Raw genomic sequence first — 144,179 nt, 5'->3', positions numbered from 1 at the left:
ACCTGGGAGTGTGTGTGCCACGAGATTGCCTGGGAATAGGTAGCATGATACTCCATGGAGGCAGAGACACACTCCACCCTGCTGCGAATCTGCCTGCCACCTGCTGGTACAAACAGTGCTGGGTGTCCTGCCTCATGTATGCTGTGCAGGGTCCAGGACGTCTCCTGCAGCCTCAGACGGCTGCCCACTGGGGATGTTAGCCATGTCAGCTGTGGTGAGCACGTCGCGGGGCTGGTGGAGGTGGTGGCGGTGGTTACGGCGGTGTCTGTGGCAGAGATATTGCCGGTGGTGATTGTGTCAGCACCTGTGGAGGGAGACAGCAGGACGTCTCCTGCAGTCTTGGATGGCTACCCACTGGGGATGATGCTGGGGACTGTTGCAGAGGCAGCAGATGTGCAGGTGGCGGTGCAAGTGGCGGTGTCCACCGCCATACAGGTTGCTTTTATGGTGCCGGAAGGGGTGACTCTAGTCCCTCAGCCGGAGGCTCCGTGCCCTGTCCTGACTTCCCCTTTGCCTTGTGTCCCTTCCCCACCTTGGATGTCGCTGCAGGTCCCTTGGCACTGTCCCCTTTTGGCTTGGAGGAGCCCTTGCTGGGTGGTTGGGGCGGCTTTTCCCTACGGCATGTGGGCACCTTCTTCAACTTGGCAGGTGGCGGAATGGGCTGATCCTTGCCCTCGCTAGGTGGCACACTGGCAGCCCTGATGGGTGCTGCCCACGATGTGACCGGACTTGCTGAGACCACAGTGCTGGAGGATTTGGTGGCTGAGGTGCTGCGCTGGGAGCAGGACATCCTGGCCCTAGGGAAAGGACGGGGGGAGGTGTAGGGAAGAGGTCAATGTTAGCCAGGAAGGGTTTCTTAGACACAATGGGATGGGAAGATGGAGGGGGTTTGGGAGTAGAGGAAGAGGTAGTGGTTGTAGGAGTTGTACGTCTGCTGAATTTGGGTGAAGGTGCATGGGCCGGAGGCTGTTGTGAGGTGGATGGCTGTTGGGTAGGTGTGTGCCTGCATTTGTGTGGTTTGGGAGGAGGGCTCACAGACACACTGGGAGAGGACACGGGGGACATGCGCATGGTAGTGGGGGTGGTGATTGCACGTGAGCGGTGTGTGGTGATGGGCGTGCTGGTGATGGAGGTAGTGGCTGAGGATGTAGTGCATGCAGGTGTGAGTGGAGACGAGACAGGGAGGGAGGAGGAGGACATGGAGGAGGGGGACACAGTGGAGGGAGTGGATGTTGGTGTGTCTGCATGGGTATGGTGATTGTGTGAGTGCCTGTGGGATGTGTGGTGCTTATGTTTGCCATGTCCACTCTTGTGTGTTGATGAGTGTGCATGCTGTCTGATGGTGTGCTTGGGATAGGCTGAGGTAGAGGGGATTTGGTCTGGGTAGAGGAAGTTGGAGGGGGGAGGCTGGACACAGGGACAATGCTGAGGCCAGAGCCTGAAATGATCTCTGTTGGGCTGCCACGCCTGAATGAATGCCCTCCAGGTATGCATTTGCTTGCTGCAAATGCCTCTTGACACCCTGGATGGCATTCAAAATGGTTGATTGCCCAACAGTGAGGGATCTCAGGAGGTCAATAGCCTCCTCACTGAGGGCAGCAGGGCTCACTGGGGCAGGGCCTGAGGTGCCTGGGGCGAAGGAGATGCCCACCCTCCTGGGTGAGCGGGCACGGGAAACTCGATGAGGGGCTGCTGGGAGGGCAGTGCTGGTAGGGGGGTGGCGGCTGTACCTGTTGTTATGGTGGGCACAGAGGTGCCCGCCACCGCAAGGGACCTCCCATCAGAGGAGGAGTCGCTGTCGCTGGTGTCTGCTCCTGTCCCCGTCGTGGAGCTGCCCTCACCCTCCATCCCACTGGTGCCTTCAGACTCCGTAAATTCACCCTCCAGGGCCATGTGGGTTGCAGCTCCCTCCTGCTCCGGTACCAATGCTCCTCTGCCAGAAGATGCTAATGCACACAAGGACAGGGTGACAAAACAAAAAGGGGGGGAAAGACACAAGAGACACATGGTCAATACCTGCAACACCACTACTGTTGGCGGACACAACACACAGGGAGTAGCCCTATGCAGTAGCACGTGCACTAACAGTGCAGGGGAAAAGCACATGCCCATGGGGGACTCTGTCTATATCCATTTCATGCACAGCTGGAACCCATAGGTGTAGAGGGCAACTACTACCTTTGGGGTTGGAGTGGCACTGAGCCTGCAAAACAATGGATGTTCCTGGCGCGTCTGCCCTGGCCTAGGGGAACCCACAGCCCACCTCCCCCACCCAGACACCTAATCAAATGCGCAGAGTCAGCTGAATGAGACTGTACTCACCCCCTTGTGGCTGCTGTGATGCCCTCAAGCGCCCATCCAACTCAGGATATGTCACCGCCAGGATCCGGTACATCAGGGGGTTCATGGTGCGACGGGCACCCCTTCCACGTTGGGAGGCCATCCCCAGCTGGGCCTCCGCCATCTTCTTGCTCCAGCGGCGCAGGTCCTCCCATCTTTTACGGCAGTGGGTGCTCCGTCTATGATAGACCACCAGGGTCCGCAATTCCTTGGCGATGGCACGCCAAATACCCTTCTTCTGGTGGGTACTGACCTAGAGGAATAGTGAAGTAAAAATGGATGTTACTCCCCCGTACAGTTCTTCTCACACATTGGCCACAAACCTCCCACCCAGGCCCAGAAAAACATACACTCACCATCCTCACATGCTGGTCTGTCCCCCCCTTTCCAACGACACTCCATACAATCATGTGCCATCCACCATGCACACAGTTTACAAACCTGTTTGTCTGGAGGACCGTAGATTAGCGTGTACTGGGGGAGGACCCCTTCCATCAGTTTCTCCAACTCCTCTGCAGTGAAGGCAGGGGCCCTTTCCCCCAACACTGTAGCCATTGTCGCTTCCAGATGCAGGTCACAGCAGCACTTGCAGTGTAGGTCCTCTCCTGTTGAAGGTCAGCTATCAAGTGGGGGAACTGATAGAAAATGGCGTCACGTCTGCAGCGGTGCGTACCGTCACTGCCGGCGTACATCATCATTGGCTCCTGGAACCCATAGGACCCAATGATAACCAATGCTGAACTGCGCAGCGGTCTTCGACCGCCTACCGCAACTCTGCACAACGCCAGCACAGTTACCTCATTCCCATTTTCCCTCCTTACAGGTCAGGCAGCCGCCATTTCAGGGGGCCACATGGCAGGCCAACTAACTGCGTCACAGCAATTTTGGCCAGGAATACAGACAGACAAATGTACACAAAGATTATTTCACGATTGTGCTAAACAGCCTTATGAAACCTCTGTGGTGTATGACCCTCTGCTCACCCTTCTCCTCCATAGGGCACGTCCGCTGGGGCAGGTGATAAAATGGCGGCATCCTCCGTTGTACAGACCCCTGGTGGACCTGTTGACAATGGAAGACAGATACATCATTATCACTTACAGACTTGATTGTGCCACAATCCAGGAACTGTGTGCCCAATTGGAGCCAGAGCCTGATGTCAGCTATCTGCTATCCTACAGGAATTCCCCCTCTAGTGCAGGTCCTATCAGTGCTCCATTTCCTGGCAAGTAGCTCCTTTCAAACAACAGTGGCCATGGCATCAGGGATGTCACAGCCAATGTTCTCTAACGTGTTGTCCAAAGTGTTATCTGCCCTGCTGAAACACATGCGCAGCTACATCTTTTTCCCTCATGTGGAGGATTTGCCCACAGTGAAAGGTGACTTCTATGCCCTGGGACATATCCCCAACATCATTGGTGCCATTGATGATACACATGTGGCATTTGTCCCCCCCCCCCCTGCAGGAATGAACATGTGTACAGAAACCGGAAAAGCTTCCCTTAAATGAATGTGCAGATGGTGTGTTTGGCAGACCAGTACATCTCCCATGTGAATGCCAAGTATCCTGGCTCAGTGCATGACGCTTACATTTTGAGGAATAGCAGCATCACTTATGTGATGGGGGAACTCCAGAGGCACTGTGTGTGGCTAATAGGTGAGCCCAAGGTCCCCACACAGTTTAAATAGGTGTCTGGGTATGGGAGAGTCCCTTTCCCTCGATATTTTCAGGTGATTCTGGTTACCCCAACCTGTCATGGCTACTGACCCCAGTGAGGGATCCCAGGTCAAGGGCAGAGGAATGCTACAATGAGGCACATGGGTGAACTAGGAGGACAATAGAGCACACCTTAAGCCTCCTGAAGGCCAGATTCCGGTGCCTCGATCTGACAGGTGGCTCCCTATACTTCTCACCGAAGAAAGTGTGCCAGATAATCGTGGCATGCTGTATGTTGCACAACCTGGCTTTGCAACGCCAGGTGCCTTTTCTGCAGGAGGATGGGCCTGATACTGGTCTTGTGGCAGCTGTGGAGCCTGTGGACAGTGAAGAGGAGGAGGCAGAAGAAGAAGACATAGACAACCGAAACAACATCATCATGCAATACGTCCAGTGAGACACAAGTAAGAGGATGGCACTGCTTCTCACATCTCATACTACTGTAGGACATAGCATAAATCTGCCTTTTTACCTCTGTGTATGGACCCTGACATGTCACTTTGGCTTTCCATTTCACAGATCTGGGTCCCACTTTGTGCCCTCTGCTATGTTTTCTGCTGCCCAACACCTGTGTAACCATGGTATGTGAACATGAACATTGACATTGCTAGATTTCCGAAAGGTTGCAATTACACATTTGTAAAAGTACAGACTGACTCCAGATTGATTTGTGATTCAAGGGTGTTTATTTCTGTGTAAATAAGTGGAGGGGGTGTGCAATGGGCTGGGGTGATGGTGGATGAATCTCCATGGTAGAGTTCAGTTTCTTGGTCTCACAGGTGCATTGTCCAAGAGGGCATAGGAAGGGGAGCAATGGCAGTTTAAGGTGGACAGGGTGACAAAGTGGGTCAGAAGGGTGACAATCAGGAGGGTCTTATTTCTTGGCGGGGTCTTGGCAATGTTCTCTGTCTTGTTCCTGGATCTCAGGGACCGTTTGCGGGCTGGTTCTCCTTCTGCAGGGGGTGGGGTGCTGGTGGCCTGTTATTCCTGTGGCGGGCCTCCTGTCCACTAGCGCCGGCGGAGGTGGAGGGCTGTTCATCGTCCAGGCTAGTGTCAGGGGCCCGTTTGTGTGCCACTGTGTCCCTCATGGGGTTGGCCAGGTCTGCCAGCACCCCTGCAATGGTGACCAGGGTGGTGTTGATGGACCTCAAGTCCTCCCTGATCCCCAGGTAGTGTTCCTCCTGCAGCCGCTGGGTCTCCTGAAACTTGGCCAGTACCGTGCCCATGGTCTCCTGGGAATGGTGGTATGCTCCCATGATGTTTGAGAGTGCCTCGTGGAGAGTGAGTTCCCTGGCCCTATCCTCCCCCATCACACAGCAGTCCTCCCAGCTTCCCTGTTATCCTGTGCCTTTGTCCCCTGAACCGTGTGCCCACTGCCACTGACCCCAGGTCCCTGATTGTCTTGGGTTGGTAGGTTTGCCTGGTGTCCCTGTAGTGGTGGATACACTGCTGATTGACGTGTCCTGCGGACAGTGGCATGGGCCCACTGGGTGGGTGCTGTGGTGGTGGTTCCTGAGGGGGAAAGGTCTGTGGCGGCTTGTGACTGTGGCAGGGGAACCGACTGTCCAGAGGTCCCTGATAGGCCGGGCTGGTCATCTTGATCCAGGCGTGCAGAGATGCTGTCATCACTCCGGGCCTCTTCTGTGGGGGGACTGAATATGTCTGGCACCTCCTGTCCGGTGATGTTGGGTATGGGTCCTGTTGGGGTGTAAGTGCATAGTTTTAGTATCTGTGTGTGCCATCTTGTGCATTGGGTGAGTGACCCTCTACTCCTGTGCTAGCCTTGTGTTTGCCATTGTGTGATTAGTGTTTTGGGGTCTGTGTGGGTGTCTGTACTGGACATGCTTTGGCAATGGGTGTCCATGCTTTGGTGTTGCATGCAGGGCTTGGTATTGGGATGGGTGGGTTGTGATAGTGGGGCATATGTGAGGTGTTGGAGTGATGGGGTGAGGGGGAGGGTGGGGGTATGTGATGGCATGCAGGTGGGGTGGGGGGATATGGTAATTAAGATTTGACTTACCAGAGTCCAGTTATCCTGCTACTCCTGTGAGGCCCTCAGGATGCAGTCTGCCAAGACTTGCTCCTCCCATGTTGTTAGTTGTGGGGGAGGAGGTGGGGGTCCACCACCAGTCTTCTGTACAGCAATCTGGTGTCTGGATACCACGGAACGCACCTTCCCCCGTAGGTCGTTCTAACTCTTCCTAATTTCAGCCTGTGTTCTTGGATGCTGTCCCACTGAGTTGACCCTGTCGACGATTCTCCTCCATAGCTCCATCTTCCTAGCAATGGAGGTGTGCTGCACCTGTGATCCAAAAAGCTGTGGCTCTACCCGGATGATTTCCTCCACCATGACCATGAGCTCCTCCTCAGAAAACCTGGGGTGTCTTTGAGGTGCCATGATTTGGTGTGGGTGATGTGTGAGGGGATGTTTGTTGTGCTGTGTGAAATGTGTTGGTGTGTGTTGTTTGAGGTGTATGGATGTTATATGAGTGATGGTGTGGTCTGCTTGTGGATGCTGGTGTAGTGTTGGCTATTCTCTCTCTGTGCTTCTTCACAAAAATGTTGTTGTAAGGGGTTGTGGGTAATGTGGGTGTGTGTTTTATAGTGATGTGGGTGTGTGGGTGTGGTGTGTGTATGTGTATCAGGTGTGTGTATTTCGATTTGTCCAATGTGGTTGTGTTTTGTAAATGTGTGTGTATTTTGAGCGCGGCGGTGTGTACCGCCAATGGTTTAGCGCGGTTGAAAGACTGCCACGTTGATTCGTGGGTCGTGATAGTGTGGGTGTTTTCTTGTTGACGTGCCGGTGTGGGTTTTGGTATCGCCAGTTTATCACTGGCCTTTGGTGTGGCAGGCTTCTGTGGGTGTCTGTATTGTGGCAGATTACGAGATGTTGGTAGTAATTCCTGTCGCGGATTTCCGCCGCGGCCACAGTATGTTGGCAGCCTTCAGCACGGCGGTAAGCGTGATTTACCGCCAGATTTGTAATGAGGGCCTGTGTCTTGTTTATTATTAGTGTTCAAAGAAACGCAGTCTTACAAAATTGAAATAAGTAAAAAGCATCAATTAACTCTCCGTTAATTATTTATCCTGAGGGTTTAACAATAATGAAATAGAGTTATAAAAGATGATCACAAGAAGTGAGAGGTTAGAGAGAAACCTCCATGCCAGGTGACAATTGGACAGGACATGCAGATTTGTATCACACATTCTAATTGAAAATACCATGGAGCTAGGCAGCCAGCCTAAGCTTATCATTGCAGTGTGTTCATACACAACAATAGCAAGCTCTGCTAATAAAATTAGCACAAGCCTTTATTGTTTAGGCAGGTATCCGGGTGTGAACCATCTTTAAAATTACAGTTGAGTTTTTTATTTTCTTCTGTGCTAGAAATAGCTTGGTGTCTAGAAGTAGCAGAAGGAGGGTAGAATTGCTATAAATGTATACAGCGTTTATGTTAGATTTTTTTCCTATTATTCACACTTCTGGTAAATCTTGCTGCTGCTATTTTATTAGTCTATATTGTAGTTACAAATTATACCATGTGCTCTAGAATAAGAAACATGCCCCTGATTCTATGGTTTACCTGGTCCCAATTTTCCCTGGCCTATCAGGTCCTAGGTGCACCATGGTACCATATACTAGCTGCTCCGTAGGGTACAGATTCTGTTATCCTATTGGGTAACAGGTCTACAGTACCATGAGGGTACTGAGACTGGGGTCCCCAAGAGTATTGTGTCATAATTCCACAGCAGTACTATATTCTCGTCACCCCATGGTTACATGGTCCTGCATCCACCAGGGGTACAAGGTCTTTGGTCCCCTGGTGGTACATAGGGCCATATGTAGGAACACGTTTTCCCATAGACACAGAATGGGCAAAACTGCTTGCTACATCTGGCCCATAGTGTTTAGTGATTGCACTTGTTCAAGGATGGCCCATAAGTACCCAAGACCCAAATGAGGATGGGCTGTGTTAATACTGATTGGGGGGAGGGCGACTTTGAGGATGTGGTACATGAGCACTAGTCCCAGAACCTAAATGAGGCTGGACTGTTTCTGTACTAGGGAGCAGAGGATGTGGAGGATGCATGGCTTGTGAGACATAAAGAAAGGATATGGAATGGAAATATGGAGTAAGCCCTGTTCCTCAGAATAGCAAGTCAAATTGTTAAGTGCAAGTGCAACTCTGTCTCTCACATCTTTCCTCAACATGCTGTTATTCAGCTCAGCGGCAAGTTTATTACAAGACGTTTGTAGCACAACTCTGAGCCTCGCACATGACGCCAAAATCCTTGTCACATAGACCGTTCTAAAACCAAGACTATAATAGCCTTGCATAACAAACTGAGTAGGTATTTACTCTGTCCTCCAAGAAACACTCTAGGCCAGGCCTCACAAGAAGTATAACAAGTGGTATATAAATAATAATTCACTTTATAACAATACCTAGTCCCTGTCTAGTTGCTCTGTGATAAAAAAAGGACTGGGAGTGGCTGAGAGAAAACAGCAGTGACTGGTGATAATTATAGCATTGTGTTTATCACTTTATCACTTATAGTTCCTATTGAGTGATATAACATCCCACATTATGACCTTTGATCCTGAAGATAGGTCATTGTGGGCCATATTTATACTTTTTGACGCGAAACTGCGCTAACGCAGTTTTGCGTCAAAAAAATTAGCGCTGGCTAACGCCATTCTGAAGCACCATGCGGGCGCCGTATTTAATCAATGACGTTAGCCGGCGTTAGCCGCCGGCGCTGCCTGGTGTGCGTGGAAAAAAACGACGTACACCAGGCAGCGCCGGTGTAGGGGGATATGGGGCTTGGGCGTCAAGAAATGGGGCAAGTCAGGTTGAGGCAATTTTTTCGCCTCAACCCGATTTGCGCCATTTTTTTTCACTCCCAAACCCCATAGAAATGACTCCTGTCTTAGCAAAAACAGGAGTCATGCCCCCTTGCCCAATGGCCATGCCCAGGGGACTTCTGTCCCCTGGGCATGGTCATTGTGCATAGTGGCATGTAGGGGGGCACAAATCAGGCCCCCCTATGCCACAAAAAAAAATAAAAAAAAACACTTACCTGAACTTACCTTAATGTCCCTGGGATGGGTCCCTCCAGCCTTGGGTGTCCTCCTGGGGTGGGCAAGGGTGACAGGGGGTGTCCCTGGGGGCATGGGAGGGCACCTCTGGGCTCCTTCAGAGCCCACAGGTCCCTTAACGCCTGCCTTTTGCAGGCGCTAAAAAACAGCGCAAAAGCGGCCGTACGTCATTTTTTTTGACCCGCCCACTCCCGGGCGTGAATTTTGCCCGGGAGTATAAATCCGACGCACATGCCTCGGAGTCGATTTTTTAGACGGGAAAGCCTACCTTGCATATAATTAACGCAAAGAAGGTGTCCACGCTAAAAAATGATGCTAACTCCATGGACTTTGGCGCTAGACGCGTCTAACGCCAAAGTATAAATATGGAGTTAGTTTTGCGACGAAATTGCGTCAAAAAAAATGACGCAATTCCGGCGCAAACGGAGTATAAATATGCCCCTGTATGTTTTTAAACAATCTATGTAAAAATATTATGGCTGCGCCATTTTAATAAAGAAGTGATTGATAGCATCCCGTTCAATCAGCTGCTAAAAATAACAATTTAAATGTCACTTTTCAGAGATCTGTAATCAGATCCTTAAACTCATATGGTAGCAAAACAGCCTCTAGAGATGAAAAGCAGCAACGTGGCGGCATTATTTACTACCACGTGGTAGTAAATACTTCTCTTTTAACATTGTCCATGGAATGATTTTAACGAAAAAATATGCCTTTTTGTTGTCAGTAAATTTTGTTGACAGTAAACTCAATGGGCCTTGTCTGTGGAAACAAATGTTTGGGCCAATGAACTTGACATGTACTTCCATTTAAATTCAGCAAAAATGGAAAAAAGAGTGGATTCTGAATGCAACAAGGCAACAAAATGGCCGAACACGTAAGGTAAGGCCTGGTTGTTGTGTCGTCGATGTCTTTGTGGTCCAGCGGCAAAGCCTTGAGTGAGTCCCTTAGAAAAGCGAGCAGCGAAATTGTCAGTTGATTACTTCTCCATGATTAGCATTTTATAAGAGGCCTCGTGATACACTATTTGAATTCCTATTTAGCCGTGATTTTCGCAGGGCAGCCATGATTAAACTTGTCACCGCGGCTGATTGACGGGATCAGATCTTCACTTTCCACTCTTTTGAAATTAAAAACAAATGTGTCAGCTCCTTCCTGGGCCCGGGCGCTGTGAAGCTCGCCTGCCTTGTCATCGCCGATAGGTCAGGAATGTTTTAATTTTAGGGATGGATTCTGCTTGTCAAGCAGAGTGTGATGGTGTGTAGTTCTGGCGATGAGATGTGAAGGGTGTAAAACAAAGAACGGAAAGAACAAAGACAAAGGCGCTCACATTATTAGACAGATTTAATTAGTCTGAATGGATATTATGCTAGATGAAGCAGCGAGCTGTGAAATTAACCCTTAATTACGACGAGGCAGATCCTGCTTTTTAAGGGAATCACATTTCGTCGGCTAAGAGAAAGTGTGAAGCCCCTGTCGGCTGAACACATTCCTTTAGGTCCATTACCAAGCCCTTAAAGTCAAGGTTCATAATTATGGGCTTGGTAAAATAGGACCATAAATAGGACCATAGCCCTGTTGTACCTTACTTTGTAGCTCAGGCGTATCCAACCTTTTAAGTAATAAGAGCTACTTCTGTTCAATGGGAATCACCCCCAGCTACTAATATTATTAGTGGTGACCACATCAGATAAGAATAAATTAGTGGTCAACATATGTAAGATTAGCGGCAATGATCACCTCAGTGCAGGATTGTCAGCAGTGATCCAAACAAGCATTTGCAATGCAATGGGTCTCGCTTTTGCTCGAGTTAGAGCTATTAGCATTGGAAATTCCTAATTGAACTTTTCTTGCCACATAAATTGAAAATGAAAAGTAAAACAGTTACTCGTATGCAAGTCAATTCAAAGCATCACAGCCGCTATGAGTGTGAGCGCAAGCGTTACTGGCTCCCTGCATGAATTTCTAGCAAGGATCGCAGCTGGGATAAAAGGCAAACCGAAATCGGAGGAGTGGCCATTGCACTCTGTAACAGGAGGAAGGGTGACGTAGTGTGATGGCTAACAAAAATGTTCACTTAGTGAAATCGCCAGGGAGGGAACTTGGCACACAATTGAGGGACATTTCACAAAATGCACCAATAAAAATGAAGCATTTAAAACAAGCACAACAAATAATGAATAGCAAGAGTGGGCGTAGTTAAAAGCCCACAGGGTGATTACAATAGGCCAGAGTGCTTGGGCGCTCGACCCTAAAAACTACCCTTAAGCTTAGGTGAAGTGAAATGTAAAACTGTGAAGTATATGATCGCCAACAATTTAGAAGTATGTGAAACTTCAGTTGTGTTAAAAAAAAATCACCAACCTCTATCATACTTACAATGGGAAAACAAAAAGACACCAGCAAAATGTGCTTTGTTGTTGCCTTAAAAGCTCAATGTATCATAGATTACATGGGCCAACTGGCTCTTATGCCATCCAAGATATGCCCTGCAAACAAGGAACCAAAATTTGCCTAAGAAGTGTGATCACCAAAGCAGAAGTGGCTCGCATTCTCTTATTTTCATTGGTAAAATTAATTTTAATTATTCTGAATCAACCTTAGTGCTGGAGAAGTGCTAGTATCAATGTAAACGCTATATCAAGGTCAAAGTGACCCTCATTTTGAGATAGGAGGTGCAAAAAAACACAGTGAACATGTGGAAAATTGTTTTCCCCCGTTGATCATGATTTCATTTTTACTTTGAGAAAAGTGATGTTACTACCTGAAGACATGCAGTAATAGGACCTGTATCTAACTGAAACCCAGGCCCATTAGCAACAGTAAAAAAACTGGAGCCAACTTCACACCTTTAAATGCAGAAAAATATGTGGCATCACTGCTTGTGTGTGATTCCCCACTAACACAAGCATTTGCTGGTATGTTACAATTACCGGTTTCAGAGACGCAGTTATTGGAATTGTGATATTATCCCTAAATGAGGAACTGGTGTTTAACAGTTCTTTGAAATTCTTTTGATCGCTGTGGCCCGGGGTATTGTGATATAGCTCCTCGGTGTGGGATCCCAGCACTTTGCAACCGTTAGGCTGTTAGGCCTATAGATAAAACATAAATGAATCAGACAATGACTATTTAAGCAGTCAAATGCACAGAAGCTGCACTTGCCAATACACTACAACATGTGGTGGGCGATAAGTCATGTGGGAACCCAGAGATTATTTCATAGATGCAAGGACTTGTTCGCTGGCTGCCATTAGACACACTGCTCAGCGTGTTAAAAGCTTCCATGAAAAAAACAAAAACGTTTTCCCATACAGAGTAAATGGTCCTGCTAGGTTGCACACAAATGAAAACACAGGGGAACACACATAGTTGTGCCATGCACACATTCTTAAAGGAGTTACATTTTTGCAGCAATTTAGCTGGCAAAGTGGGGTTGGCTGAAACAACATTGCAAACATGAATTTCACAAAGGAAGCAATTCAAAGCAAAGCACCATGCTATGAGCGTGAAAGGGACTAATCATAACAAAATGACCGGTCCGGTTTCGCCTTTGCTGGCTCTATTACTGCCCAGCAAGATGGCGCTGTGTAAAACCTTGAATTTGCAGAGGAGCACTAGGATAAACAATAGAATGAACTGGTAGTCATGCAAAGCGCTCGACTACTGCCCAGCGAGATCATGTTGTGTAGGAAATAAAAAGAACAAGTTAAAGCTATTAGCGTTGTAAACTCCTAACTGGACTTTTCTTGCCACATAAACTGAAAAGTAAAACAGTTTCACATAAGCGAGCCAATGGCCACCATGAGCGCAAAGCAAACACACAAAAGGAAACAGAATTTGGCTTGCAGTTAAACTTATCGGCAAAAGTGCAATTATCCATGTGACCGGCAATAGAGCAAATATCCATGCAACGGGGTCAATGTCATGCAAAGCGCTAGATTACTGCCCAGTGAGATCGCGCTGCCTATGAAATAAAGAGAAAAAGTAGTCCAGAAAGCATTAGGAAAACATGGAGCCTCGTATGTTTTCACTAGTTGGCCGGTGCGCTCGAGGAAGGCTAAACACCGAAAAGGCATGACGTGTGCATGCCTTTCACTAATGAAATTAAGTGAATTGTAAAAGGCAAGTCCACGAACCAACCAAACTGATGGATTTGGCATGGGCGTGGTTACAAACCCGTAGAGAGATAACAACAGGGACAGAGCACTTTGCGCTCAACCCTACAAAGGATTTGTAAACTTGAGATGCCTCTACGTGGGTAATACATAATAGCGATAACTGCAATGCCAGTGACACCATGGTAACATTTTTAATAATTAGTCTCGAATGTTGTATATTCATCTGTCATATATAAGATTTAAATAGATTTTGGAAGCTATGAGTTCTTAAAAAATACATATTTTATCTAGAAAAAACACTTTTCTATTCTGATATATGTACTCATTAATTCAACCAAACAAAAGCTTTTAATTTGATAAGCTGGGCTGCATACACGAGAGCTACTCACAGGTAGCTGGAGAGCTCCACTGGTTGGAGAAGCCTGTTGTAGCGAAATAAAAATGAAAGATTCAAAAGCCAACAAATGAGTGCTTCAAAAATCCATCCTGGACTATTTTAATTTCTCAGTACTATAAAGCATTTTCAGACCACGCAAATGCTGTGCACAAAAACCTAACAAGTGCCAGTGATGCAATTGTTAAAAGAAAACGAGCAATACATTGATTGCACTTTTACTATGGAGGACCAAAATAACAGCCTTAAAATAAGTTTTATTATTGTATGAAATAATATCTTACTTTTCCTTAAAAAAATAAATTGGCTATTTACAAGGCCACATCCAAATAGTAGATAATGTCTGCTATTTACTCAGTGGCCAGCAAAGTAGTACATAAGCTCTACTGTTTAGCCGGCCACAGGCTAAACAGAAGAGGTGATATACAATTTGACCGGTGCCTGGATAAATAATGTGAGATCTTTATTTAACTGGTGTTGTAGGAAATGTAACAAATAAGCGCACTACCGTGAATATGAAATGTGAAAACATCGCACAACATCAATCACCAACAGAGGCCACACCGCTGTTCACAATCAAAAGCCAGTTTAGGCCAACCCCCCAATTAACACGAGCAAGGTGAAAGGTGAAAGGATAATGCAAGGATGTAGCGAAATAAGAAACACAAAAGGGTCATCTGTTAAACGCCAAGTCATGTATGACCAACCTGCAGGTATTTGTGACGGTAGCACATGAGTCTCCGGCACACTCTCCGTGCTTACAAACAGATTGTGGACTGATTAGACACTGGGCACATAATTAAATTAGCCCAAAGAACACAGATGCGTGACTTACAATGGGTGCAGGGAAGAAACGAAATTCCAAGCACTTGCTGTCAGCACACACTTCAAACAAATTACATTTACAAAAGAACACAAACGCATTCATGGGTCAAAGATGCTCGGTCATAAACCTTTGTTGATGTATAATAAAAAGCGATGAATGTCTTAACCTAGGAATTCGGGGTTATGGGATCACATGTTTTCAAGTGTTTTCCATTTTAATATGTAAACTTGCAAGTTATCTATTGTTAATCATGTGTAATAAAGTATTGTACTGGGTTAAAAGTGAACTGGCATTTGAGAAAAAACATAGAGGTAGGTCGTGCAGGACTGAGGTGCAGTCCGTAATGTTATTCTCCCTGTTGCTACAGCTAGTAAATTGTGTCCTTGGAACTTCCAAGAGGAGTCTCCATGGTCATTTCTGAGTCATGAGAGTGTATTTGTTCATCCCGTAACAGTTGGCAAGCCTTCCTAACAGGTTCCTTTGCGCCCCATGTGACGGCTGGTGTTGGTGCCCCCGCTGCAGTAAGACCAGTGCACACAAACTTGATGAGGTGAGCAGATGCCAAGTTACTTGAATTTCTACTTGTGCATGGGGGTTGGGAAGGCTCAAGGGACCGCCGTTCCCTTAAAGGTGAGGGCAAAGCGAACCACGATCCTTGTTCTAAATAAATGCGCTCCTCTTGGCAATACTAAACACAGGGATAACTGTAATATGTACACATTCAATTTGTTTTTTATGAAATATATATCTTTCTAAATGTGTATGGTCAGAAGGGCACTGCACGTGATTTGTTTTTTAATATTGAAGGATTGCAGACATGTGTTGTGCAATTAGCAGAAACATATGTCTTTGTAAATTTGTAAGACCAGAAAGGCACTGCATTCGATTTGGTTTTTCATTGTTGAAGGATTGCATACATGTGTTATGCAATCAGCAGAAATATATGTCTGTCTGAATTTGTAAGGCCAAAAGGGCACCGCATGTGTTTTTTTTATTGTTGAAGAATTGCGTACATGTGTTGTGCAATCAGCAGAAATATAAGTTTTTGTGAATTTGTAAGATCAGAACAGCACTGCATGCAATTTTTTTTTTTTTCTTTTGTTGAAGGATTGTGTAGGTGTGTTGCACAGTCAGCAGAAATGTATGTCTTCGTGAATTTGTTAGGTCAGAAGGGTAGCACATGCGATTCGTTTTTTGTTGTTGAATGATTGCCTACATGTATTGTGCAATCAACAGAAATACGTACTTGTGAATTTGTATGGCCAGAAGGGCACCGCATGCAAAATGTTTTTTACTGAAGTTTGGTTTGTTGATTGACCGAAGGCGACCGAATGCAGTAGAATGAAGTGTGGCCACAGTGTTATGTTGTTGTGAGATATTGTATAAATATGCAAACTGTGTTTTTTTCAAATGTACATTATATGTAATGAAACATTTATACTGTAATATGTCCCATAAGACTTGGTCGACAGAACTAAAAACTAATAAAGCCTATTGTAAAAACAGTAAAGTAGACAGAATTATTTTCCACCAGGAAGGTTGTGTGAGTCTACTTTAAAACGATTGAAACCTAGTATCAGAAAAGGAAAAAAGGAAAAGATTAAGAACGCCCAAACAGGGAGAGCCCCTTACAACATATGCAGAAGGTATTCCCCAGTGACAGAAATAAATTACAAAAGTATAACCGGGAGTGGTTTAAAGCCACCCAAAAGCATACGTGTCCCTGGCCAAAAAGAGGAACGTTCGGTGATAGAGCAATCAAGCATGTTGTCATTTACCTCCGAAGTGAATATGCAGGAGACAAATTAAAGAAGAGAGAAGTCACCTTAGAGTTATGGAAATTGTTTTGTGAAAATGTAAAATAATCTTCACAGGAAGAGACTTCAAGCATCCCATCTGTTCCACCACCCCCATGTGGCCCTACAAGCACGGCACCCTTAGTGCCTAGCATTTACCCATTAGTGCAGCTGAAAAAAAGCTACAGTAGGATTTGAAAACCCTGAAGTTGAAACCCCTTCATATGCCCCTTAAGCAACTCCTAAGGTAACCCTACAAATACCAAAACTATAGAGGGTGAGCACTCCTAGACAGCAAACTAGAATGGGGATCCATAATTTTCAGGAAAATTAGAAGCACAGTTCAAGCTGCATCTAGACCCTATCTTTCCCCTAGAGGAGAAAAGCAAAGAGCAGAGTTCAGGGGATAGTGATGACCAATCGCATATTTCATCAGCAATGTCACAGTTGCTTCAGAAAAGGAACACTTCAGTTGGAGTTATTAGGAAACAAGTGTCCACCCCACAATAAAGGGATGTAGGAAATGCTGGGTTAGAGCAACAATGTACATGGGACTGTGGAGAAGACGGGGCAACAGGTATCCCAGGGAAGGGAACAGGAACAAAGAAGGAGTGATAGTAGTTTGCCACCTTGGCAGAAGGAGAAGGAGTGCATAGTAGTCTCACCACAAAGTGTGTGCAGGACTAGCTATCACCCAGTGAGGACAGGAGAGAGATGAGTGAAGTAAGGAGAGAAGGGCATGACGCCGACTGTACAGAGCAAACTTAGAGGAGCCTTGGGAAATTAGCAGACAGTGTAGAATCCATAAGTCAGCGCGTGCAGAGCATGTGTGAACTCCTCCAAATTCAAGAAGTAAGTCATCATATTTACAGTCTCCAAGAAAGACCACTCATTGACCTAGATTGCATGAGGGGAAAATGGAGACTGCCTAACCCAATTGATGCAAGGGGAAGAGAAGAAGATGTGCTCTCTAGAAGTGGGAAACCCCGAGCTACAGAGCGTGAGCTGCTACAATTCCAAAGCACCCATTGGCAGCCAGAACCCTGAATGAGATCAAGCAAGTGAAGGGAATGCATGAGTCTCCACAACAGACCCACCCAGCAAATAAATGCCCAGGCAAATTCACACAGCACAGGCCTCACCCCCTGTGAGACAGTTGCTGAAAGAGAGGATAGCTGGCATTTTGTTGTACCATTTGTAGAAAACGTAGAAGACTGGACTGAACTGTTAGCTCCACAAATGAGCCCCTGGCCAGAAGAGGGGTCCTTTGACCCACTCAACATGGCAAATGCATTCTGTATGGTGAAGGTGATCCAGATTGGGACTATCCTTACATGGGGAAATATCTGCATATATGGCAGAAGTACGCCAGACAGCATCATCCCCACCACGCCATCACCACTTTACATCAGAAGCCCATGAAATGCAAGGCCCTGGTGCACCACATTATGTTCCTTGGCCATAGAAAACAGTTGCCACTGCTTAAAGTGGGAGCAGGGAAATGCATCAGAGCATCCGAGAAGCAAACTGCAGTAGGGGATGTAAAAAGCCAGCTTCGTTCCCTCGTAGGGGATGAAACAGACACAGTATTTCAAAAGGCTGACCCTCACTGAGACCAGGTGTGATGGATCACCATTTGGTCAGATCTGTGGTGTGGGATCAGCTGAGGAAAATGTACCAAAATAGACTAGACATCGCATCACTCATCACTCACTGTATGGAACCGAATGAGGATCCTGCACAGTACATCTATAAAATGAAAGAAAAGTGTACCTAGGAAATGGGTCAGGGCTGGGAAGTGACAGGAGCTAATGCCGTGTTATTCTATAATGTAATTAAGAAAGGATTGACTTCTGACATACAGGACAGCTTAGATAACATAGTGGCACTGGAAGCCAAGCCCTGGACTGAAATTCAAGCACACATCATTCATTTTAGCAAGAGGAAGCAGGAAAAGGAGAAAAGCAAACAGGAAGTAGCAGAGAAAGTGGCAAACAAGTTAGTGCAGCAGACGTTAGTAAAGAAGGGAGCAATTCAAGGTGCTGTAGTGGCAGTGGCTACTCAGATGACTGCAATATCTGCAGGAATGGTCCCAGGGGTCACACAATTACAGTAACTGCAGCATTAGGATGATATAAGGACACAAAGAAACAGTAGAGGGGGGTGAGGAGTAGTAGAAAGGTAGGGTGGGTCCTCCAGGAAGGGGCCCAGCATGTATTATTGTCAGAGATTTGAGAATCTTTTTAGAGACTGAGAGTGAAGAGATGGGATGAGGAAAATGGAAGAATGAGAATTGATGGTCCATCTGGAAATATGCAGCCACAGCAGGATCCATAGATCACAAATGTGCCCCAGACACCCTTGAAAATTGTGCAGTCATCAGGAATGCCCCAAGCACAGCCAGGACTGCCTCAGCAGACCAATCAAGTACCCTCCATGGAAATCCTACCCCAAAATGGACAAGGAGGGGTAGCTTTGAGGCGGGGGAAATTGTTTCTACTCTCCAGAGTCATGATACTAAAGGTGGACTCCTCCAGCAGGGACCAGACTAGAGCATTACCAGCTGATGTGTAGGCATTTTCTGCAGCATTATATACCATCATAGCAAAGACACCAGAGCTCTAGGGGGGAAGGCTCAATTGCCCAAAGAAGTCCTTATTAGGCTGCAAGAACAGGACCTGTTGGGCCTGCAAACCCAGATATGCCCCAGTAAAAATGTCTGAGATGATCATTTGCCTTTGCAGGGACCAATGCTTGTTTACAGAGACCAATGCTTGTTTGCAGAGACTAATGCTTGTTGGAACTAATGCTTGTTAAAAACCAATGCTTGTTTGGGAACACGTATTGCACAAGCCTCCAGCATCCCTATGACTCAGACTGGGTGTGGCTGGATGCAGCAGGTATTTATATCACACGGCCTGAGTAAATTGTTTGCTGTAAAGGTCACTTGCTGGAGAGAAGGAATCTCTGCTCCTCCGCTTTTGTTCTTCACATTCTGTTCTATCCAGCATTTTGGAGGCCACTTCTGGAAGAAGAGACTGAGGGAATTCACGCTTAAAAAGGCAGTAATGTGCTGTGTTCGATTTAAGAACATTTATTGCTTAAACTTGATACTTGCTGACTTGAAACTTGGTAAGCGAATGAACGAGGATGCAATGCACTTGAAAGGACACATCTTTGGCTTTAAGGTCATTGGAATGTTCGCTGCTTGCCATGCTATAAATCTTATTGTAGTTGTTTTGCATTATACCACAGAAAGGGATTTCTATTGAACAATTATTATGAACATAATATATTGGATTTAAGAGGGGCATATCATCTTGTGAGAGTCTGGGAGGGTGGTGAGTGGAAAATAGCTTTCCGGACCAAATTTGGTTTATATGAGTACCTTGTCGCGGCTTTCGAAATCTGCAATGCCCCTGCTGCCTTCCAATATTTCATCAACAAGGCACTACATTATTTTATTGATCAGTGTGCTGTTATCTATATTGATGACATTTTGATCTATTCCATCTCTTATGAAGGACAAGTGGTTTATGTCAAAGCCATTTTACAAGCCTTGTGACAAAATCATCCCTTCGCAAAGCTATAAAAGTGTAGTTTCCATGTTCAAGAAGTAGAATTCCTCGGATATCTCTTATCTCCAAATGGGATACAAATGGAACCAAGGAAGGTTGAAGCCATCGCTTAGTGGAAGACTCCACAAAGTGTCAAAGAAGTACAAAGCTTCCTAGGGTTATCAATTTCTATAGAGGTTTTATTGATCACTTTACCACCATTGTAGCTCCGTTCCTCAAGTTGCTTCGTAAAGGAATGACGTTTCAGTGGCAAAAAGAAGCAGATAAGGCTTTTCATCAATTGAAAGACAAGTTTAGTACTGCCCCCATTTTACAACACCTGGATCCTACACAACCATTTGTGGTAGAAGTGGATGCTTCTCAAGTGGCGGTGGGTGGGTTCTTGACTCAACATGATCCTTCAACTGGTGAGCTTCATCTAGTGTCTTACTTCTCCCACAAATTGAACTCAGCTGAAACTAACTACTCAGTAGCAGCACTGAGAATTACTAGCAATAAAACGGGCCTTTGAATAATGGAGACATTATCTTTTAGGGGGTTTACACACCGTCACAATTATAACAGATAACAGGAACTTACAATTCATTAAGTCTGCACATGCTTTGTCTACGCGACAGTTGAGATGGTCCCAGTTTTTTAATGACTATGACTTCCTTATCCAGTTCCAACCAGGTCATAAGAATGGAAAAGCTGACACACTTTCTGGACTAGCTCACAGCATTACAGAACAAGTGCAAGAACCACCCTTAATTATTTCATCAGACAAGATAGTTGGGGCCACTAACCTTGATTCAGACTTCTTGCAAGGAGTGCAACGAGAGCAAGAAAGTATGGTAGCCATAGAAACTCTGCAACACCACACTACTGACATTACTAGCCGTGGGGGATTAAAGTATACTGCACAAAAGGTATTGCTACACACAAAAGCACTACATAACAAAGCTTGTGAGTGGTGCCATGTTGGTAAACTTGCTGGTCACCCAGGGGAGAAAAAGACTCTAAAAGTCCTTCAACTACACTTTTGGTGGCCATCCATACCCAAAGACGCAAAAGACTTTGTAGCAAATTGTGTGACCTGTGCCCAAGGGAAGAGTTCTCATCAAGCCCCCGCTGGTCTTTTTCACCCATTACCTATACCACCTACAATGTGGCACAAGGTATCTTTAGACTTCTCAGTAGAATTACCAAAATCTCAAGATGGGTTCACCACGGTTCTAGTTGTGGTAGATCATTTGACCGAGATGGCACACTTTATGCCTCTAAAAGCCTTTCCTTCAGCTATACTATTAGCCCATGTATTTTACAATCAATAGTCTGTTTACATGGTCTTTCTTCAGTAGTTGTGTCCAACCGAGGAACACAATTGCTGTCCAAATTTTGGAAATGTCTTTGTCAGGAATTGGATATGGATATTAACCTGTCATCAAGTCATATACACAATCAGATAGATAAGCCGAAAGAATTAACCATTGTATGGAACAATATTTACGTTGTTATCTCCTAAGCTCATAAGTGGATTGGGAAGAGTGCTTGTGGGCAGACGAATTTGCGTATACCAATGTAATCCATGTGTCGACTGAATATTCACCTTTTCACTGCACTTATGGATATCATCCTTGAATGTTGGAATTGTTATGCAGTACCTTCACTCATTCAGTAAAGACTTTTTACAACAATTGAGCAACATTCAAAAAATGCACAAGACAATCTAAAATTAGCAAAGCAAACATATAAGATATGTGCAGACAAAAAAAGATGTCAGGGACCAAAGTATGAAGAAGGACAAAAGGTCTGGTTATCAACTAAACAGTTAAATTTGAAAGGTGCACAACAGTTTCATCCAAGGTTTGTGAGTCCTTTTACCATGATCAAAGTGATTAGCGAAGTGGCTGTGAAACTCGAATTTCCTACTTCTCTATCTATTTATCCAGTTTTCCACGTCTCCTTATTAAAATTGGTAGCAGACTCTATGCATTGCCCAAAAAAGACCTCTTCAATCCTAGTGGATAATCAACCGGCATATAAGGCCAGGTCCATACTAAACTCTAAATGAATACATAACAAACTTTAGTATTTATTGGACTGGAAAGGTTATGGGACAGAAGATCGTTCATGGGAACCGGCAGGACGCGTTCATGCTACCTAATTGGTTTGTCAGTTCCACAATCGATAGCCTGACAAACTGAAACCAATTGGGAGAGCCTTGGGAGCGGTGTACTGTTGGACCTGCAAACCTGAATATGCTCCAGTAAAAACGTCTGAGTTGATAATTTGCCTTTGCAGGGACCAATGCTTGTTTATAGAGACCAATGTTTGTTTGCAGAGATCAATGCTTGTTGGAACCAATGCTTGTTATAGACCAATGATTGTTTAGGAACACATGTTGCACAAGCCTTCAGCATCCTAATGTCTCAGACTGGGTGTGGCTGGATGCAGCAGGTATATAAACCACACTTGGCCTGATTGAATTTCTTGCTGTAAGGGTCACCGGCTGCAGAGAAGGAATCTCTGCTCCTCTGCTTTTGATCTTCACATTTTATTCTGTTCAGCATCTTGGAGGCCGCTTCTGGAAGAAGAAGAGACCGAGGGAATCAACCCTTAAAAAGGAGGTAGCGGTTTGCGCGCGATTGCTAAAACTTGAAACTTGCTGACTTGAAACTTGATAAATGAATGTTCCAGGATGCAAAGCACCTAAAAGGGCACATCTTTGGGTTTTAAAGTCATTGGTATGTTCGCTGCATGTCATGCTATAACGCTTACTGTAGTTGCTTGCATTATACCACAGAAAGGAGTTCCTATTGAACAATCATTATGAAAACGATATATTGTGAATACATTTATTATCACTAAGTTTAATATGGCATTACTATTGTTGTTAGCGATACGATGTGCTGTGAATACAGTTAATATTGCTGAGTTCAAAGTGCCATTTGCATTATTTCAAATTGATGCAGAACAGTGTGTGTTTGGCACTTAAACAAAGTTGAAGCTTATCTTTGCCATGCTCAAAATTACACTGTGATGTAACAATAATAAGCCGGTTTTTCATGAAGTTGAACACTATGGTTAAAGCTCTGTTTTCATACTAATAGTTTTCATAGTAATACAACGTGAACCATAATCCTTCATATTAACCCTGTTTTCAGTGTGATTAAAACACTGAATTGCATTCCTTGCAATACTAGCGCAATACAATGATTAAGCCGTGAATATATGAAGAATCTAATTCCCTGAGAGTTTGTTCTTATTATTGTTGCTTGATAGCCATTAACAATGGGCTATCAGAGGGCTTTAGTCAAATACTGGCCTGCAGCAGAGGCCAAAGCAAAGACTAAAATAGAAAAGGACACACCCACTACACTGAGTCAGCAAGGTTACACCTGAGGGAACTACCAGAAGCTGCTTCGTCACACGAAAAGCAGTTATGGGAAAATAGAGGATGCATCCGGTCTGGGAGCAACCTAGTGAATAGACAGCTATCTACAGGAAAGCCAGTCATACCACAAGCTCTGCCCACAATTTCCCTGGATCAGATTAATTTACTAGCTCACCCTTTCAGAGACCATTTGGCAACCCAAATACAGCAAGACTGGTTTATCCCCTGTTTGCATGACACAATAACGATGTATCTACATAGCTGCACGATTTGTCAGCAGTATTCCCCTAATACCACTCTAAAAGTGATAAGATTTACCATTCCACAACCACAGGGTCCCTTTAAGATCCTTCATTTGGACGTTGAGGATATGACTGACAGGTCCAACAACTACAGATACTTAATAGTGGTGGTCAGTCCATTGTTCAGATGGATTGAGGCAGGTCCATACGTACATTGTGATGCCAAATCAGCAGCCATGTTCCTAATTCGGTACATGATTCCCCAATGGGGGATCCGAGAAGCCATATGATGTGACAATGGCACTCATTTTTTAAATACAATTTTTGAACACCTAACAGCACTATTAGGGATAAAGCACACATTGTTCTACGCATAGCACCCACAAAGTAATAGAATTGTAGAGCGCCTGAATGGCCTCTTGAATAGTAAGATCAGCAAGTTGTTAGCCACCATGAATAAAAATTAACTACACTGCTTGCCAATAGCACCATTTTCCCTCAGGAATACCCCGAGCGCAGACCATCACTTGACTCCTGACCAAATAGTGACAAGGAGATCCATCAATGTCCAAGCCCTTGCCACTAGAAATAACATTCAGGACGAAAGTTTGTCCCAAACACTAAGTTATGAAATACACATGTATTTATGCAAATTAACAAAATGTGCAAGGTTAATTTCCAAACAGATAACCAAAGCAAGAGAGAAGCGCTCCAACGCCGAGGTGGACCTCCCAAAAGTAAAAGTAGGCGATCAAGTGTCCATACGGAACTTTGTTCACAGATGGAAAGAGAAACATTTTGAGGGTGCCTACTCAGTCACCATGGTTACACCAATAGTTCTCAAAGTGGATGGCAGGGAACCTTGCGTCCATCACAGCTATGTGAATCTCAACCCAGCTGCTCCCGAAAAATTATGGATAGTTCAAATGAAACAAGGAGGGGGACGAAGATTGTCACCCTAAAAGGGTCCCCCTCCAACTTTCTTTTTTCACTGTCTTTTGAATGAACATTACCAAAGATATGTATTTTTTGATTTTGTATTTCTCTTTTGTTTCTTTTGTATTACTAGGTGTCTGGATACAACCCTGCTACTCCAGTGTCTCTCTCCTTCTCTCATCTATCCTCTTTTTACGGGGTTGTTGCAGTGCCAATCATGTGTATTTAAGTGGGAGGCATGCAACATTTAGGTGTAATCGAGAACAAGCAGTCAACATTGTGTCTCAGTTGGACGAACAGTTTAGTGCTCGATAGTACAGCAAGCCCACATTTAAGTTGGAGGCTCAAGATGGAGGCTCAAGATGTTTGCCTAGCTGATTTGGCACACATGCTAGAGAATTTGCACTGCTAAACCCAGGTATTGTCACAGCTTTTCAGCCCACACTTGCAGCTGAATAGCCTCCTGTAAGTAAACCCCCGTTCTTTGGAGCAAGGCCTCAACTGTTTCAAGTGGGGACTGCTTGAGAACAATCACTGAATAATGCCTAGCTAATTCAGGTCACTACACCACTTCCGGTGCCATTACCCCCCTCCCCCCCCCCCCCAGGAGCGCTATAGAGCGGATCCTGCTAAGTTAGCTTTTTTTAAATCAAATCAATGTTACCTTTGTTTTTTTTTATGTCGCCAAACTTCTTTTCCCAATGAGCAGTCTAAGGTGGCATTTGTTTCCTCGAATTTGGCCGGCACTGCTGTCTCATGGTCTATTCCATTAGTGGAATGGCATGTCCCTTATTGTAGGACTATCAGGCCTTTAAAACAGAAATGCAAAAAATTGTTGGATAAGCATACATTTATCTAAGCAGTAGACTCGGAACGGCTTAATCTACAGCAAGGTAATAGGGATTTGCTGGCATATCTAGCTGCCTTTAATAGACTGGTGGATGAGGCTGATTGGCCGACAGAGAAGAGGGGGTCCCTTGTTTTATAGATGGTTAAAAGATGAACTTAAGGATCTTTTAATTCAAGTAGTTAATGCACCCGACTCTTGGGAAGAGCTAATTGATTTAGTGGTCAAATTGGATCACCGGTTGTCGGAGAGGCGGAGTGACAAGGGTCGCACCGACCATAGGTTGTTGGTTATTTGAGAAAAGAAATAAGACACCAACAAGGCACTAACAAAGGTGAACCAATGCAAATCATTACTTTTGGATGCCCAACTACTAAATAAGAATGACAACGAAGAGGCAACCAAAAGTTGGATCTGTATTGCAGAAAAAAAGAGTCTCTTTTTGAAGGTTTGTTCTGTTAAGCCTAAGAAACAGGCTGTGGAGACTAGTTGTTCCGGTTTGAAAAGATCAGAAGTCTCCTACATATTGGCTCAAATTAGCCCCCAGAAAGAATTCCATCACTTATATATATCTGCACAGATGGAATGGCTATCTTCAGACCACCCAATTCTACTCAACCTCCTGGTGGATTCAGGACCACTATGAATTTCATGGATATTGCCTTTGCAAAACAACTTGAGAAATGCTTGTGCTTAAACCAGTCCTGAGGTAGTTAAAACTATTGAGGGTAGCTCTTTGTTCTCAGGCCTTATTACCAAAACTACTTGTGAGTTAACAATATGCTTATACTCCAATCATAGTGAAATCATATAATTTGATTTGATATGTGCCCCTCAATTCAAAGTAATATTAGGAATTCCATGGCTGGAAAAACATAAACCCACAATAAACTGGGTTACACAAAGTGTTACCTTACAGTCTGAGTTCTGTAAAGACCACTGTTGGGTAGAGGCCCTACAGTGGTCTTTACAGGTCTTTAAAGGTATTACTTTAAGCGTAGGTAAGGCAGAAAAAGGAGAACATGAGTTACCTCTGGCATACCAAGATTTTACAGATGTCTTTGATAAAGGGAAGGCCACTACATTGCCACCACAGCTTCCCTTTGATTGTCAGATAGTTTTACAGCCAGATTCACAAATTGCTTGTAGTAGAATTTACGCTCAAATAGATAAGGAAAATTTTCATTTGCACCAAGACTTAGATGAGATGCTGGCCATAGAAGTTATAAGACCCTCTAGGTCCCCAGCTTCATTGCCACTAGTTTTCATTTTTAAGAAGGGAGGGGAACTTAGGGCTTGTATAGAATATAGAGCCCTAAACATGATTTTCAATCAAAAACAGATAGACAGTTACATTTGAATTCAACCGTTGTAGATCAAGTAAAAAATGCACACATATACACGAAATTGGATTTGCGAGGGGCATACCATCTTGTGAGAGTCTAGAAGGGTGATGAGTGGAAAATAGCTTTCCTAACCAAATTTGGTTGATATGAGTACCTTGCCATGGCTTTCGGTCTCTCCAATGCCCCTGCTGCCTTCCAATATTTCATCAACGAGGAACTACGTGATTTTATGTCTACGTCTCCTTATTAAAATTGGTAGCAGACTCTATGCATTGCCCAAAAAAGACCTCTTCCAATCCTAGTGCATAATCAACCGGAGTATGAGGTCAGGGCCATACTAGACTCTAAATGAATACTTAACAAACTTTATTTATTGGACTGGAAAGGTTATAGGACGGAAGATCGTTCATGGGAACCGGCAGGACACGTACATACTCCCTGATTGGTTTGTCAGTTCCACAATCGATAGCCCGACAAACTGAAACCAATTGGGAGGGCCTTGGGAGTGGTGTACTGTCGGACCTGCAAACCCAGATATTCTCCAGTAAAAAACTTCTGAGTTGATCATTTCCCTTTGCAGGGACCAATGCTTGTTTACAGAGACCAATGTTTGTTTGCACAGACCAATGCTTTTTTAAACTAATGCTTGTTATAGACCAATGCTTGTTTGGGAACACATGTTGCACAAGCCTTCAGAATCCCTATGTCTCAGACTGGGTGTAGCTCCCCATGACTCAGACTGGGTGTGGCGGGATGCAGCAGGTATTAAAACCACACCTGGCCTGATTGAATTGCTTGCTGTATGGGTCACCGGCAGCAGAGAAGGAATCTCTGCTCCTCCGCTGTGATCTTCACGTTCTGTTCTGTCCAGCATCTTGGAGGCCGCTTCTGGAAGAAGAAGAGACCGAGGGAATCAACCCTTAAAAAGGCTGTAACATGTTGCACGCGATTGCTAAAACTTGATACTTTGTGACTTGAAGCTTGATAAGCCAATGTTCCAGGTTGCGAAGCACCTAAAAGGTCACATCTTTGGGTTTTAAGGTAATTGGTATGTCCTCTGCTTGTCATGCTATAATGCTTATTGTAGTTTCTTGCATTATACCACAGAAAGGAGTTCCTATTGAACAATCATTATGAAAACGATATACTGTGAATACATATTTTATCACTAAGTTTAATATGGCGTTAGTGTTGTTGTTAGCGATACGATGTACTGTGAATACAGTTATTATTGCTGAGTTCAAAGTAGCATTTGATTTATTTCAAATTGTTGCTAGTGATCTCAAGAATTACCGACCCATCTCCCTCCTTCCCTTCCCGGCGAAGGTCACCGAGAAAATCGTCAACGGCCAACTGACCCACTTCCTAGAGGAGAACAACACACTGGTCATCTCCCAATCCGGATTCCGTAGGAACCACAGCACCGAGACCGCCCTCATCGCTGCAACCGACGACATCAGGTCCACGCTCGACAAAGGCAAAACTGCAGCCCTCATCCTCCTGGACCTCTCGGCTGCCTTTGACACTGTCTGCCACCACACCCTATGCACTCGCCTCTACAATGCCGGGATCTGCACAAGGCCCTGGACTGGATCACATCCTTCCTCTCCGGCCTCCCTCCCTTCCTGTCGGAAGCCACTAAGACCATCTGCGGCATTCCCCAAGGGTCTTCCCTCAGCCCAACTCTTTTTAACATCTACACGGCACCGTTCGCCAACATCGTCCGATCCCACAACCTCAACATCGTCTCCTACGCCGATGACACCCAGCTGATCCTCTCACTCACCAAAGACCCCGCCACCGCCAAAACCAACCTCCACGACCGACTACATGCCATTGTCAACTGGATGGAGAAGAGCCGCCTCAAACTTAACTCGGACAAGACAGAGATCCTCATCCTGTGCTCCAACCGCTCCACATGGGATGACTCCTGGTGGCCAGCCACCCTAGGAACCACACCCACACACACCACCCACGCAGGCAATCTAGGCTTCATCCTGGACTCATCGCTCACCATGACCCATCAAGTCAACGCCGTTTCATCTTCCTGCTTCAACACCCTCCACATGCTTCGCAAGATCTTCAGATGGATCCCCATTGAAACAAGAAAGACTGTCACCCACGCCCTTGTCAGCAGCAGACTGGACTACGGCAACGCGCTCTATGCAGGAACCACAGCCAAGCTCCAGAAGAAGCTTCAACGTATCCAGAACACCTCTGCAAGCCTCATCCTCAACATCCCACGCCGCAACCACATCTCAGCCCACCTCAGAGAACTACACTGGCTTCAAGTCACCAAGAAGATCACCTTCAAACTCCTCATCCAGGCCCACAAAGCTCTTCACAGCACGGGCCCTGCCTACCTCAACGTGCGACTCACATTCCACGCTCCCACCCACCAGCTCCGCTCCGCCAAGCTTGCCCTCGCCACTGTCCCTTGCATCCATTGAACTACAGCCAGCGGCAGAGCCTTTTCCTATCTTGCCGCCAAGACCTGGAACACCCTCCCTGTCCACCTACGACAGACCCAGGACATCCAGACCTTCAGGAAACCCCTTAAGACCTGGCTATTCGAGCAGTAGCAGATCCTTCCCACCCCCCCTTTCCCACACCTTGAGACCCTAGTGGGTGAGTAGCGCACTTTACAAATGTTTGATAGATTGATTGATTGATTGATGCAGAACATTCTATGTTTGGTGCTTAAACGAAGTTGAACCTTATCTTTGCCATGCTCAATATTAAACTGGGATGTAACAGTAATAAGCCGGTTGTTCATGAAGTTGAACACTATGGATTAAATCTCTGTTTAAATAGTAATACAACATGAACCATAATCCTTTACATTGACCCTGTGTTTTCAGTGTGATTAAAACACTGAATTGCGTTCCTTGCAATACTAGCGCAGTACTATAATTAACCCATGAATATCTGTAGAATCTAATTCCCTGAGAGTTAGTTCTTATTTTTGTTGCCTATGTAAATGTCTATGAGTGGAGTGAGTCAGGTCACCAAGGTGAAAAACACAAAATACCCACTGAATGTCAAGGAACATCGAGGTAGGCTTAATTGAGGTGATGAGGGACTAATCTCGGATCACTGTGGAGTAGTTATAGACAGTATAGGAGGTTCAAAGCTCTTATTGAATCACCGGTAATCCACAATGTTTCCAAAAATTCCTAGAGAGAAGGAGAGCCATCAAAAGTGGGAAAGTAGACCCCAACAGGTACATCTAGCTTGCACATTATAGTTTAAGAGTAGAGTATGTATGGGTTATGAGTTATTAGTTATTTGACTGATGTGTAATTTATCATACTTAATACCGGCCCTTCAAGAACTATCATTAGGCGTCCAGATCCAGCCCTGTGACTCAATTTTCTCTCTCCTTCTCTCATCAATCCTCTTTCCCCCGTTATGTTGAGGTGCTGATCATGTGTATTTAAGTGGAAGGCATGCAACGTGTAGGTGGAATTGGGAACAACCCCCTTGGTCAACATTGTGTCTCCATGGGACGAACAGTTTAGTGCTTGACAGGACCCCATACTATCAGAAGCAGAGGTAATATTGCAGATAGATGTTTTGAAACCAACACCTACCTATGGCGCCTTGACAGCCAGTGACCATAATAGTGGTTTGTGGTCATGTGTCATCTTCTTTAAGCCAGGAAAGATGATAAGAGGGATACTGGACTGAGCTATTTGATGATAGCCCCAAGAAAAGGATTATAATTTTCCAGGATGACATACCACTAAGGACTGTGCTAGAAGTAAGAAAGCCCACACCAAGCAGAGGTTTGGGCTTAGTAGAAGAAGCAGATCTGTCACAGGTGCCAGGCGTCCTGTTGACTAATGGTCCTCACGATGTTGGCCTCATCTGCACTGAAGCACCGTTTCAGATTACACTGAAGGAAGGTGCCATCTCACCCAGAGTAAGCAATACCCCTTGTCCAAGGAGGCAGAGGAAAACATTGCCTTCACTATACATGCGTTACTGGAACAAGGAGTAATTTACCCTGAAGTGTCACCTTGTAACTCCCCTATTTACCCGGTTCAGAAAACTACAGGCAGTACTTGGCACATGGTTCCAGACCAGCGCCCGTTGAACAATTCTATGTTTCCCGAATACCCAATTGTCCCGGGCTCTTCCATCTTCCTTACAAACAAAATGCCTGGCGCCAGGTACTTTTCAGGTATTGCTCCTAAGAATGCCTTCTTCAGCATTCCTCTCCATCTAGATAGTCACTGCCTGACAGTATTCTCATATCATATTTGTACTCTCGCTTTTCCCCACGGTTGATGCGAATCTCCCAGCATGTTCAACAGAGCAATCAAAAATGATCTGTCAAATTTTCAATGTGACAGCACTACTGAGCAAGAGTGTAGAAGGGACACTATTGCCCATATTTAAGAAAAGGTAGTGCATCAGCTATGATGTGCCACTGTTCTTGCACCCCCCACCGGCACCTAACGACACATGGTTGCACCGTATTTATAATACGGTGTACCATGGCAGTTAGCACAATAGCATCAACATTTTTAACGCTAATGTGGTGCTTTGCTACACTAGTGTCATAAATTTTGACGCTAGTGCAGCAAAGTGCAAGGAAGCCCATCCGTTACTATGGGAGGGTCATTTTAAAGACTGCTCTGAGCAGGCATTAAAAATGATGCCAAAAATGTTGCAGTGAAATATTTTAAATTTCACTGTTCCATTGTTGCAGGCCTCCTAGCGCCAGAACGCCCTCTGCATATATCATGCCTGGCAAAGGCATAATGTGGCACAAGGGGTTACAAAGTGGCACAATCCATGCATTATGCCACTTTGTAAATATGGCATAGCAGAAAATCCACTTTATCACCGCCTTATCGTAAAATAATGACGCTATGGTAGTGCTAAGGTGGTGTTAGGGGCTCTCAAATATGCCCCTATATCTCTTCTGATCACTCTTGGCCAGAGAGCCCAAAGTGGAGAAGGGAAACATTCAGTACTGCAAGTAAGAAGTCCAATATTTAGCACTATTACTATCAGCATCTGGTAGATGTGTAATGCCTGAAAGGGCAGCCTCCATTTGCAAATATGAGAGCCAGAAATGGTCAGAGGAATGCAGAAGTTTCTGGGCCTCTGTAACGACGTCAGACAATGGGTATTTGATTAAAGCACTCTGATAACCCATTGTTGATGGCTATCAAGTAGGCAAGAGGTAGGGAGGATAAGATAATTTGGACACCAGAGATGAGGGAAACTTTGCAGAAACTGAAGGATAAGAAACAAATGCTCCTGTCCTAAGAACTCCAGATTACACCAAGGAGTAAGATCTATTCCGTCACTGCAATGGTCAGGTGCCCATAGAAGTATCCGCTAGGACACAAACCAATCATGTACTTCAGTGGGCTGCTGGACTTATTCATGAAAGGGCGCCATCCATGTGAGCAAGTTCTGGCACTCCAGCATTTGCAGTACAGAAGAGCACCCCCATAGTTATGGGGGCACCATTGACGCTTTATGCAGAACGTGCAGTGTGTGCTGTCATCCAGAAGGCCAAGACCACTATGACTACTCACTATATCAGGTATCCTCCCTACCTCTTGCCTGCGTGATAGCCATCAACAATGGGCTATCAGAGGGCTTTAATCAAATACTGGCCCACAGCAGAGGTCAAAGCAAAGACTAAATAGAAAAGGACACACCCACTACACTGAGTCAGCAAAGTTACATCCAAGGAAACTACCAGAAGCTGCGACGTCACACGAAAAGCAGTTATGGGAAAATAGAGGATGTATCCGGTCTGGGAGCAACCTAGTGAATAGACAACTATCTACAGGAAAGCCAGTTATACCACAAGCTCTGCCCACAATTGCCCTGGCTCAGATTAATTTACTAGCTCACCCTTCCAGAGACCATTTGGCAACCCAAATATAGCAAGACTGGTTTATCCCCAATTTGCATTACACAATAACCATATCTACATAGCTGCACGATTTGTCAGCAGTATTCCCCTAATACCACTCTAAAATTGATAAGCTTCACCATTTCACAACCATAGGGTCCCTTTAAGATCCTTCATTTGCACATGGTGGATATGATTGACAGGTCCAACAACTACAGATACCTCACAGTGGTGGTCTGTCCATTGTTCAGATGGATTGAGGCAGGTCCATGAGTACATTGTGATGCCAAATCAGCAGCCATATTCCTAGTAAGGGACGTGATTCCCCAGTGGGGGATCCCAGAAGCCATAAGATGTGACAATGGCACTCATTTTTCAAATGCAATTTTTGAACACCTAACAGCACTATTTGGGATAAAACACAAATTGTTCTATGCATAGCACCCACAAAGTAATGGAATTGTAGAGCGCCTGAATTGCCACTTGAATAGTAAGATCAGCAAGTTGTGAGCCAACATGAATAAAAAATGGCTACACTGCTTGCCAATAGCACTATTTTCCCTTAGAAATACCCCGAGCGCAGACCATCACTTGCCTCCTGACCAAATAGTGACAAGGAGATCCATCAATGTCCAAGCCCATGCTACTAGAAATAAAGTTCAGGGAGAAAGTTTGTCCCAAACACTGAGCTATGAAATATATATGTATTTATGCAAATTAACAAAATGTGCAAGGTTCATTTCCAAACAGATAACCAAAGGAAAAGAGAAGTGCTCAAATGCCGAGGTCGTCCTCCCAAAAGTAAAATTAGGAGATCAAGGCCCTCATTACAATCCTGGTGGTCGGTGATAAAGCGGCAGTAATACCGCCAACAGGCCGGCAGTAAAAAAAATGGAATTATGACCACGGCGGAAACCGCCAACACAGACAGCCACTTTAACACTCTGACCGCCACGGCAGTAGCAACAAACACCGCTGCAGTAACCGCCAACAGCCAAGTGGAAGACAATGTACCGCCCACACTATTATGACATACCAATCCGCCACCTTTTCCGGGGCGGTACCAACGCCATCAAAAGCACAGCAGAAACAGTACACAGAAGGGAAACAACTCACTTCTTGACACACAAGGAAGAACCACGACGCCATGGAGCTCGAACTGCAAATATTTCCAATGTTGGTCTACCTCCTCCTACACCAGGAAAATGAATGGCGGCGAAGATGACCACTGTGAGTACCGCACCTAGCACACAAGGGAGGGGGGAGGAAAAAGAGAGTGACACACACACGCAACACGCAACACCCCCACCCACACCCCCAACACCATACACACAAACAGATGCAACAGCATCACCTATACACCCCGAAACCCTCAGGAGTAACGCAAGGACAAAAGGAGTTGAACAAAGTGAGTGTAATATTTCATATTTAGATATATACGTCCTTAAAGCAATAAACAGTATGTACAAAATATACAGATGGAGGGACAATGCCCACTCCAAAATGTCCGAGGCCCACAGGGCCATAACACATAGGCCAAGGCCACACTTGACTCCTGCCTCAATACGGAGAGAACACTGCTGGGGCATCAGGTCAAAAACACACAGGCACCTCAGGGGGACGGGGAATGGGGGGTACCTCAGCGGGAAGATAGTACAACACCACTGCTCCTGGGGGGGGGCTACGTGCTCTCTGCAATGTCCTGGGGAGTGCAAAGCCACAGTCTCTCAAGTGGGTGGTTTGCCAACTGTTTGATCCTGGGGAGTGCAAAGCCACAGTCTCTCTAGTGGGTGGTTTACCCACTGCTTGGTCCTGGGGAGTGCAAAGCCACAGTCTCTCAAGTGGGTGGTTTGCCCACTGCTGGTCCTGGGGAATGCAAAGCCACAATCTCTCAAGTGGGTGGTTTGCCCACTGGTTCTGGAGGGGGCTTTGTGCCCAGTGTGCTTCATCCCGCCAAGGAGGGGGCCTTGTGCCCAGTATGCTTCATCCTATCCTGCCAAGGAGGGGGTGAGGGGATGCCTTCTTCCACTGGTTCTGGAGGGGGCTTTGTGCCCAGTGTGCTTCATCCTGCCAAGGAGGGGGTGAGTGGATGCCTTCTTCCATTGGTTCTAGAGGGGGCTTTGTGCCCACTGTGCTTCATCCTGCCAAGGAGGAGGTGAGTGGATGCCTTCTTCCACTGGTTCTGGAGGGGGCTTTGTGCCCAGTGTGCTTCATCTTGCCAGTGAGGGAGTGAGTGGGTGCCTTCTTGCACTGGTTCTGGAGGGGACTTTGGGGGTCATTCTGACCATGGCGGTCTCCGACCGCCAGGGACCCGAACGACTGAAGCACCGCCAACAGCCGCGGTCGGAAAACCGGGTCCGGCGGTTTCCCGCCGGATTAGCCCCGGCTGGGCGAATCCTCCATGGCGGTGCTGCAAGCAGCGCCGCCATGGGGATTCCGACCCCCTTCCCGCCAGCCTGTTTCTGGCGGTTTTCACCGCCAGAAACAGGATGGCGGGAACGGGTGTCCTGGGGCCCCTGGGGGCCCCTGCACTGCCCATACCACTGGCATGGGCAGTGCAGGGGCCCCCTAACAGGGCCCCAGTATGCTTTTCACTGTCTGCTTAGCAGACAGTGAAAAGCGCGACGGGTGCAACTGCACCCGTCGCACACCTGCAACACCGCCGGCTCCATTCGGAGCCGGCTTCAGTGTTGCAGGCCCTTTCCCGCTGGGCCGGCGGGCGCTCCCTTGGCGGGCGCCCGCCGGCCCAGCGGGAAAGTCAGAATGGCCCCCCGCGGTCTTCTGACCGCGGAGCGGCCAATTGGAGGTTCCCGCTTGGCGGGCGGCAACCGCCGCCCGCCAAACTCAGAATGACCCCCTTTGTGCCCTGTGATGCTGATCCTGGATGGTGCAAGGTCACAGTCTCTCACCTGGGTGTCACACCTGCCTAGATGCACTGCAGCCCATGTAGGCACGACTACACACTGCTCGCCAGCAGTGACGGCTGCTCAGTGGATGGCAGTTGCGCTGCAGGTGGCGGTGCTGTCAGTGGTGGGGGGAGGCTCCAGCCCTTCCCCTGCAGCTTTGGACAGCTACCCACTTGGGCTGCTGCTGCTGCTGGCAGTGGTGCTGCTGGCGGTGCTGCCGGTGGTGCAGGTGGCGGTGATTCTGGCAGTGCAGGTGGTGGTGCTGCCTGCGTTGGGGGGAGGATTCAGCCCTTCCCCTGCAGCCTCGGACGGCTGCCCACTGGGGCTGCTGCTGCTGGCAGTGGTGCTGTTGGTGGTGCAGGTGGCGGTGCTGCTGGCGGTGCAGGTGGCGGTGCTGCCGGCAGTGGGGGAAGGCTGAAGATAGATTTATAGATTGGCAACCTGAATCTACAGTTCCGCTATCTGGTACATTTTTGAGGATTTACCAGTTTTTGAATTGTTTCGTGCACTATGGCCAATCGAAAAGCCCTGTGGGAACAGGCTGCTACTACTTTGTTTGACAGTGCCCCTGGAACATCAATGGCTTCGAACTTATCAACACGTACAGCAGCCACCATCATCTCTGAATTAGAAAAGGCAAGAATCTTAGAATTGAAAAAATGGTGGGAAATGACCTCGTTGACCAAATATATACAAAATGGTCGAGTGCCACGAGGTCTAAGAATTTTAATATTGCCCACCCTTGGCGATATGGATCCTGATCTCTCAGAACAATGGAGAGTACACACATCTGAATGTTCAGTTAAATTAATGGATACTTTGATCATTCAATCAAAACGACGCATGGAAGAACAAACCCATAAAATTGAACTTCTAACTAAAGAACTAGAAAAAATTGGCAATTCCTCAGAGATACAACATCTATTGATGAAGATGGAAGAACGCATCGCTAAAAAAGAGGATGAAATCAAACTCCGTAAGGCCTCCAAATTCAATAGAGATAAAAAGGACTATGAAGTAGGTAGAATCTACACATTTGCTCGTAAATATAACACACTCAGAGCACAAGATAAATTCGCGATGACGGACAGTCCCAATGTAACAACTAATTCAGTAGAAGACAGTTCTGATTTAAGCTCATCAGCTGATGAAGCCTCTGCAAATAAACTGGATTTTCATGGGGAAATGAGACTATTGCAATCAATCATGCCACAACCAAACAGGGGCAGAGGACGAAGTCGAGGAGGTTCAAGACGCGGAGGGGGAAGAGGCAGAAATCACAAATATCAAGACTAGAGGGGACTTTTCGATCTGATAATCCCAATATTATTGTGAATATTTCCAAAGTACAACTAACCTTGAATCAAGAACGTATTTTAAATTTAGGGTTAAGTTTTTGTCCTGATAATCATTGGGATTATGTTGACACCAGAATAGAATTGTATAAATATACATGCAAGTTGCGGTTGTTGAAACATTTTTCTAAGAAAACAAAGGTTATTACATCTGGTTCCAACATAAGTGTTGATACTCCTTCTGGGTTTCATATTAATGAAGTGCCTGACTTAGTAGAAATTGGGAAGTTGAGTTGTCCAGATGATGTTAGTAATGAGACAGGTGAAGTCTATAACATTTTAACTGATATGGGATTTGTTACAAATCAGACTATTGCCAGTATGTTAAAACCCTCCAGTAGATTCAATCCCCAATTACCGACGGGTCATATGATTGATATGTTCTATGAATTGGTTGTTGATGATATTGATCATTTTCGGAATAATTGGAAAAGTATGAAAACGAAAAAAGCTCAGAGAGTTAATTTCTCAGCCTCAGATTGGAAAGATCTAAATGAGCTCAAATCCAATAATACAATTGTCATCAAACCCTCCGATAAAGGAGGGAATATTGTAATCATGGATATTAATAGCTATATGAAGGAGGCTAACCATCAACTGTCCAACAAACAGCATTATCAAAAACTAACTATAAATCCTACCAATGAATATCAAACTATTTACGGGGAGATGCTTAATAGCTGGCACACTGATGATTTAATTGACCAAAGTGAATACCTTTATCTCAAAGTCATGTTTCCTAGAACTCCCTGTATCTATTTTCTACCAAAAATTCATAAAAATGTAAAACATCCCCCTGGTCGACCTATAGTAAGCATGAATTCATCTCTATTAGAAAATACTTCCCGCTTTTTGGACCTCTTCCTATGTCCTTTTGTCACTGAATTACCCTCTTATCTTCGAGACACCAATGATTTTCTAGCTAAAATTCACAATGTTCCATGGCAATCCAATTATTTATTGGTAACCATGGATGTGACTGCACTCTATACTTCCATCAAACATGAGTATGGTATTCAAGCATATTGTCATTTTTTGGGTACTCGTAAAATTGAATTCCTTCAACACACCAACATGCTAGTTAGCATGCTAAGATTCTGTCTCACCCACAATGCCTTTCTATTTGATAATCAATATTATCTGCAAAAACAAGGGACTGCAATGGGAGCTTCATTTGCTCCCACGTATGCTAACCTTTATATGGGCTGGTGGGAGAAGGAGATAGCTTGGTCTGACTCCAATAGTAAATATATGGAACAAGTGATACTATGGGTCAGATATATTGATGATCTTTTTCTTATTTGGGATGGTGATGAAGGTTCCCTCAAACAATATGTCAGCATTTTGAACAACAATGAGTTTAATATTCATTTAGATTTAAAATACAGTGCCCAAACTATAGAGTTTCTTGATGTCCAGATTTCTGTACAAAAGGATGGTTTACAGACAACCATCTTCCGCAAACCAACAGCCTGCAACTCTATCTTGCATGGTAATAGCGGCCATCCAAAAGCTTTTAAATGGAGCATTCCATATAGTCAATTCCTACGGGCTCGTAGAATTTGTTCTAACGATGAATGCTTCAATACTGAAATTGTCACTATGACTCAGAGATTTCTGGAGAGAGGGTACCCCTTGAAGATTCTCAAAGATGCCCATTTGAGGGTCTTGAGTATGTCCAGAGAAAAACTGCTCTTTAAATCTGGTAGTATCAATAATCAAGATCAAAATGAATGATCGTCACCTAAATTGTTTCTGGAATTCAATTCCCAACATTCACATTTAAATAACATCATACAAAAAAATTGGCATGTTTTGAGACATGATTCTGCCATAAAGGACAGTATAGGTCCTCATCCACATATTACATATCGTAAAACTCAATCATTGGGTGACCATCTCACCAGAAGCTTATTTCAGAGTCCCAAAGCTAATGTGTCTTGGCTAGCTAAGAAAAGTCTGGGCTTTTGGAAATGTGGACATTGTAAATCCTGTTTATATGCACAAAACACCCACACATATACTACCTTTGAAGGGAAAATTTGTGACATAATAGACCGTATCACATGCGAAACTGAATACGTCGTATATGTCATTGAATGTGGTTGTCACAAAAAATATGTAGGCAGTACCATTCACAAATTGAAAGTCAGGTTCTTACAACATCTTAGAGCTATTAAGAATCATGATCCATCTTACCCCTTAGCTAAACACTTTTGGGATGTACATGAAGGTAATTGCAGCTCTTTAATATTCTATGGTATTAAAACCATTGCTGCCCATCCCCGGGGAGAGAACAGAACTGCGCATTTGAGACAAATTGAGTCGAAAATGATTTTACTTCTAGGCACAGAACACCCCTGGGGTCACAATTTGGACGCAGAGCTTCATGTCCATCTGTGAGACTTTTTGATCTCTTTTTATATATATATATTTTTTTATATATATATTTTTCTAGCAGAAAATATGAAATCCATTTGATGTTTTAAATATTGCTTTTTAGGATCCTTTATTGATCTATGACATTTCCGGACTGTAATTTAGTTTATTTTGTTATTTTAATCTTTATATATTAATTCACTTTAGGGTGTTACACTCATCTAATTTATCTTTATACTGTAATATATGCCCTTGGGGGAGGCTAGCGGTGTGTATATATATTTTCCTGTTGCTGAATCTGTTGGGTTTGTTTGCAATTTTCTAATTAATGATAGGTTTGCCTATGATATGGATATATTAACTTTTTTCCATTTTAGAATATATTAATATTCGGAGGATTAGGATTAATTTAATGAATTGTATTATGATCTATTTAAAATGAAATTTGATATTGTTATTAATAGTAATGGAGATATGTATATAAATTGTACAGAATTTTGGTTAGTAACATTTATTTATATATTTATCCGTCCTGGACATGACTTTTATCGGTATCTCCTTCTTAGAATTGATTGAATGTATTTTATCTATTTAGTCACCTATTTATAGCTTGTATATAGATTGAATATATTGTAATTAATTGACAGTATATATATTTATATATTTATTTTTATATCAGGCTTTTAAAACTATTAGGTAAAAAATGTAAAAAATGGATAATATATTGATATTAAGAGGAAAAAGGGAAAAAGGAAGAGATAAAGAGAAAAAAAACTTATATATAGGATATTCCTTTCCCTGTATTTAACAATCATCAATTGTGATTATTATTACTTTTCATGTATTTATAGGCGACCAGACCATATATATGTGATATTGCAGTACAACATGAAAGAAATATATAATGTCATATTTGAAGTCTTTATCCCAATCAGAGCACAGGATTAGCATTCTTTTATTTTCAAACTTAGAATTGCCACGTTACAAAATGGCCGCTCTGTTTGTACTTCTCTTGAGTCATGTAGTTAACAACAAAGAAGGACCATATGGTTTAAATAGTTGAGTGTAAAAATGGTTGCCAATGTCCTGTTGAAGGCTTCGGCCGAAACGCGTAGACATTTGGTTGGGACAGCGTGTGTTTGTTTGTTTATGGTGGGCACATTATTGATTTTCTTTTTGTGCCTATGTACCACTTTTTGCGGGTCGACTTTACCTGCATTTAAATTCTTTTCAATAAATAGCAGCCGATGAAATTACTCGTTAGTGGTCTTTCACTATTTTTGCGAGCCTGTCTTTGGATGATGTGCAGCCCTTGGTGTGCGATTACAATGCACCAGTTCTTTTGAATATATTTATATATATATATATATATATATATATATATATATATATACATACACACACATACATGAATACACACACATATGCACATACAATACATAATTAGAACCATGGGTAAAATATACTTAGTCAAACAGGTTTAAAGAGTGTATGTGTATTTTATTGTTATGACATAGTAGCGATACATATTTTCTAAAGAAACTATACATAATTAGGAATATACACATAATCTGAAAAAAATATTTATCAACATAGGCATATGCAGTTCATAGTTGTTTGAATATGGTGGTTATGAAGGAAAGAACCAACTCTTGAGTAGTTTTCTGAAGACAAGAAAGTTATCTGTGGCTCTTATAGTTGGGGGTAATGAATTCCATAGTTTGGCTGCTTGAACGGAGAAGGATGTACCACCTATAGTCTTTTTCTTGTATGGTGGTGTTCTAAGGCGGGGTGCCAATCTTGAGTGGAGGTTTCTTTGTTGGATGTATTTGGTTATTTTGTTTCTGATAAAAAGCGGTCCTGTTCCATGTATAGGGTGATACAAAGCAGCTTGAAAGTGCCTCTTCTGGCAACGGGTAACCAGTGTAGTGCTTTCAAGGCAGGGGAGATGTGTGCTTGCGGCTTTACATGTAATAGTAGCCTGGCTGCGGAGTTCTGGATACGTTGTAGTTTTTTTCATAACAGATAGAGATGATCCATGGTAGAGGCCATTGGCATAATCCAGTTTGGATAGTACAAGCGAGATAGTAGCTTGCACCTTGTGTGGAAATCCGAGGTGGGGAAGATGCGTCGTAAAGTCTTCAAGGTGATGAAGCTTGTTTGTGCTAATTTGTCCACTTGGGCATTCATAGTTAACTTGGAATCCATGGTGATTCCTAGGTTTCTAACTTCCTTGGATAATTGAGGAGGTGGTCCGAGATCATCAGGCCAGACGCACAGAGGGTCATACTTTTTCCAGTCACCACATATGAGTATTTCTGTTTTGGAGGTATTTAGTTTGAGATGGCTCCAGGTCATCCACTGATCAACGGCTCTGAGGCAACTGAAGATTTGTGAGTTTTCAATGTTTTTGGGACATTCTAATTTAAGTAGTATTTGTGTGTCATCTGCAAAGTTGTAGCATGTGAGATGGAAATCATTGATCAGTTCTGGTAAAAATATCATGTAGATGTTGAAAAGCAAAGGTGAGATGATTGACCCTTGGGGGACCCCTGCTTTTGTGAGGTAGGGTTCGGATGAGAAGGGGGGGCGAGTGGATGATATTAGATCTTCTTTGAAGATAGGAAGTAATCCAGTCGAGAGCAATCCCTTGTATGCCGGCTTCGTGGAGTCTTTGAATTAGGGTGTCATGGTCAACCGTATCAAAGGCAGCTGAGAGGTCCAAGAGAAGTAGTGCAGCAACTCCATTTCGGTCGACTGTATTTTTAAGACCATCCCAAATTGCTATGAGTGCCGATTCAGTGCTTCTTCCTGGGTGGAATCCAGTTTGGAAGTCTGAAAGTATAGATTTGTCTTCAATGAATTGTGACATCTGGGTGAATGCTGCTCTTTCTATCAATTTGCCCAGGAAAGGTCCATTTGTGATTGGTCTGTAGTTGTTGGGGTCTTGCGGGTCTAGGTTTGTTTTCTTTAATAAAGGTAGTATGTATGCCTTTTTTAGGTCAACAGGAAAAGTTCCTGAAGTTAAAGACTTGTTGATGATTCTTCTTACAGGTGTGGCAGCAGAAGTAGATAGAAGAATATTCTTGAAGATTTGTGGTGGGCAAGGGTCAGAAGGGCAACCAGAAGGTCTGCTTGCTTTGACCAAATCCATAAATTCATCCTGGGATATTTGTTTGAACGACTGTAGAGGTTGGGTTGGTTTATTCTTAGAGGGTATTTTCGGAAAGGAGATGGTGCTGATGTTTTTCTTCTCTTTTAAATAGGAGTCCAATGTGTCTGCCTTGGTTGTGTAGTGAGTTGCCAATTTGTTTGTGAAATCTTGAGTAGTGGGATGACTTCCTTCCATGCATGTAGGTTTTCGAAATTCATTGAGAATTTTATAAAATTCCTTGGTTGTAGATTGAGCATTTTGAATTCTGTCTAAGTAGTACCTTTTTAAAGCTTTTTTGATTGATGATTTGTATATCCTGTTAAGTTTGTGTAGCTGCAGTTTGTCTTCCTGTAGCCACTCATAAAGTTTTGGCACAGTATTAATTGTATCTAGATCTGTGTTGGCTGTTAGTTGTGTTTCTAAGTCATCCAAACTGAGTTTGCTCCATGGTCGATAAGTGTATGTATGTAAGTAGTTGTGGTGTGTGTTGATTTGTGGAGGTGTATGTCGGAAAGTTATCAAATGGTGGTCTGACAAAGTGATTGGCGTGATGCTATGAATAGTAACTAGTTCAGGCTTAGCAAAAATGACATCTAGGATGTGAACAGCGATGTGTGTGGGATTGTGTACAATCTGATGAAGGTTCAATGTGACTAGGCCAGTGGTGATAGCTTTTGGATGGGGCATATTGGGTTTGTCAAACCAAATGTTTAGATCCCCAAGAATGCATAGGTTGGAGTATAGTGTAATAAGGATTGAGACTGTGTCTAGAAAAGCATCTGGGAATGTGGAGTTGTTAGGTGGAGGTCTATAAAGGAGGAGAAAGTTACAGGAGGAAGTTGGAGTAGGGTGGCATCTGGTAAGGAGGGCTTCACAATCTTATATGGAGATGTTGTCTGTTTTACTGAGGTTCAATGCCTGTTTGAATATAATAGCTAGTCCACCTCCTCTCTTGCCTATACGGTTTTGTGTGATGGTTTGATAGCCTAGAGGAACTGCTTCGTGCAACACTGGTGCCATGTCATCTCCCAACCAGGATTCTGTTATGAATAGTAAGTCAGGTTGTGTGTCTGTGAGCAGGTCGTAGATGTGGTGCTTGTTTTTTGAGAGTGATAGAGCATTTATGAGCTGTCAGTTTAGAAAAGGTGTGTTAGTGGTAGTGTTGTTTTGTTTAGGAGAAGGGTAAGTAGTATAATATGAGCTTGAAGCAGGAGTGTTGCTAGTTGTGATAACTGTTTGAGGCTCACAATAGTCTTGCTTTTCCATATAGTGTTCCTCTTCCAGCAGGTTAAAGAGGCATTTTGGTGGGTCTGTGTGTGTAGGTGGTGGACTTGGTGGCTGAGAGAGCCATAAGGAGTGTACTGTTTTTTGTAGGGTAGTTTTATTAAGTAATAGACAAGGGGATGCGAGGTTGCTATGAGTGGCATGTTTTTTATTTTGTTTGCATTTGTTTAGTGTGGATGGAGTATAGGTTAGGGGTGGTGGAGGAGCATGTGGATCATGATGTAAGGCTCTAAATTGTGCAATGGAGGAGAGGCGAGTGAATGAAAGTTGCTGGATTGGGGTACTTGGGGTAGGTGTTTGTAAAGAGTGAGAAAGTAGGGGTGGAGATAGGATGGAATTTGTATTCTTTGTGTAGTCCTGAGGGTGGGAGTGGGTATGACGATAAGTGTAATGTAAGTTTGTGTTGCTTTGATGTGCTGATGTTTGTGGTCGGTATTGTTTTTGTGGAATAGTGAGAGGGGATATTGGTGTAGTTGTTTTTGGTGATGGATTTGTGTGTGAGTTAGTGCTGGTGAGTGGAATTTGAGCGTTAGATGGGGTGTTAATGTGTTTTGGAGATGAATGTACGAGGTGTGTAAGAGGTGATGGATGTGTGTCAGGGGAGTCAGTATTAGTTGCGATGACTGGAAGAGGTAATATGTGTGGTGGAGTGAAATGTGGGGATTGTATGGTTGTGTGTAATTAGTGAAGAGAGGGGAAGAGTGTTTGTAGATGGTGTGTTTGAAGGCAGGGTTTGGGCATTGTTTCAATGACAGGTGGTCTGTGTGGAGCTAACGGCGGATAGTGTTGTTGGTTAGTATGAGCAGAGAGTGTGTATCTGGAAGGCTGAGACTGAGAGAAATGTATACTGTAGTTTTGTGTTTTGTGGGTGATGGCAGGTTGTGTTAGTGGGAGTGGACAGAGTAGTGTTTGCTGTGAGAAGGCACGTGTTTGACTGTAGTAGTTGTGGGGGATATGTGTATATGTGTTGTATAAAGGGTATTGTGTTGCGTGACGGGGCAATGCAGTCTGTCTGTGGTTAGTTTGTGATGCATGAGTTGGATGCCTTTGTAGAATATGTGTTTGTATGTTGAGGGATGTGTAGGGGCTGGAACCATTCTTGGTCCACTGAGAATTGGGCAGCATTTCTGGCCCTAGTCCCTAGTCCCTACCTGTCCCGAACAGGCCCAAACAGGCAGTTGCCCTTGTCCTCTCCGCCCTTTGCCTCTATGCCCGGGCTGAGACGCCCTTAGTCCTAGCCCGGGAAACTAGAAAGGAAACTGCTGCTCTATTCAGAATCTCCTTGGATACAGACAGGCTGAATCCACACTTCCAAGCTAGCACCTAACTGCGTCACAGTAGACATAGGCACAACAACGGACCTACACGTTCACATACTGTTTCTGTAAAAAAAGAAAGGGATATTAATCAGAGTATATGTTTGAATATGACGACTGCTCACCGTTTTTCACCCTAGAGTTCAACCGCTGAGGATGAATAGGAGATGGAGACATTCCCCCGTGTACAGACCCCTGGAGGACCTGGCGACAATGGAGGACCGGCACATTATCCTAACCTACAGACTTGATAGGGCCACAATCCAAGAGCTGTGTGCCCAATTAGAGCTAGACCTGATTTCAGATATCCGCCACCAGACAGGTATCCCCCTATAGTGCAGGTCCTGTCAGTGCTCCATTTCTTGGCAAGTGGTTCCTTCCAAGCGACAGTGGCCATGGCATCTGGGATGTCACAGCCTATGTTCTCAAACGTGCTGACCAGAGTGTTGTCTGCTCTGATGAAACACATGCACAGCGACATCGTATTCCCCCAAGTGGAGGATTTGGCCAAAGTGAAGGCTGACTTCTATGCAATGGGACATATCCCCAACATCATTGGTTCTATTGATGGTACACATATTGCCTTTGTGCCATCCCGTAGAAATGAACAGGTGTTCAGAAATCAAAAGAGCTTTCACTCTCTGAATGTGCAGATGGTGTGTTTGGCGGACCAGTACATCTCCCATGTCAATGCAAAGTATCCTGGCACTGTGCATGATGCCTTTATCTTGAGGAATAGCAGCATCCCATATGTGATGTCTCAACTCCAGAGGCACCGGGTGTGGCTAATAGGTGAGCCCATGGTCTCCTCCCAGTTGATGTAGGTATATGGGTGTAGGGTTGTCCCTAAGGGTGAGTGTCTGGCTAACATGTATCCCTCAATATTTTCAGGTGACTCTTGTTACCCCAACCTCTCATGGCTACTGACCCCGGTGAGCAATCCCAGGACAAGGGCAGAGGAACGTTACAATGAGGCACATGGGCGTACATGGAGGATCACTGAGCAAACATTTGGCCTCCTGAAGGCCAGATTCTGGTGCCTCCGTCTGACAGGTGGATCCCTGTACTACTCACCCAAGAAGGTGTGCCAGATCATCGTTGCACAACCTGGCCTTGAGACGCCAGGTGCCTTTTCTGCAGGAGGATGAGGCTGGAGATGGTAGTGTGGCAGCGGTGGAACCTGTGGACAGTGACGAAGAGGAGGCAGAGGAAGAGGATGTGGACAACAGAACTATTATAATTCAACAGTACTTCCAGTGACACACAGGTAAGACAATGGCCCTCATTTCAACCTCGGCGGCCTTTTTCCTAGACCGCCGAGGTTCTGCCGGGCCGAAGACCGCCAGTGGTGGCGGTCTTCCACCAACCATATCACGACTGCTGGCAGCCCTCCGCCCTTTTTCGGACAGAAAGCCACCAGCAGCCATACTGGCGGTTGGCGATGAAGTGGAGGCTGCTCTACCATCACCGCCATGTCATCAGAACACCGCCCACCGAATTACATCCCAGTATTCGGCATGGCGGTGTTCTGGTGATGGGGTGCTGGTGACAGAGCAGCCCCCATGGATCCCGTTCCCTCCCGGAGGATCACCGGAACAGGTAAGGTGATCGTCCATTAGGGGAGGGGGGTGGGGGTGTTGTGCGGTGTGTGCGTGCATGGGGGTGTGTGTGTGTAGAGGGGTTGTGTGAGTGCGTGTATGCATGCGGGGGTGTATAGTTTGTATGGGAAATGTGACGTGTACGTATGTGTGCATGTATGTGTGCGTGTATGTTTGTGAGTGGTGTGAGCATGCGTGTAGGGTGATGTGGGGGTGTGTGTAGGGGTTTCTGGAGGTGCGGGGGGCAGGGGTGGGGAGGGGGTCCTACCACCTTTGGGAGGTGGTAGGGGGGTCATGGGTGTTGGGGGAGGACTCAGGGGATGGGGAAGGGGAGACCCCAATCAGTGCCAGGGAACAAATTCCCTGGCACTGATAGTGCCTACCACCATGGATTTTGTGGCGGTACAAAACCCCATGAAATCCATGGCGGTATGCGGGGTCCTGATACCGCCGGCGGTCTAGTGACGGCCGCCGGGCTGGAGACCGAAGCCTCCAGCCCAGCAGTCGTTACCACGCGTCGGTGTGTGAAAGTGGCGGTTTTACATGGCGGTAACCGCCTTGTCAAAATCCCATTTTTTTTTCCCGCTGGCGGTATTACCGCCACTTTCACACCGGCCGCCAGGTTTGTAATGAGGGCCAATGTAACTTCACCTTCCTTTGCAGTTTTGTGTTGGACATTGTACATGGCAGCCTGATTTTCCTATTTCTATGGCCACTTACTGTACCCTTTGGCATCTCTATTTTCAGATATCTGTGCCCCAGTCTGGCTCCTGGTGTGTTTACTGCTGCCCACTACTGGTCATACCTATGTATATATAACTGTACATTTGAATTGCAATGTTTACAGCTTGTTAAACTAATACATATTTCAATCAATTGACAGACTCCATACTTGTATTTGTTCCAAGTGTGTTTATTTCTGTGATAATAAGTGTAGGGGGTATTGCAATGGGCTGGGTTGATGGTGGAGGAATGTCTAGGATAGAGTCCAGTCTATTGGTATCACAGATGCATTGTCCAAGGGGGCACAGGGAGTGGGGCAATGGCAGTTCAAGGTGGACAGGGTGACAGCGTGGGACACAAGGGTGACATTGAGGGGAGCCTTATTTCCTGGTGGGGGTCTTGGCAATGTTCTCTGGCTTCTGCCTGGATCGCAGGTGGTGCTCCATCTTCCTAGCAATGGATATCTGCTGCACCTCTGATCCGAATAGCTGTGGCTCTACCCGGATGATTTCCTCCACCATGACCCTTAGCTCCTCCTCTGAGAACCTGGGGTGTCTTTGTGGTGCCATGGGTGTAGTGTGTGTGGTGTGTGTGAGGGTGTGTGGGGTGATGTGTTGGGGTGTGTGCTGTGAGGTGCGTGGATGGTGTATGGATGATGGTGTTCTGTGGCTCTGATTCAGTGGGTGCTCCTGGCGTGTCTCTCTCTCAGTTGTCAAATTTATTTTTCTAAAAGGGTTGTGGGTAGTGTGTATTTTATAGTGGTGTGGGTGTGTGGGTGTGGTGTGTGTATAGGTGTCAGGTGTGTTTAGTTTTAATTGTCCAATGTGGTGGTGTTTTGTATGTGTGTGTGTATTGTGAGCGCAGCAGTCTGTACCACCAATGGTTTACTGCGGTTCAATGACCACTTCGGTGATTTGTGGGCCACAATGCTGTGGGCGTATTTCTGTTGGCGTAACGGTGTGGGTTTTGGGACCGCTAGTTTCTCACTGACCTTTCTAGTTGGGGGTCATAATACGCATAGCGGTATACCGTTGCGGTCGCGGTATGTTGGCGGCAGTCAGCATGGCAGTAAGCGGCACTTACCGCCAATGTCATAATGAGGGCCCAAGTGTCCATACAAAACCTTGTTCAGAGATGGAAAGAGAAACGTTTTGAGGGTGCCTACACAGTCACCATGGTTACACCAACAGTTCTCAAAGTGGATGCAAGAAACCTTGTATCTATCATAACCATGTGAATCTCGACCCAGCTGCTCCCGAAGAATAATGGACAGTTCAAATGAGACAAGGAGGGGAACGAAGATTGTCATCCTAAAAGCGTCCCCCTCCAGCTTTATTTTTTGACTATCTTTTGAATGGACATTACCAAAAATATGTATTTTTTGATTTTGTATTTCCCTTTTGTTTTCTAAATCTACCTTTCCTCTTTTCTAGCAAAGTACCCGCAAATTCTAATATCTTTATTGTCCGAAGAGAGCTCTCTAGTAACAGTGTGACCCCTAAAGCTCATGCTAAGTTGTCAGACAACATGTGGTATCAGCACATGTCAGAACCAGGTGCAGAAGCCACAAATGATTCATGCTTTGTGTGCTTCTTAATTCCCCATACTAATGGTTCAGATAGACTACACTCCACGAAGGAAGTACCACCAGACATAGTTAGTTGCATATTACACCTTTACTTTGTTAGACTAAAGGCCCAAATGCAATGGGTCCCATGTCATGAGTGGCTGTTCAGCTATACCAACACTTAAGTCACCAGCAAAATGAGTCTTGGGAATGGTAATTTCGATGTTTAACACGCTAAGCAGTCTTTTAGTAGAAGGATATGTTTCTGCTGAGCTGTTATTTCTGTCCTTAAAAGTCCTGTTTCAGTTAAATAAATCTGGAATCATAACACAAATAGAGAGTCAGGGAGATTGGAACTAAACAAATTTAAAGGAATTGACCCATACTATCTCCCTACATGTAAAGCCAAAAAACACAAAAAGGTATGGGGTTCACTTATAATGAGGAGCTATACCCAAAGGAGATTTTCCTGGAGCTCCTTAACCTCACTGGGTGTATGAATGGTGAGTAAGTGCTGTGAAGTGGTGGTGGGGGGGGTGTTTCCTTTACGGACTAGGTGGTCTCACACACTATATAGTGTCATGCTTCATCATTTGACCACCGAGACCCACCCAGGTAGGACAGTGCCACCTGGGTAGACTCAACCTCTCCGTTAAAAGAACGGGAGGGAGTGTGGACATTTTTATTTTCTGGAAATTGTGGGATCCAGCTAAGCTAGGGAAAGATATAAAAACACCTAGGCAGTTACCAGTGTGCAATGTACACTTTTAAAAATGGTGTCTGCTGGTGTGTTAAAAGCAAGGATGGGACACCTGCGTGAGAACTAGGACTCACTGGGTCACCTATCTAAAAAATGGCTGACATGTTTCTGCCCTCTACAAAGAGCCACGGAAGGTCTGGGGGCATTCTTCAGGGCCTAGGATCCCTTAAAGTCATGCATTGCAGAGACAGACATCCAACACTCAGTAAGAGAGTGGGTAAAATAAAGTGAGAATTAGTGCGGCCTACCTGAAGCGAGGAACTACCTAGTGTAGGCCCCAAGTCTAAAGGCTACATGCCCCAAGACTCCAGGAGGGGGAGTGTCCCCTTATAGTCACACATACATCAAAGGAGGTGCTCGCTGTGCACAAGCGGTCCAGTGAGGGGACGGATTAGGCGCACAGCGAGCGCCTCCTTTGATGTATGTGTGACTATAAGGGGACACTCCCCCTCTTGGAGTCTTGTGGCAAGTAGAAAGGGAAAAAAAAAACTAAGTAGCAAGCTTGGAGGCTGCACCCATCTAAAGACTTTGTGGGTGGGTCTGGGTAAGTAAGCAGTAGGATCAGTAGAAGGATGATGATCAGTAGGAGAATAAGTGCCAAAATGTGGACCACCAGGAGGGATAGGAAGATCTGAGCCATGAGGGCCAGGACAAGAAGAACCAGACCCATTGAGACCTAATCCTTGAAGACCAGGTTTACCAATGCCAGATGGGACCAGGAACAAATCGATGAGGAGGAATAGGGCAAGGAAAAACAGGAGTAGGGCTACAGTAACCAGGGTGAGAAGGATCACGAGGGCCAGGAATATATGGAACAGGGGAATCTGGGCCCAGTGGACATGAGCATGGAAGAAAAGAAGGACAAGAGGTAGGAGGAACAGAAGGCCCTGAACAGTCTATGAGGATCAGACTCACAGGGATCATAAACAAGGGTGTCAAGGACTACATGAACCAGGGTGACACAACATAAGAACTAGGGGGACCAGTGCCATAGGGATGAGGAAGTCCAGATCCAGAATGAACATTACTAGGATGACCATGATAGGGAGGCCCAAGGTCAGATGTGCAAGAACAAGGTAGAACAGGCAAGGACTAGTAGGGCTAGGATGGGGGTGTCAGATCAGAGTACTAGGAGGGCTAGGGAAGACAAGGGCAGTGAGACCAGCATCAGAAGACCCGATACATGAGGACCCGACAATGGAATATCAGAAAGAAGACCAGGACTACATGGACCAGAAGGAAAAGGATCAGAAGGATTAGCAATAGGCAAACCAAAGAACTAGATAAACCAGGGGAGCAGTACCAGGAGGACTGATGGACAGCATTTAGGGTGAGTAGAATGAAATGGTCCAGGGCCGGAAGCCTGTGAAACAGGAGACCTCAGGTCCAAAGGTCTTGGCACAGGAGCACATGAGAATGATAACCAGGACATACCAGGAAGTGCATGACCAGTTCTTAGACTAGCATGAACTGGAAGTCAAGAAACCTCTGACCTAGGAAAGGTTAGGATGATCTGTGACAGGACAACTTATTGCAGAACTGTGTGGGCAAGGAGCAGGAGGATGGGGGCCAGGAGGATCAGAACCTGATTGAAGAGGATGATGAAGATCAGCACCGGGAGTGCAATGACCAGTATGTCCAGGATACTAAGGAAAGAAGGACAGGGACTAGGAAGACCAGGGGCAGTACGAAGGGCACACGGAAGATCAGAGCAAAAGGACTAGGTAAAATAAGAGGTTCATGACCACTAAGAGGGTCATAAGGAACAGGACCTAGGGGACTAGGACTTGAATTACCAAATAGAGCAGAGCAATCATCACAAGTAGCAGGACCAGTGTGAGGAGGATCAGAAGTAAGACAGCCAACCAGAAACTGGAAATCCAACTGAACTGGACAGTGGTGACCAGGAGGACAAAGACCAATATGCCTAGGCTCAGGAGAACACAAACAAGGAGAACCTGGATCAAGAGGCCCTGGCTCAATGAATGCAGTACAACTAGGACTGTATGGACCAGGACTTGGAGGCCCATGACCTGCAATACCTCCGCTCAGAGGTTGACAGTGAAGAGAACTAGGACAAGGTGACCATAGGAAAGAGACAGTTTGACTAAGACTGGGTAACCAAAAAGTTTAATATCACAAGCACAATATGACAAGAAGGACCAAGGAGACCATGATTCGGATGGCAGGTGAGTAAAGTCCAAGAAAACTAGGCCTAGGAGAAACCAAACTACAAGGGACAGGACCAAGACAATCAGGGACAGTGGTTATAGAATTTAGAGAAGGACAAGGACTATGGAAATCAAGAACCAAATGACCATAGCCACGACTGCCAACTAATTGAGATCAGGGACACAGGCCACTAGAGTCAGAAGGAATTGTCTAAGGGCATTATGAAACAAAGGACTAGGGGGATCACGAAGATCAGAGCAAAGACGATCAGGATCTCAAGAACCCGGACCTGGAGGACCAGGGTAAGAAGGAAAAGGAGGATCAGGAACATTAGGACCATTCTGATCACAGCCTGGAAGTCGAGGCACAGGAGAGCCAGAAAGATGAGCAACAGGATGGCTAGGCCCTGGGGGGCCAGATAAAGGATGAACCCGAAGCATTTGTATAAAAGCATGAGGAAAATGAGCAGAAAGACCATGGCCGGGAGGATCAGGACCAGATCCAGGAAATCTAGATCCAGGTCAACAGAACAAGGGGTTAAGAATAAGCAAGGAAGATGAGGGAGTCAGTACCAAAAAACAGGAGAACCAGAGCCAGGAGGACCATGACAAGAACATGGAGGATTAGAAAGAGCAGCACCAAGAGGACCAGGAACAGGCCTACAAATGCGAGGAGGACCATAACAATAGGACCAGGGTCAATAGTACCAAGTGGAGCAGAAGGAACAGAACCTGGGGGTAGCAGGACCAATATGAGGAAGATCAGGAGGACCAGAAGAGCCAGAGCCAGAAAGACTAAGGGAGCAGGACCTGGATATCCAGGAGGGTCCAGGACCAAAGTGATGGGGCTCAGAAGGATCCAAGCAAAGAAAACCAGGACCAAAAGGGCTCAGACCAATGGGTGCAGTGCAAAAAGGACCATGAAGAAAAGGCACATGGCCAGGAGGGCAAATATGATCCAAACCAGGAAGACAAAGGGCTAAGAGGGCAATGCCTAAGAGGACCAAGGTAAACGAGTCCAAGGAAGAGTGAGGGAACCAGCAGGATCAGGAACTGATGTACTAGGAATCAGATGATTCAGGATGTGAAGGACTAGAAGGACCAGGTTAACTGGATGAGAGTCAATTGGATTAGGAAAGAAAAAGGAGAGCTAAAGGAAGTGGGGCCGAAAGGACCAGGATGGCCAGGAGACCAGAACCAAGAGGATTAGGCATACAAAGACCCAAACAAGGAGGACCAGAAACAAATAGATCCAGTCTATGAGGCATAAAATCAGGAAAAGAACATGGACTGTGAGGGACTGTGAGGACTATGGCTAGGAAGCCCATTGGTAGGCAAACCAGAATAAGAGTGAGAAAGACTAAGAGAACAGAATCTGAAGACACAAGAGCAGATGGCCAGGCAGATGGTGCAAGCATGACAAGAGCTAAGAGGACCAGGGCAAGGAGGACCCATGGGACCACAACCAAGTGGAAAAGGCAGCTCAAGTCACAGGGCCACAGAAGTAACACAAGCTGGCCTACCAGGACAAGCAGGACTAGGACGAGGAGGAAAAGGAAGACCAGAACTAGGAAGGCCAGGATGACAGAAGCCATGATGACTAAGTTGGGCGGATAAAAACAAAATGACCTGAACAAGAGGGATCAAGACAAGGTGGACAAATTAGTCCAGGATAAAATGCGTAGGAGGACCAGGCCCAGGAGTATTTTGACATGTTTAAGAAAGATCCAGAAAACTGGCCAGGGCAGGAGCTGGTGGACTAGGGCCATTAAGACCGTGGACCAGATGGGGCAGAATTAGATGGACTAGAGGCATTAGAAGTAGCAGAGCAAAGAACAGAGATAGGAGGGCCAGAGGAGTTAGAACCAGCAAACAAGGACCTGAAGTTCCAAGTAGAACAGGAGGACTAGGATCTGGGTTATTAGTATTAGGCTGGCAAGTATCAGGAGAACCACACTCACCAGAGCCATGAGGACCAATTGGACCAGACCAAGACCAAAATGACCAGGCTCAGCCTAGAGGACCTAATAAGGAGGACCAGAACCAGTGGACACAGTACCAGATTCTTCACAAGGACAAGGACCAGGGCAAGGAGAATCAGGATGTCCCAAACCAGGAAAACTAGGAGTGAAAAACCGTAATAATTCTGTAAACAAAAACAAAAAAGTTGAAAGTGAAATTAGAGTTAGGTGAAAATGCTAGTTAATAATTTAATAATGCCATTTGAAACTATATAAACACTGAAATGTAGCAGTTATTACTTACTGAGCTACCTATAAATTGCACTCCCACCAGGCACTGCTTATGCCCTCACATATTACGTCACTCATTACACGTTCAATGAACCATTGATGACATCACTGGTGAGTTTGGATGTGCCATTATGGCCACAGCTACCAACTTTGGAACTGAGGAATCGGTTTGAATCTCTGCATCAGCTCTACATACTGTGATTCTGGGCAAGTCACTTAGGGCCAGATGTATTAAGACTATTTGCATTCATAAATAATCTGATTTGCAGAATCAGGCTGTTTGTATATGCAAAAAGGCATTTTGGTATGTATTAATTCCAAATTGGGATTTAGCAAAATGTTACTGAATTTCTATTTAGAACTGTGAATGTATACCAAATCATTGTTTGGAAGGGGCATTTTAGGGCATCCCTTCCATATAATACATTGGAATTGAATGTATTAATGTTTTGCTTCCAAATGTATTTATTGAATATGGACATGTAGTGGTAATGCATTTGCAAACAGGAAGAGGTACCCAAGGGACTCATTCCCCTTTTGAATGCAATAAAAATGTTTGTTTAAGAGGAGACAGTGGTCCAGGGGAACACTGCCTCTTCTTAAACAAACAAAAAATAAGAGCAGCACTTTCCTTTTTATATGCAGTCCAGTTTCCTTAAAGGGCAAGGGCTGCATTTAAAAAAAATCTGTTTTTTAAAAAAACGATCGCAGATGGCGTGGTATGCTGACCGCAGAAGGCCACCATCTCTGTGATGGCTGCGATTCCTAGTGGGTCGCAAATTTCAACCTAGTTCATTAATAACCATGAGGTAGCTTGATTTACAACCTACTGGGTATCACTATTTTAAAAATAAAACAGTCATTAATTAGGAATTGCGATTCCCACATTGTGATTCAGTAAGAATCACAATTTAACAATCATAATTTCTAATGCTGGTACATCTGACACTGAATATTTAGTGGGTTACATGTAGAAGACATTTTCAATAGCGTCTATATTGCTGAGTATAAGTATTTGCACAGTGCTTGACCTCCCAAGGGGGCTTGTCTGTGTGGAGTGTGGAGGTCCTCCATGAAGAGGTGTCCATAGTACAAGGGTTGTGTGTAGTAGGGTCTGCACCACCAAAAAGGGTTTGAGAAACTCTAGGTACTAGGAGTTTGGCCACCTAGTGGGCCTTAGATGTCTGGAGGGAGAGGGCTGTCTGTGAAGGGGTCTGTACAGGGTGAAGATTGTATATAGTAGGCTCTTGGGCACTTAATAGGGCTTGGGTGTCTGGAGGTAATGGACTCTCTGTAAACATTTCTGCACATTGCAAATAATGTGTGTAGTAGAGGCTTGGCCACCTAATGGGACATATTTGTCTATAGGGAGTAGACAGCTATAGTCTAATTATATTATATTAGAACACATGTTTATGTAATTTATGCCTTACATGATTCTGCAACATTTAGTAGTCATTTACATGTTTCAAAGGCTGAACAGGTTTATAGAGCAAACTAAACATCTGTATGGCAAATTATGTCATCAACAATTATCAGTGATGTCATCAATGAAGTCATTAGCCATCTTATCAGTCATTACATATGTGAGGTCATAATCAGTGCATGTTGGGGGCACAAATTATAGTTAGCTCAACATTCACCTGGTTACGATAAGTAAGGTTACTATTTATGCTTTAAGAGGTAGTAGCAAATGTGTTTTTAAATGTAACCTTTCAACTCCTAAGACTTCCACTCTGCCTCATAGTTGAGCCTTTGTTGCTATTTGGGGTATTTCGCTATGGCTCCTCCATAACTTTTTTTCTACATATGCTAGCCATTCCAAATTTGTGTCCTTTTTTCCGAACATCTTGGTGATTCTAAAGTTACCCAGGGTTTGTGTTTTACCCTGGAGAAAATATAGCTCGATTTTAGGGATTTTTTGGAAAACAAATGCGGAAAAAGTGATGTGCAGGAGTGTGTCTGTTTTTTTTCTTTAAAATTGCACGAATCAAAGGTTTGCTATGTTAAAATCATTATCTTTCCAGCTTTCAGAAACCAGCATAGCTGTATCAAAAACATTTTTTCAATAACTTTTGTATTTTTTAAGAAATTGCCATTCTTCATAATGCTTGTGGATTCAACCTACTTCTAGTTTGTTGGGAAAATAGGTGCGAAACCCATTGGTGATGCAGAAAGACAAACACTGTTGAAAATAAGACAAAATTCTAAATTCAAGGAGTCATTTGTGTTGATTACTCAAGGTTTCTCAAAGAAACTAACTGTTGAAGTAAAAAAAAGAAAATCAGGAGGAAATAACCAGCCATTAATGACAAAGTTTTCACCTGTAGCATGTTGACACCATGGCTGATTCATAAACGCAATATACCATCATCTCCACTAGACGGTTCTGGTTGCGGGCATGTATTGGCTGGGCCACTGAAATTATGTGGCAGGGGTTAAAAAAATTGTGCTGTGGGGTTGTCTAAATTATGTGTTAAGAAAAGGTAAATTATGCAGCATAATGCAGTGTATTTGTTAATTGTATTACTTTATTATTATGTAATTTGTACACATGGTGATACTGTCTGGGCAATGAATTCACCTCATTAGTACCAGTTTAACAACCAAATACAAGAATAAGCAGCTGAGAGATGAATAGTCAACGTATGAGAATGGCCTTCCACTGTGCACAAACTCATGATGCCACGTTTTTGGTGACTTTTGATTCATTTGACCTAGAAACAATTTTTTGTTAAAATATGTAGATTATGCAGCAGATGATGGAATATGAGTCAAATGCAGCAAATCCATAAATACGTGAAAAAGCTGCCACTGAAGAATCACATAATTCAAGTCGCCCTCCAAGAAACTGAAGTACCCAAAGTGAACTGAGACTGAGCTTAGAAACACTAGTTATTTGCACACTCAGGGGTGTCAAGTGTGCATGACATGTGTGGTTCTATTGAGGACCTCCTTCCCAGATGCCCAGCAAACCTCAAACTTCGGCCAAAAGCACAGTTTTTCCTCCCTCACATTTCTCTGAACAATTGTTCTGGAAACTGTGGAAACCCACAAATTTCCTACCATCTAGCATTCCTGCAAGTCTCCCAATATATTTGGTTTCCCACTTGAGAAGGTGGGGCTATTGGCACTTACAGGACAGCGTCCAAAACGCAACGTGAACAAATCAAATTACTCCAGTCAAAATCCACATTTTCTGGGAACTGGGCTAGCTGTGGATTTTTGGCCCTAGCTCATTGGGCATCTGTAGAAAATTACCAACCCCTTACATTTGTGAAAACTAAACACCCAGGGCACTCCAGGGTCATGCTCATTGCACGGACGTATGATGTTTTCTTACCCACAATGCCCTGCAAACTCAGACTGGGGCTAGAAACACACGTTTCTCACATTTCTGTGAGTGAAAAATTTAGAAACTGAGGGGAGCCAGAAATTTCTTACCACCCAGCATTACCCCAAGTCTCCTGATAAAAATGGCACCCTACTTGTGTGGGTGGGCCAAGAGATTGTGACATTAAGGTCTCTATAGCTCCATGTGTAGAGATCAGTAATGGGGTAGCTGCAATATTTGGGGCCAGGCTCGGCTGCGACCCGTGGAAACATATGAACCACAGAAATTTTGAAAAATAAACATGGAGGGATTCCAGGGTGGTGTGCCTTGCATGTATCCCACAATGTTTTTTTACTCACCATGGCCTGCAAACCTCAGACTTTGCCAAAATCATGCATTTCACTTACTTTTCTGTTATAGAAACTTCCTGAATCAGCAGGAATCCACAAAATTCCTACCACCCAGTGTTAACTGATTTGTCCCAATAAAAACGCTGCTCGGCAGAGCTGGCTTTAGGGCAGTAGGACTGTTGCAGCCGCACGTTGTGTGGATTTGGTGGGGAGGCGCTGTTTTTAAAAACATCTTATGGGTTTAGAAGCATATGAATTGATGTGTGCGTCCAACAGTTTTCAGACAATAATAAAAATGTCAAGATAACCCTGGTGATTAATATTCCTGCGGGTGAGAGATCAGATTTGCCTACTGGCAGTTTTGACTCATCAAAGTAGCGCAGAGTTAATGTGGCTGGTGCAAAAAATGTGCACCTTGAAGATCACAGAAATGAGTGTTAGGGAACTATGAGTAGCTCTATAAAAAAATAAGAGGGCTATGGAGAAATGAGGGCACTGCTGGAGGGTGGAAGTGAGGGAATTTGTGGAGGAGGAGCTCATGGTGGGGTGCCAAAAAGAAATTGCACAGGGTGCCACCAGCGTTAAGTCCGGCCCTATGGCTGGGCCTCATGCCCTTGACAGGAGTAGATCTGTTGCAGATTCCAGAAATTCCCATCACAAAATGTAAAAAGATATGTGAGCAGAATCACTTAGGCAACATTTGAAGTCTGCAGGTATTGTGGGGAAAATGAGTGGGATCAATGGAAGTTATACCAATCGTGGTACCAAAGAATGTTAGGTTCTCAAAAAATGTGAGGGGTTGTTATTTTGCCTTCAAAGTCCATTCTATTATTGAAGTGCAGCACTGTTTTGCTTTGGTACCTCCAGGAGTGCTTGCTACAAAGAACAAATACTAATAACAGTATCAGTAAATTGAATCCATGACTACTGGAGGTGACTTTAAAAACCACTTAAAGACACCATCCAGTTTACTGGCTTTTTACATTCCTTTCATGTACCACACACAATGACATTCACACTGCCAGATAAGGGCACAAGCCAACACAGAACACTCACACCAACCGATTGATGCATTCAAGGGCTTATAACATCCATACACCACAGGACGGAATCACCAATCATACCACCTCTCACCCAGTCATCTACCAATTTGGATACAAACACACTACAAGCAAACCTCTATACAAATATGGCCAGACATTTTGTCAGTTGGGGCCTCAACAAGCTTTGCAACATCCCACATGAAAAGAAACCTAGAATAAGTTTTTTACTACCTGTCAACTATCAGCCTCCAGCCACTTTGAGGGCAATACAAAAAATGTGCAAACTGAGCCTTTACTAACCGCTCAAATGAGAACCACCAGAGGCTCAGGAAGACTTTTCTTCAAAACAGTTGTAGTGCATTTGCTGTGCTAAACCAAACTCCTACCAGTTTCTGGATGTGAGTGGGGGGGGAGGTTTCCATGGATGCCTCTGTGCCCAGAGTACTAGAAATGAGTGAGCATTTCTGCCATTGAAAATAAAGCAAACATGCTGGGGAAGTATATCCTAAGTTCCCTAAAGAGCATGTCCAAAACTACTAAGGATGTTAGTTTTTGGTTCACAGGGTCCTCCATGGCAACGTGGCTTAATTTTCATCCACTGCAATGTGCAGTGTGGTGACTGCAAATGCACATGTAATGCGTTGAACAGAGCATCTATAATGTTCTGTTGGCGAATAAAGGTGTCAAGCTGACCATAAGCAAGTCCACGATTTTCTCAGCTTGAGAAAACAATAAAAAAGGCAACTTGCCTAGTGAAGTAGCGGCCCATGGAAGGTATGTATCCATGCACAGCCATTGAAAGGTATATATTAGGGCAGCTCCACCTCAGCAAGTTTCCCAATACTTCACCTTTGTATGTTAGAATATGGGAAGCAAGTTGGAAAGCATAGGCCTGGCTGAGATGAGCACTATGTACAGTACTACCCACTCTGCTGCCTCTTTGTTGCTTAGAGTTGACTCAGCAACAATGACATGGTCAAGTCTTTCTCTCTGTTCAAAGAACATGGTTGTCAAAGTGCTGATCCTTCTGCCTTGCTACATCCTCCACAGCAGATGAAGTAGTGGCCACTAGATGGTCATCTGAAAGTCATCTGATAGTCATGGAAACACATCAGTCTTCCCATGGTGGTCTGATGGTAAACAATGTACACATTATATTTTGCCAGCTGGATCAAGTGAGTAAACAACTTTTTATATAATGTGTGAGTCTTATGACATGTGTTTTATGGCTGAGGTACCTGGTCATTCTTATCCACTCCACCCATGTACTTCTTGTAATCAAGTATAAATGTGGAGTTTTTAAATTTGGCTAACTGACCCCAAACCTTGACCGTGGCAGTGCCATTATCATGGATTGTAGTGAGCATGTACACATCTCACCCATCTGAGAATCTGACCGTGAGCATTTTGTTGGAACATAAGCATTGCTCCTGGATGTTTGGAGCTTCTTACAAACAAACATCTGTGGCAATCCTTTGTAGTGACATCAAATTGTACCACATGCCACAATGTCAGCTTTGTAAAGCTCACTGAGCAGCTCTACTCCTACATAGAAGTCATCCACATGAAGTTTATAACCTTTAAGGGGATTGGACAATCTGCCATACGATCTTTGTTGTGATTCCAAGTGTGGAAAGGCAACCTACAACATTCATAGCAGAGTCCTTCTCTGTATACACTCTCAGGATGTATACATATCCAGTAGTACTCTCACACAGCATGTGCATTCTGATGCCATAACAATATATGTACTGCCTGAACAGCAGACACCCTTTGTACAGGATCAAGGACTCATCATTGAGCATATTCTTTCCAAAAGTATAAATCTCTAGAAACCAGGCACACAGATGTTCCCCGACAGGCCGAATTTTGAACAACCTGTCAAGGTCTGTATGGTCCCTGGAAAACAAAGCATCATTGAAATGTAGCATACATTGCAGTTGCAAAAACTGCTATCTGCTCATGACTGCTGGGAATCTGGATGTTAGAAATGGGGTCTCTAGTTGGCAGTCGGTTTGCACCCTGTCCAATTAGGGACCCTCACTCTAGTCAGGATAAGGGAGTACCCACTCCCCTGCTCACCCCCTTGGTAGCTTGGCATGAGCAGTCAGGCTTATCTCAGAAGCAATATGTAAAGCATTTGCACATAACACACAGTAATAAAGTGAAAACACTACAAAAGGACACCACACCAGTTTTAGAAAATTAGCCAATATGTATCTACTAAAACAAGACCAAATATGATAAAAATCCAACACACAATAAATAAGATACACATTTTGCAAGAATTACTTAAAAAGAAAGTTCCTTGAACTCAATAGCTCCGTCTGAGACTATCACGGCGATGTGAACTACAAATCCAACAGTTCAGGCCGGCCGCAGTGTCGTGGGCCAGCTACAGTGTGGGGAAGACCTGCAAGCAGTACCTTGGAAATGCATGGCGTCGTGATCCTCGCGATGAAGTCTAGAGAGCGGCGTCACAGTGTAGGTTTCAGAGGTCAATGAGGGGGTCGTCGAGCCTTTGAAGTCACGCACGTTGCAGATCAAACTCCAGGAAGGTGAAGTCAGGAGTGCTAGCATGGATGGCGTGATGGCTGAGGTGTGAAGCAGGATGATGCGATGTATGGCACACCCACAGCAACACCCATTGCAAACCCTTCCATGCAAAGTGCTGTGTGTGAGGGGGCCGTATTTACAATTTATTTGGGCAGTGCATAGTGACACCCGAACATCACTAAAAGTGATGTCCAAGTAACACTAGGGGCTCTTTAATCTGCTCCTCAGTACCTACATTCTGCAGCTCCGTCATCCTGATACACGACCCTAATATTCTAGTAGGAACCATATAACATGGTGCCATCAACGTTCATAGGTCAGGTACTTATTTAACAGGTCTCCTGAGTAGTTTTCTCATGTGTGCACAAGGTGCCCTATACACATTAAATGGAGACTTCGATGGTGTTAGGGCTAAGCCCTCCTCAGCATTATAGGAAGCACCTATATTTGTCTGTAGGTCGTTCAAGCTTAAACTTTTAAAAGGATACCCCACCTTAGTAATTCCCTCTCTGAATTCCATACATCAAAATGGCAAATCCAATTATTATTTCTGCCAAGTGCACTCATGATATTACGGCACATTTAAATTAACAAGGGCTACCCCAGACTCTCAAGCCAGGAGGAGGATAACAGCACTAAATAAGTAAAGGGAGAGGGCAACGAGAAAGAGTTCATCAACGTCGAATCAGAACACATGAAGCATAAAGATGAGCATAATCAGGTAATGCAGAAAATTATCAGAACGGGCAAGCCGAGAAACGTGGACTCGAGATCACAGAAGACTGCCTCTGTGCCAAAAATGTCACTGACCAAAGGCAAATTGAAGCAAAAAGAGCTTCTGGGGTCCCATACAGAGGACACTGCAGGTGGTCGAGCCTCGGAAAAAACACAGGCATCGGAAGATGAGAACATCAGACTATAGATCACAGAAGAAGCCTTGACGCCAACAATTTCACAGACCAAAGGCAAGTTGAATAAAAAGGAGCCCCTGGGGTCCCATACAAAGGACACCACAGGCAGTCGAGCTTTGGAAGAGATACCAGCGTCGAAAGATGATTGAGGTCAAGAGAAAGTCAAGAAGATGGTAGTGCTGACACTAGCAGCCGAAACGATGCCAAAGAAAAGACCTGCAACTGAAGAATGAACACTCGAAATTGAACAAGAAAAGATGTCTCAAGGCTGACATCCTTGTGATCCTTAAAAAAAAAGATAGACTTCAATACCTTCCTTCAGGAATTCCGAAAACAAAACAAGACACAAGAGCTGCAAGAAGAATAGGAACAAGAACTCTTCCATGAAGAAGAGGACCCAGAGTCGCAGGGTCTGTGACAGGGGTCTGAAGGCATCAAAGAACAGTGGCAAGACTCCCCTACATAGCTGCAGATTCCCCAAAGAGGATGAGGACACGTATTGCAATGTACAATCAGATTGTGAAAAGGATAGCAGAATGGCATGGGGTTCAGTTGGATGAAGAGACATCACAGACATGCTTTCTGCTAGAGACACTCCTACCCTTAAAAACTAAGATGCAATTTCTATCACTGCTTCTTGACCAGGGGAGAGATGCATTCACAGAACCAGCAACATGAGGATCAGTGGCACTCTGGGTCAAAGAGAAATATAAACAATCATCAAAGGACCCTCCATACATTTGGGGAAATGCAGTGGTGGACTCAATCATTGTAGACACCGCCAGGAAATGGGCTAATGTACCAACTACCTCTTGGCCATCCCTGGATAAGAAAAGCAAGAGGATGAAAATGGTGGAGAGAAAGTTCTAGAGGGTAGTGGCAACACAGTGCCGCAATGCAAAGTTAAATGCCCTGCCTAATAGGTATGTCCATCAACAGCAGGAGGAGATTGCCGAATTCTTTAAGCACCTGCCAGGACAATACCAGAAAAGAGCAAACATCCTCACAGAGGAGGGGAAGAACAAAGCAAACACGTGCCTGAAATCAGAACTTGATGCTGTGGACACAGAGGCAAGGCAACTGGTGGCAGGACTAACCTTAAGGAGGCACTCCTGGCTGCGAGCCTCAGGGTTCAAAGATGATGTTCATGCCAGCATTATCCGTACCCCTCTCAACAGGAAACACCACTTTGGGAGTGCAGTTAATAACATACTGCAACAATTAAAAAGTGATTCAGAAACATTGATGGGGGCTGTACATTTTAGAGGACATCAGAGAAGTGGATTCACCCCCACTGGAAACCTGAGTGGAAGAGGAGCCTTTAAAGCTGTCTCAACAGATAAAGCCTTCCAGCACATGTCAGGCACAAGCAGTGGCACAACAGTGTCAATTCCAGGTGGCAAAGGGACAGCCCTTTGTGAGCGAGCAAGACAGTTGTCCAATGGGTGGCAGCAGCAAACAAGTCACTCACAAAAAACACCCACACTCAATACCTGTAGGGGGAAGAATAGGAGCCTTCCTACAGGAGTGGAGGGAGGTCACATCAGACAAGCGGTTACTCAACATTATTCAACAGAGCTATTTCATAGAACTTGAAAAACACTGACCAAGACGGGGCCCAAAGCATACAACACAAATGAAAGAAGAGAAAAGCTATCCTTGTCAGGAAGTAGAAGAATTGCTCTAAAAAAGGACATAGAGGAAGTGCTCCTGAAAGAAATCAGCCAGGGAATCAACTCAACATACTTCCTGTACCAAAACCAGACTAATTGCTATGACCCATACAAGACCTTCATTACCTAAACACATTTATAAAAATACAAAAGTTTAAAATGACAACCCTACAGGATGGTATCCCTCAGCTCCAGCAGGGGGATTGCATGGCAAACATAGACTTAAAACTCTCCCGTCTCCACATCCCAATGAACAACTGACACAAGACCATTCTGCGCTTCATAATAAACAAGGCACACTACCAATTCGGGGTTCTACCATTTGCAATAAAAAAGCTCTTAAAGTGTTCACAAAGTACTTAGCAGCCGTCGCTGCTCATCTGAGAAGGAAAGGAATACATGTGTGTGCTTACTTAGATGATTGGTTGGTAAGACTATGGTTCACCTACAAGTTCAGAGACAGCATAAGACCAGTGATAATGGTACACTACAGACTGGGGTTTACCATAAGAATGGAGAAATCTTCACCCATGCAAGACTAGGAGAAAGCTCTTCTCGGGAGAACAAATAAATACAGCTCAAGAGGTGAAGGCATTCCCATGTGAAAAGAGAGTCCTGGCAATAACACAAAAAGTTTGCTGCTACCAGAAGGGTCAGTCTCTGACAGTGAGGACTGTGGGGAAGTTGCGGGGAATGATGGGAATGGTGGTTTGTAATACTACATGTGAGGTTACATATGAGATTGATCCAGGAATGAGTACAAAGCCAGTGCTCACAAGCAACAGGGAGCTGGGAAACTGTCAGAGAGACCAGATCCTCGGGGCCTGCGCACGTTACCAACATGTCCACCACCAGACAGCTCCAAAGCTCCGATAGAAATACCACAGAGCCTGAGAGAGTCCAAGTGGGGGAAGAGGGGATTAGGTAGGGAACAGCTGGGAAGGAGACCTGTAGGAAGCAAAAGGTTAAACAACACAATATCAAGATATAATCACATTGACTTTCAATAGACTATGGTTCTAAGAGTTCTCATACTGTAACCATGGATAACCTAAGAAGTGATTATAACTAGACCTCAAGAAATCTAGGTACCTGGAAAAAATCAAGAATGGGTTAATACAATGTTTCATATGAGCTTTTCATGAAATATCACATACTGCCTAGAATACAAGAACCCTCTAGAATAATGTTTCAGATCAAACATTGCATTTTTACATGAGGACAAAAGGCTATCTGAAACATTCCCTGAAAAACAATAGGAATTGTACTAGGGACTTAATATGCACAAAGAATGTCACACTTTGAATGAAGCATCTTCACAGAAAATCCAAAAGCTCTGGATAAGTGTGTGCACTACAACAAACCCAACACACCAAAGTTTTAAATGCCATGAAATGATCGCGCACACTGTTGCCGATCTGAATGCCAAGGTTTGCATGCTGGGAATGACTCGCGCACCCTGCCGATTCGAACAAGAATATGCAAATGCCATGAAATGATCACGCACACTGTTGCCGATCTGAAAGCCAAGGTTTACATGCTGGGAATGACTCGCGCACACTGCCGATTCGAACAAGAATATGCAAATGCCATGAAATGATCGCGCACACTGTTGCCGATCTGAACGTCAAGGTTTACATGCTGGGAATGAATCGCGCACACTGCTGATTCGAACAAGAATATGCAAATGTCATGAAATGATCGCGAACACTGTTGCCGATCTGAACGTCAAGGTTTACATGCTAGGAATGAATCGCGCACACTGCAGATTCGAACAAGAATATGCAAATGCCATGAAATGATCGCGCACAGTGCTGCCGATCTGAACGTCAAGGTTTACATGCTGGGAATGAATCGCGCACACTGCCGATTTGAACAAGAATATGCAAATGCCATTAAATTATCGCGCACACTGTTGCCGATCTGAATGCCAAGGTTTACATGAGAGCAATGAATCACTCACTCTGATGATTCGAACAAGAATATGCAAATGTCATGAAATGATCGCGTAAGCTGTTGCCGATCTGAATGCCGAGGTTTACATGAGAGCAATGAATCGCGCGTTCTGAAAGTTTCACAAGTAGGCCCAAAACTCAAGAGTCTTTGAGAACGGGATCGGGGGCCCAGCCCAACCTCCGCCTTACCGCCCTGCTGAAGGATCACCAAAATAATGCGGGGCAGGCCTGGAACATCAAGTTAGGCCTCCGGAACAGGAGCTCAGGAAGTTGCTGCTGCTCTGCACCAGGACCTCTGAATAGTGAGCACGTGGAGCTGGGCTGGCTCCTTTATATAGAGTCTGGTCCAGCCCACAAACCACATCCAGTCATGCTGCAGGGAAAGCTTCTAGAAGGTCCTAGAAAGGGACCACACCCTAACACACTCAGTAAGCCTGCAGCAATACCTTGCAAATGAACAGTTATTGCAAACATCATGAATAGTGTTTTTCAAGGTTAAACTCTGCAATGCAAAAGGTTAACATACTGCATATAAACACAATGCATGAATTATGCTCTTGCATAAAGACTGGGTTTTTGCATTTTTGTCGCCCGTAGAGCGTGCACTGTCCTGATGTTGACAGAAGCTCTAGTTGTTGTCACACAAAGAATCCAGGAGCAAATTATGTGGTGTAACAGGATGAATATAACAGTAAAAAGACCCTTGATGACACCAACTCCAACAGTGACCATCATCATGGGCCCCTTCCACATTCGAGGGGGAGCTCATAGGGGAAAGCTGAACCTCAAAGGGGTCCGGAAATGAGAAGAAGTCATAGAACACACATATTTGCTGGAACTAAAGACAGTGTTCATAGCCTTAAAGGACTGTCAGAAGCATTGTTGGAGCAAATCAATACAAGTTCAAAGAGACATCAGAGCAGCAATGTTATATCTTGACAAGCAAGGTTGGAGAAAAGACTTCACCCTATCAAGTCTAGCACTAGAGATATGGAGGTGGGCCATCCAGAGACAGATAACCATAACAACAACACCTCCTCTGGATGTAGACGATGTGGAAGTGAACAAACTGAACAGGCAAGCATTCACTTCACATGACTGGGAGCTGAATTAGACAGTGATAAAGAAGGAGTTCAAAAGTAGGGGGACACCAGAAATAGACTTGTTTGCAACACCAGGAAATGCAAAATCCCAGTTATTTGCATCCATACACTCATACCACCACTCCCTAGGGAATGCACTGTCAATAGACTGGTCTGGGAAACTTGGTTACGTTTTTTTCCTTGATCCCACCATAATGAATTGTAATCAACAAGTTGAGGCAATCTCGAATGACATTGATACTAATCACTCCCTAGGGAGCAAGACAGACCTAGTTCTCCAATCTGATAGAGATAGTACACAACGTACAGAGAATACCAATGTCAGAAGACCGGCTTTCCGTGCTGGAGAAGAAGGTTCTTCATCCGGAACCAAACACACTGAGTGTAGCAGCATAGCTTCTGAAGACATAGAATTCAGTCATTTGGGACTTCCAGAGGAAGTGCTGACATTTCTCAGAGGTGCAAGAAGACTGGAAACTAGGAAATGCTACACAGCTAAATGGGAGAGATACACACAGTGGTACCAGAGATCTCTCCTTTTTTAAGGACAGGACATGTGATACTACAGTCATCAGGCATCTTACACATCTGTTAAACAGAAACCTCACCTAAAGGTACATCTAACAGTGATAGCAGCCTACACATGGAGATTCATAGGAAGAGGTTTCTTTACTGCACCAGTAGTCAAATGTTTTCTAGAAGGGGCCAAAACAATAGCCCCACCAAGGAGTGCACCAACATCTATGCGGAACCTACACATAGGGGGTCATTCTGACCTCGGCGGTAAAAGGCGCTTACCGCCGGTCAGAAGACCGCCATAACACCGCCGCGGTCGCTGTAAACCGCCACGGTCATTCTGAACCGCAACTGGCAAACCGCCAAAAACCCGACAACAACAAAAGTCCGCCACACCAACGGCCAGCGAAAAACTGGCGATGACCAAACCTCCACCGTCACGCCAACAGAAATACGCCCATGCCATTCCGACCCACAAATCCCCGCAGCGGTCTTTGAACCGCGGTATTCCATTGGCGGTACACACCGCCGCGCTCAAAATACACACACCTTTACAAAACACAGCCACATTGGACAATTCAAAATACACACACCTGATACACATACACACACCACTCCCACACACCCATTACAATATAAAACACACACCCACATCACCCACAAACCCTTACAACCACAATTGCGACTGAAGGCCAGAGAGAGACAGCACAGAATAGAGTACACCATCACACATAGGCAAATCCCAACATCACCCACACAATATCCACGCACAAAACACCACAGACCACCACACTCACCACACTCTACAACACATACACCACCCCACACCTCATCCACACCACCCCATGGCACCCCAAAGACACCCCAGGTTTTCTGACGCAGAACTCAGGGTCATGGTGGAGGAAATAGTTCGGGTAGAACCCCAGCTCTTCGGGACACAGGTACAGCACACCACCATTGCCAGGAAGATGGAGCTATGGCAAAGAATAGTGGACAGGGTCAACGCTGTGGGACAGCATCCACGAAATCGGGACGATATCAGGAAGCGGTGGAACGACCTACGGGGGAAGGTGCGTTCCATGGCATCAAGGCACAACATCGCGGTGCAGAAGACTGGCGGCAGACCCCCACCTACTCCCCCAGAATTTACAGCATGGGAGGAGCAAGTCTTGCACATCCTGCATCCTGAGGGCCTCGCAGGAGTAGCTGGAGGAATGGACTCTGGTAAGGCAAATCTTCACTACTTCATTCCCCCCACCCCACCTGCATGCCAAATCATACCCCCACCCTCACCCCCACCCCCATCACACCAACTCCTTGCAAATGGCTCACCATAACAACCCACCCATCCCAACACCTAGCCCTGCATGCGTCCACAAAGCATGGACACCCATCACCAAAGCATGCCCACTGCACATACCCATCTCCCCCACAAGCCACCGTCACAACAGCCCCCACAAGGGAATGCCAGCACTGGGGTACACGGCCACCCACCCATTGCACACTATGGCACACACAGAAGCAATAACCATACTCTTATACCCCTGCAGGACCCGAACGCCACCACACCGCCCAGGAGGGTCCAGAAATGTCCATCCCACCCCCAAAAGAGGCCCCCAGTGATGACAGCAGCTCTGTCTCCCTGGACCCAGATGACCAGCCCGGCCCATCGGGGACCTCGGGACAGTCGGTTCCCCTCACACAGCCACAGGCCACAGCAGACCTACCCCCCTCTGGGAACACCAGCATAGCTCCCACCCAGCGGGCCCATGCCTCTGTCTCCAGGACACGTCAATCAGCGGTGTGTCCACCACTACAGGGCACCCAGGTTGACCCACCACCCCAACAACAGCAGGGACCTGGGGGCAGTGGTAGTGGGCACACGGTCCAGGGGACAGAGGCCCAGGGAAACAGGGGAACTGGGAGGGCTGCTGTGCGACAGGGGGGGGGACAGGCCCAGGGAACCCACTCTCCACGAGGCCCTCTACTCCATCATGGGAGCATACCACCACTCCCAGGAGACGATGGCTACGGTACTGGCCAGGTTCCAGGAGATCCAGGTACTGCAGGAGGAACAGTACATGGGGTTCAGGGAAGAACTCCGAAACATTAGTTCCGCAATGGGGACCATCGTCGTGTCTCTTAACCAGATTGTCACTACATTGCGGGACCATGTGGCACCACAAAGGGCCCCTGTCACTAGCATGGGCCAAGAACAGGCTACCACCTCCGCCGGCGCTAGTGGACAGGAGGCCCCCACACAGCAACAGGCCCCCAGAACCCCACCTCCTGCAGAAGAAGAACCACCCCGCAAGCGGTGCCTGAGATCTCAGAAGAAGACAGAGTAGGATGGCAAGACCCCCGCCAGCAAAGGATACCCCCTGATGTCACCCCACTGTCCCACATTGTCACCCTGTCCAACCTTAAACTGCCCCTGCTCCATCCTTCCACAGGCATATGGACAATGCACCTATGAGTCTGAAAATCTGGACTCTGCCATGGACATTACTCCACCATCACCCATCACCGATTTTCAAGCATGTCCCTAAATTTAGCACTTAAATAAAATCACTTATTGCACTAAAATTATCTGGAGTCTCCTTGTATTTTGAACAAATGTATTAGACATAACGGTGCCAAAATGTTCAGTTACATTGTGATGACAACATACCACTGTCACACAGCTGTAGTCCATGGGCAAACAAAGCAGAGGTCACGCAGTGGGGCCCACATCTCTGAAAACGGAAGGGAAAGTCACAACTCAGTTAACATTAACTGGGGGGCAACTCAGACAGTAGAGAGGCAGGAGACTGTAAGTACATGTAAAATGGCGGTTTGGATTCGTACCTGTGTGTTATTGAAAATACTGTTGTATCACTGTGTCCCTGTTGTCTGTGTCGTCCCTGTCGTCTTCCTCCTCTTCACTCTCCACAGGCTCCACAGCTGCCACAACACCACCCTCTGGACCATCCTCCTGCAGGAAAGGCACCTGGCGTCGCAAAGCCAGGTTGTGAAGCATACAGCAGGCCACGATGATCTGGCACACCTTTTTCGGTGAGTACATTAGGGATCCACCTGTCATATGCATGCACCTAAACCTGGCCTTCAGGAGGCCGAAGGTCCGCTCGATCACCCTCCTAGTCCGCCCATGGGCCTCATTGTACCGTTCCTCTGCCCTGGTCCGGGGATTCCTCACTGGGGTCAGTAGCCACGACAGGTTGGGGTATCCAGAGTCACCAATTAGCCACACACGGTGTCTCTGTAGCTGTTCCATCACATAAGGGATGCTGCTATTTCGCATGATGTACACGTCATGCACTGACCCAGGGAACTTGGCATTTACATGGGAGATGTACTGGTCAGCCAAACAGACCACCTGGACATTCATCGAATGATAACTTTTTCTGTTCCTGTACACCTGTTCACTTTCACTGGGGGGAACCAAAGCCACATGGGTCCCATCAATGGCACCAATGATGTTGGGAATATGTCCAAGAGCATAGAAATCACCCTTCACTGTAGCCAAATCGCCCACCTCAGGGAAAACAATGTAGTTCCGCATGTATTTCATCAGGGCAGACAACACTCTGGACAAAACCTTAGAAAACATAGGCTGAGACATCCCTGATGAAATGGCCACTGTTGTTTGGAATGATCCACTTGCCAAAAAATGGAGTACTGACAGAACCTGCACCAGAGGGGGAATCCCTGTGGGTTGGCGAATGGGTGACATCAGGTCTGGCTCCAGCTGGGTACACAGTTCCTGTATAGTGGCTCGGTCAAGTCTGTATGTCAGTATGACATGTCTTTCATCCATTGTCGACAGGTCCACAGGCGGTCTGTACACGGGAACATTCCTCCATCTCCTCGCAAGTCCCAGCGGACGGTGCCTAGGAAGGACAACATGGAGCACAGAGTCAAGCAAACCACAGGTGCGTTCCCACAGCTTGCACAGTACACGATTCGCTATGCATTGAATGGCTTGTATGAGTGGCAATGCAAGGCCTAGGCCTGTGTGACGCAGTAGAAATTAAGCCATGTGGGCCCTTGAAATGGCGGCTGCCTGACCTGTGAAGTGTGACAATGGGATGTGAGGTCAATGCGCTGGTGTGGCACACCGTGGCGGTAGGCGGTCGAGACCACGGTGCAAAGCTGCATTGGTTAACATAGAACCCTATGGGTTTCAGGAGCCAATGACGAAGTGCGGCAGCGGTCGTGGTACGCACCGCCGCGGTACGCACCGCCGCGGCGTGACCGCCATTTTCTATCAGCTTAATCACTCGAGACCTGATCATCCACAGGAGAGGACCTATACTGCAAGTGCTGCTGTGACCTCGGTCTGGAAGAGACAATGGCTGCTGCGACTGGGGAAAGGGCCCCTGCCTTCACTTCTGAAGAATTGGAGAAACTCGTGGATGGGGTCCTCCCCCAGTATGCGTTACTCTACGGTCCTCCAGACCAACAGGTTAGTACACTGGGACCATGCTTTGTGGGCAATGCCTGGGATGAGTGGGGTGAATGAATGATGATGCGGAGGGGAATGTATGAGGCATGCATCAAACGACAGATGAGAGCATGTGCCACATGGCAAGGGTGGGGATGGGGGGACACTCACATCGAGCATGCAGAAAATTATGATATTTTATTTTCTCTCCCTGTACGTGTCACATAGGTCAGCGCCCATCAGAAAGTCGACATTTGGCGTGCCATCGCCAAGGACGTCCGGACCCTGGGGGTCCACAACAGACGGGGCACCCACTGCCGCAAGAGGTGGGAGGACATCTGCCGCGGGAGCAGAAAGACCGCAGAGGCTCTGCTGGGGATGGCCTCCCAACATAGGAGGGGTGCCACTCGTCAATTGACCCCCCTGATGTCTCGGATCCTGGCGGTGGCCTACCCAGATTTGGATGGGCACGTGAGGACATCACAGCAGACACAAGGGGGTGATTACAAGCACACTCTGCTATCTTAGCGCGCAGTGGAGGTGTCTGGGTGGGGGAGGAGGGATGTGGGTATCCCTAGGCCAGGGCGATTTCTGTAGGCTAGTCCCCTCCGTAAGGCATGGCCCTGTGCCCCCGCCCTCCACCTCTGTAGGGTGCCAAGTACAGCTATCCATGGCCTTGTGTCACCTATGTGTGCAGATGTCGTCCATTGGCTTGTAGGCCAAGTCTCACTGATTGAGTAGTGTACCCCAAGTGCGCGGCGTAGTGCAGGGGGCTTCTGTGTCTGTCCTCTCCGCCAACTGTGTTGCCAATGCATGCACTCAACATGTCTTTATTTCTCCCCCCCCTTTTTATGTCTGCTCTTCCTGTTCATGTGTGCATTAGCATCATCTGGCGGAGGAGAAGTGGCATTGGAGCACGAGGGAGCTGCATCTCACATGGCCCCGGAGGGCCATGCAACGGACTCTGATTTCACCAGTGAGACGGAGGGCGAGGGGGGCTCCACAACGGGGACACGTGGAGACATCAGCGACACCGACACGTCCTCGGAAATGAGCTCCCTTGTGGTGGCGGCAACATCCGTGCCCACCGCAACAACAGGTACAGCCGCCACCAAGCGCACCAGCTCCGCCCTCCAAGCAGCCCCTCAGCGTTCGCCCCGTGCCCGCTCGCACACCAAGGCGGGCATCTCCTTCGCCCCAGGCACCTCAGGCCCTGCCCCAGTTACCCCTGCTGCCCTCAGTGAGGAGGTCATTGACCTCCTCCGGACGCTCATTGTTGGGCAGTCTACCCTTTTGAATGCCATCCAGGGGGTGGAAAGGGAGGTGCATCGGAGCAATGCATACCTGGAGGGCATTCATTCGGGTCAGGCTGCCCATCAGCGATCGTTCAACGCTCTGGCCTCAGCACTGACTGCAGCCATTGTCCCTGTCTCCTGCCTCCCTCCTCCAACTCCCTCCACCCAGTCCTACTCCCCTGTTCCTCTGCCTATCCCAGACACACCTACAGACCAGCCTGCACACACCTCAACACCCAAGGTCAGCTCATCCAAACATAAGCACCACACATCCCACAAGCATTCACACAAGCAACATCCACATGCAGACATGCCAACAGCCACTGCCTCCTCTGTGTCCCCCTCCTCCTCGTCTCCCTCCTCCCTCCCTGTGACGTCTCCACTCACACTTGCATGCACCACTTCATCAGCCACTACGTCCATCACCAGCACACCCACCAGAACACTCCGCACACGTGCAGTCACCACCCCCACTGCCATTTCCACGTCCCCTGTGTCCTCTCCCAGTGTGTCTGTCACCCCCTCTTCCAAACCACACAAATGCAGGCAGCCACCCACCCAACAGCCATCCACCTCACGACAGCCTCCGTCACAAGCACCTGCACCCAAAGACAGCACACTTGACTCTCCTACAGCAAGATCCTCTTCCTCCACTCCCATACCCACTGCACCTACCCTTCCCATTGCTCCTAAAAAGTTTTTCCTCTCCAAAATTAACCTCTTTCCATCACCTGACCCACCCCCTCCATCTCGTAAAAGTCCAATCAGCACCTCAGCCACCACAACCCCTGGACATACAAGGACCATAGTCCAGGGATATTGGAGTCCACCACCTTCGAGGGCAGCTACATCGGCCAGCAGCAAAGGGACAGCCAGCCCACCCCCTGGGAAAAAATCCAAAAAAGGCAAGGGCCGGCGCGAGAGGACAGAGACGGCAGCCTCCACAGGCACCACCCTGGCACCGTCAGGAAGTGGGGTGCCACCTGGCACATCTCCAAAGGGAGGCAAGGGCCACAGCGGATCAGGCAAGGATGGCAAGGGCAGCACGGCCGACAAGTCCGGCAGCAGGCAAGCTGCCCAGGAGGGCCCCACCAGCCCCATTGCGGGGGTGAAGGAGTACACCCACGGGCACGGGACACCAGCACAGGAGGGCACCGCAAGCGAGAAGTCGGATGGCGAGTGAACACCATATATTGGCCGGATCTGGTGCCCTGGAGACACATGTGAAGAACCGCTGAACAGGGCCCTTCAAGACAGGCACCGCTGAACAGGGCACTGCCGTCTCAAGAACCGCTGAACAGGGCCCTTCAAGACAAGCACCGCTGAACAGGGCACCGCTGTCTCAAGAACCGCTGAACAGGGCCCTTCAAGACAAGCACCGCTGAACAGGGCCCTTCAAGACAAGCACTGCTGAACAGGGCCCTTCAAGACAAGCACCGCTGAACAGGGCACCGCCGTCTCAAGAACCGCTGAACAGGGCCCTTCAAGACAGGCACCGCTGAACAGGGCCCCGCCGTCTCAAGTACCGCTGAACAGGGCCTTTCAAGACAGGCACCGCTGAACAGGGCACCGCCGTCTCAAGAACCGCTGAACAGGGCCCTTCAAGACAAGCACCGCTCCGCTGGGCCCTTCCTCTCAAGCACCGCTCCGCTGGGCCCTTCAACTCAAGCACCGCTCCGCTGGGCCCTTCAACTCAAGCACCGCTCCGCTGGGCCCTTCAACTCAAGCACCGCTCCGCTGGGCCCTTCCTCTCAAGCACCGCTCCGCTGGGCCCTTCAACTCAAGCACCGCTCCGCTGGGCACCGCCGTCTCTGCACCGCTCCGCTGGGCCCTTCCTCTCAAGCACCGCTCCGCTGGGCCCTTCAACTCAAGCACCGCTCCGCTGGGCCCTTCAACTCAAGCACCGCTCCGCTGGGCACCGCCGTCTCTGCACCGCTCCGCTGGGCCCTTCCTCTCAAGCACCGCTCCGCTGGGCCCTTCCTCTCAAGCACCGCTCCGCTGGGCCCTTCAACTCAAGCACCGCTGACACATTGGCAGAAGGGGCAGGCCCGGATCAGTGTCGGACAGGGCTGCACGATACACTCTGGGCACCAAGACTCCTCCAGTACCGCTGGAGTCTGTCATCCACTTGAGAGACTGTGGCTTTGCACTCCCCAGGATGGCACAGTGGGCAAGCCACCCACTGTAGGGACTTGTGAGACTGTTGCTTTGCACTCCCCAGGATGGCACAGTGGGCAAGCCACCCACTGTAGGGACTTGTGAGACTGTGGCTTTGCACTCCCCAGGATGGCACAGTGGGCAAGCCACCCACTGTAGGGACTTGTGAGACTGTGGCTTTGCACTCCCCAGGATGGCACAGTGGGCAAGCCACCCACTGTCTGGACTTGAGAGACTGTGGCTTTGCACTCCCCAGGATTGAACAGTGGCCATGGAGGCCCCTCGTGGATCTGGCGTCGTAGACTCATGTGGCTGAGGTGCCCCCCCTTCCCTTCCCCCTGAGGTGCCTGTAGTTTTCCTATCTGATGCCCCTGCAGTGTTCTCTCCAATGGATTCGGGTCTCATGTGTGGGCTTTGCCCATGTGTTGAGGACCATTGGCCCACGTACAATGACAGAAAGCCAATTTTGACGGGACAATTTACATATGTGTATATAGTTATGGGATGTTTGACTTACTTGTTTACTTAGCCTTACAATATATTTGAATTCCAATAACATATTATTTTGTCTTTGCATTCTTCCGGGGGGTTTGGGGGGCGTCACTCTGAGTTGTTGCTCTGCATTGGTGTGTAGGTAGTTGGGTGGGGGGGGGGTGTCACGTATGTGTGTGCCCGTATTTTTTTCTCCTCCCCCCTCCTCTGTGTCGTAGGTGCAGTACTCACCGTTGTCTTCTGCGCCAGCGTTCGTGCTCCTGGTAGAGGAGCAAGTAGACAATTGCTGGTAGGATGTGTAGTTCTGGTTCCATGCTGTCCAGATTCCTCGTGGAGTGTGTAGGGTGAGCGTTTTCCCGTTCGTAGTCTGTTTCCGCCGTGTTTTTATCGGCGGGGCTCCCGCCCCGGAAAAGGTGGCGGATTGGTGAGTTGTGATAGGGTGGGCGGTACATTGTCTGCCGCCTGTCTGTTGGCGGTGACCGCCGCGCTGTTTGTTCGTCCCGCCGTGGCGGTCGGAGTGATTAAGTGGCGGTCTGTGTTGGCGGTTCCCGCCAGGGTCAGAATTCCATTTTTTTGGCTGCCTGCCTGTTTGCGGGTTGGCCGCCGCTTTAACACCGACCGCCAGGGTTGGAATGACCCCCATAGTGTTGACCCAACTTATGAAAGAACATTTTGAACCACTCCATGGGGCCCCCTTAAAATTAATTACGCGTAAAACAGCTGCAATGACATTGCTTCACAAGGTAAGTGAGCTGCAAGCACTCACCATAGTAGAGTCGTACCTACAGCTATACAAGGACAGGATGGTAATGAGGACCAACTTACGCTTTGTACCAAAAGTCATATCACACTTTCACATTAATCAGATAATCCAAATACAGTCCAAATACCAAGTGTTTTCCACAATTCGAAGACTCTGACAGAAAGACCTGGAGAGAACAAAATCAACCAGGAAACAACTCTTTGTATCAATCACAGACAATAAGAAAGGGAAATCAGTCACCAAAAACACTGCTAAAAACTAAACCAAGAGCTCATTCAACAAGAAAGAAGTGAGCAACTGTAGCTTTCCTGGCAAACATTCTGCTGAGCAACATACATATACTTGCCACATGGTTGTCAGTACACATGTTCACAAGACACTACTGCATCAATCTCCAAGTGAACAGATAAGCACAAGTGGAACAAAGAGAACTAAAACACTTGTTTACAAACTCAACCTCATCTCCAAACTCAGCCACCAATGTCAAGAAACCACTACAAATTAATGGCACAGCATGTGAATCCAGAACATATTCATGCTGCAAAAGGAAATATTTGGGCTAGTTTTGCAGCTTGAAGAATGTTCTTTCTGGATTCATATGCGACCCAGCCACCTCCACAGATAATAGAGTGAGACAAAGTAAACAAGGTCATAAATAAGGTATAATCAAGGGGAAACCCATGGGACACTAAATGGACTAACAATTGCTGGGGAAAAACAAATTTGAAGATGGTGACCGCACACGGAGTCTTCTGGGAATGGCGTCTGGTGTCAGAAGAGGCTGAGCTAGGCACCAAAGGGTGAGGACAGTCAATGACCAACATGAAAAAAGGGGAAAGGAGGGAGAAAAAGAGCCCACTACAGGAGGAGAGTTCCAGACCCAACCACTAGATGCACAGCCTGTGAATCCAGAAAATTCTTCAAGCTGCAAAACTACTCCTACATGTAAGTAACTATTTTGTTCTATTGCATCCTATTTCTGCTCCTGTTGCACTGTCAGGAATCTCCTTGGACTGCAGTGGATGACAGCAGGCTGAGGTACGCATACCACACTCCTCACTGCCTTCACTCCTTCCAGTGGAAGCTGGTGCAAAACCCCTTTACAACAATACTTTTGAACTTTCACACCTTCCCTTTTCCCACTTCCTCACGAGTAGGGGAGATTGCTTTGGCACTGGAGTTGTTGCTTCTGGGCCAAGATGTTCTGAGAGAATGCATACCAACTGATGGGACGGGGCGCTGCATAGGGAGCCTCTTAACCAGTTGTGTTCACCGGTCAGAAATGATTCATCAGCACCCTCCTCTCCTCTGTGATTCGTATCTTCCTCAAGGAGACAGTGACTGTAGCGGAAGACTGAGACATCCCTTTAACTTACCTTCCTTCGAGTGGATTTTTCAACCTGCCTCTGTTTGCACCTGAGAGAGCGTAGCTTGTATACTTAGAAATTAACATGAAATGTTTATGAACTAATGCGTAATAATGTCGCATAGAAAATGTATTAATGTGTTAAACGTGTGCTTGAAATGTGCCCATGGGCAGTGGCTGCCAATGTATACAGTGATTAATCAAACTGACTAATGATGTAGAATTAATATGCTAATGTATGATTTTACACTAAATATTAAGGGTTATATGCTAAAGTTCGGCTAATAAAACATTAGGCCTTAGTTAGCATGAGTCGAGGCCTAGCTGCCCGGTTTCATATTAAATGTGTTTTTCTAACGTACAGTGTGCTGACTTGCTGAAGGACATGAACTCGTACTTTTCCAAAAAGCTAGAAGATGAGTGAAACTATAGTAGATCCGTTCTCATGAAATTCGACTTGCTCAAGGAAACATTCTTGCTGAATGCAACAGTGTAGACTAGTCGCAGGTACAAGATCACCTGAACCGGTACAGACAATGGAGCCACTGACTGAAGATGCGAAAAGGACATAGAGAGTATGAAATCATACTGGACATTCTACCCGCGGGAGACGTCAATCATAAGAACCAATAAACTACGTGAGAACTGTTATGGGGTGACAATTTTGATGAACTCACTGGAAACCCATTGGATGAAGATAGTGGGGTGCCAACCATATCCAATTAAGAATTAGGGGACTGTACAACAGAAAAGGGATACAAACCCTTGACACAAGGTAATGAGTTAGTTAGGGAGATGCTATTGCGAACTTTGCTATGACCCAGACACTTTGTCACTCTACCTAGAGACTTTGCTGTTTGGTTTTTCAACCCATCCTTGCCCTTACCTTGCCCGTTTTATACTTTACCTCCTTATGAGGGAAGTGTCCCTTCTTACCTGTCTTGATGAATTCTTGGCTGATGGCGAATCAACTGATGTCCTGAGGACAAAGACTGAATCTGTATGCTAACCCAATACGGAGGGTAACTATATGACAATGAAATTGTAATTGTCTGTTTGCTTTTCCTTTCTAGGTACCAACTGCTTCTTTTGACAGAGACCTTAGTTAGAGGTTTTCCAAATTGATGTTGCTAAATTGTTTTGCATGAAGCCCAACATGCCAATGCTAATTCGAGGTTTGTTGAGGGGTTCATTAAACTGACGCAAATAGACAAATGACTGAATCAAGGCTTTGTTGAATAATGCTCTAATGATACTCTGCTAAGGATAATCTATGTTGACGTCGTGCTATGTTCTAATATTCGTGATCCTTGCTTTGATGAAATCTTATCAGAGTTGCCATATTGTGACTATTCTATTGTGTTTCTTGGTTTTGAGACTAATAAATTTACTAGTAGAATTGTAATCAATAGGGAATAAACATCACAAAATCGTACTAAACTGGTGTGGTTATTCATGACTGAAAGGTCATGGTGGATTTCTGAATTTTATTAATGTCATTGATTAATCTGAATTGTTTGGTTATGGTAAACATTGATGACGTTATTGACATGTTGGTTAGCTATCTCGTCCTAAGGTGACTTCAATCAGGGTCAAAAGATTCATTGGCCTAAAACGAGTCCCAGAGTAAATAAATTAGTCATAAAGGGACACGTTAGCAGTTCTGGTAGCAGAGCGACGGTTTGGCCCTTTGGGGGCCCTAGGACAAAGGACAATTGTTTAAAATTGTTTTTCGAGATAATGCAAATTGGAGGTATGATGTGTCTCTAAATTCCCCATGACTTTCCTGGAATCTTGCCTAAGTGAGTTGGGTATGTTCTTGGCGTTTTAGCATGTGTGGTGTAGAATTTGCGCTTGCTCAGCTTATGCATATTGCAGGTGATTTGTGAAGTTTGTGTGGATCTAGGCCAGGTAATGTTGTTTTAGTAGGAGTGGCCGTACTCCGCAGTATGAGAGTAGGGAAGTCGTCGAACTTCATGTGAGTGTGGCGCTTTGTGCTCAAAAATTGTCCACGTGGTTGTTGGTGATGTACGGACCCGTCGTGGTCTAAGACTCCGGAGTATATTGACAAGTGTAGGAGACACTTGGTTTATGTTGTAATTTGTGCGGTTTAATAGGTCAATTGGCCGTGGTTGACAAGTCAAGTTTGAGTCAATTGTGTGAGTGAAACCTTCGATGGAGATTTGGCAAGTTCTAAAGTGCACTAGAACGAACCATTGACAAGTCGAGAGTAGGATTTGCGGGTCGAATTCTGCTTGCAAATGTGGGAGCTTAGAAGGAGAGAGTAGTGGCCGAGGCTTCAAGTGAAATCTCTGTAAAGCTCTGAAGCGATTGTGTTACCCTTCCTGTAGTAAAGCGCCAAATTTGGGTTTTGTTGTTAAAAGTGCTCGCAATATATTGCATTAGTTTCTGTGTGAGGAGGACAAGCTGCAAGACTTTGTCAGGCGCAGTGTGTGAGTGTGACGTCATTTGAGCCGCGCTGGGATAGGTCAGTTCCCGAGAGGGGTCGCGCACGGATTGGCAGCCGTCCGTGAGAGGCAATTGGTTGAGAAAGGTGGGTGAAGAGTGTTCTGGGAATCAAAGTCACTTCCTGATTAAATTCTAAACAAACTAAAAGACGCAAAAAATGAAGTTTTTCAAGGCTCTAAAATGTGCTTTGAGGGGAGATACATTTATTACAGCGAGTGTGGGGGAGCCTACATCGCCTGAGGGTACTCCAGCTTATATCATAATGGAGGAGAAGGGAGTCGCGCCATGTCTTTGGTTAAAGCAGTGGTGCAAACTGACAGAGAAGGAGGGATGTTTGGCGTTTCCGGAGCACGGAACGTTTAATATAAGAATTCTGGAAAATTTGCGATTGATGTTAAGTGTGCAAAATCCGCCCCCAAGACCAGCTCAGTATGAGGCATTATCAGTCTGGGATTTAATGGCCATACAACAGAGGCAGCAGAAATTTATGAGGAGAATGAAGAGAGCAGAAAAGACTTTAGCGGAGGCTAAAAGGGATAATGAGACCAGGATGTGGAGAAGGGGAATAGTTGATGGAATTAAGATGTTTCCTGCAATAACTCAAGAAGATGAGACACAGGGAAAGAAAGCCACTTGTAAGGCAGGCAAAGGTTCTAGTAAGACAAAGGAGACTCAGAGGTCCTTGGTAGATGAAGATGATTCAGACGATGAAGAGTTTCTTAATCAGTTGTTACATGATCGCCCGCCGCCATATGCCATAAATGATAATGTACAGAGCACTAGTGTGGGTTCTGAAGACCCGGCACAACATAAGGGAATCACGAATACAGTGCAGACAAATGATACAGTTTTGATAAAGAATGATGTCAGTGTATCCACTGCGCCAGACATGCAGCTACAGTTGCAGCCACCACAGATTCAGAGGCTCTATCCTGATGTCCCAGTATTGGAGACAACTACGAGTTTGATGGTACCGCCTGATCCAGTATACACAAGATCAAAGTTAGTGCAGATTGAGCCAACTCCACAATTGCTGCCCCAGCCGCAGCAACAGGTGGTTCCGAGTTACACTTCTGTTGCAGGACCGCAGTCAGTAGCTACAGCACCCATAATGAATCAAGCTATGGGAGTTAATACTCCAAAGGGTTTGGGAATTGGACAATCACCAGCTGCTATATCATTGCCAATTACTATTGGTCCACCAGTACCGCTGTATGTGCAAGGTAAGCCTGGCGTATGTGATTAGGGAGTAATGACCCAAGAGGCAATAAAAGGAGGGTCTACCGGAAACTTGCAGGGAATAACACAGGGAGGACAGACAGCCGAAAGGTCTAGATCCTTGTTGGATTTTAGTCCGATTGGGGTTCCTTTGGAGACAATGAGGCAAGCAGGGTTGGGAACACTAACCCCACAGGTTATGAGTACAAATATGACACAGACACCAATGGTGCAGTCTGGAAATGTCTTGTTGCAAGGTTTATCAGCACAACAATTGAACGAGTGGTTAGACAAGCTCAAAACACTCCGCAGACTACTGCAGTGACCACAGAGAGATCATAAAGGGAAGAATACCTGAATTTTGTGAGACTGGATGTAGAAGCCACAGAACTAGTAGAAGGAACAATGGGGGTGAACAGATTAGAGTCATACCCAGAGGCAGAATTGAGGTACCTATGCCCCAAAATAACCAAAGAAGTGAGCAAGGTGCATCAGAGGTTGGCAAACCTGGCAGACAAATACGGCATAGACATAGAAAACACTAAACATTTGAAGAGGAGCTATAGGTTAGACTTTGAGCCTAAAGACTTCGATCACATGAGATCTACCGGAATGAAGGCACATCTTAAAGAGATTTTGCAGAGTGCTCAAATTTGGGGAGCATTAGAGAAGTGGGAAGGCTGATGGGCAAAGAAAAGAGATAAAGAGAAAGGTGACGGCCCGGAACCAAAGCAGGATAAAGCCGCACCAGACACGGGGACAATAAAGATGTTACCAATGAGAGAAACAGCTGGAGGGGCTTTAGTTCATGTACCATGGTCTAGAGGTGACATTCTGTCATTTACAAATGATTATCCCAAGTTGAGGGAGAAGCCAATAGAGTGGTACCAGCAGACAGACAGGTTTGTGAAGCTTGCGAGATGTCTCTGGGAAGACTTGAATACCCTGTTTGAGATTATAGCCCCAGCTGACTTATGGCTTGAGTGCAAGAGAGGTGTGGATTGGCCGACAGAGGAGCCGGCAAGGGACAAGGTTACTGGAGCACCGTCTTCTGAAGTGATGAGGTATTATCATAAAGTGATTGAGTTTCTGAAGCAGAAGGTGTCGCCGAAAGTTACTGATTGGCAGAAAATTGATCGAACATCACAGGAGGCCAAAGAGTCGATACATGCTTATTCTGAGAGGTTGTTGAAGGCATTCAAACACTATAGTGGCACTGAGGTCATAGAGCCGAAAGACATAAATCATCTTATGTTCAGGTTTGTTGAAGGACTGAGACCATAGATTAGTCAGATGATTAAGAATCATTTGATCTGTTGGCAAGCGAAGCCGATTGATGAGGTGCTGCAGTATGCGAAATACTATAGTGACGAGATTGAACTGAAACAGAGAAAGTTGAAGGAGAAAGTGATGGTGATGCAAATTAAGGCAGCGCAAGCAGGGATGCAGGGAAATGGAATACAGCAGATTGTACAGCGGCAACCGCAGGGAAATGGAATGTTTCAGGCACAACCAAGAGGACGAGGTCGAGGAGGTTTTGTGAACAGGGGTCCAGATATGAATACTGTTGTGGTTCAAAATGATGTGCAAGGGATGAAAAAGGTGTCACCATGTCACGCGTGCGGGGGTGTGGGGCACTGGAAACGGGAGTGCCCAATGGTGGTGCAGGATGGTGTTGTTCAACAAAGCAATGATGTCGGTACATTTCAAAATGTGAGGGGCTCAAAAGTGAGGGGTCAAAATCTGAACTTCCAGAATAACATGGTTCAGATGCAGGGTCTACAGCCCATGCAACAGATACAAATGCTGTGTGTTCAACCAGCACAAGTGCAACAAGTACAACAGGAGATTCCCATGGTACCTAGACAGCAAATGCAAATACCATTAGCTCCAATGGGACAGCAACAGGTGAGGCTTCCTCAACAGGTCACAGGCCAAACAATGAGTCAAAATAATACAGTACAACAGTTCCTATTGAGTGGTGAGGATGGAATAAACGATGAATGGGTCATAAGGTTTCATTCCTAGTTGATACAGGAGCTACACGCTCTACAGTCAGAAGTGCAGAGGTTCCAAAATTGCCACTTTCGGGGCGTACCATAAGGGTGGTAGGAGTAGCAAATCAGTTCCTGAGAAATCTGATTACAGATCCGGTCCAAGTTGAGATTGGTAACTTCCAGGGATTACTTAAATTTGTAGTCTGTGACTCGGGTCCCGTATCCCTACTGGGAAGAGACTTACTGTGCAAGACGAGGTGTTCGATTACCTGTTCCAATGAAGGGATTGAGGTGCAAACAAACAGTGATGATGAAGGGGACGATGGTCAGATCTCTGAGCTAGAGACGGAGACCGTAAATGATGAGTATCCTTTGAGAACCTTATTCCCGATGTTCACAGTGACTGACTTGCCAGCTGAATTACAAGGAACATTGTCAGAAAAGATGTGGGGCCTGAAATGAAAGGAAGTGGGACTAATAAAAGGAGTAGAACCGGTCAAGGTAGAGGTAAAGCCAAATGCAGTGTTTCCCCAGGTACCACAGTACCACATGGCACAAGATGTCCTTATACAAGTGACACAGATAATTGCGGACTTTGTGAAGCAAGGGGTTCTGAAAGAGGTGATGAGTAGCCCATGTAATTCACCAATAATGGGTCTGAAAAAGCCTTGTGGGAAGGTTAGAATTGTGCAAGACTTGAGGAAAATAAATGAGATTGTGGTAAAATGTGGCCCCATAGTGCCAAATCCAGCAGTGATTATGTTTCAGGTTCCGTGTCATGCAGAATGGTTCACAGTTGTGGACCTGTCTCAAGCATTCTTTTCGGTACTTCTTCAGGAGGACAGCCAATTTCTTTTCAGTTTCAAATTCCTGGACAAGGTTTACAGGTGGTGCAGAATTCCTCAAGGGTTTTCTGAGTCACCTTCCATCTTCAATCAGATATTAAAGAAGGATTTGGAATCATTGGAGTTGCCTTTCAGCTCGACTCTAGTGCAATACATTGATGATTTGTTGATTGCGTCTAGAACAAAAGATGACTGCAGGTATGACACAATTCCCTTGTTAAATCATTTGGGAAAGAATGGACATCAAGGCCCTCATTACAAAATTGGTGGTAAAAGCTGCTTACCGCCGTGCAGAAGACCGCCAACACACCGCCGCGGCCGCGGAATTCCGCCACAGCTATTATGACCCACATTTCGGAATCCGCCACCCACACAAGTCCGCCACACCAAAGGTCAGTGATAAACTGGCGGAAACAAAACCTCCACCGTCACACCAACAGAAATACGCTCACACTATCATGACACACGAATCCACGTGGTGGTCCTTCAACCGCAGTATTCCATTGGCGGTACACACCGCCGTGCTCAAAATACACACACTTCTACAAAACACAGCCACATTGAACAATTGTAATACACACACCTGATACACATACACACACCACTCCCACACACCCATTACAATATAAAACACACACCCACATCACCCACAAACCCCTACTACCAAAAATTCCGAAAGAAGGCCAGAGAGAGACAGCACCAGCAAGAACAACAGCATCCACAGGCACACAACACCATCACCCACAGAACTTCCACGCACCTCACACAACACACCACTACATATCAGCACACTTATCACCACACACTCCACCCCACACATCACCTACACCACCCCATGGCGCGGCAAAGACACCCCAGGTTCGCGGAGGAGGAGCTCAGGGTCATGGTGGAGGAAATCGTCATCTGTGATGACAGCAGCTCTGTCCAACTGGATCTAGATGACCAGCCCGGCCCAATGGGGACCTCGGGACAGTCGGTTCCCCTCACCCAGTCACAGGCCACCACAGACTTTCCCCCCTCTGGAAACACTAGCACAGCACCCACCCAGCGGGCCCATACCTCCGTCCCCAGGACACGTCAATCAGCTGTGTGTCCACCACTACAGGGAACCCAGGCTAACCCACCACCCCAACAACAACAGGGACCTGGGGGCAGTGGTAGTGGGCACCCGGTCCAGGGGACGGAGGCCCAGGAACACAGGGGAACTGCAAGGGCTGCTGTGCAACAGGGGGCGGACAGGCCAAGGGAACCCACTCGCCACAAGGCCCTCTCCTCCATCATGGGAGCCTACCACCACTCCCAGGAGACGATGGCAATGGTACTGGCCAAGTTTCAGGAGACCCAGCGCCTGCAGGAGGAACAGTATATGGGCTTCAGGGAGGAACTCAGAACCATCAGCTCCACACTGGGCACCATCATAGGGGTGCTGAAGGAACTCGTCAACACCAGGAGGGACACTGTGGCACTACAAGGGACCCCTGACACTTGCATGGACGATGAACTGCCCACCACCTCCGCCGGCAGTAGTGGACAGGACGCCCTGCCACAGGACCACCACACCAGCACCCCACACCCTGCAGAGGGAGAACCACCCCACAAATGGTCCCTGAGATCCAGGAACAAGACAGAGCACGATGCCAAGACCCCCGCCAAGAAATGAGACCACCCTGATTGTCATCCTACTGTCCCACTTTGTCACCCTGTCCATACTTAAACTGCCCCAGCTCCACTTCCTATGCCCATATGGGCAATGCACATGTGAGACTAATAGACTGGACTCTGCCATGGACATTCCTCCGCCATCACCCCTCACCATTTTACTACCCCCTCCAATATTGAGCACTTAAATAAACACACTTAAAGCACAAAACAATCTGGAGTCTGTCTGTGTTTTCAAAATAGTGTATTAGCAATTACAGTGACAAAATGCTCTTTCAATTTTAATGTCAACATACCTATGTCACACAGCTCTAGTCCATGAGGAATCTAAGCAGATGTCACACAGTGGGACCCACATCTGTGAAATCGTAAGGGAAAGTCAATCAATCAATCAATCGCATTTATAAAGCGCGCTACTCACCCATCAAGGGTCTCAAGGCGCTGGGGGGGTGGGGGGGGTCAGTGCTCGAAGAGCCAGGTCTTGAGCTGCCTTCTGAAGGAGAGGTGGTCAGGTATGGCGCGAAGGTGGCTGGGCAGAGAGTTCCAGGTCTTCGCTGCCAGGAAAGAGAAGGATCTTCCTCCGGCGGTGGCTTTGCAGATGCGAGGTACGGCTGCCAGGGCCTGTCCGGTGGAGCGCAGAGTGCGCGGAGGGGTGTAGAAGGAGACGCGGTTGTTGATGAGTTTTGGTCCAAGGTTGTGAAGGGCTTTGTGTGCGTGGGTGAGTAGTCGGAAGGTGATCCGCTTGTTGACGGGTAGCCAATGGAGTTTTTTCAGGTGTCCGGAAATGTGGTGGTGGCGAGGAATGTCCAGGATGAGTCTTGCGGCAGCGTTCTGGATCCGTTGGAGTTTCCTCTGCAGCTTGGTGGCGATGCCGGCGTACAGGGTGTTCCCGTAGTCCAAGCGGCTGGTGACGAGGGCGTGGGTGACGGTCTTCCTGGTGTCGGTGGGGATCCAGCGGAAGATCTTGCGGAGCATGCGGAGGGTGTTGAAGCATGCCGAGGTCACCGAGTTCACCTGTCTGGTCATGGTGAGGGAGGAGTCCAGGATGAAGCCGAGGTTGCGCGCGTGGTCGGTGGGTTGGGGAGTGCTGCCTAGGGCGGGGGGCCACCAGGAGTCGTCCCATGCGGTGGGAGTGGGGCCGAGGATGAGGACCTCCGTCTTGTCTGTGTTCAGTTTCAGACGGCTGTCTGTCATCCAGTTCGCCACTTCCTTCATTCCTTTATGTAGTTTGGTCCTGGCTGATGTGGGGTTGTTAGTGAGGGATAAGATGAGCTGGGTGTCGTCGGCGTATGAAATAAGGTTGAGTCCATGTTTGCGTGCGATGTTCGCCAGGGGGGTCATGTAGACGTTGAAGAGAGTGGGGCTGAGGGAGGATCCTTGAGGTACGCCGCAGATGATCTCCGTGGCTGTGGATCTGAAGGGGGGCAGGCGGACTCTCTGAGTCCTTCCAGAGAGGAAGGAGATGATCCATTCCAGGGCCTTGCCTCTGATGCCGGCGTTACTGAGGCGGCGTATCAGGGTGCGCTGGCAGACCGTGTCGAAGGCTGCAGAGAGGTCCAGGAGTATGAGGGCCACGGTCTCTCCCTTGTCGGTCAGGGCTCTGATGTCGTCCGTGGCTGCGATGAGGGCGGTTTCGGTGCTGTGGTTGGCCCTGAAACCGAACTGTGTGGGGTCGAGGGAGTCGTTGTTTTCCAGGGCGTTGGTGAGTTGAGCGTTGACGATTTTCTCAATCACTTTGGCGGGGAACGGCAGGAGAGAGATGGGCCGGAAGTTCTTGAGTTCTGTGGGGTCTGCTGTAGGTTTCTTTAAGAGGGCGTTGAGCTCTGCGTGTTTCCAGCTTTCCGGGAAGGTGGCGGCGGTGAGGGAGGCGTTGATGACGTCTCGGAGGTGCGGTGCGATGATGTCGTCGGCCTTGTTGTAGATGTGGTGCGGGCAGGGGTCCGATGGGGATCCGGAGTTGATCGAGTTCATTACGCGGGTGGTCTCCTCGGTGGTGGTAGGGTTCCAGGTGAGGATGGTGGTGGTGTCGGTGGCGGGTTCCGGGGGGGGACTCGTGTCGGCGGTCGGGAAGCTGTTGTATATGTCAGTGATCTTGTGGTGGAAGAAGGTTGCGAGGGAGTCGCAGAGGTCCTGTGAGGGAGGGATGGAGTTGTTTTCTGCTTCCGGGTTGGAGAGCTCTTTGACGATGCCAAATAGTTCCTTGCTGTTGTGGGCGTTGTTGTCAAGTCTGCTCCGGTAGGCTGTTTATCGTGCGGCGCGGAGGTGTTGGTGGTGTTGGCGGGTGGCGTCCTTGAGAGCTGACATGTTCTCTTCGGTCTGGTTAAGGCGCCACGTCTTCTCGCGGGCGCGGCATTCTTTCTTGGAGTTCTTGAGGTCGGGGGTGAACCAGGAGTTTTTCTTGTGGTTGTTGGTGCTGGCTTGAGTCTTCAGGGGGGCCAGGAGGTTGGCGCAGTCGGAGATCCAGTTGGTGAGGTTGTTGGCGGCTACGTTGGGGTCGGTGGTGCTGGTGGGTTGGTTCTGGGAGAGGGTTGATGCGAGCTGTTCCGTGGTGATACGATTCCAGTGTCTTCTTGGTGGTTGCTGGGTGTGGTGGAGCACAGTGGTCTTCTTGAAGATGAAGTGGACGCAGCTGTGGTCCGACCAGGTGAGTTCGGTGGTGTGGCTGAAGGTGATGTGTTTGCTGGAGGAGAAGATGGGGTCGAGCGTGTGTCCGGCGTAGTGGGTGGGGTTGTTGACTAGCTGATTCAGTCACAGGTTGGCGAGGTTGTCCAGTAAGGCGGTGGTGTTGTTGTCGGTGAGGTTCTCCAGGTGAAAGTTGAGGTCTCCTAGGAGGATGTAGTTGGTGGATGAGAGTGCGTGAGGGTTGACGAAGTCTGCGATGTCTTCGCTGAACTTGGTGCGAGGTCCTGGTGGTCTGTACATGAGGGTGCCTCTGAGGGTGGTTTTGGGGTCGCTGTGGATCGTGAAGTGGAGGTGTTCGGCATCGGGGAGTGAGTTTTCGGTGTCGGTCGAGATGCGGATGGAGTTTTTGTGTGCGATGGCGATGCCTCCTCCGATGCGGTTGGTGCGGTCTTTCCGGATGATTTTGTAGCCGTCGGGGATGGCTATGGCGATGTCGGGTGCCGAGGTGGGGTTCATCCAGGTCTCGGTGAGGGAGGCGATGTCCGGGTTCATAGAGTTGATGAGGTTCCACAGTTCGATGTCGTGCCTGTGGATGGATCGGGTGTTGACCAGGATGCAGTGGAGGTTATTTCCGGGGGAGTAGTTCTTGGCGGGAGCGGAGTGGGTCCGGAGGCAGGTGAGGCGGCAGTTGCTGCAGGTGAAGGGTCCGAGGGTACGTTTCGGGGTGGTGCGGTAGCAGCCCGGGGTGCGGCCGGGGTTGAGGTTGGCGAGGAAGGCGGAGTTGTTGGTCAGGCGGGGGGGTGGGGGCCAGGGGTTCGGGCGCTGGGTGCGGTCCAGGCGCAGACGGGCGCAGACGGGCTTGCCTTAGGCGTGCCTTTGGCGCGCCAGCGGCGCGCCCGCTTCGCGCGGCCGCCATATAAGGGGTAGCCGGGGAGGCGGGGACAGCTGGGAGGCGGGAGGAGGGCGGGTAGGGGGGAAAAAAGAGCGGGAAAAGCGGCGAAGGGCCTCGGGGAGGCGAGGAGGCCCAAAAAAGCAGAAAAGTACCTAGAAGGGGTACAAAAAGCCGGAGAAGCGAGAGAAGAACGACAAAAAGCGGCGGAAGGACGGGGGGGACGGCGGGGGCACGAGGGGCAGCAGACAGACAGGGATACAAAAAGCAAGGGGAGCGCGATCACAACGGGGAAAGCAGGCACTCAGGGATACAGAAGGCAAGGGGAGCGCGGTCACACGGGGAAAGCAGGCACTCTGGGATACAAAAAAGCAAAAGGGGACGCGATCACACACAGGGGAAAAAGGCAGACACTCTGGGGGACAGTCAGCACAACAGCAGAGCAGAGGGCAGGCACAGAGGATCTGGTGGCACCGCGAGGGCAGGGGAGCGACCTACCCTGGGGTCAAGGGTCGCTACCACTGCCTCGCAGCGGCCGCCATATAAGGGGTAGCCGGGGAGGCGGGGACAGCTGGGAGGCGGGAGGAGGGCGGGTAGGGGGGAAAAAAAGAGCGGGAAAATCGGCGAAGGGCCTCGGGGAGGCGAGGAGGCCCAAAAAAGCGGAAAAGTACCTAGAAGGGGTACAAAAAGCCGGAGAAGCGAGAGAAGACCGACAAAAAGCGGCGGAAGGACGGGGGGGACGGCGGGGGCACGAGGGGCAGCAGGCAGACAGGGATACAAAAAGCATGGGGAGCGCGATCACAATGGGGAAAGCAGGCACTCAGGGATACAGAAGGCAAGGGGAGCGCGGTCACACGGGGAAAGCAGGCACTTTGGGATACAAAAAAGCAAAAGGGGACGCGATCACACACAGGGGAAAAAGGCAGACACTCTGGGGGACAGTCAGCACAACAGCAGAGCAGAGGGCAGGCACAGAGGATCTGGTGGCGCCGCGAGGGCAGGGGAGCGACCTACCCTGGGGTCAAGGTGACCATACACTGGGTGAAAACGACAGACAGTAGAGAGGTAGTAGTGTTAAAGTACATGTAGTAGGCAGGTCTGTACTCTTACCTGTGTCTCACTGGAAATATTGCTGGATCACTGAGTCCCTGTTGTTCATGTCTTCTTCCTCTGCTTCCTCGTCTTCACTGTCCACAGGCTCCACAGCTGCCACAACACCGCCATCTGGACCATCCTCCTGCAGAAAAGGCACCTGTCGTCGCAAAGCCAAGTTGTGAAGCATACAGCAGGCCACGATGATCTGGCACACCTTCTTTGGTGAGTAGAATAGGGATCCACCTGTCTTATGGAGGCACCGGAACCTGGCCTTCAGGAGGCCGAAGGTCCGCTCGATCACCCTCCTAGTTCTCCCATGGGCCTCATTGTAGCGTTCCTCTGCCCTTGTTCCTCACTGGGGTCAGTAGCCATGACAGGTTGGGGTAACTAGAGTCACCTGCAAATGGCGAGGGACAACTGTTAGACACACACTAATCTGGAGGGATATCCCCAGACCCAGACAACCATTCCCACTGTCTTGCTTCCAGGTGCTCACCTAATACCACACACGGTGCCTCTGGAGTTGACCCATCACATAAGGGATGCTGCTATTCCGCAGGATGTAGGTGTCATGCACTGAGCCAGGGAACATGGCATTCACATGGGAGATGTACTGGTCTGCCAAACATACCATCTGTACATTCATCGAATGATAACTCTTCCGGTTTCTGTACACCTGTTCACTCCTATGGGGGGGGACCAAAGCCACATGGGTTCCATCAATGGCACTTATGATGTTGGGGATGTGTCCCAGGGCATAGAAATCACCTTTCACTGTAGGCAAATCCTTCAGCTGAGGAATAACGATTTAGCTCCATATTTGTGTTCAGAAGGGCAGACAACACACTGGACAATACGTTGGAAAACATAGGATGGGACATCCCTGATGCTATGGCCACTGTTGTTTGAAAAGACCCACTTGCAAGGAAATGGAGCACTGACAGCACCTGCACTTGAGGGGGGATTCCTGTGGGATGGCGGATTGCTGACATCAGGTCTGGCTCCAACTGGGTACACAGTTCCTGGATTGTGGCACGGTCACGCCTGTAGGTGATAATCACATGTCGCTCCTCCATTGTCGATAGGTACACCAAAGGTCGGTACACCGGAGGATGCCGCCATCTCCTCACATGTCCCAGCGGACGGTGCCTATGAAGGACAACAGCGAGCACAGAGTCAAACAACTCAGAGGTACGTACCCACAGTTTACACAGAACACCATTCATACACAAAAGGAGGCCTGTATGTGTGTTGAGTCTAGGCCTAGGCATGTGTGACGCAGTTGAAAATGAAGCCACGTGGGCCCCTGAAATGGTGGCTGCCTGACCTCTAAAGTGGGACAATGGGATGTGAGGTAACTGCGCTGGCGTTGTACACCGTCGCGGTAGGCGGTCGAGGACCGCGGCGCAATGCTGCATTGGTTAACATTGGACCCTATGGGTCCTAGGAGCCAATGACGATGTACGCCGGCAGTCACGGTACGCACCGCCGCGGACGTGACCGCCATTTTCTATCTGTTCAATCACTCAATACCTGATCTTCAACAGGAGAGGACCTACACTGCAAGTGCTGCTGAGACCTCGGTCTGGAGGAGACAATGGCTCGAGTGTCTGGGGAAAGGGCCCCTGCCTTCACATCGGAGGAGTTGGAGAAACTCATGGATGGGGTCCTCCCCCAGTGCACGCTACTCTACGGTCCTCCAGACAAACAGGTAAGTACACAGGGAGCATGTTGTATGGGCTATGCCTGTGTGGAGAGGGCTGGATGTAAGAAGGAAGGGGGGAGAGTGCTGCGTGCATGAAAGACAGTGAATTCATGTACCACATGGCAAGGGTAGGGATGGGGGCCAATCAGTTTGACGGTGCAGTTGGTAATAACTTCTCTTTTTCCCTTGTACATTTCATGTAGGTCAGCGCGGACGAGAAAAAAGATATTTGGCGTGCCATCGCCAAGGACGTCCGGACCCTGGGGGTCTACCACAGACATAGCACCCACTGCCGGAAAAGATGGGAGGACATTCGCCACTGGAGCAAGAAGACGGCGGATGCTCAGCTGGGGATGGCCTCCCAATGTGGGAGGGGTGCCCGTCGCACCATGACCCCCCTGATGTTCAGGAACCTGGCGGTGGCCTACCCGGAGTTGGATGGGCGCTTGAGGGCATCACAGCAGACACAAGGGGGTGAGTACACTCTCATTCTGCTGACTTTGAGTGCAGTAGAGGTGTTTGGGTGGGGGAGGTGGGCTGTGGGTTTCCCTAGGCCAGGGCGAGTTCCGTAGGCAAGGCCCCTCCGTAAGGCAGGCCACCCCACCTCTGTAGAGTGACAACTACACCTAGTCATGCCCCTGTGTCATTTATATGTGCAGATGTCGTCCATGTAGGCCATTTCCCAGGAATTGAACAGTGGAGCCCAAGAGCGCGGCGTAGTGCAGGGGGCTTCTGTGTCTGTTGTGTCCGCCAACGGTAGCGGTAATGCATGCACTCAACATGTCTTTCTTCTGTCATCCCCCCCTTTTTTGTGGTCTCCCTGTTCTTGTGTGCATTAGCATCATCAGGTGGAGGAGCAGAGGCACCGGAGCACCAGGGGGCTGCATCCCACATGGCCATGGAGGGTCACACTATGGAACTGGACTTCACCAGTGGGACGGAGGGTGAGGGGAGCTCCACGGCGGGGACTGGAGCTGACACCAGTGACACAGACTCGTCCTCTGATGGGAGCTCCCTTGTGGTGGCGGCATCATCTGTGCCACCCCCATCTACAGGTACAGCTGCCACCCCCCTTCCAGCACCGCCCTCCCAGCAGCCCCTCAGCCTTCGCCCCATTCCCGCTCACCCGGAAGGGTGGGCATCACCTTCGCCCCAGGCACCTCAGGCCCTGCCCCAGTCAGGGTGTAGAAAGGCAATTGCAACAAACAAATACATTCCTGGAGGGCATTCATTCTGGTAAGACGGCCCTTCAGCGAGCTTTTCAGACTCTGGCCTCAGCACTGATGGCAGCCATTGTCCCTGTCTCTAGCCTCCCCCCTCCAACTTCCCCCACCCCGACCCAATCCCCTGTACCTCAATCTATCCCAAGCACACCTACAGACCAGCATGCACACACCTCAACACACAAGGAAAGCTCAGGCAAACATAAGCACCACACATCCCACAGGCACTCACAGGCACTCATGCAAGCATCACACACATGCAGACACACTAACAGCCACTGCCTCCACTGTGTCCCCCTCCTCCTCGTCACCCTCCTCCCTCCCAGTCTTGTCTACACTCACACCTGCATGCACTACCTCTACAGCCACTACGTCCCTCTCCAGCACACCCACCACCACACCCCGCTCACGTGCAGTCACCAACCCACTACCATTCACACGTTCCCTGTGTCCTCTCCCAGTGTGTCTGTGACGCCCCCTCCCAAGATACACAAACGCAGGCACACACCCACCCAACAGCCATCCTCCTCACGACAGCCTCCAGCGCATGCACCTTCACCCAAAGTCAGCAAACGTACACCTCCTACAACCACCTCTTCCTCCACTCCCAAACCCCCTCCAGCTACCTGTCCCAGTGTGACCCAAAAACTTTTCCTGTCCAACCTTGACCTCTTTCCCACACCTCCCCCACCCCGTCCATCTCCTAGGTCCCGAACTAGCACCTCAGCCACACCATCTCCGGGACCAGTGGTGCCTGTAGTCACCGGAATCTGGAGTGCACCGGCCACCAGGGCAGCCAGTGTGGCACCGAGCCACAGCACAGACAGTCCCCCACCTGTGAAGCATCAGAAGTTGCCCAGTGCCCGGCAGGAGAGGGTGAAGACTCCAGCCACCAAAGCCGCTCCCAGGGGTCCCGGTGGGAGTGTGGAGTCAGCTGTGACACCTTCCAAGGTGGGGAAGGGCCACAAGAAAACCCGGCAAGTCTGGGAAGAGCAGAACGGTGGAGAAGACCGCCATCATCCCGCTGCCCAGGAGGCCACCTCCAGCACAAGCCCAGCTGCCCAGGACAGGACCGCCAGCACGAGCCCAGCTGCCCAGGACAGGACCGCCAGCACCAGCCCACCTGCCCAGGAGGCCACCGCCAGCACAAGCCCCGCTGGGCCATGAAGGACCGCCAGCAAAAGCCCTGCTGGGCCATGAAGGACTGCCAGTAAAAGCCTCGGTGGGCCATGAAGGACCGCCAGCAAAAGCGCCGCTGGGCCATGAAGGACCGCCAGCAAAAGCCCCGCTGGGCCATGAAGGACCGCTAGCAGCTGAGTCCCTGCAATGGAGACCGCCGCTTCAAGCACCGCTGAACAGGGCACCGTCATCTCAAGCACTGCTGCACAGGGCACCGCCATCTCACGCACCGCTGAACAGGGCACAGCCATCTCAAACACCGCTGAACAGGGCACCGCCATCTCACGCACCGCTGAACAGGGCACCGCCATCTCAAGCACCGCTGAACAGGGCACCGCCGTCTCAAACACCGCTAAACAGGGCACCGCTGTCTCAAGCACCGCTGCACAGGGCACCGCCATCTCACGCACCGCTGCACAGGGAACCGCCATCTCAAGCACCGCTGAACAGGGCACCGCCATCTCAAACACCGCTGAACAGGGCACCGCTGTCTCAAGCACTGCTGGCCCATGAGCGGCAAGGGCACTGACGCAACTGAGTCCGTCACGGGGTGAATGATGCACTCTGGGCACCATGCCCCCTCCAGAACCAGTGGAGACTGTCATCCACTACCTCTGTCCTTAGCAGGATGAAGCACTCTGGGCACCATGCCCCCTCCAGAACCGGTGGAGAGATCTATCCACTACCTCTGTCCTTAGCAGGATGAAGCACTCTGGGCACCATGCCCCCTCCAGAACCAGTGGAGAGATCCATCCACTACCTCTGTCCTTAGCAGGATGAAGCACTCTGGGCACCATGCCCCCTCCAGAACCAGTGGAGACTTTCATCCACTACCTCTGTCCTTAGCAGGATGAAGCACTCTGGGCACCATGCCCCCTCCAGAACCAGTGGAGACTGTCATCCACTACCTCTGTCCTTAGCAGGATGAAGCACTCTGGTCACCATGCCCCCTCCAGAACCAGTGGAGACTGTCATCCACTACCTCTGTCCTTAGCAGGATGAAGCACTCTGGGCACCATGCCCCCTCCAGAACCAGTGGAGAGATCCATCCACTACCTCTGTCCTTAGCAGGATGACGCACTCTGGGCACCATGCCCCTTCCAGAACCAGTGGAGACTGTTATCCACTTGAGAGACTGTGGCTTTGCACTCCCCAGGATATGGCAGTGGGCAACCCACCCACTGTAGAGACTTGAGAGACTGTGGCTTTGCACTCCCCAGGATATGGCAGTGGGCAAACCACCCACTGTAGAGACTTGTGAGACTGCGGCTTTGCACTCCCCAGGATGTAACAGTGGGCATGTGGCCCCCTCGTGGATTTGGCGTCGTGCACTCAAGCGGCTGAGGTGCCCCCCCTTTCCGTCCCCCTGAGGTGCGTGTTTAGTTGCTCTCTGATGCCCCTGCAGTGTTCTCTCCATCATGGTCGGGGATCTTGTGTGGGCCTCGCCCATACCGTGTGGTCCCAGTGTTCCACTGACTTTCTTAGAGCACTACCTGGACTACTATGCTTGGTATATATTTTGTACATGGTGTATATATATATTTCTGCCTACTTGCTTTTAATATATTACAATGGTTACACTCATTTTCTATTGTCTTTGCATTCTTCCGGGGGGTTTGGGCGGTGTAACTATGATGTATTGATTTGCATTAGTGTGTGTGTTCTAGTGGGTGAGGGTGAGGGTGTTGCGTGTGTATGTCCCTGTTTTTCCCTCCCCCCGTGTCGTAGGTGCAGTACTCACCGTGGTCTTCGCCACCGGCGTTCGTGCTCCTGGTAGAGGAGCAGGAAGACTATTGCAGGGAGAATTTGGAGTTCCGGATCCATGGCGTCCTCGTTCCTCGTGGGGTGTGTAGAGATGAGCGTTTTTCCGTCGGGATTCCTGTTTCCGCCGTGTTTTTATCAGCGGTGAATCCGCCCCGGAAAAGGTGGTGGATTGGCCTGTCATAATAGTGTGGGCGGTACATTGTCTCCCGCCTGTCTGTTGGCGGTGACCGCCGCGCTGTTTGTTTGTACCGCCGTGGCGGTCGGAGTGTTAAAGTGGCTGTCTTTGTTGGCAGTTTCCGCCACGGTCGTAATTGCAATTTTTTTACCGCCGACCTGTTGGCGGTCTTACCGCTGCTTTAACACCGACCGCCAGGGTTGTAATGACCACCAAAGTGTCCCCTAAGAAGCTGCAATACTGTCAGAAAGAGGTTAAGTACTTAGGTCATTTGATTGAAAAAGGGTCAAGGAAAATATCCAAAGAGAGATTGACAGCCATATTGCAGATGACTCTCCCGACAACAACGAGAGATGTTAGGATGTTTCTGGGAATGGTGGGCTACTGTCGTCAGTGGATTCCCAACTTCTCGATCATTTCTAAACCTTTGGTGAGGTTGACGGTCAAGGAGATTCAGGATGGCCCGGGTGCTATAACCATGTCTGAGAAAGAGATGAAGGCATTCATGGAACTGAGGGAAAGCATGTGCAGGGCACCAGCTTTAGGTATGCCTGATTACACAAAGCCTTTTGTACTGTTTTGTCATGAACGTGATGCTTGTTCTTTGTCTGTCCTGACACAGGTCCATGGAGGTGCAAACCGCCCAGTAGCATATTTTTCAGCGACTTTGGACCCAGTCGCAGCAGCCTTACCAGGTTGTTTGCGTACAGTTGCAGCAGTTGGTAAAAGCCACACTCAGTGTGAAGGTATAGTGATGGGGCATCCCTTAACAGTAATGGTCCCACATTCAGTTGAAATACTGTTGACCCGAACAAAGACCCAGCATATGACATATGCACGTTTGACTAAATAAGAAACAATTATACTGGGGTCACCGAATGTATACCTGAGAAGATGTACTGTATTGAACCTGGCAAATTTGCTTCCTATTGAAAATGCAGACATTGATGATGCAGAGGAAGTAGAACATGATTGTCTTGAGGTAACAGATCTGTGCACCAAACCGAGACCTGACATTAAAGATACCCAATTGGAGGAAAATGATTACATTATCTTAGTTGATGGTTCATGCCTGAGAGATGCAGTAGGAGTACTGAGGGCTGGATATGCCGTGTGTACAATCACTGGTATCTTAGAAGCTTCCTGGCTCGAAAGAGTATACTCTGCTCAAGTGGCTGAATTAATTGCTCTTACCAGGGCATGCCATGCAGCTGAAAACCTGAAAGTCACTATCTATACTGACAGCAGATACGGATTTGGAATTGTACATGATTTTGGCCAACTATGGTCACAGTGGGATTTCATGACCTCTTCTGGTTCACCAGTGAAAAATGGCGAGAAAATTAAGGATTTGTTGCACGCGATTCAGTTACCTCTTGAAGTTGCCGTGGTGAAATGCAATGCTCATGTTAAGTCACCAGACTTTGTGTGAATGGGAAATGGATATGCAGATCAAGTCGCAAGGTTTTGTGCATTGAACTGTATATCGTTTCAAGATCAGTGGGAACTGTTACCTGAAACTGAAAATGAAACATGCACAGGGTATGCATTAAGGGTGGTTGACACATTAGATGATCTAAAATCATTGCAGGGACGTGCCAGCAAAGAAGAGAAACGCACCTGGCTAAAAATGCAATGCGTACAAAGATCTGATGATTTATGGGTTTCAGAGGAGGCAAAAATGGTTTTGCCAAACAGTCTTTTGTCACAGTTTGTGAGGTTTTACCATGGTCAAGCACATGTTGGGAGAGACGCAATGATCAGGTTGTTCAAAATTGATTGGTTCAATCCGAAATTCAGACAAGCTGCAGAGGTTATCTGTCACAGGTGCATCATCTGTGAGCAGATGAATGCAGGAAAAGGGAACGTGGTGAATTTGAGCCACATTGGGAGAGTAGGAGGTCCATTTAGCAGAATGCAGATGGATTTTATTGAGATGCCCGTGTATGGAGGTCTGAGGCACGTGTTGGTGATTGTGTGTGTTTTCAGTCACTGGATTGAAGCTTACCCTACACATAGGAATGACAGTCTCACAGTAGCAAAGCTGTTGCTTAGGGAAGTGATACCACGTTTGAGGTTTCCGATCTCTTTAGAATCAGATGGGGGCAGACACTTCGACAATGAGGTGATTAAGCTCTTATGTGCTGCATTGAACATTGAACAGAAGTTGCACTGTGGCTATCGCCCTGAAGCATCAGGACTAGTGGAACAGATGAATGGTACCTTGAAGTCGAGAATGGCAAAGATGTGCGCAGCTACCAATTTGAAATCGCCAGATGCATTGCCCTTAGTGCTGATGTCAATGAGAAACACACCTGACAAGAAAACAGGACTGTCTCCTCATGAGATTCTTAAGGGTCGATCTATGAGATTGCCCGCAGTGCCTGCAAATGCTCTTGTGAATATCACGGATGATATGGTGTTGGACAGCTGCAAGGGTCTGGCTGACGTGGTTTGCTTTTTCTCTCACCAGGTGGAGGCTACCACATTGCCACCGATAAGTGATCCAGGTCACACCCTGAAAGCCGGTGACTGGGTTGTTGTCAAGAAACACGTGAGGAAGTTGTGTTTGGAGCCACGTTGGAAGGGGCCATATCAAGTAATACTGACAACTACTACTCCTGTGAAATGTGCAGGTCTTCCAAATTGGATACATGCCAGTCACACAAAGAAGGTGATGTGTCCACCTGATGAGGATCTTGAATTGTCCAAAACAACAGCTGCAGAGAAGGAAGTCTCAGGGCCTGAGAGTAATCAAAGGGGAACTGAGACTGAAGGAGAGCCTGCTGAGGACGGCTTAGTCACTCAAACAGCAAAGGAGTTCCAGAGGGGTGCCAGTGAGCCTATCTCAGCTGAGGCAGCAGGGGAACCGACACCAAGAGAGGTTCTCCCAGAAGCAGACAGATACTGGTTTGAAGTCGAGCCCATAACTGATCCTGAAGGCAAAGGAGGTGAGGCAGAAGGAGGTCAAGGTGTTCTGACTCCTCCTGAGCCGTTTGTCAGGTCCATCAAGAGAAAACACCATAGCACAAGAGGAGGGTGCTGTTCAACATCCTGAAAGGCCAATCAGAAAGACAACACTTAAGGGAGATAACTGGCCGGAGCCACAAGTTGCAGGGGAGAAAGTGATCCCTAACGACACAATAGAGGAAGAAGTCGATACAACCAGGAAAGAAGATCTTAGTGAGAGAGAGTTGCAAGGTGATCGCAAACTGAAAAGAAAGACAGTTGCAAACAGAAGGTACGCAGGTCCTGAATGTGCGTATGCAACATCAGCTGAATGGCAGCAAGAATTCTTGGCGTTCTGTTTTGTTCGAGAAATTCCAGGTCATTACTACGGCACCTGAATTCAACCATAAAGAGAGACTGTGTTAAAATTGAAATTGGATAAAGCTGAAAGGCTGAGAAAAGTAACTGATAAATTACCGGATGTGACACTGTTAACCTGAATTGACTCTGAAAAAACGATTATGACAAGCTGCTAACCTGATTTGACAAAAGGGTCCTGGAGTGAGTGAAACGCTGTAAATACTTGCAAAGAGAGAGAGACTTTGCACGGAGAAAAAAAAAAAGAGCTTTTATATCATCCTCAAGTTGATTGTTTGCTTTGTATTATTCTGCTCTCTGATTCTTTACAGAGCATGAGTAACACTAGGGATAATAGTAATAAGGGTAGGACTCGTGCATGTTTGGCTGTTGGTGTGGGAATTATGTGTGCAATAATAATTATAAGTTTGATTGTGGGAATGCCATTGGTGGACAAGAAAGGGACTAACAATGCTTCAGCTCTTGAGACTGCTACCCTAACAACATGGGAGAAGTTTGAGCAGGATACTAAGTACTTGCATGAGGGAACTAATTCAAAAAGGGAACTATCTACTAATGTTTTCTATCGCTTGCTGAATGAGTATGTTGACACAATGGATACGAAGAATTGCTATGTGTGCACAAAGATTCCTTCGTCAGTACAAGGAGTTACTTACCATAGTCTGCCACTTACTTACGGAATAAGCTGTAGTTTGCTATTAACGAGATTCTAAAATCAAGAACATGTTCAATACTTCTACTCTAATCTAGACGTAGTGTTTTCTTTTGTGCCTGTAATTGAGTTTCTAAATAAATTATGTAAAGATAATAACATAAAAATTGTTTGGGGTTTCTTTGAGCTGACACTGACATTTGGAACAGCTTATGCACACCACAATAATCTAACTTGCTTTCTAACGCCTGTAGAGAAAAGCTTCTTAGATCACAGTGATGATAGACGTAAAGCATTAAAGGAAAGGATAGAAAAAGGTTTAGAAAAATGCACGTTTGTAAATGATTATGCTTACACTGCAATAAAGACACAGGGTAAATTAGCTATAGATGCATTACACGTAGGAAAGCTTTGTATATATAGGCCGAAATCTGAGCATGATACTTTATTTGTGGGAACGAGTGAATGCAGACATGTGTTTCTGTTTCAGAGTAAGTGGACGTTCATGTTAAATGGACAGGATCCAGCGATCCCTGGGATCTATTATATATGTGGACTTAATGCTTATTACCGTCTTCCAAAGGGATGGTATGGGACATGTTATTTGGGAATAGTTTTCCCAAAGATCTACCAAATTGATGACTTAAAGCAACTTCCTAAAATGTCTGAATTACATCATACTAGACAAAAGAGAGAGACAGCGGCTGCTGTCGTAGGTGATATATTTGGAGCCATAATTCCTTCAGTGGGGGTTATCTTAAACTCCATAAAGATTTTAAAGTTGTCTAATATTGTGGATAACATGCTGACAAATTTCACAGGGGCTATACTACTGATGGATACTGAACTTGCTGCGGAAAGAGCTATGACTCTTCAAAACCGTCTTGCTTTAGACATTCTTTTAGCGAAGAGTGGCGGAGTCTGTAAGATGCGTAATGAGCGCCACTGTTGTGCATTTATTCCAGATAATAGTAATAAGATTAGAGGTATGCTTACTAACCTAACAAGAGACAGTACAGATTTGAAGGAGCTGAAAGAACCTGGAGTTTGGGAAAAAGTTGGGAAAGGAATTGCTAAAGTAGGGAACTGGTTTAGTAGTATTTGGAATGGGGTACTCGCAAAAATAATAGGGGGTATATTGATTGTTCTAACTTGTTTATTCGGACTATGGTTATCATGCAAAATTAGTAAAAGAATTAAAAGAAATTTGGCAAAACATAATAAAAGAAAAGAGGAAAAGAAAAAGGAGTAAATGTTCAAAGAAATTTGGGAAAAATCACACAGGAGAGAAGAATTTGAAATGCATGGCCTGAGAAAGTGAAAGGTTGTGAAGGGAAAGGTTTTGTGTGATGACAAGTGTCATCAGAGGAGGGACTGAGAGAGCGTAGCTTGTATACTTAGAAATTAACGTGAAATGTTTATGAACTAATGCGTAATAATGCCGCATAGAAAATGTATTAATGTTTTTTGCTAAACGTGTGCTTGAAATGTGCCCACGGGGAGTGGCCGCCAATTTATACAATGATTAATCAAACTGACTAATGATGTAGAATTAATATGCTAATGTATGATTTTACACTAAATATTAACGGTTTTATGCTAAAGTTCTGCTAATAAAACATTAGGCCTTAGTTAGCATGAGTCGAGGCCTAGCTGCCCGGTTTCATATTAAATGTGTTTTTCTAACGTACAGTGTGCTGACTTGCTGAAGGACATGAACTCGTACTCTTCCAAAAAGCTAGAAGATGAGTGTAACTATAGTAGATCCGTTCTCATGAAATTCGACTTGCTCAAGGAAACATTCTTGTTGAATGCAACAGTGTAGACTAGTCGCAGGTACAAGGTCGCCTGAACCGGTACAGACAATGACGCCACTGACTGAAGATGCGAAAAGGACCACGAGAGTATGAAATCATACTGGACATTCTACCCGCGGGAGACGTCAATCATAAGAACCAATAAACTACGTGAGAACTGTTATAGGGTGCCAATTTTGATAAACTCACTGGAAACCCATTGGATGAAGATAGTGGGGTGCCAACCCTATCCAATTAAGAATTAGGGGACTCTACAACAGAAAAGGGATAAAAACCCTTGACACAAGGAAATGAGTTAGTTAGGGAGATGCTATTGCAAACTTTGCTATGACCCAGACACTTTGTCACTCTACCTAGAGACTTTCCTGTTTGTTTTTTCAACCCATCCTTGCCCTTACCTTGCCCGTTTTATACTTTACCTCCTTATGAGGGAAGTGTCCCTTCTTACCCATCTTGATGACTTCTTGGCTGATGGCGAATCAACTGATGCCCTGAGGACGAAGACTGAATCTGTATGCTAACCCAATACGGAGGGTAACTATATGACAATGAAATTGTAATTGTCTGTTTGCTTTTCTTTTCTAGGTACCAACTGCTTCTTTTGAGAGAGACCTTAGTTAGAGGTTTTCCAAATTGATGTTGCTAAATTGTTTTGCATGAAGCCCAACATGCCAATGCTAATTCGAGGTTTGTTGAGGGGTTCATTAAACGGACGCAAACAGACAAATGACTGAATCAAGGCTTTGTTGAATAATGCTCTAATGATACTCTGCTAAGGATAATCTATGTTGACGTTGTGCTATGTTCTAATATTCGTGATCCTTGCTTTGATGAAATCTTATCAGAGTTGCCATATTGTGACTATGCTATTGTGTTTCTTGGTTTTGAGACTAATAAACTTACTAGTAGAATTTTTATCAATAGGGAATAAACATCACAAAATCGTACTAAACCAGTGTGGTTATTCATGACTGAAAGGTCATGGTGGATTTCTGAGTTTTATTAATGTCATTGATTAATCTGAATTGTTTGGTTATGGTAAACATTGATGACGTTATTGACATATTGACTGGCATGTTGATTAGCTATCTCGTCCTAAGGTGTCTTCAATCAGGGTCAAAAGATTCATTGGCCTAAAATGAGTCCCAGAGTAAATAAATTAGTCATAAAAGGACGCGTTAGCAGTTCTGGTAGCAGAGCGACGGTTTGGCCCTTTGGGGACCCTAGGAGAAAGGACCATTGTTTAAAATTGTTTTTCGAGATAATGCAAATTGGAGGTATGATGTGTCTCTAAATTCCAATTGACTTTCCCGGAATCTCGGAGCTTGCCTAAGTGAGTTGGGTATGTTCTTGGCGTTTTAGCATGTGTGGTGTAGAATTTGCGCTTACTCAGCTTATGCATATTGCAGGTGATTTGTGAAGTTTGTGTGGATCGAGGCAGGGTAATGTTGTTTTAGTAGGAGTGGGCGTATTCCACAGTATGAGAGTAGGGAAGTCGTCGAACTTCATGTGAGTGTGGCGCTTTGTGCTAAAAAATGGTCCACGTGGTTGTTGGTGATGTACGGACCCGTCGTGGTCTAAGACTCCGGAGTATATTGACAAGTGTAGGAGACACTTGGTTTATGTTGTAATTTGTGCAGTTTAATAGGTCAATTGGGCGTGGTTGACAAGTCGAGTTTGAGTCAATTGTGTGAGTGAAACCTTCCATGGAGATTTGGCAAGTTCTAAAGTGCACTAGAACGGACCATTGACAAGTCGAGAGTAGGATTTGCGGGTCTAATTCTGCTTGCGAATGTGGGAGCTGAGAAGGAGAGAGTAGCAGCCGAGGCTTCAAGTGAAATCTCTGTAAAGCTCTGAAGCGATTGTGTTACCCTTCCTGTAGTAAAGCGGCAAATTTGGGTTTTGTTGTTAAAAGTAATCGCAATATATTGCATTCGTTTCTGTGTGAGGAGGACAAGCCGCAAGACTTTGTCAGCCGCAGTGTGTGAGTGTGACGTCATTTGAGCCGCGCTGGGATAGGTCAGTTGCCGAGAGGGGTCGCGCACGAATTGGCAGCCGTCCGTGAGAGGCAATTGGTTGCGAAAGGTGGGTGAAGAGTGTTCTGGGAATCAAAGTCACTTCCTGATTAAATTCTAAACAAAATAAAAGACGCAAAAAATGAAGTTTTTCAAGGCTCTAAAATGTGCTTTGAGGGGAGATACATTTATTACAGCGATTGTGGGGGAGCCTACACCGCCTGAGGGTTCTCCAGCTTATATCGTAATGGAGGAGAAGGGAGTCGCGCCATGTCTTTGGTTAAAGCAGTGGTGCAAACTGATAGAGAAGGAGGGATGTTTGGCGTTTCCGGAGCACGGAACGTTTAATATAAGAATTCTGGAAAATTTGTGATTGATGTTAAGTGTGCAAAAAACGCCCCCAAGACCAGCTGAGTATGAGGAATTATCAGTCTGGGATTTAATGGCCATACAACAGAGGCAGCAGAAATTTATGAGGAGAATGAAGAGAGCAGAAAAGACTTTAGCGGAGGCTAAATGGGATAATGAGACCAGGATGTGGAGAAGGGGAATAGTTGATGGAATTAAGATGTTTCCAGCAATAACTCAAGAAGATGAGACACAGGAAAAGAAAGCCACTTGTAAGGCAGACAAAGGTTCTATTAAGACAAAGGAGACTCAGAGGTCCTGGGTAGATGAAGATGATTCAGACGATGAAGAGTTTCTGAATCAGTTGCTACATGATCGCCCGCCGCCATATGCCATAAATGATAATGTACAGAGCACTAGTGTGGGTTCTGAAGACCCGGCACAACATAAGGAAATCACGAATACAGGGCAGACAAATGATACAGTTTTGATAGAGAACGGTGTCAGTGTACCCACTGCGCCAGACACGCAGATACAGTTGCAGCAACCACAGATTCAGAGGCTCTATCCTGATGTCCCAGTATTAGAGACAGCTACGAGTTTGATGGTACCGCCTGATCCAGTATATACAAGATCAAAGTTAGTGCAGATTGAGCCAACTCCACAATTGCTGCCCCAGCCGCAGCAATAGGTGGTTCCGAGTTACACTTCTGTTGCAGGACCGCAGTCAGTAGCTACAGCACCCATAATGAATCAAGCTATGGGAGTTAATACTCCACAGGGTTTGGGAATTGGACATTCACCAGCTGCTATATCATTGCCAATTACTGTTGGTCCACCAGTACCGCTGTATGCGCCTGGCGTATGTGATCAGGGAGTAATGACCCAAGAGGCAATAAGAGTAGGGTCTACCAGAAACTTGCAGAGAATAACACAGGGAGGACAGACAGCCGAAAGGTCTAGATCCTTGTTGGAATTTAGTCCGATTGGGGTTCCTTTGGAGACGATGAGGCAAGCAGGGATGGGAACACTAACCCCACAGGTAATGAGTACAAATATGACACAGACACCAATGGTGCAGTCTGGAAATGTCTTGTTGCAAGGTTTATCAGCACAACAATTGAACGAGTGGTTAGACAAGCTCAACACTCCACAGACTACTGCAGTGACCACAGAGAGATCAGAAAGGGAAGAATACCTGAATTTTGTGAGACTGGATGTAGAAGCCACAGAACTAGTAGAAGGAACAATGGGGGTGAACAGATTAGAGTCATACCCAGAGGCAGAATTGAGGTACCTATGCCCCAAAATAACCAAAGAAGTGAGCAAGGTGCATCAGAGGTTGGCAAACCTGGCGGACAAATACGGCATTGACATAGAAAACACTAAACATTTGAAGAGGAGCTATAGGTTAGACTTTGAGCCTGAAGACTTCGATCACATGAGATCTACCGGAATGAAGGCACATCTTAAAGAGATTTTGCAGAGCGCTCAAATTTGGGGAGCATTAGAGAAGTGGGATGGCAGATGGGCAAAGAAAAGAGATAAAGAGAAAGGTGACGGCTCGGAACCAAAGCAGGGACAATAAAGATGTTACCAATGAGAGAAACAGCTGGAGGGGTTTTAGTTCATGTACCATGGTCTAGAGGTGACATTCTGTCATTTACAAATGATTATCCCAGGTTGAGGGAGAAGCCGATAGAGTGGTACCAGCAGACGGACAGGTTTGTGAAGCTTGCGAAATGTCTCTGGGAAGACTTGAATACCCTGTTTGAGATTATAGTCCCAGCTGATTTATGGCTTGGGTGCAAGAGAGGTGTGGATTGGCCGACAGAGGAGCCGGCAAGGGACAAGGTTACTGGAGCACCGTCTTCTGAAGTGATGAGGTATTATCATAAAGTGATTGAGTTTCTGAAGCAGAAGGTGTCGCCGAAAGTTACTGATTGGCAGAAAATTGATCAAACATCACAGGAGGCCAAAGAGTTGCTACATGCTTATTATGAGAGGTTGTTGAAGGCATTCAAACACTATAGTGGCACTGAGGTTATAGAGCCGAAAGACATGAATCATCTTGTGTTCATGTTTGTTGAAGGGCTGAGACCAGAGATTAGTCAGATGATTAAGAATCATTTGATCTGTTGACAAGCGAAGCCGATTGATGAGGAGCAGCAGTATGCAAAATACTGTAGTGACGAAATTGAACTGAAACAGAGAAATTTGAAGGAGAAAGTGATGGTGATGCAAATTAAGGCAGCGCAAGCAGGGATGCAGGGAAATGGAATACAGCAGATGGTACAGCAGCAACCGCAGGGAAATGGAATGTTTCAGGCACAACCAAGAGGACGAGGTCGACGAGGTTTTGTGAACAGGGGTCCAGATATGAATACTGTTGTGGTTCAAAATGATGTGCAAGGGATGAAAAAGGTGTCACCATGTCACGCGTGCGGGGCGTGGGGCACTGGAAAAGGGAGTGCCCAATGGTGGTGCAGGATGGTGTTGTTCAAGAAAGCAATGATGTTGGTACATTTCAAAATGTGAGGGGTCCAAAAGTGAGGGGTCAAAATCAGAACTTCCAGAATAACATGGTTCAAATGCAGGGTCTACAGCCCATGCAAGATACAAATGCCGCGTGTTAAACCAGAACAAGTGCAACAAGTACAACAGTAGATTCCCATGGTACCTAGACAGCAAATGCAGATACCATTAGCTCCAATGGGACATCAACAGGTGATGCTTCCTCAACAGGTCACAGGCCAAACAATGGGGGTCATTCTAACATTGGCGGGCGGCGGAGGCCGCCCGCCAATGTTCCCCCACCAAAATACCGCTCCGCGGTCGCAAGACCGTGGAGGGTATTTTGGGATTTGCCCTGGGCTGGCGGGCGGCCGCCAAAGGGCCGCCCGCCAGCCCAGGGCAAATCACCTTCCCACGAGGACGCCGGCTCAGAATTGAGCCGGCGGAGTGGGAAGGTGCGACGGGTGCTGTTGCACCCGTCGCGTATTTCAGTGTCTGCATTGCAGACACTGAAATACTTCGTGGGGCCCTCTTACGGGGGCCCCCTGCAGTGCCCATGCCGTTGGCATTGCCTGATGCATGGGCACTGCAGGGGCCCCCAGGGGCCCCGCGGCACCCCCTCCCGCCATCCTGTTCCTGGCGGGAGACCCGCCAGGAACAGGATGGCGGGAGGGGGTGTCAGAATCCCCATGGCGGCGGAGCGCGCTCCGCCGCCATGGAGGATTCTGAAGGGCAGCGGGAAACCGGCGGGAGACCGCCGGTTTCCCGCATCTGACCGCGGCGGAACCGCCGCGTTCAGAATGCCCTTGGGAGCACCGCCAGCCTGTTGGCGGTGCTCCCGTGGTCGGTGACCTCAGAATGACCCCCAATGCGTCAAAATAATACAGTACAACAGATCCCATTGCGTGGTGAGGATGGAATAAACAATGAATGGTCAGATGATTGTTCAGATAGTGAGGAGTGCAGGCTTGCAGCGTCCCTAGAAGTAGATCAGATGGGTCCCTATGTAGAGGGAAAGGTGATGGGTCATAAGGTTTCGTTCCTAATTGATACAGGAGCTACACGCTCTACAGTCAGAAGTGCAGAGGTTCCGAAATTGCCACTTTCGGGGCGTACCATAAGGGTGGTAGGAGTAGCAAATCAGTGCCTGACAAATCCGAATACAGATCCGGTCAAAGTTGAGATTGGTAACTTCCAGGGATTACATAAATTTGTAGTCTGTGACTCGAGTCCTGTATCCCTACTGGGAAGAGACTTACTGTGCAAGATGAGGTGTTCGATTACCTGTTCCAATGAAGGGATTGAGGTGCAAATAAACAGTGATGATGAAGGGACGATGGTCAGATCTCTGAGCTAGAGACGGAGACCGTAAATGAGGAGTATCCTTTGAGAACCTTATTCCCGATGTTCACAGTGACTGACTTGCAAGCTGAATTACAAGGAACAGTGACGGAAAAGGTGTGGGACCTGACAGGAAAGGGAGTGGGACTAATAAAAGGAGTAGAACCGGTCAAGGTAGAGGTAAAGCCAAATGCAGTGTTTCCCCAGGTACCGCAGTACCACATGGCACAAGATGTCCTTATACAAGTGATGCAGATAATTGCGGACTTTGTGAAGCAAGGGGTTCTGAAAGAGGTGATGAGTAGCCCATGTAATTCACCAATAATTGGTCTGAAAAAGCCTTGTGGGAAGGTTCGAATTGTGCAAGACTTGAGGAAAATAAATGAGATTGTGGTAAAATGTTGCCCCATAGTGCCAAATCCAGCAGTGATTATGTTTCAGGTTCCGTGTGATGCAGAATGGTTCACAGTTGTGGACCTGTCTCAAGCATTCTTTTCGGTACCTCTTCATGAGGACAGCCAATTTCTTTTCAGTTTCAAATTCCTGGACAAGGTTTACAGTTGGTGCACAATTCCTCAAGGGTTTTCTAAGTCACCTTCCATCTTCAATCAGATATTAAAGAAGGATTTGAAATCATTGGAGTTGCCTTCCAGCTCGACTCTAGTACAATACATTGATGATTTGTTGATTGCGACAGGAACAAAAGATGACTGCAGGTATGACACAATTGCCTTGTTAAATCATTTGGGAAAGAATGGACATGAAGTGTCCCCTAAGAAGCTGCAATACTGTCAGAAAGAGGTGAAGTACTTAGATAATTTGATTGAAGAAGGGTCGAGGAAAATATCCAAAGAGAGAGTGACAGCCATGTTGCAGATGAATCCCCCGACAACAAAGAGAGATGTTAGGATATTTCTGGGAATGGTGGACTACTATCGTCAGTGCATTCCCAACTTCTCGATCATTTCTAAACCTTTGGTGAGGTTGACGGTCAAGGAGATTCAGGATGGCCCGTGTGCTATAACCATGTCCGAGAAAGAGATGAAGGCATTCATGGAACTGAGGGAAAGCATGTACAGGGCACCAGCTTTAGGTATGCCTGATTACACACAGCCTTTTGTACTGTTTTGTCATGAACGTGATGCTTGTTCTTTGTCTGTCCTGACACAGGTCCTTGGAAGTGCAAACCGCCCAGTAGTATATTTTTCAGCTACTTTGGACCCAGTCGCAGCAGCCTCACCAGGTTGTTTGCGTGCAGTTGCAGCAGTTGGTAAATGCCACACTCAGTATGAGGGTATAGTGATGGGACATCCCTTAACAGTAATGGTCCCACATTCAGTTGAAATACTGTTGACCTGAACAAAGACCCAGCATATGACAAATGCACGTTTGACTAACTATGAAACAATTATACTGGGGTCAAGGATTTGTTGCACGCGATTCAGTTACCTCTTGAAATTGCCGTGGTGAAATGCAATGCTCATGTTAAGTCACAAGACTTTGTGTCAATGGGAAATGGAAATGCAGATCAAGTCGCAAGGTTTTGTGCATTGAACTGTATATCGTTTCAAGATCAGTGGGAGTTGTTACCTGAAACTGAAAATGAAACATGCACAGGGTATGCATTAAGGGTGGTTGACACATTAGATGAGCTAAAATCATTGCAGGGGCGTGCCAGCAAAGAAGAGAAACGCTCCTGGCTAAAAATGCAATGCGTACAAAGATCTGATGATTTATTGGTTACAGAGGAGGGAAAAATGGTTTTGCCAAACAGTCTTTTGTCACAGTTTGCAAGGTTTTACCATGGTCAAGCACATGTTGGGAGAGACGCAATGATCAGGTTGTTCAAAATTGATTGGTTCAATCCGAAATTCAGACAAGCTGCAGAGGTTATCTGTCACAGGTGCATCATCTGTCAGAAGATGAATGCAGGAAAAGGGACCGTGGTGAATTTGATCCACATTGGGGGAGCAGGAGGTCCATTTAGCAGAATGCAGATGGATTTTATTGAGATGCCCGTGTGTGGAGGTCTGAGGTACGTGTTGGTGATTGTGTGTGTTTTCAGTCACTGGATTGAAGCTTACCCTACACGTAGGAATGACAGTCTCACTGTAGCAAAGCTGCTGCTTAGGGAACTGATACCACGTTTCGGGTTTCCGATCTCTTTAGAAATAGATAGGGGCAGACACTTCGACATTGAGGTGATTAAGCTATCATGTGCTGCATTGAACATTGAACAGAAGTTGCACTGTAGCTATCGCCCTGAAGCATCAGGACTAGTGGAGCAGATGAATGGTACCTTGAAGTCGAGAATGGCAAAGATGTGTGCAGCTACCAATTTGAAATGGCCAAATGCATTGCCCTTAGTGCTGATGTCAATGAGAAACACACCTGACAAGAAAACAGGCCTGTCTCCTCATGAGATTCTTATGGGTCAAGTTGTGAGATTGCCTGCAGTGCCTGCAAATGCTCTTGTGAATATCACGGATGATATGGTGTTGGACAGCTGCAAAGGTCTGGCTGACATGGTCCGCTTTTTCTCTCACCAGGTGGAGGCTACCACATTGCCACCGATAAGTGATCCAGGTCACACCCTGAAAGCCGGTGACTGGGTTGTTGTCAAGAAACACGTGAGGAAGTCGTGTTTGGAGCCATGTTGGAAGGGGCCATATCAAGTAATACTGACAACTACTACTGCTGTGAAATGTGCAGGTCTTCCAAATTGGATACATGCCAGTCACACAAAGAAGGTGACATGTCCAACTGATGAGGAACTTGAATTGTCCAAAACAACAACTGCAGAGAAGGAAGTCTCAGGGCAGGAGAGTAATCAAAGGGGAACTGAGACTGAAGGAGAGCCTCCTGAGGACGGCTTAGTCACTCAAACAGCAAACGAGTTCCAGAGGGGTGACAGTGAGCCTATCTCAGCTGAGGCAGCAGGGGAACCGACACCAAGAGAGGTTCTCCCAGAAGCAGATGGATACAGGTTTGAAGTTGAGCCCATTACTGACCCTGAAGGCGAAGGAGGTGAGGCAGAAGGAGGTCAAGGTGTTCTGACTCCTCCTGAGCCGTTTGCAGGTCCATCAAGAGAAAACACCATAGCACAAGAGGAGGGTGCTGTTCAACATCCTGAAAGGCCAAGCAGAAAGAAAACACTTAAAGGAGATAACTGGCCGGAGCCACAAGTTGCAGGGGAGAAAGTGATCCCTAACAACACAATAGAGGAAGAAGTTGATACAACCAGGAAAGAAGATCTTAGTGAGGGAGAGTTGCAAGGTGATCGCAAACTGAAAAGAAAGAGAGTTGCAAACAGAAGGTACGCAGGTCCTGAATGGGCATATGCAACATCAGCTGAATGGCAGCAAGAATTCTTGGCGTTCAGTTTTGATCGAGAAATTCCAGGTCAATACTACAGCACCTGAATTCAACCATAAAGACAGACTGTGTTAAAATTTAAATTGAATAAAGCTGAAAGGCTGAGAAAAGAAACTGATAAATTACCGGATGTGACACTGTTAACCTGAATTGACTCTGAAAAAAACGATTATGAGAAGCTGCTAACCTGATTTGACAAAAGGGTCCTGGAGTGAGTGAAACGCTGTAAATACTTGCTAAGAGATAGAGACTTTGCACAGAGAAAAAAAAAAAGAGCTTTTATATCATCCTCAAGTTGATTGTTTGCTTTGTATTATTCTGCTCTCTGATTTTTTACAGATCATGAGTAACACTAGGGATAATAGTAATAAGGGTAGGACTCGTGCATGTTTGGCTGTTGGTGTGGGAATTATGTGTGCAATAATAATTATAAGTGTGATTGTGGCAATGCCATTGGTGGACAAGAAAGGGACTAACAATGCTTCAACTCCTGAGACTGCTAAACTAACACCATGGGAGAAGTTTGAGCAGGATACTAAGTACATGCATGAGGGAACTAATTCAAAAAGGGAACTATCTACTAATGTTTTCTATCGCTTGCTGAATGAGTATGTTGACACAATGGATGCGAAGAATTGCTATGTGTGCACAAAGATTCCTTCGTCAGTACAAGGAGTTACTTACCATAGTCTGCCGCTTACTTACGGAATAAGCTGTAGTTTGCTATTAACGAGATTCTATAATCCAGAACATGTTCAATACCTCTATTCTAATCTAGACGTAGTGTTTTCTTTTGTGCCTGTAATTGAGTTTCTAAATAAATTAGCTAAAGATAATAACATAAAAATAGTTAGGGGTTTCTTTGAGCCGACACTGACATTTGGAACAGCTTATGAGCACCACAATAATCTAACTTGCTTTCTAACGCCTGTAGAGAAAAGCTTCTTAGATCACACTGATGATAGACGTAAAGCATTAAAGGAAAGGCTAGAAAAAGGTTTAGAAAAAAGCAAGTTTGCAAATGATTATGCTTACACTGCAATAAAGACACAGGGTAAATTAGCAATAGATGCATTACACGTAGGGAAGCTTTGTATATGTAGGCCGAATCTGAGCATGATACTTTATTTGTGGGAACGAGTGAATGCAGACATGTGTTTCTGTTTCAGAGTAAGTGGACGTTCATGTTAAATGGACAGGATCCAGCGATTCCTGGGATTTATTATATATGTGGACTTAATGCTTATTATCGTCTTCCAACGGGATGGTATGGGACATGTTATTTGGGAATAGTTTTCCCAAAGATCTACCAAATTGATGACTTAAAGCAACTTCCTAAAATGTCTGAATTACATCATACTAGACAAAAGAGAGAGACAGCGGCTGCTGTCGTAGGTGATATATTTGGAGCCATAATTCCTTCAGTGGGGGTTTAGTAGTATTTGGAATGGGGTACTTGCAAAAATAATAGGGGGTATATTGATTGTTCTAACTTGTTTATTTGGACTATGGTTATCATGCAAAATTAGTAAAAGAATGAAAAGAAATTTGGCAAAACGTAATAAAAGAAAAGAGGAAAAGAAAAAGGAGAAAATGTTCAAAGAAATTTGGGAAAAATCACAGAGGAGAGAAGAATTTGAAATGCATGGCCTGAGAAAGTAAACGGTTGTGAAGGGAAAGGTTTTGTGTGATGACAAGTGTCATCAGAGGAGGGACTGAGAGAGCGTTGTTTGTATACTTAGAAATTAACATGAAATGTTCATGAACAAATGCGTAATAATGCCGCATAGAAAATGTATTAATGTGTTTTTATAAACGTGTGCTTGAAATGTGCCCACGGGGAGTGGCCATCAATGTATACAATGATTAATCAAACTGACTAATGATGTAGAATTAATATGCTAATGCATGATTTTACATTAAATATTAAGGGTTATATGCTAAAGTTCTGCTAATAAAACATTAGGCCTTAGTTAGCATGAGTCGAGGCCTTGCTGCCCGGTTTCATATTAAATGTGTTTTTCTAACTTACAGTGTGCTGACTTGCTGAAGGACATGAACTCGTACTTTTCCAAAAAGCTAGACGATGAGTGTAACTATAGTAGATCCGTTCTCATGAAATTCGACTTGATCAAGGAAACATTCTTGCTGGATGCAACAGTGTAGACTAGTCGCAGGTACAAGGTCGCCTGTACCGGTACAGACAATGGACCCACTGACTGAAGATGCGAAAAGGACCACAAGAGTATGAAATCATTCTGGACATTCTACCTGCGGGAAACGTCAATCATAAGAACCAATAAACTACGTGAGAACTGTTATGGGGGTGTCAATTTTGATGAACTCACTGGAAACCCATTGGATGAAGATAGTGGGGTGCCAACCCTATCCAATTAAGAATTAGGGAACTGTACAACAGAAAAGGGATAAAAACCCTTGACACAAGGAAATGAGTTAGTTAGGGAGATGCTATTGCGAACTTTGCTATGACCCAGACAATTTGTCACTCTAGCTAGAGACTTTGCTGTTTGGTTTTTCAACCCATCCTTGCCCTTACCTTGCCAGTTTTATACTTTACCTCCTTATGAAGGAAGTGTCCCTTCTTACCCGTCTTGATGAATTCTTGGCTGATGGCGAATCAACTGATGTCCTGAGGACGAAGACTGAATCTGTATGCTGACCCAATATGGAGGGTAACTATATGACAATTAAATTGTAATTGTCTGTTTGCTTTTCCTTTCTAGGTACCAACTGCTTCTTTTGACAGAGACCTTAGTTAGAGGTTTTCCAAATTGATGTTGCTAAATTGTTTTGCATGAAGCCCAACATGCCAATGCTAATTCGAGGTTAGTTGAGGGGTTCATTAAACGGCGCAAATAGACAAATGACTGAATCAAGGCTTTGTTGAATAATGCTCTAATGATACTCTGCTACGGATAATCTATGTTGGCGTCGTGCTATGTTCTAATATTCGTGATCCTTGCTTTGATGAAATCTTATCAGAGATGCCATATTGTGACTATGCTATTGTGTTTCTTGGTTTTGAGACTAATAAACTTACTAGTAGAATTGTAATCAATAGGGAATAAACATCACAAAATCGTACTAAACTGGTGTGGTCATTCATGACTGAAAGGTCATGGTGGATTTCTGAGTTTTATTAATGTCATTGATTAATCTGAATTGTTTGGTTATGTTAAACATTGATGACGTTATTGACATATTGATTGACATGTTGATTAGCTATCTCGTCCTAAGGTGTCTTCAATCAGGGTCAAAAGATTAATTGGCCTAAAACGAGTCCCAGAGTAAATAAATTAGTCATAAAGGGACGCGTTAGCACACCCGTGAGCTGCACCTCAGTGACACTGTAGCTTTCTGGGCGTTCTCTTACAATTCACAAGCTACCTTGCCAAAATCTTTCAGGTAACAGCACTTGTTTCGGCCTTTGTTTGAATAATGATCCAGGACAAACCTGTTTTCGGTCTCATAAAATTCAGTCAGCATTTATGAAGATTAGCTTCAGCGTCTAATCCATATTCCAATTATAGTTTGATGCTTTCTCTTCCTCAATTGTGGAAAGCCCCGGAAATTATTATAAAGATACTACCTACTCCAGTTGAGAGTTCAATTTGAAAGGTAGCATGCCTTTTTATTGGGACCTTGCTGCCCACCAATGCCCACAGTTTGAAAACAATACTGGTATATTGAACCATTAGCTTTTTCTCCTTTGGACTCCATGCTGAATCTCTGCACCACCAGCTAAGAGAGACAATGTTGTATGACCAGGACTCTACAATTGCTATTGTGTTTGATCAAGAATTCAAAAATACAACCATCAATCTGAATACTGATTGATACTGACAGTTCAGTATAGTTACCCAAACCAATACTCTGGACCTTGTGCAGCTCTATATTGAGTAATGAAAGATGGAGTATTCCACCTTCAACAAACTCTCACATAGGTCCTAGGGGATTGTACTGAACAACTGGCTGAACTGAAAGGTTTGATTCTGGCACTAGAACACACAGATCCAGAATTCCCCACACTAATAGTGTGTGACATGTGTTACTTTGTCCAGTCTTTTAATGAAAATCTGCTTTATTGGCACCTAAATTGATTCAGAGACTCAAAAAAGGGATACTATAAAGCATAAAGTGCTTTGGGGAAAGGTTGCAGAACTCAAAGGCAGTCTGCCACGGGCTCATGTAATTCATACTCTGAGTCATTAGCATGTTGGAATACATGTTGTAGGGGATTTCCTGGCTGAGGAAGAAGCCACATCTGCAGTTAAGTCTGCTGCAGTAGCTGTGATAACCCATTCTCATATAAGGGTAGTTGAAGGCATAATATCTGGTGTTAATGCTTTGGGCAATGGCACACCTTTACCAAAAGCATATCCAGCAAAATATTCCTATCACTTAATCAGCAAAACATTCCTTTTGCTACCATTCTGGGGTTGGGTGACCATGTGATACTGAACAAAGATCCCCGGCTAGAAGTAATTTAAGCAGCCATGACAGTGTAGCATCTGCCCATGCAGGTGTGGCAGTCACAGTCTCCCTGTTGCAAAAACACTATTAGTGGCATGGTCTGTACAAGTAGACAAAAACATATATGTCCTTAGTTGTGACATTTGCCAGCACATTAAAGGTTATACCATTTCGCTCCCATCACAGACACCCCTCTTAGTCTCAAAGAAATTGCTCCGGTGCTAATATCTATACCATTACAGCCCTTTAAAATGTGGGAAGTGCATTCAAATACATTCTACTTGCAGTAGATTCTTGCTCCAGATTTCTCTCGGTGTGGCCACAGCCATTGGCTGATGCTTGCACTCTTATCAAAAGATTTGCAAGTGTTTATTGGGACATACACAGTAGCTGCATTCCACTGGCACAATGGCGGTAGACATACCTTTTGACATAAACAAACATTTCGCTGCCTTACAGGAATTCTTAGACTTCCAGGATGAGCATTCAAATAAATGTCCTGCCACTAATGGAGTAAAGGAACAACCTGGACCTTTCGACTGGATTTCAAACGTTGGGGTTCTGGTTTGACAGAAGATTGTGGTGAAGAAGGAGTTTGGTCTATCATCCTGGGCACCAGTGCCAGTCCTTGAAGTTCAGTGTATCAGAACTGTGATTTTGCTACTTGCTGGTTGTAAAGACAAATGTTTTGTCTCCATTGATCAAGTGAAATTGCATCATGTGGCTGATCCTTCACAGTAGGCCACAAGGACTCCTCGGTAGTTCCCTAACCCCTCTCACTACCCTACAGGAAATACCTCTTCAAGTATTAAACAGCACCAATATTGTATGCCCAGGTTGGGGGGTATGCAGAGAATGAACTTTTCTCGAGTCCTGTTACTACTTCAAATGTAAGAAACATCAGACGGTCTACAGTTTTTTACTGCTACTCAAAGCAACAAAGGTGTTTATGACAAACCACCTTTGGAGGTGTCTACAGTTATTTTTCACCTGTTGAGGCTCCTGTCTTCACACAGACTGCTTCTGGCTACTATGTGAACATAGATGACTTCTTTTCTGATTCTTCCCACACTTCACTTCATGGTTTATGTGAGTTACATCACTGGCTGAAATGCACTTATCTGATTTATTCATTGTCCTACTTGTGGATTATAATTTAATTACCTGCTTTGCTTCTGAAGATTGGATTTGTGACTGTTTTCTTCTCACTTGTAAATGGATATTATGACCCAGAACACTCTGCTATTGAACTGGTAAATGAGGTGTTAAAGCCTCACCCATCTTCCCAAAAAGTGCGACGAGACTTGTCCATAGCATTTCTGCTTTTCCAGGTTCTGATGGAATTGTGTGGGGTGTGATATTTTTGGTCCTACTGAGACTTTACAAATTCCTTGCATTTTTAAAGTAGCAATGGATGACATAATAACTTCAGGTGGTATTTCTGATGAATAGGATGTTAAAACAGTTAATTCAATGTTGCCTGAACTTGAATATTGTACTGTATTTCAAGCTGAAGATATGTACATGAACTCGGCTAATTATGATGAAATCTTTTGTCACTGTTACTATGCCCATCATTATTCACATAGAGATATTACACTCTGTACAGTCTTCAATTATACGCAATGGGAACATTGTCCAGCACCATGGGTGGGGAGTCCCAAAACATATTCAGATAAATTTGTATAGTTTTCTTGACATTGTACGTCAGGTCCTGTATCTTATTATTACAAATTGATGCTGTCAAAAGCAAGGAAGAACATGCTGACCCAGACAAATTTAATTTACACAAAGTTGTTTTTTTTCTCAACTTGGAATTAAAGACTACACTTATTAGAAATAAACTATGATTTGAAATCAGTTGGGGAATGAAACACTGGCAAGTGCAGTGCTTAGGTGACTTATAGTTGTTTTTTCTGAGTAACACAATGTAGCAGACCACTTCCTTGAGTGTAGTAAAAATTAAGAATATGAATGTGGACAGTATTGCCTCCAGTGCCCGTTGTGAAAATTGGCCATACTTTAGTAATATACACTAAAGACTGGCTCAGTGGCATGGTACAGAATGGTATATTTACTAGTACACTTCCAGGTCCTAACAGGTGGTTACTGCAGCCAGTGGATGCAAATGGTTGTCATGCACATTTTAAACTCTTCACAGGTGTTTAAAGCAAGCAGACCGGACCGTTGAGACCTTCAGTACCAGCACTCAGGTGTGGTTACAACTCATAGCTTAGGGAGGTTATGCCAGCAATGGTTGCAAAATTCCACTCTATCTGCAGTAAAAGAACACCTGTCTCTCCTCTTTGATGACATGGATTTACAGAATGTCCTAGGTCATCACGTTCCAAAAGGCTTCTTTATGCCATCTTTAATGATATGGAAGGTTTCTCAAATGAAAGCTACTGCTCATTTAAGGCAAATTGATCAAGTTAATTTGGAAAAAGCATTGGCTTTTGTTGATTATGTAATAATACATTGTCCACTCATATTTACATGTTAAATAACATTGTAACATCTGCAATTGATATCATACAGAATGACATGTCTTTACAACATTGGCAACGTCAGTTTAAATCTATTATGCAGTTGAGTTGAACGTTACTAGTTCTAAAATCAAACCTTATGCCATTGAAGCATGCCATAGAATGTTTTTGCCTTTTAATTTGACACGTAAACATCAAATGATGGCAAAGAAATATGCTACAAATACAATGCTCAACATAGAAAGATTAGAAACATTGCCTTTCAGAGTATATGAAACATCATCAGCAGAATGACTCATTCATGGTGTTATCTCACTGCCAGTTTCAATGTTTCAGTTCACATCATGCTTGAAACATTTTCCAGGCGGCAGATATGAAGCTTTAGGGGAGAGTTTTATTCATGAGGTATGAGATTAACCCTTCAGTTACAGATGTCCAAGTGGGGACAAAGAGGTTTTTGTTAATGGAAAAAAATGTGAGACTTCTCTAAACCAATCCATGACATGTAAACAGGTGACATTGTTTGGAGCATGTAATGCATCCATGGCCAATCTGGCATGTTACTGGAAGGGAGTACCAGTTTCTATGATTCGCCCAGCATTTATGTTACTTTCGAATTGGAAGTTATTTGATGTTGGCTGATCAAGGCTGTTGTGGTATGTGAGCTGGTTCCCTCTATGTTTCTTTTTCGCAAATAGTGACCTGCTGTAATAATGTGCTATTTCTTTCCATGCATGAGATTAGAGTAGTCAGCTTGTGACCTTCCATTGCAACTTTTATTGTTAATTTCGACAAGCTTTCCAGGCTAAAAGCATTAGTTTTTCAGGAAAATGTGGTGCTTACATCTGCCCATGAAACATTTGAACTGGAAGTTGGAAGGTCATCCTCTCAAATAGAATCACTGTTGAACACCAACTTTCCCTGACATTTCGTTGAACTTCTGAGTCACGTCTTTAATGCTTCTAACAGCGTGGGTGTTGTACACTTGTTTAAAGTGGTTGGATTTGGCTTTATCAGCACATGCCAGACTGTTTTAAGAGTGATACTGGTAGTGCGTCAGACCAGGGGACATGAGTAGGTTGATGAACCTTTTGACTCATAATTAAAAAGTTCTTACCATAGCTCTAGTACATAATCAATTATCAATAGAGTCAGTAAATGTCACGCACCATGACCTTTCAGCAAAAGGTTTGGTAAGTTTATTTCCCTTATATTAACAATGCTAAAGTCATGTAGATTAATCTCAAAATCAAATGAAACACATATAAAAACAATACTGGTTGTCCAAAACGATGGAAGAAACACAATCTAATTAAAGCTTGAATCACAACACATTCTAGAGCTACAGTGCAAATCAATAGCAGAGTCAGTTGCGACAAAGTTATAATGTACATGGAGTTCAGCAAGGTAATTAATCAATCATTAATCCCTGTAATTGTCAGTCATTTGTGAGGTCACTTAACTAACACCAGATTAGCATTAGCATGTTAGACTTCATGCGAAACAATTTAGAAACACAAATTTGGAAAAACATCTAACTATGGATCTATCAAAACAGCACAGTTGGTACCTAGAAAGAGAAGGCACAAAATGCATAACAGTCACCTTTCATCATATCTACCTATCCTCGGTATGGGTCAGCAAAGCAGAATCAGTCTTCGTCCTCAGGTCATCAGTCGATCAGCAAAGCATCAGGCTCTCAGTCAGAGAGTATGAGCCAAATGACTGAATGAATCTTGAATCTCTCAAAATCAGGTCTCTCTAGATCTCAAATCGTAATAGGTCTGTCTCTCTCTCTCTCAAAGTATCTCTGTATAATTCTCCTCTGTCGATTTGTTCTATCAAAGTCACCTAAACTATCTCTTAATTCCCTATTGGTCATTTAATCGTACGTTCACACTTTACCCAATGATATTTCTACACCAAATCTATGAATTCTAATATTTCATTCTTCACAGGCAGTTGATTGGTCCACTTTACGATGTTCTCATCATCCGGCTCGTCAGGTAACCATATTGTTGCATCTTCAGCTCCAGGCAGTATCCTCATTGTTCTCTTCCTGGGAAAGTACATCTCACACACATTACACATAAGTTATTACACTAGCGGGAACACCATCTCCTTGCAGTCGGTTCTCATGAAAAGCTTTTCGACAAGACAATAGACATTTCACAGTTTAATTCACTCCGCCAGCATTTTTATTAAACACTAAGAAATACAGCTTCTGCATGAGGCCTGGCAAGATTAGGCCAAGACACTCACTTAGTTAAGGCCTACATTAAATAAAACTAGAGCATACTTCAAAACCCTTGATATGACATATTAATATATTAGTCTGGTATATTCATCATCAATTAGTACATTTCGTGAACACTGGTGGCCATTCTTCGAGGTCACATTTTCAACTACGTGCATTAATTTTCTACTTTATTCATTTTCTACATAAACTCGTTATTCAAAATACATAAACATTCATTAATACATTTCTAATTAGAACACCTGCGCTAGCAATACCATCTTTTATACACTTTTTATTTTCAAGGGTACTTGGAGGCATACCACTTGTGTTATTTCTAAAGTGTAGTATTTTGGTTCTGTTTTTGCTGCTCTGCAGTGGATGTTCCACCTAGAGGCCAAATGACGATGAAACTACTGTGCCTCTAGCTGTGTCATGAATGCATGATACAGTACTTTGGGGTGCCTTTACTGGAGAAACTAAATGAAAACTGGTCTCTCTATTTTTGTCCAGTATGGTTCTATTGTGTGCAGACTGTCTTCCACTGTATTTGATGTCCTTGTTGAATGTGCACTCAACATCTGTCTTGCAATGCAATTGGTACAATCTATGGCCATGAACCTGCAGAGAGACCGTTGAGAGGGATAATTTTCAGTGTTGTCCCATGACACTGCCATTGCTTCAGGATGCCTTCTTTGAGCCAGTCTATTATCTGGATATGGATGCAGCAGCTTCAGGATTCCTCAATATTGGCCCATCTCCTGCGGGCTCTGTGCAGGATGCAACAACCTTTTTAGCAGCTGAGGGTACCGAACATGTTTGTTCCTTTGACTTGCATATTGAGGCTATTGTTGATCTGTCATCTGCAGAAGTGGGATCCGTCCCTGGTTCCATTGAAACTGACGATATGGATGGCATCTTGGAAGCCTCCACTAAGTTTCAAATTTGGCCATTGTTTTATCAAAATATTTTAACTGGTTTTATGTTTTAAATTGAAATTTTTTTCCCATTGGCATGTTAGCTTTGCTTGTTGGAGTGAGTATTTTGATTCCTTTTATCATAATTATATTAGAACCTGTCTTTTCACGGCCAAGGGGAGGGTGTAGTGAGGTTCTTTTGGATGTAGGTTGGGTCTCTATTTTAGCTTTGATTTATATTTTACACTTTACACATTTTAGATGATATCGCTTTTAGGAGTAACATTGCGCTCTTAAGCTTGCACAGTAATATTCTAAGAATACATTGTATGAGATTCTTGTTTTGGTTAGCATTTCTCAACATGTGATGAGTGCATTCTATTCAAGGCTAGGACACAGTGCAAAATATCCTAGTGCTTGTGCTGTTCATTCTGAGACAGCTCCTAACATCTAGACATATTGTTGCATCAGAGCTGTGCCTCTAACACAGTGTGGCATTTATTATATAAATGATGCACTGACCCAGTAGGGGCAGAGGGGCACTCCAGATGCGAATGTCCTGGGATGAATGCTGTGTTCGACATTCGGCTGTGCTAGTGCTGATCTTCCAGTTTGCAGAAAGGATTGCCAGTTACATTAAAGCCTGATTCATGATTCAGTTCTTCAGGTATGGGGGCTAACGCTATCCTCTTAGATTGGGCGAAGGCAGAAGGTACATTCACCATGCTCTCAGTATAGAATCCATAGAAATAATTTGCCATGGTTGTATTGTTTATTCTCTTTATCATGTTTGTAATTCTGATAACATTGCTTTGTTTCATCTGTAATTATCACATTTCATTCTCTCTATGCAAGACTATGATTGTTTCAATAAATGTATTGAAAACTTATCTTGTATTTCTCCTGTGTTTTCACCTGGACATGCATAAGTAAGACAACAAAAGGGTAAGAGCTGTTTCCATGATTCCTTTAGGGATCAGAGTGTCATGTTCAGGTTTCTATAATCACCTTGCACCCCTGTTAGGTTAGGGCGTGGGTTGAGGCAATGTGAGCTAGCCAAAAATATGGGTGACAGCTTCTGAAGGTGTTTTGGACTCACTCCCCACATTCTGAAGTTCTGTCATCCTAATACACAGACCTATTATTCTAATAGGAACTATATAACACCACAATTGGCAAACTTAATTTACTTATAAGTCCCTAGTAAAATGCACTACATCTGCCCATGGCCTGTAAATTAAATGCTACTAGTGGACCTGCAGCAATGATTGTGCCATCCACCTTAATAGCCCTTTAAACACGTCTCAGGCCTGCCATTGCAGAACCTGTGAGTGCAGTTTTAAATTGCCACTTCGACTGGGCAAAATAAATCTGTTGCCAAGACCAAACCTTCCTTTTTAATACATATATGTCACCCTTAGGGAAAGATCTGGACAGTCCAAATGGCAGCGTGCAATGTATTTAAAAAGTAGGATATCTATTTTTCAGTTGTACATGTCTTGGTAGTGAAAAAAACTCTTTTCTCCACTGCAAGGACAGTGTCTTTCATATGATAGAATTTAAGTTGTCTTATTACATTCTAAAAGTGTAATTTCCAAATGAGAAGAGACAATTCCTTCAAGTTTCCTGTCTCTGGAATCACAATACAAAATCCTAAATTAGGATGAAGTTATATTTTAAATTGCAGTTCTGAAAATGTCACTTTTAGAAAGGTGGCATTTTCTTGCCTGAGCCATTTAGTGCCTGTCTGTCTCTGGTCACATGACTGGGTGTACGTGGCAGTTGGGCTTTATGTATTCCCCCTAGACAGCCACACACAAATGTGAGAAGGTGTGTCTCAATGGGCCATCACTGGAAGGATCAGAGGGAGGAGCTGACACTGACTCATTTATACCTGAATATTCTGGGTCCGGTCCTCACACAAAGGGCTGCATATCCCATGTAGTTGGTCTGGAGCAAAGGCAGGGAGGGCAGGACATCTGTGCCCTTCAGAGGCATGTGGTTAGAAGTCTCCTCCACTTCAAAGGCACCACTGGGTATAAAAACTAGACTTCAGATACCACCACTTCAGTACACTTCTGGACCTGTTAATACTCTGCTAGGAAGAAGAACTGATGTGCTGCTGAAGGACTAGTATCCTGCTGGACTCCTGCTTTGCAATACTCTTCTGCCTGCTGACCTCTCACCTGGGCAAGAAAGACTAGATCTGCATCTCACTTGAAACCAGAACTCAGAGTGACTCCCAGGGCTAAGTGGCTGCCCTCCTGATCTGAAGTCTCAGGGACATAACCGAATTCCAACAACCCAGCTCCTGCACCTAGACTTTGCCATCTGTGAGTCTGCCCTGCTAAGTGGTGCCGCCCCAGTCTTGCACCCTTCGAAGTGGGCCTAAGGTGCTTACCAGTGGCACCGATGCATCGCCTCTGCTGAGTGGCACATCCCGAGCAGAACCAACCTATCTCCTACAGTGATCGGTGTATCCCCCGGGACAAATGATGCATCACCACTACTGCGTGGATTAGACACTGTCACAAAAGACTCACATCACTGCCACATCCTGCATTTTGAGACAAACACATCTTCGGAACCACTGCTACAGCTCTTCGCATCTCTCATTGATGGCAGGCTCAACAATGATGCTAAAACTCTGCATTGCAGCTTCACTGCTCATCGGAATCGGCACATTGCTTCAACTGCGCAACATTTCCCCAACACCGGCCTCACATTGCAAGCCCCATCAACTGGATCCTCACTGTTGATGCAGCAGGACCTTGCACCACAGCCTCACCAATATCAGAACCGACGCATCACCTAGGCTGTGCAATGCATCTTCAATGTGAATCCATTCAATGTTCTGCAAACCAGGATTAAAGATGCTTTTGTTCAGCGAGCCTAACTAGGTCTCTTTACGGGGCCCGCGCTCCATCGGGGTTGACCTGAACTTGTGATTTTGTCCAGCTCCAGCACAACCAAATATCCCCAATTGCGCTCTATGCTTTTTGGTATTATTTTTACCAAGAACCTTAAAAATCAGTATCTCTAGTTGTACTGATTGGATTGTTGTTGTTTTAATTTTGTTTTGATATTTTGGTCTTGTTTTATTTAATAAAGTCAGATTTATTATTCTAACCTGATGTAAGCTCCTTTTGTGTGGTGTTTCCACTGTTTTACTATTTGAAGTGTTGCGTAAATACTTTGTGCTTTACCTGTACGTTAAGGCTGACTGCTGTTTGCCAAAATATCAGAGGCTGAGCTACAGTTAATTTGGGGTTTGCTGGTGCCTTGCCCTGACAGGGATTGTGGTTGCTGCTTGACCAGTGCTCATACCCTAGTCAACCAACAACCCAATTTCTTACAGGGAGATAGGCAGACAAATCTGTGTCTACAAGTGTTTGTAAATAAGAACTTCAGTCAAAATCCAAATGTGGATGCATGGGAGCGCCCAAGCACCATCCATGAAATGCCTCCTGCTGCAAAGTAATGCAAGGTAGCACAATGCACTGCATTACTTGTTTTAACAAAGCAACACAAATAGCCATTTTAGTTGCTTTGTAAAATCTTAACAAAGATTTTGCATCAGGTCTGCATGGCAAAAAGTCACATAAACACGAAGCAAAATCTGTAAAAGTCAGGTCCTTATTTATTTTAGTGAAATCAAAGGCCACGCCTAAAAGGTAGCCCACATTTCAACATTGGGGTAATTTCAAATTTGAAAAGACAAGCTATATAGGCATTTTGAACAGGATAGAAGACTGCATGGATGATGGCAATTGCTTCCCCTGGGGGGACAGGGGGAAGCAAACTTTCTTAGAGAAACAAAAATTCCCCACAGGGGGTTGGCCTGTTTCTCGGGAGGTCCAACACCAGAATGTGTGAGCATCATTGAGTACTATAGGGCAATCTGGCAATGCCCAAAAGACAGTATGTGGGACGTTTTTAACTGCTTGTAGGCTTGTTTTATGGTCAGATGGGATATTTTAAATACTGTTGATTTCCCTGAAATTACTGCAAGCATTGAGTACAGCAAGCACAAATGCATGCATTACTTTGCAAAACACGTATACAGCATGTCAACAAGTTCACAACTGTCCTGATTTGTAAATGTGGGATACTTATTTTTCTATCTGTGAGGAAAGAGGTTTATTATATGGCGTGGTTGTGAGACCACACTGTGTAATAAATTCACTACTTGTACTGGGTCCAGTCAGATTGGTATGAAAACTCTTAGCTTAACCCTGGGTAGTTGTGGCTCTGCAGATTTTATCAAAGAAATAAGTGTAAATCATTAAGAAATAGCAAAATAGTTGGGTGACCAAGAAAGAAACAAGCCTCAGTAAAAATATGACACCTATTTATAAAAATGGGTTGTATTTGTATCTTCAAATTGACACTATAATGAAAAAACTCCACCAGAAGATTCCTGAAATATGATTTTTAAAGGAATAATAAATCACTGCCTTTCATTCAGCACAATAAAACATTGTAATGGATTGCACTAGCTGTCAACTTTGGAAACTGGAAAACTTTCATAAACTTGTAGCCTACAATTCCAGCCTGCTTTGGGTGACCAACTTCAGCGAGGAGTGACTCACAGAGCCAAAGAGACTTGGTTTATCAGTTACCTAGCAGTCAAAGCAAACACCAATTTAGATCCTGGCTCTATGGAGGAACTGCTATAGACTTAAATGGAGGGATCCTGATGCAAGGGATACAAGATGCTGAAGATACTAAAGGATGATTCTCTGAGGCCCAGCAGACCTCGGTGAAACTTTTAAGGGTTGGGACTTGGTTGCCCAGGCTTCACATTGGAGGTCAGCTGCGGTCAGGCATTCTTGGCTACTAACACTCCAAGGCAGACGTCTTCAGCTTTTTTGGCCCTGCAGCTATACCAAGTATTCATCCAAGTGAGTCTTGTAGTCACTTCTTCTATTTTTAGCCTCAGGTATTACTTTTCCTCAAGAGGGGCGCCATTGACACTGTGCTCTCTTTGCTAGTCCATGGAGTTGCCTGAGCAGTCCAGTCTTGCTGCAACCTCTCTTTGCTGGGTCCATGGAACAGCAGGTCAGTTTTTGGTCCACTCTTCAGTACAGATGTGATCTGAGGTCTGGCGGCCAGAGGTGGCCCTTTTATGCCCAGATTGTGTTTTTAGGAGATGTAGTCAATACTAGCAAATGGGCTTTGATTTCATAGTCCCCTTCCGCCTACTGATGCCTTTCTGTAAAGTGTTGTATCTACCTATCTAGAATGCATGATTCTGCTCACTCCCAACATCGCAGAACACATCTGTTGGTTTGTGGAGCCCCCTAGCCCACCCCAGGGGAGTGGCCACACACCCTTGGAAAATCTGGTTTGACAACAGATTCCCCCTCTCTGTTACTAACACCCACCTGTCTGCCAGAACAAAAGAGCAGCCCCTCTCACATGTAACCACATTTTGCGCTTCATATGTGTCTTTCTCTTTGAAGCTCACCTTCTGGGATCACACTCTCCTTGGCCTTCTAGCCAGGGAGATGTTGAATCTCTTCCATTGGTGAGTTCTTTGTGTTCCTTCCTGAGAGTTGTTCACACCTCCCCCCAGGAGGGCAGAAGACTGTTCATGGGGAGCAAGTGGCTACTTACTAATGTTTCTACATTTGCAAACGTCACTTAAAATTTGACTTGAGCATCAAGTCAGGTTTGGTGCAATGACTCTGTTCATAACTTTAAGTGTCATATTTAGTAGCCCCATTCAGAAGTAACCACTGCTGAGTTGTCTGAGTGTAAACCTGTACTCACCAATGGGAATACAAGCCTTTCCATAGTAAAAAACGACAATGTGGGATTTCTACTGTCAGGACATGTAAAGTTATGAACCTCGCGCCAGAGAGACATAAGAAATGTGCCATATTTAAAAAGATATGGTGTATTTCTGCTGCCTTTTTGTGGTGGCACACTGTATGCTAACTAATGCAAATGCAGGCACCCGTGCACCAAAGATAGTTCTCCTTGTTATGCCTGCATCTGGGTGGTGTACCATATTGATGCTTCTCAGGTTTACAACTGTTTGTATATCTGGGAACACACCACAATCCATGTGTGGATGTGTGACAACATCCATACATGCATATTCCAAACATGAAACACCTCACTGTCTCAAGGTAATGCAAAGCAACGAAATGCACTGCCTTGCTTTACCTTGGATTTACTAAACCATACAGTGTTAAGCAAGGTGTCCTTACATGGCTTAGTAAATCTCACTTAAGAGCTTGTGTTGCCTTATGTGACATAAGGGCAAAAGAAGCCCTTAGTAAATCGGGACCTACATATTGAACTTATTACTATAATGCACCCTGCTTTTAGGGTGCAGTATGCCTGCCTTAGGGATGACTTACATATGAAGTTTTGTGTTTTTCCATTACTTAAACTGGCAAAGTAGAGTTAGCAGTTGTGAACTGCTCTGCCAGCCAGCAACGGCAGGCTGGTGTCAGACTTTGCTTTGTCACACTTGTGGTGGCACAATAAGTTCTCAGCTCTACAAGAAACACTTTAATTTACAGGCCCAGGGTACACCTGGTACCATTTACTGGGGGCCTATATGTAAGTTAACGTTTGACAATTTTGGGTAAACCAATCAGACATATACCTTTTAAGGGTCCAATTAATGGCACTGCAATCTTGCTAGCATGCCAAGGTTTTTACCCATATCAGTTATTTTGGAGGAGTCTTGATCAGGACTTATTGGAAACACCAAATGAATTGTGGGGTACTCAGGACTATAAATCACCATAGTCCATTAGTAGTATATTGTTCCTCACATCTGTAGAAAGGGTTAAACAATTCCCAACCACCGTTGGTCAATCAACTATGAGGTAGAAAAAGTCACTGACTTAATCAAAGCACACTTTGGCTCAGGCTTGAGGCTTTTCCACATGGAATCCATTTTATTTAAATACTATTGATAACCAAAGTTTCTAGGGGTACAGGGTTGCACCGTATTTGGAGCAATATTATATTTGCAAGCATGATCACGCCTCCAGGGGAAAGTAAACATTTTGGAGAAAAAAAATAATTCCCCCCAAAGGGATTGGACGATGTTTTGAATGTGTAAGTGACATTTTGTTTTTCCCCATGGGCACTGGCCCCACCTAAAAATCTGAAAAATAGTAATGCCCCCAAAAAACAATATATTCCTGGTGGTCCATTGGATTCCCCAGTAACTAGTAGTTTCCTGCTGGTAGAGCACAAGAAATCACTTGACACCACGGAATCCACCATTTTAGAAAGGCTTTGCTAGAAAGGCAATGCTCTCCATAATCCCCATTAAAAGTGGGGGAGAGAATTAGCCACTTCCTTCTATGCCACATTCAGTTTGGATTTGTGACATCAGCACGCTTCGCACTGCGCTGATATTACAGAGGTGATTTCCCTTCAGCCCCACCCTGGGGTTTGAAAAAAGAAAACTTTTGGTGCAAGCATCCAAGGTTCCTTTTAAATCCTCCCCGGCATTGGCCTTCAGCCACACCAAAGGGGTAAGAGGGCATGCTCAATTGCCTGTTTCCTGAACATGACTCACCCTAATGATTCAAGAACGCTGATGAAGAAGAACAAATTGATAATGTGTAACAGCAAATTTAGTGGTTAAATGTTCAAGTCAATGCAAAGATGCAAGAAAACATTTTGGGGGTCATTACAACATTGGTGGTACAAGCCGCTTACCGCCGTGCCAAAGCCCGCCAACACACAGCCGCAGCAGCGGAATTCCGCCACGGTCATTATGACCCACAGCTCGGAATCCGCCAAAATTACAAAACCCACACAAGTTCGCCACACCAAAGGTCAGTGATAAACTGGCGAAAACAAAACCTCCACCGTCACGCCAACAGGAATACGCCCACACTATCACGACCCACGAATCCACGTGGCGGTCTTTCAACCGCGGTATTTCATTGGCGGTACACACCGCCGCGCTCAAAATACACACACATATACAAAACACAACCACATTGGACAAATCGAAACACACACACCTGATACACATACACACACCACTCCCACACACCCAATAAAATATAAAACACACACCCACATCACCCACAAACCCCTACGACCAAAATCCCGAACGAAGGCCAGAGAGAGACACAACAATCTACAAACAAGCATCCACAGGCACACAACGCCATCACCCACATAACATCCATGCACCTCACACAACACACCACTAAATATCACCCCACACATCACAACACACGCCACCCCACACATCACCCACATCACCCCATGGCACGGCAAAGACACCCCAGGTTCTCTGAGGAGGAGCTCAGGGTCATGGTGGAGAAAATCATCCGGGTAGAGCCACAGCTATTCGGATCACAGGTGCAGCACACCTCCATAGCTAGGAAGATGGAGCTATGGCGAAGAATAGTGGACAGGGTCAACGCAGTGGGACAGCACCCAAGAAATAGGGATGACATCAGGAAGAGGTAGAACGACCTACGGGGGAAGGTGCATTATGTGGTCTCAAGACACCGGTTCATAGGACTGGCGGCGGACTCCCACCTCCTCCCCCACAACTAACAACATGGGAGGAGCAAGTCTTGGCTATTCTGCATCCCGAGGGCCTCGCAGGAGTAGCTGGAGGAATGGACTCTGGTAAGTCAAATTTTTACTACTATATCCCTCACCCTACCTGCATGCCATCACATACCCCCACCCTCGCCCTCGCCCCCATCACTCCAACTCCTCACAAATGTCCCAATATCACAAACCACACATCCCAACACCAAGCCCTGCATGCAACAACAAAGCATGGACACCCATCACCAAAGCATGGCCACTGCACATACCCATACAGCCCCCTAAACCATCATCACACAAGGTCCCACACAGGAATGCAAGCACTGGGGTACACTGTCACCCACCCATTGCACACCATGGCACACACAGATGCAATAATCATGCTTTTACACCCCTGCAGGACCCCTACCCAACGTCACCGCACAGGAGGGTCCAGACATGTCCACACCACCAACAGAAGAGGCCCACATTGATGACAGCAGCTCTGTTCAACTGGATCTAGACGACCAGCCCGGCCCATCTGGGACCTCAGGACAGTTGGTTCCCCCTTACACAGTCACAGGCCACCACAGAGCTTCCCCCCTCTGATAACACCAGCACAGCACCCACCCAGCGGGCCCATACCTCTGTCCCCAGGACACGTCAAGCAGCAGTGTGTCCACCATTACAGGGAACCCAGGATAACCCACCACCCCAACAACAACATGGACCTGGGGGCAGTGGGCACACCGTTCAGGGGACAGAGGCCCAGGGAAACAGGGGAACTGGGAGGGCTGCTGTGTGACAGGGAGAGAACAGGCCCAGGGAACCCACTCTCCACGAGGCCCTCTCCAACATCATGGGAGCCTACCATCATTCCCAGGAGACGATGGCAATGGTACTGGCCAAGTTTCAGGAGACCCAGCGGCTGCAGGAGGAACAGTATTTGGGCTTCAGAGAGAAACTCAGATCCATCAATTCCACCCTGGGCACCATCGAAGGGGTGCTGTAGGAAGTCCTCCACACCAGGAGGGACACTGTGGCACAACATGTGGCCCCTGACACTAGCCTGGACGATGAACTGCCCACCACCTCCGCCGGCGCTAGTGGACAGGAGGCACCGCCACAGGACCACCACACCAGCACCACACCCCCTGCAGAGGGAGAACCACGCCGCAAACGGTCCCTGAGATCCAGGACAAAGACAGAGAACGATGCCAAGACCCTCGCCAAGAAATGAGACCACCCTGAATGTCATCCTTTTTTCCCACCTTGTCACCCTGTCCATCCTCAAACTGCCCCAGCTCCACTTCCTATGCCCCTTTGGACAATGCACCTGCAAGACTAATAGACCAGACTCTGCCATGGACATTCCTCCACCATCACCCCTCACCATTTTACAACCCCCTCCAATATTGAGCACTTAAATAAACACCCTTAAAGCACAAAACAATCAGGAGTCTGTCTGTGATTTCGAATTAGTGTATTAGCAATTACAGTGACAAAAATGCTCTTTCAATTGTAATGTCAACATACCTATGTCACACAGCTCTAGTCCATGAGGAAACAAAGCAGATGTCACACAGTGGGACCCACATCTGTGAAATCGTAAGGGAAAGTGACAACTCAGTGACCATACACTGGGTGAAAAGGACAGACAGTAGAGAGGTAGTAGTGTTAAAGTACATGTAGTAGGCAGGTTTGTCTTCTTACCTGTGTCTCACTGGAAGTATTGCAGGATCACAGAGTTCCTGTTGTCGATGTCCTCTTCTTCTGCTTCCTCGTCTTCACTGTCCACAGGCTCCACAGCTGCCACAACACCTCCATCTGAGCCATCCTCCTGCAGAAAAGGCACCTGTCGTCGCAAAGCTAAGTTGTGAAGCATACAGCAGGCCACGATGATCTGGCATACCTTCTCTGGTGAGTAGAATAGGGAAGCACCTGTCATATGGAGGCACCGGAACCTGGCCTTCAGGAGGCCGAAGGTGCGCTCTATAATCCTCCTAGTTCACCCATGGGCCTCATTGTAGCGCACTGGAACCTGGCCTTCAGGAGGCCGAAGATGCGCTCTATAATCCTCCTAGTTCGCCCATGGGCCTCATTGTAGCGTTCCTCTGCCCTTGTCCTGGGATTCCTCACTGGGTTCGGTAGCCATGACAGGTTGGTAACCAGAGTCACCTGCAAATGGCGAGGGACAACTGTTAGACACACACTAACTCTTAGGGATATCCCCAGACCCAGACAACTATTCCCACTGATTTGGTTACAGGTGCTCACCTAGTAGCCACACACTGTGCCTCTGGAGTTGCCCCATCACATAAGGGATGCTGCTATTCTGCAGGATGTAGGCGTCATGCACGGAGCCAGGAAATTTGGCATTAACATGGGAGATGTACTGGTCTGCCAAACACACCATCTGCACATTCATCTAATGGTTACTCTTCCGGTTTCTGTACACCTGTTCACTCCTGCGGAGGGGACCAAGGCCACATGTGTCCCATCAATGGCACCTATGATGTTGGGGATATGTCCCAGGGCATAAAAGTCACCTTTCACTGTTGGCAAATCCTTCATCTAAGGGAAAACGATGTAGCTCCGCATGTGTTTCAGCAGGGCAGACAACACTCTGGACAACACATTGGAAAACATAGGCTGGGACATCCCTGATGCAATGGCCACTGTAGTTTGAAAAAACCCACTTGCAAGGAAATGGAGTACTGACAGCACCTGCACTTGAGGGAGGATTCCTGTGGGATGGTGGATAGCTGACATCAGGTTTGGCTCCAACTGGGCACACAGTTCCAGGATTGTGCCACGATCAAGCCTGTAGGTGATGATTACATGTCTTTCCTCCATTGTCGACAGGTCCTCCAGCGGTCTGTACACCGGGGGATGCCGCCATCTCCTCACATGTTCCAGCGGACAGTGTCTATGGAGGACAACAGCGAGCACAGAGTCAACCAGCTCAGAGGTACGTAAACACAGCTTACACAGAAAACTATTCATAACCCGACCTTTGCCTGTATGAGTGTTGAGCCAAGGCTTAGGTATGTGTCACGCAGTTAAAAATAAAGCCATGTGTGGCCCTGAAATGGCGGGTGCCTGACCTGTAAAGTGGGACAATGGGATGTGAGGTAACTGCGCTGGCGTTGTATACCGTCGCGGTAGGCGGTCGAAGACCGCAGCGCAATTCTGCATTGGTTAACATTGGACCCATGGGTCCCAGGAGCCAATGACGATGTACGCCGGTGGTGACGGTACGCACTGCCGCAACCGCCATTTTCTATCTGTTCAATCACTCGATACCTGATCTTCGACAGGAGAGGGCCTACACTGCAAGTGCTGCTGTGACCTCAGTCTGGAAGAGACAATGGCTCGTGCGTCTGGGGAAAGGACCCCTGCCTTCACCACGGAGGAGTTGGAGAAACTCATGGAGGGGGTCCTCCCCCAGTACAAGCTACTCTACGGTCCTCCAGACAAACAGGTAACTACACTGGGAGCATGCTGTATGGGCAATGCCTGTGTGGAGTGGTGTGGATGAAAGTTGGGGGGGGGAGAATGAGGCGTGCATGAAACGACGGTGAGTGCATGTGCCACATGGCAAGGGTAGGGATGCGGGCCAATGACTGTGACGGTGCAGTTGGTAATAACTTCTCTTTTTCCCCTGTACAATTCCTGTAGGTCAGCGCCCACCAGAAGAAGGATATTTGGCGTGCCATCGCCAAGGACATCCGGACCCTGGAGGTCTACCACAGGCACAGCACCCACTGCTGTAAAAGATGGGAGGACATTCGCCGCTGGAGCAAGAAGACGGTGGAGGCCCAGCTGGGGATGGCCTCCCAACGTGGGAGGGGTGCCTGTCGCACCATGACCCCCCTGATGTTCAGGACCCTGGCGGTGGCGTATCCGGAGTTGGATGGGCGCTTGAGGGCATCACAGCAGCAACAAGGGGGTGAGTACACTCTCATTCTGCTCATTCAGCGTGCAGTGGAGATGTCTGGGTGGGGGAGGTGGGCTGTGGGTTTCCCTAGGACAGGGTGAGTTTGGTAGTTCAGTCCCCTTTTTCAGGCAGACCCTGTGGCACCCCACCCCACCTAGGTACAGTGCCAACTTCACCTAGTCAGGCTTCTGTGACATCCATGTGTGCAGATATTGGCCATAGCCTTGTAGGCCATGCCCCAGGGATTGAATAGTGGACCCCAAGTGCGCGGCGTAGTGCAGGGGGCTTCTGTGTCTGTCGTGTCCGCCAACGGTAGCGGTAATGCATGCACTGAACATGTCTTTCTTCTGTCTCCCCCCCCTTTTTGTGGTCTCCCTGTACTTGTGTTCATTAGCATCATCAGGCGGAGGAGCAGTGGCACCGGAGCAGGAGGGAGCTGCATCCCACATGGCCCTGGAGGGCGACACTACGGAGTCTGATTTCACCAGTGGGACGGAGGGGGAGGGGAGCTCCACGGCGGGGACAGGAGCTGACACCAGTGATACGGACTGGTCCTCTGATGGGAGCTCCCTTGTGGTGGCGGGCCCATCTGTGCCCCCCGCATCTACAGGTACAGCTGCCACCTCCCCTCCAACACCGCCCTTCCAGCAGCCCCTCAGCCTTTGCCCCGTGCCCGCTCACCCAGGAGGGTGGGCATCTCCTTTGCCCCAGGCACCACAGGCCCTGCCCCAGTCACCCCTGCTGCCCTCAGTGAGGAGGCCATTGACCTCCTCAGGTCCCTCACTGTTGGGCAGTCTACCATTTTGAATGCGATCCTGGGTGTAGAGAGGCAGTTGCAACAAACCAATGCATTCCTGGAGGGCATTCATTCTGGTCAGGCAGCCCTTCGGCGAGCTTTTCAGACTCTGGCCTCAGCACTGATGGCAGCCATTGTCCCTGTCTCTAGCCTCCCCCCTCCAACTTCCTCCACCCAGACCCACACCCCTGTACCTCAGCATATCCCAAGCACACCATCAGACCAGCATGCACACACCTCAACACACAAAGGAAGCTCAGGCAAACATAAGCACCACACATCCCACAGGCACTCATGCAAGCATCAAACACATGCAGACATACCAACATCCACTGCCTCCACTGTGTCCCCCTCCTCCTCGTCTCCCTCCTCCCTCCCAGTCTCGTCTCCACTCACACCTGCATGCACTACATCTTCAGCCACTACGTCCATCACCAGCACACCCACCACCACACCCCGCTCACGTGCAGTCACCCCCCCACTACCATTCACACATCCCCTGTGTCCTCTCCCAGTGTGTCTGTGAGGCCACCTTCCAATGTACACAAAAGCAGCCACACACCCACCCAACAGCCGTCCACCTCACGACAGCCTACAGCGCATGCACCTTCACCCAAAGTCAGCAAACGGACACCTCCTACAACCACAACCTTTTCCTCCACCCCAAACCCCCTCCATCTACCCATCCCAGTGTTCCTAAGAAACTTTTCCTGGCCACCCTTGACCTCTTTCCCTCACCTCCCCCACCCCATCAGTCCCCTAGGGCCCAACTCTCCAGGTCCCAACCTAACACCTCAGCCACAACATCGGCGGGACCAGTGGTGCCAGTAGTCACCGGATTATGGAGTGCACCAGGCAGCAGGGCAGCCAGTGTGGCAAGGAGCCACAGCACGGACAGTCCTCCACCTGTCAAGCATCAAAAGTTGGCCAGTGCCCGGTGGGAGAGGGGAAAGGCACCAGCCACCAACGCCGCTCCGAGGGGTACAGGTGAGAGTCAGCTGCGACACCTTCCAAGGTGGGGAAGGGGCACAAGAAAAACAGCAAGTCCCGGGAGATCAGCACAGCGGAGAAGACCGCCATCAGCCCCTCCCAGGAGGCGACCGCCATCAGCCCGCTCCCCCAGACAGGACCACCAGCAGCAGCCCCGCTGCACAGGAGGCGACCTCCAGCAGCCCCGCTGCCTCAGACAGGACCACCAGCAGCAGCCCCGCTGCCCAGGAGGCGACCGCCAGCAGCCCCGCTGCCCCGCTGCCCAGGAGGCAACCGCCAGCAGCCCCGCTGCCCCAGACAGGACCGCCAGCAGCAGCCCCACTGCCCCAGACAGGACTGCCAGCAGCAGCCCGCTGCCCCAGACAGGACCGCCAGCAGCAGCCCTGTTGCCCCAGACAGGACTGCCATCAGCAGCCCCGCTGCCCAGGAGGTGACTGCCAGCAGCCCTGCTGCCACAGACAGGACCGCCAGCAGCAGCCCCGCTGCCGCAGACAGGACCGCCAGCAGCTGAACCGCTGCCCAAGACAGGACCGCCAGCAGCCACAATGCCACAGACAGTACCGCCAGCAGCTGAACTGCTGCCAAGGACACCACCGCAACAAGCACCGCTGCCAAGGACACCGCCACCCCAAGCACCGCTGCCAAGGACACCACTGCAACAAGCACCGCTGCTAAGGACACCGCCGCAACAAGTACCGCAGGCCCATGAGCGCCAAAAGCTTTGATGCTACTGAGGCCGCCACGAGCAGGATGAAGCACTCTGGGCACCAGGCCCCCTCCAGCAGGATGAAGCACTCTGGGCACCAGGCCCCCTCCAAAACCAGTGGAGAAAGACATCCACTACCTCAGTCCTTGGCAGGATGAAGCACTCTGGGCACCAGGCCCCCTCCAGAACCAGTGGAGATTGTTATCCACTTGAGAGACTGTAACTTTGAACTCCCCAGGAATGAACAGTGGGCAACCCACCCACTGTAGAGACTTGAGAGACTGTGGCTTTGCACTCCCCAGGATGCAGCAGTGTGCAACCCACCCACTGTAGAGACTTGAAAGACTGTGGCTTTGCACTCCCCAGGATTGAACAGTGGGCAACCCACCCACTGTAGAGACTTGAGAGACTGTGGCTTTGCACTCCCCAGGATGCAGCAGTGGGCAAACCACCCACGGTAGAGACTTGAGAGACTGTGGCTTTGCACTCCCAGGATGCAGCAGTGGGCAACCCACCCACTGTAGAGACTTGAGAGACTGTGGCTTTGCACTCCCCAGGATTGAACAGTGGGCATGGGGCCCCCTCGTGGATTTGGCGTTGTGCACTCAACCGGCTGAGGTGCCCCCCCCCCTTTCCCTTCCCCCTGAGGTGCCTGTTTTATTTCTATCTGATGCCCCTGCAGTGTTCTCTCCGTCTTGTTCGGGTATCTTGTGTGGGCCTCGCCCATGCATTTTGGACCCAGTGGTCCAAGGACTGGAATACCTTGGACTTCTATTATTGGTGTATATATTTGTTAATAGTGTATGTATAATTTTTGAATACTGAATTTTAATATATTACAATTGTTCACCTCATTTCCTTTTATCTCTGCATTCTTCCGGGTGGGGATTGGGGGGTGTTAATGTAATGTATCAATATGTATTAGTGTGTGTGTTGTAGTGGGTGAGGGTGGGGTTGGGGGTGTTGCGTGTGTGTGTCACTGTTTTTTCCCTCCCCCCTCCCCTGTGTCGTAGGTGCAGTACTCACCATGGTCTTCACCGCCGGCATTCGGATAAAGGCTGGTAAAATTTTGAACTCTGGTTCCATGGCATCCTGGTTCCTCGTGGGGGGTGCAGAGGTGAGCGTTTTCACTTCGAAGTCCTGTTTCCGCCGTGTTTTTGTTCGCGGTGAATCCGCCCCGGAAAAGGTGGCGGATTGGTAGGTTGTAATCCTGTGGGCGGTACATTGTCTTCCGCCTGTCTGTTGGCGGTGACCGCCGCTGTGTTTGTTTGTACTGCTGTGGCGGTCTGAGTGTTAAAGTGGCTGTCTATGTTGGTGGTTTCCGCCACGGTCGTAATTCCATTTTTTTTACCGCCGGCCTGTTGGCGGTCTTACCGCCGCTTTAACACCGACCGCCAGGGTTGTAATGAGGGCCTTTATTTCTTGTCTTCCTTGGGGTGTAGTGTGGAGTGGATATAGACATAGGTATGAATAAACAATCTATTCATTTGAGGTCTGACGTGGCCTTCTGGTCATTACCTAAATAGTTCAATGAAAACTTAGCTGTTCCAGAAATAAAGATGCAGTATAAGAAATTAAGATGGTAGGTAAACACTTTGACGAGAATCCACCATCACAGCCCAGGTGGATGAAAATCCAAGATATTTATGCATGCAATCAAGGAAGTCTGTAGACTACATCAATTTAAATAAAACAGCATACATCTAATGGTAAATGTGAAATGCATCAGGAAAACCATTTGCTTATTCTGGTGCTGCAGAAATTCCTGGACACAAATGTAGTAGACCTTTTCTTAGATTAAAAACTGAAAAACAAGCAACATAGACTACCAAAATGCTACATTTAGATTGGTACTTTTGACAATTGATATCTGCCCAGGACATTCATTGCTGGAACCTGAGGCACGCGGCATTATTATTTCAACCCTCCATTCACTAAGCTTTTCCCCTCTAACAGCTGCCTATGAAGATTACAGAGTTTAAAAAATAACTTGGTGGCCCTATTCACAAACTTAAGTTTGCATGTGCAGATATCCTAATGTGTAGATCTGCATCTTCACCTCGGTGTAAATCACTTAATGGATCATATTAATCGTTCTCACATGTTAATTTACACCTAGATGAAAACTGACAAATCTCCACCTCCTCAATTATGAACTGAACGGTTACTCTTAGCAATTCATTGCCTGTTTGTGGAACTCTCTGCCACCAAAGAGGCGATCTGCCTCTAGAAATGAAAAAGGTAATTTTAAGAACATTATTTTAAATTTAAGAAATACAGTCTACTCTTTTTTTAATAAAAATATTAGACACACTGCCCTAACTTCTATTCACATAGTAGTACCGCAGGAACAAGGGACAAACCACCTGCACTAAAATTAACATATTAATACATTTTAACTGATTATTTTTTGTTTTATTTTTATTTAAATGAAATTAAATGTTAATTTACCCTCCACCACTTCTTGAAGAATATTTCGTGTTGAATGTGTCAGAATACTGATTGCAAGGTATCCATTATTCTATTTGTGATTTATATTAAAGTATACGTTATTATTTACAATATAGGGGGTCATTCTGACCCTGGCGGCCGGTGACCGCCAGGGTCACCGACCACGGGAGCACCGCCAACAGGCTGGCGGTGCTCCCGAGGGCATTCTGACCGCGGCGGTTCAGCCGCGGCCAGAAAGGGTAAACCGGCGGTCTCCCGCCGGTTTACCACTGCCCTTGTGAATCCTCCATGGCTGCGGAGCGCGCTCTGCAGCCATGGGGATTCTGACACCCCCTACCGCCATCCTGTTCCTGGCGGGTCTCCCGCCAGGAACAGGATGGCGGTAGGGGGTGCCGCGGGGCCCCTGGGGGCCCCTGCATTGCCCATGCCCATGGCATGGGCAATGCAGGGGCCCCCGTAAGAGGGCCCCGCAAAGTATTTCAGTGTCTGCTAAGCAGACACTGAAATACGCGACGGGTGCAACTGCACCCGTCGCACCCCTGCAACTACGCCGGCTCAATTCTGAGCCGGCGTCCTCGTTGCAGGGGCATTTCCTCTGGGCCGGCGGGTGCTCTTTTGGAGAGCGCCCGCCGGCCCAGAGGAAATGTCTGAATGGCCGCCGCGGTCTTTTGACCGCGGTGCGGTCATTCAGCGGCGGTACCTTGGCGGACGGCCTCCGCCGTCCGCCAAGGTCAAAATGACCCCCATAGTGTATTAAAATGTTAGGAATATTAAAAAAAATAACATTTCATTTTTATTTTAAAATATATGATAATGAAGTTAAAAATGATTTAAATATTGTTCATCAAAAACGTATGTAATTTATTTTACATGCTTCCATATGTGTTAGTGTTACTGCCTGCCTTCATTCATTTCTTCAGGAGAGAGCTGCATTACTTTACATTCTCCAAGTTGGCATTTGTGAATATGTTCCAGAGTGTTTAACTACTTTACAGATAGCATCTGAAGCAGACAGATTTACAAGAATTCACATTCCTGAGCAAGAGGCTGTATGCATGAAAACGGTTCATTTCTCTGCTGCTATAAGTTCCTGAAATGGAGTCCCTGAAAACATTTCATTCAATGGAGCTAAGTCACAAAAGCATTTATGAGTACAGGAATGCGTACTAAAGGAGAACTCTTTTATATACCCCTATTTGGTATGTGAATCGACCCCAAAACATTGAAATCCTTGTTAGTGAAAGTGCAAAGAGGGCAAATGAGTTTCTATTTGTACAACTTGTATATGACTGTTTCCCAATTGTTCCCTCTTTAATTCCATTTTAGATGTTTTACGGCCAATTCACAAACACTTGAAAGAGGACGTAAAAGAGTACTACAGTGCTACTTCAAGTACTCCAACAGCCTACATGAATAAGCCCACATCTGTTTGTATTATATGTTTAAAGTGCTCCCAGCCTGAAATTGTGTAGACTATGACAGCTTCCACAATTTTAAAATAGCTGCTTAATTGTTGTGTATGATTTATTTAACTTATTTTCAAATCATTTTTGATTAATTACCTCCGTAATTAGCTGTTTAAAGGTCAATAGAAAGACATTTTTTAGAAACAATGTATATATTTTAAGAGGTTTGTTCATTTCCTTCTATCAAACTCATATTTGAAAAATGTTCATACTCCAGGATAGAACAACTGACAAATGGAAATCAGAAAACCAAAAAGGCATTTGAAATGTCAAATAGCAACTTATCCATCCAGTGGGCCATCCTGCCCACAGGAACATAAATATGTTCATTGCAACTATGAGATCTGTTTGCAAATTGCTCTCACTAACCCTAAATAATCTACCCCCATACATTTAAATTGAAGAGAAAAAAAGCTTCTACGTCTTCTAAAATGTTGCTGTAGTAACGTTATGGATATATCATGTGCAAAAAGAACAGTCTGAACTAGATGAAGAAAGTGGACGCCAGACTTTGGTAGCAGTTTCACTCATTAACTGTTTTTATCGTTTTAAAATATATTATGATATAAGTGAGTTAAAAGATACACCTCTCTTTAAATTTTCAGAAATAACTTCTTTCATTTGTGCATTAAGCCCTCTGTGCTCATTTACTTCGGCATGTTCCTTAAGAAAAGCTTTAAATTCAACAGCTCCTATTCCAGCAGCATAGGGCCTGATTCGCAAAGGGACAAATATGAGTGCGGAGTCTCTGCTTTTGGGGTGCAATCTTCTTAGCACACGCTCCTTGGAGTATGCCTTACGGAGATTCCGCCCGAGTGTAGAAACTCCACACTTGTAACTTTATGTGTCATAAGTCTCTTTGTGAATCCCATAGTGTGTCATCTTTGTGTGGAACCATAGTGTTCATGTGTGTCTCACATCTGTTGTGAATGTAGAATCTTAGCCCTCTAGTGGTTAGACCTCTGTGATGAAGCTGCTATAGAGCACTAGGAAATCATATGACAAACTGCTGCTACTGGTGACAGTACGTTTCCACTAGCATGCTACACTTTTATACATATGGGTGAGGAAGAGATTTTTGAATTTGTAGAAATGATGTCCTCATTTTTAGCATCTGGAGCACTAAACATAGTTTCCATAAGGAATTCATGAGAGAAAAACGAATTTGAATCATCTAATCACAGCAAAGGATCGACATTTTTTTTACATCACCTCAGAACTTACTACAACTCCTACAATTAATATGGCATAAAAATAAAGCATTTAGGATTTGACTTAGGACTGATTTAGATGTTGGCGGTAACGGTCCCTCTGTCAGTTTTTTGACTGAAAACCCTTTTACTGCCTTGACGGTCTGTCTACTTGATATAGATGTTGGCAGTTCCATTGGCAAAAGCCCACATTTGACCCACCGTCTCTGCCAAGAAACACTGCCGGCATCGACAGCACCATAGGGAAAAGTGGCTGATTGTGGGACCCAAGCCACTTTTCCCACCATGCAGATTGGATGTGCCTTACCACCAGCAAAAAGTAGCAGCCCAACCTCTATACTTGATTTGGCGGATTAGGCTGGAAAGCAGGTACAAACCTATCTTGCCCCCTATTCCACTTCTGTTTTTGACAGGAAATGAATAGACAACACCTTCAGTTGCTGCTGCGACCCACAGATAAATCATGACCCCTCCCAACACCAGACTCAAAGGTAGGGATGCCACACTGACAGGGTACGTTGGGTGGGCACTGCATGGGAAGTTGGGACCGCTGCAGCATATACATGTCACTGTAAGTATTTTAAATTACTGTGACATGCGTATTATTAGAAATGGGGTCTTTGGTTGGCAGTCAGGTTACCCCCTGTCTAAGCAAGGACCCTCACTTTAGTCAGGGTAAGTCACACACAATCCAAATTATCCTGTGCCCACCCTCCGGTAGCTTGGCACTGAGCAGTCAGGCTTAACTTAGAAGGCAATGTGTAAAGTATTTGTGCAATAAATCATTAAATAACACAATATAGCACCACAAAAATACACCACACAGTGTTTAGAAAAATATATAAGATTTATCTGGATATTTGCAGGTAAAAACGATCAAAGATGTAATAAGTAAATGTAGAAATATCACTGACAAGTGATATAAAGGCGGTCATTCTGACCGCGCCGCCCGCCATGCGGTTACCGCCGAATGGCCGCTCCGCGGTCAGGAGACCGCGGCGGCCATTCTGGCTTTCCTGCTGGGCCGGCGGGTGACCGCCAAAAGGCCGCCCGCCGGCCCAGTAGGAAAGCCCCTGCAACGAGGAAGCCGGCTCCGAATGGAGCCGGCGGAGTTGCAGGGGTGCGACGGGTGCAGTGGCACCCGTCGCGATTTTCACTGTCTGCAAAGCAGACAGTGAAAATCTGTATGGGGCCCTGTTAGGGGGCCCCTGCACTGCCCATGCCAGTAGCATGGGCAGTGCAGGGGCCCCCAGGGGCCCCACGACACCCGTTCCCGCCATCCTGGTTCTGGCGGTGAAAACCGCCAGAAACAGGCTGGCGGGAAGGGGATCGGAATCCCCATGGCGGCGCTGCAAGCAGCGCCGCCATGGAGGATTCCCTGGGCCAGGGGAAAACCGGCGGGAAACCGCTGGTTCCCCTTTTCTTACTGCGGCTTTACCGCCGCGGTCAGAATAGCCCTGGAAGCACCGCCAGCCTGTTGGCGGTGCTTCCGCTGCCCTCCGCCCTGGCGGTCAGAGACCGCCAGGGTTGGAATGAGGGCCAAAGTGTCTTAAGTATTTTTAAAGCAAAAAAAGTCTCTTTTTAGCACAAAGTACCTGGTTTGTGTGAAAAATCTCCGCAATGGGCCGCAGAGGAGGAGAAGCCTGGAAACAAAGGAGGTGTGCATCAATTTCTCGGGACGCACACGATGATGCTTTGTTTAGTTTCCACGCAGGGGCGGCTGTGCATCGATTTCCAGCGCTCGGTCGTGGATCCTCTTCAGGTTGTGGGGTTTTCCAACGCCCCGAGGTCTGTGAGT

This window comes from Pleurodeles waltl, chromosome 7, assembly GCF_031143425.1.
Source record: "Pleurodeles waltl isolate 20211129_DDA chromosome 7, aPleWal1.hap1.20221129, whole genome shotgun sequence".
In the NCBI taxonomy this organism is placed as follows: domain Eukaryota; kingdom Metazoa; phylum Chordata; class Amphibia; order Caudata; family Salamandridae; genus Pleurodeles; species Pleurodeles waltl.
Note: the sequence above shows the minus strand (reverse complement) of the source record.